Here is a 141631-nt window from a genome sequence, read left to right as displayed (position 1 = left end):
CTCCTCCGCCCCGCCGCCCGGCCCGCCGGGGCCGCCCCCCCCGAGCTGCGGCACGCTGGTGAAGGCGCTGCCCCTCGCCGGGCTACCCCCCTCCAGCCGGGCCGACAGCGGGCCCCCGGGGCCGCCGCGGGGGCACAGCCCCGGCTCCCCGCCGCCCGCCCCCGGTGCGGCGGGCGAGGCGCGCTCCTGGCCCTCCTCGGGGCCGCCGCCGTCGGGCTCGGGGCCGCGGGCCGCCTTCTTCACCTCCACGAAGGCGCTGCGCTTGGCCTCCCCCGTCTCCGGGCTGGGGGGAGCGAAGAGGCGGCCGCCCTCCTCCAAGCCGCAGTAGGAACCGGGCGCCCGGTACTGCTGCTGCGGGGCGCACACCGGCTCCTCCTTGGGGGCGGCGGGCAGCCCCGGCCGCTCCGCCGGGAAGCGGCCCCGCGCCGCCGCCCCCCCGGCGCCCCGCTCCTCCTCCTCGGGGTACCGCCGCTTGGCCTTGCCGGCTCCCCCCTCGGGGCCGCCCTCGGCGGGCGCCGGCCGTCCCGGGGACCCGCCGTGGCCGCCGCGGGAGTTTTCCAGCTCCCGCGCCAGGTTGTGGAAGTCCGTGGAGGGCTTGGTGCTGGCGGCGGGGCTGCCCCCCTCAGCCCCGGCGAAGGGGTGGTGGAGCGGCCCGCCGGGCTTGCAGTACTTGCCGGGCTCCTGCTCCTTGCCCACGCCGTCCTTGCCGCCGGGGGCCTCGGCGGCGGGGCCGCTGTCGGGGCCGTGCAGCCGCTTGGGGCAGCGGAACCGGAGGTGGGCGGCGAAGGGCAGCTCGAACTGGAAGCGCTGGCTGCACTCGGGGCAGGCGAAGGGCGGCGAGCCTGCGGCCGGGGACACGCACCGGCGGGAGGGGGATGGGGGGGGGACACACACAGAGACGGGGACACCGGTCAGCCGGGGCCGGCGGCGGGGCTCCCCCGGGGGACGAAGGAAAAGGGGCGGGGGGTCTCGCCGCCGGACGCCTCCCCCCACCCACCCCGCAGGCCGGGGGTGCCCGCCCCGCCGCCCCCCTCCACCCCCGGGGTCCCGCGGGGCCGGGGGCGCGGGGCACCCACCGTTGGTGCGGGCGGGGGCCCGGGCGGGGCCGAGCAGCAGCAGCTCCGTCAGCTCCTTGCCGTACCACACCAGCAGCTCCTCGTCCTTGGCGATGCGGCGCAGGGAGCGGTAGAAGAGCTGCCCGCTCTTGATGTAGGCCTCCAGGTTCTGCTCCTCCCGCTCCCGCGCCGACTGCACCAGCCGCAGCCACATCAGCCCCTCCGACGAGCCGTTGGCCGCCGACGTGTCCACCTGCCGACCCCGCTTTCGTTAACGCGCACGGACAGACGGACCGACCGACGGACCGGAGGGGGCCGGGCAGCTGGCAGGAGCGGCGGGGGAGCGGCTCTGCCCTCGCCGGCGGCGGGGAGAGGCATCCCGGCGGCAGGGAAAAGAATCCCGGCAGCACGGAAGGCATCCCTGCCCGGCGGGGGGAAAGCATCCCGGCCCGGCAGGGGGAAAACATGCCGGCCCGGCGGCAGGGAAAAGAATCCCGGCGGCGGGGAAAAGCTTCCCGGCAGCACCGAAAGCATCCCTGCCCGGCGGCGGGAAAGCATCCCGGCGGCGGGGAAAAGCATCCCTGCCCGGCGACGGGAAAGCATCCCGGCGGCGAGGAAAAGCATCCCGGCAGCACCGAAAGCATCCCTGCCCGGCGACGGGAAAGCATCCCGGCGACGGGGAAAAGTATCCCGGCCCGGCGGGGCTGCGCTCAGGCACCGGCCGTCGGGGCGAGCGGCGGCGGCGGCGGGCCGGCTCCCCGGCTGCGGGGCGAGCGGTTTTGCCCGTCAGGCGAGCGGCTCTTACCCGGAATATGTAGGGGACGGTACGCTTGTCGGTGGACTTGAGGGCGATGAAGGCGATGCTGTCGTACAGGGACGTGTGGCTCAGGACGCAGGGGCCGAAAATGGCATTTTCCGGAATGTCGCAGGTGGTGTAAACGCTGGTGAAAATGTCAGTCAAGCACTGCTGGACAGTCTTGGCGTCCCCGTCCCATATTCCCCTCTGGACGCCGGCGTCCTCCATGCCTGCGGGCGGGGAGAGGGGCAGAGCGGAGCCGTTACAGCGCGGCGCGGAGATGCGGCCGCGACACACCGCGGAAAACAAAATACAATTTTTAAAAAATATATTTATCAACAAAAAAAAAAATTAAAAAAAATAAAAAAAAAAAAAATAAGAGGCAGGCGAGCACTTTCGCCGGTCTGGAAAAGAATAAAGGCGGCGAGGAGCGCGGCGAGCGGGCGGCGAGGTGCGGGGAAGCTGTCGCGATGATTTATTTATCAGCGAGCGCGGTGGGAGCCGGCTCCGGGCAGCGGCCGGGTACCGGGGTGGGAAAAGCCAGCGGCCGGAGCCGGGCACGGGCAGGAGCCGGACGAAAAGGGGCCGCCGACCGCGGGCCCCCGTCCGGGGCGGGGAGCGGGGCCACCGGTGCGTCCCCCCCCGGGCTCCGGGGCCCCTGCGAGAGAGGAGCCGGGCCGGTCTGCGGGCTGTGACAGAGGAGCAGAGCGAATGGGTTTCAAGTGGCTTGTCATTGTCGCTGATTGCATGTCAGCTCACCTCCCGCTCCGCTCGACAAGAGGGAACGTATGTCTGCTCATTACCATAATCCAGCACTTTCCCTCCGAGACTTTAATTAAAAGCAGCAAGCAGAGGTAATTATTTTTACCTCGACACGCTTATTTATGGAGGAGGGTGAGACCCGGCTGCCGCGCCGTGCGAGGGGACGGATGCGGCGGAGGCGCAGCGGGACGGCGGCCGCCGGGGCCGGGCCGGGCCGGGCTGCGGGTGCCCCGGCCCCTTCCCCCCCGCTCTGTGCGAGGCTGCCGGCCCCCCACCCCATCTGCCATCGAAATCATCCAGCCGGGGGGCGCTCGGGAATAAATCCGCCTTTCTCTGGGCGCGCCGGTCGACACCCGAAGCCGCTCGCACCGGGCACGGCGCCGCCGAGCCGCCTTCCCCCCCCCCCAACCACCACCGCCGCCGCTTTCGGGAGACAAGCGGGTCCCCGCCGCCCCCGGGAACTTCGCCCCGCGGAGCGGCGGCGGGGGACCCGGCGCCCCCCCCGGGAACGGGCCCCGCGGGGAGGGCGCCTTCACCGCCTCCCCGCCGCCCTCCCCGTTCCGGCGCTGCCCGGCGCATCCCTTTCCCGAAGGGATTATTTCGCCAAACGAAACAAACGGCGGCGAACAGCCCTCGCCAAACTTTCCACCCGCCCTCGGCGGGCTCCGCGCGGCTCCCCACGTCCCCGCATCCCCCCACCTCCCCGCGTCCTCCCCGGCCCCGCGGCGCTGCCTCCCCCCGGCCGCCCTTTGTCCGGGCCGGGCGGCGCCGGGGCCGCTCCCGGAGCCTCCGCCGCCGGGCACCGCATCCCGGGCAGGGCCGCCGCGCCGCGGCCCCCCGCCACGGCCATCTCCCGGCATTGTTCCCTCCTCCGGGGTGTCCCCCCCGGCGCGGCGCGGCTCCCCCCGCCCCGGCGGCGGAGGCGCCGGGGGATGGCGGGGCCCCTCCGCCGTACTCACCAGGGAGAGGGGGAATATAATCCTGGCCCCGACAAGTGGCACAAAGCCGGGCTCCTGGCTCCGCTGCCCCCGGCGCTATTGTATCAGTGCCGCCCCATGGCCGGGGAGGCGGCGGGCCGGGGGCCGGGGCGCGGGCGGCGGCGGGGAGCGGGCGGGCGAGGCGGGGAGGGAGGCGAGCGGTGCAGATGGACCCGATGCAGTGAGTGACTGGCACACAGACACACACTTTTTGTTTGCTGCACATAATCTGCCCAATGACGCGTGACAGCCCACGTCCCCTCCCTTTAACCCCTTCGGGGGCTGCCCGTTCGCCGCCTGCCCGCCCGCACGCCCCTCACCTGGCTCCGCCGCCACCGGCCACCTGCGGGGATGCGGAAGCCGTGGCGGGGGGGGGGGGGGGGGACGGGCCGCATCCCCCCCACCGACCCTCTCCGTGGGGGTTTGGGGTCCGCCGCTCCGGCCCGGCCTGGCAGGGGGTGCGGGGCGGGGAGCCGGGGGTGGGGGGCCGACGGCCGCTCCGCCCGGGATCGTCCCTCTCTGCCCTCTCACCTGCCGGGATAAAGGCAAGAAAGGATGCGGGGTGGGGGGAATTAAACGCCCGCCTTGCTCCCCACCTTTCCCCCAGAGCCGGCCGTTCGGGGCTGCCCGAGACGGAGAAGGCGCTCGGCGGAGCCCCGACGGTGCGGTCGGACGGCGGGAGCGGGGAGCCCCGACGGAGCCTTCCCCGGGAAAGGCGAGCCGCGACCGGGCTGCCCCTGCCCGCCGCGGACCCATCCGCTCCCGGGGCTCGCATCCCCCCGCACACGCGGGGCTCCTCTATTTACGGCCACGCAGATTCGGTAAGCGAAAGCGTCCGCAGATGCTCTGTGCCAAAACAAGGTTTTTACCGCACGGAAAAGTGTGTACCGGTTCCTCCCTTATCGCCGTCATTTCAGACAAAAAACAGATTAAAAAAAAAATAAATTAAAAATAGAATTTAAAGCCCCCTAAACTAAACAAAAGAAGAGACAAAGCGTTTTCCAGAGGCGAGCGGAGCGTTGTTTGCAATCAGAGAGTGGGCTGATGTTTGGCTTTCAAATTCACTTATCCTCTACATAATTACGATTTTCCTTGCATTAGGATTAAAGGCTGCATATAATATGCTTTCAACATTTATCTTATTAATTCGACTAAACACAGCGTCTCCTAAAACGGAGATTGTCATAACATTAAAAATATGGGAGTCTGTAAAAATTTGGATCTCAATTCCTGCTTCTAAGGGGATTTTTTTCCCCTTTTTCTGTTTTTTTTTTTTTTCTTCTTTATCCTTTTTAAAAAAAAAAAAATTGCTGCGGCTCTCGCTGTGTGATATAAATTGTCCGAATGACTGTCATTAGTAGGGGGGAAAGAAAACCTACGCGTTATTTTTATTCGCGAGAATTTTAAGGGACACCACGGTACATAAACTGTCTCGAAATTGCTTCGACATTATCTCAGCTACCGAAATTCCCCGACACTAAAAAGGACCGTAGCGGCATTTATGAGCATTTATTCAGCCTCGGATGCTACCGTAAAAGTGAATCCCAGGCAACGGCGTCGCCTCAGCCCCGCGGAACACCGCTTTGATGTCCGCGGACCCTTCCCGCTTAAGTTTACGCTCCCGAGAGCCGCGGCCGGGCAGCGTCCGCAGCGAACCCCGGCGCCCCGGAGAAGCCCGGGGCCGGGGCCGGGGCTCCGGGAAGCCCACCCCGCGCAGCGGGCGGGTACGAGCCCGCGGGCTGGCGAGGCAACCGCTCGCCCGGGCCGGGCGAAAAGCCGCACCGGGATTTTTTTTTTTGGAGGGGCGAGGAAACGGCGAAGGCGCGTCCGGGCCCGATCCGGATCCAGCCCCGCTGCGGGGCGAAGGGAGCCCGGCCCGGCCCCTCCAGCCCTGCGGGCCCTGCGCAGGCTGCCCGCCGCCTCCTGCGAGCCACGCACGAAACACCTCCTTAGAAATACCTTCATTCTTGCGGAAAACCTCCCGCGGAGAGCCGAGGGCGACCCGGGCCGAGGAGCTCCGGCCGCCTTCCCACGGAGCCCCGGCAGCCGGCTCCCAACGCCGGCCCCCCGCTGCTTCCAGACCCCCCAAAAAGCGCAGCCCCGGCCCCGCGGACCCCGCCGACGCCCCCCTCGATGGCACCGGCCCGGTACGGAGGTCCCCACCGACAACCGGCTGCCGGGGAAGGGGAGCCCCCAGCAGCGGTCAGGGCGGGAGCGGGACTGGGGCTCGGAGGGGCTGTGGGCAAAACCGAGCCCCACGGACACGCGGGGGCCAGTGTCCGTCCAGCCCCGGGGGGGCGGCCCTGGCTCTGCCGCCCCCTGCCTGGCACCCCAATGCAGGGAGAGGGCGGTGGCAGGGCAAGGGGCCAGCAAGGTGGTGACGCTTGGGCACCAATATCCCTTCACCTCTCAAAGAAGTGCCAGTTTTCTGCCCGTGATGAGTTACCATGGGGATGGCTGCAAAGGACGCAGGATCTGTCTCTCCGGGGATGTTGGGGCACCCTCCCGGCTGCACTGAGAACCCTTCTCTTTCCTGCCCGGATTTCAGCCAGGGAAGCAAGGGGGAAAGGTACCAGGTGAAGCTGTGCAACCCGTGCTCAGAAACACTCCCGCATCCCTCGGGAATCGCTGCCTCAAAGTTGTGACACGCACCAGGCCTGCGGATTGTACGGTTACTCCTCCGAGGAGACACATACACAGCCGAGAGTCAGCTCACAGGTGACTCCGCCATAAAGTCACCGGAGAAACAAAATCACCGAGAAAATATGCAAGTTCCCAGAAGCGCACAAGCTCAGCCATGATGGTTCAGGCGGTGCCGGGGGACCGGGGGGAGGAGGGACGAAGGGATGCCCGAAGACGCCTTGCTCCCGTCTCTGCCCGCTGCTGTCAGGGGCAAGGCTGGCCTGCTGTCCTCGGTGGGGGGCACACGAAGTGGAACGGAAAAGTGACTTGAAACGAAACGTGGAGCCACAAGCTTTCCTGGTGCCTGAAGAAACGCAGGCAGAACAGTTCCCTTCCCTGGAGACAAACACGGCAGCTAGGCCTCTGTAGTGGAAATAAATCGGGGCCTCAGCTGAATGACAAATCATCCCTCCTGCATTTAACTGTTACCAGGCTTGTGGACGGCACCCTGCCTCGGGAGGTCCTGCACCAGGGCGTCAGCATCACCACTGCGGACCACGCTGCAGAGCAGCAAACGGCAGCATGGCGAAGCAGTATTTCTCCCACCGGTAGCCCTTCCACCCAGGCATGGGGATCCTTCTGGGACCCCACAGCCAGGCCCTCGCTGGGGCCGAGGCACGCCGGCAAACCCTGTCCTATCTCGTTTCCAGCTCAGCTCCCAAACAAGCCCGTGGTCCCCGTCCCTTCCTATTTCCATCGACCCTTCAGCTGCATCCACTGATGCTTGCAGCGGCGCCGGGGACTCCCAGCTCAAGTCACTGCCACACTACAAAGCTGTAAAGCCCTTTTTGCCAGATGCCGGCTTTGGCTGTGGTTGTCCCCAAGAAGGCGCGAACCCTCCTGCTCCCCCAGGAGCCTCAGGCAGCCGCAGCATGACTCGGCGTCCCTTCCCTATCCGTTTTCTCACAGCTCAGAAATGCCATAAGCACCTTGGGTATTTCTTCAGCTCCTGGAGGCGCTTCAGCTTCCCCTGTACTTCTTTCCAAGCAAACGCAGAAACTAGTTAGAAATATTAATTTATATATTCACCAAAGCCTCACAGAAAATTTTTTATAACTGATGAAAAAACAGACCACTGAATGTAACATAGGGTGGCTGGTTAAATGGTTAATATATAGCCCCAAATCACTTTGACTTTCTATCTCAAAATTATCTTTTTAAACGACGGCTTTCTGTTTCTCCTCCTTACTTGACCTCATAAGAGCACCAAGGTTCAAAACTCGTAAAGCTTTCACCCAGCTTTAGCTTCCAGCAGCCTGATAGAGGACGTCATGGGCGATACAGGACGTGCAAGAGAGAGAAACGAAACAGGGAAACCCTTCTAGGGCAGCAATCTGCTTCTGCCTCCGGTACGCCCTGGAACCTTTCCATCCCTGTGTGCCACCACCAGTGTCCCACGCCGGGGCTGGAGCCACCCCACTGCACGGCCCTTGGGCATCCCCCCAGACGGTGCAGAAACCGAGACTCAGTGGCCACGATGCTGCAGCTGGCAGTGAGCACGGAGCCTCCGCGGGGGCGACGGAGGGACCTGCAGAGAGCTGCTCCCCAGGGGGGGTTTGGTCCCACGGTCCCCAGCCCGGGGGCAGCCCAGCGTGGGGTGCAGTGGAGTCCGGCAGGGCTGGGCTCCCTCTCCTCCTCTGGGCTTTACGGTGGGCAGCCCGACTGGGCTGTCTGGTGGCCACATGGCCCCAGTGCTGTCGGGTTTATGAGGACGTCACTCGAAACTCCCCACCAAGCCCCTGGGTGGCCGCAGTCTGGGTTACATGTGGACAAGCCTTGGCAGGAGCTGACTGCGCAGCGTATTCCCGTCAGGCGGATGATCCGCATCTGGGGATGGTCTTTCCCCTCCCCGTGCAGCCTGCGGGGCTGCGAAGGCCTCCACGCTCCAGCGAGTGATAGTCCCTAAAGTTTGCAGAGGTTTGCTAAACCCTGGCGGGGAGGGGGTGGGGAGAGCGGCGAAAGGACAGACAGACAGAGTGGGGGCGGTGGGGGGGGGGAGGAAAAAAAAGATGCAGAGGATTTCAGCTCCGGCTCTGCTACAGCGACTTGGTGTGGGGTGTGCGAAGGAGCCTGAAACTTAAAAAGATTTATTTTCTCCAGTCATAAATCTCATCCCGTTGTTCCTCTGACCAACCAAGCATGATAAAGTCCTTTTCCATAAAGTATTCAGTATTAAAGCCACAAAGCTCACCCAATCAGTAGCCATCTGCTTCTCCCATAACTGCTGCTCCAGAAGCAGGGAAAAGCAGCCAGAAGAGAAAGGGCACCACTGTTACGGCTCTGGGACAAATGAGGAGGCGCTGAATAGCAGTCGAAACCTTTAGTTTGCCTTGTATATCTGTATCTATAGAGACAGAGGAAGAAAGGAAGCATTATATTGATACAACAATTGTAAAACAAAAAAAGGAAGAGGCATCTAAAGGGCAATACAGCAGGCATCGGAGGGCCCCACGTAAAAGGGATGCTAACAGATTTATAGAAACCTTTAATTGCTTTTCAATTGAAAGATAAAGAGGCCGAGGAAAAACCCGGGAAGAGCGGCAAAGCGATCCGTGTCACCCTCCCGCATCGGCGCCCGCTCCCACGCAACCGCAGCCGTTCTTACTCCGACACCGGACCCCCGGTACCGACCCCGACCCCGACCCCCCCCCCCCCCAGCAAGGCATCCCGCCCGGCCCCGCCGCGCTGGACTTGACTTTCAGCCGGCTGGGAGGGAACAACCCCCGCCTCTGTCGTGTCCCCCCCGCCCCCCCCCCCCGGCCACTGGGAGCTGAACGCGTCTGAGCGACGCATCCCTGAAGCCACCGGTGCAACGGGCAGCGCCGGGACACCGGGTCCGGCGGGGGGGGGGCAGGACTTGACCCAGCGGATGTCTCCCGGCGTGGATAACTCCCCTCCCCCCCCCCCCCCGGCTTAATTGCAGACATGAAAAGCAGCGGTGCGGGTTATAGTTGGGGGGGGGTGGGTGTGTGGAAGCCGGTCCCGAAGAAGCCGGGGGGGGGGGGGGGGGGGGGCAGGCTGGCGGGCGATTCGCCGAGGGGGCGGCACAAGCCCAGGCAGGGCAGCACCCCCAGGCCCCGGCGGAGCACGGCGCCCCCCCCGCCCCTTCCTGTGCCCCGCCGGGTAATGAGAGGGTTAATGAGCGAGCGAAGGGTTCGGCCGAAAATTCCCAGCGCATCACGCCCATGGCCTCGTCCCCCCCACACCCCCCCCCGGGGGCATCTCCCCTGGCACCGGGGGGACCCGCACCCCCGGAGCGGCGGCGCGGGGCGAGGGGGGAATCACCGCCCGCCCCAACGGCGTTTGTCGGGATGATTCCCGGGATGAGGATCGCTCCCCCCGGCTCTGCCGCGGCGGGGGGGGTTGGTGGTGGTGTAAGGGGGGAGCCCCGAGGAGTTTGGAGGAGTTCGGGGGGCGGCTCGGAGCGCCGGGTGCCTCCCCCGGCTCCCCGCCCCGGCAGGGGCGGCCGCTGCGCAGGACGAGTGCCGCCTTCCCTCCGATGGAGGGCAGGAGAGGAAAGACCAAGCCGGAGATGATGCCGGCGGCCAGAGCCAGGTCCCGGGCACCTGCCCGCAGCAGACCCGGCTCCCGGTGGGTGCTCGGGCCCCCCATCCCCGCCGGCAGCAGCGGGGAGCCGGGGGGGGGGGCTGCAGGGACAGCCGGGGCCGGCGCTGGAGGCAGGGGAAAAAGGGTGGGTTGGGGTTGGTGGGTTTTGGGGGTTTTTTTGGTCCCCTGGCACGCGAGGGAAACCAGCAGAAACGTGATTTACGCACCGATTAAAAACGTGGCCGACGAGCGGGAGACATGGATGCATCACCCTCCCTCATGCGGGTTTTGTTTGTCCCTCGCAAAACTGCGAGCGAGATTGAATGCTGTGCCGGAGGCTTAAGTTCCGCCGTGGCTTTTCCCAAGCACTATCGTGTCCAGCAGCACTGTATTATGTCAAAAATCTGGCATGGCAGGCAGCGGCACATCTGCTAGGTGTGGATGACATTCATTAGCCAAGGTTCTCTGCTAAACGGCCTGCCAGAGTCTCAGCAGCGATGCCCAATGCCAATCACTCGTCGGCTGCCAGCTCAAAGGCAATCCTGCTGCAAGGATGGCTTCTTTCCATGCTGGCAGGAGAAACAGAGGAAACAATGCATTTAGATGTTTGGGATGTGAGCAAGGTTGCACATGGGAGCAGCAAGCAGATGTAGCAGAAGAGGAGATGAAGTTGTGAAGTGTCATTTAATAATTGCGGCACACGGGAGATGTACTGGCAAGTCGAGGCTTAGGAAGGGAAAGCGTTAACCCCTCACCAAAGCACGGGGCGGACAGCGGTGGGTGCTTTTTGAAGGGAAAGGTGATGAGACTGACCCAGCAAACGGCCTGTTTGTGCCCATAATGGCTACCCGGCGTCTTCAGCACGGGGAAACTGCAGGTCAAGCCAGCCTGGAGAGTGGCTCAGGGCCCTGGACGCGTCGGCGTCACACCTCTTGGCATCCAGAAGCGCAGGTTTGAGATCAAACAGTGAAGCAGCCAGGGTAGGCTTCGAGATTTTTGGAAATAAACCCAAGCAACTTTGAAGCACTTTTCCTGCGTGTCAGCTCTTCTACACCCCACGCAAGGGGAGGCAGGGCGGGCCTGCGACCCCCACCTCTCCCTGCCTGGGTGCCCCCTCCTGCCCACCCCCCCCCAGGCGGCACCCGCTGCCTGCGCAGGGCAACCCGCCGCGGTGACCCGCTCCAGAGCCGCCCCGGCTCAGGCTCTCCCTCCTCTCCGGAGGTCTACCCGCTGCAATCCGGACAGCCTCCCCGCTGATGACTTAGTGGGCTCAGCGCTGGTTTTGACATTTTGGTTCGCAGCCTAAAAAAGGGCAGCTGCGCAGCCGGGGCTGGCTGGGCACTCACCGCGCTTTCCTCGCAGCGACGCCGAGGCCAGAGGCGGAGGGAAGGGGCACCTGCTCGGCACCGCTGCCACCCTCTCTCTCCGGGAAAAGAGGCTCCGCTGCCCTTTGCTCATAGGTCCTGCAAAGTTTCTTGTTCCTACAAAGGAATTAAAACACCTTGGGGTGAGACGGGTGTAAAGATGCTTGTCTTCCCCTCTTATTGCTTTCATGAAATTGCGGCCACCTAATGGGGTTGGAATTCGAGCCAGCATTTGGTTTTCAGCAGACGCAGGGAGCAACCTCAAATAGGTGCTCAATGAAAGCTTCCCTCATCCCTCTGCCTGCTGCCTTCCCTCAGCTTCCGCTCCTGCTGCTATTTCTGTTTACATCCATTCACTTAAGTAGTGGCTCATGAAATGTGTAAAACGCTACCTACACACCAGAGCACGCAGCCCTCGCCTCACTGATGAATTCCTGTGACGGTTTCAGTGGCTTAAATCTTCCGCTACCTTTGCTCGCGCTGTGGAGGGCCGCTGGTATCTCCCAGCGCCTTTCCTACTTCTTGCAGCCAGTCAAGGAATTCTGGGCTCCCCCCCCCGGTGCTGGCCTCTCTGCCATTACCTGTGCTATTAAATCTCCACCCACACCTTTCGGCAGCCCCCCAACAGCCCCACGTCCCTGCTTCCGCCACAGGCCGGCCCCCTGCAGGGTGGTGTGCCCGTCTCTAACGCCACACACGCTGTGCCCAAGGCTTACCGGGCAACTCTTCCCCTAGCCCGTGGTTGGGGCTCCCCCAGTTTCCCCCGCCCAGCCACCTGCAAGCCCTCGTCCTTTTAGCCTCCTGCTCCCCCCGCCCTGGGAAGTCACTCCGCTCCGGCCGTATTCCGGGTCCAGCCTTATCCACCTTCTGTTTCTGCACCGGGTTTCTCTTAGTTCATCGTCCTCAACCAACTAAAGCGTCTGCAACTCGTAAGGTATTTCCCCCATTTCCCGCTTTTCATGGTGTAACCCTTGCTGTGCCCCACCAGCATGCTTCCGGCACAGGCTGCGCGAATCCCCTAAGGAACCACCCTCGGCTGCTGGAAACGGGTGTGTTTTAAGAGCAGGAACCAAACCAAGAAGTAGAGATGCGATGCTTCTCCCCCCACCTCCCAACATCGTACCTTTGGTTAATTACAGGAGTATAATCCCATTCGATCTTCCGCGGTGCTTAAACTCCAGCCTGCGGAGTGTTCCCGGGGCAGCGGTTCACGCGGAGGAGTCAGAAGAGGGGAAGGGGAGAGCGGGGCACTGCTCCCGAGGGGAGCATCCCTGCGCAGGATCCGGCGGTCCCATTCCCATCAGCTCTGCCGGTGCAGTAATCATTAGGGCTGTCAGCACAGCAGGCGAAAAAAACCAAACGTATTTCAAAAACTCTTGTCAAAACAAAAGCCTGATTTTATTTTTTAATGCCGGTTGGACTCGATGGACATCGCGTTTGAAACCATACTTCATTTTATTTTTTCAAGGTGTTTCTCACACGACTCATTAAAATTGTGTTCGTTGTCACTATTCCCAGCCAACTATGTGGGAGAGAACAGAGTTATTGCTGCTCTTACCATGAGGGCTCTGTGCAGAAAAGCGCTCACGCACGTGTTCCCTTCGCTCTCAAAGGATTTTAAGCATATACTTAAATTTAAGCCTAAGTACTTTTTGGAAGAGGGAACGTCTCTCAGAACTGGGACTGGATTCAAAATCTGTACGTCCACAGAGCTCTGCCTCTTAACTCCTCGCTCGAAGCACTCGAACATCTCCTGCCTCAGCCGCACGAAACCGTGTCACGCCGTTTGATGCATTTCTTGGCACGTGCGCGCTCTAATCCACAATACCCCCGTTCCTTCCCCCTTTTTTTAGTTTGCTTTTCTTTGGGTGCAGTGTATTATGTTTTCCTGTATGTACTACTACATACTGCTTGCACAATGTTTTGCGTGATCTAATATTCTTTGTTCAAAACTGCAAAAAAATCTAAATAAAGACTATAGTGTGTCGCATCAGTATAGGCATCAGCTAACGTTTTCCATGGCATATGGTACTTCAGAAGCCATATGTACCACTGTTTAGTGATTCTGGCAAAGAGGCACAGAATGGTGAAATCCAACTGCCAGGATTTCTGAAAACAAATATGTAAATGCTCCAGTGCTTTTGTTATTCATAACATACCTCTAACACAGCACATACAATATGCTGTTCATTCTGTAACTGGTATACTCAACTATATTTGCTTCACTTCTCATTTTAAAAGATTTTTTTTTTCCCTTCTATGTATGATTCCTCCATCCTTTCTGTCACAATCATTTTAAATTGCAGTTTAGAAAAAGGCATTTAATCTATTTTAAAGGATGCATTTTGGGGGGCGGGGGGGATCGTGTATCTACGCGAGGGTCTCATGTCAGAACAAAGACAGACATTATTCCAGCAGCCCGAGAACGCCCGTTACAACTCGAGGAAGGGAACCGCCTGGAACAAGATGGGTTGTGCGGGGTGAAGTCTGCTCAGCCAGGAATAACCTCCTGGGGAAAACCGGCCGGTTGTCCCTGCTCGCGGGCTGATGCGGAGCGAGTGGGCTGCGCAAACCCTTTGGGAATACGCTCCAGGAAACAATAGTTGTGAAGGAAACGGACGATTTCAGACGCGTGGTTAGAGGTAGACGGCAGCTGCCGAGCCCTGACCTGGGCTGGGTCCCGGCAAGCCCAGGCTCCATCGCTGCCGAGGAACAAAGAGATGCTCCACGGCCGGGGGTTTGTCCCCAGCAGGGCCGGCAGCACCCACACGAGCGTCTTCTGCGCGGCAGCCGGAGGCATCAGGGCAGCGCTGAGCTTCGCCATCTCTCTCTCATTTGGGTTGGCGTAACTTGCCCGGAGTCCGTCCCGGCGCTCACGTGGAGCATCCCCCCACCAGTACAGGCTCTTCAGACCCCACGGCCAAGGCAGGAGCCCTCCTTCCCCAGCCAGCACAGGCAGGTGAACAGGAATCAACACCTGATCCCCATTAACCATCTCCGGCATCACGGTGCTCCTCATCCCCAGAGCCCCTGTCCTCTTTGCCCAAGATTTTGCTGTGATGAAGTATTTCAAAATGTTCCTATTTAACACTCAGCATCACTATTCACAACAAACATTTTTTACAGTCCCCTGTCGCCTCCACTGCCTCTGTCTTTCGGTTTATCAGCGCACACGGGGACTGAAATTACAGGAGTGATCAAACACGTTCGCAAGTTGTTCTGCAGCTCTCTCCTGCCTCCTCTGAAGCTGTAAATCCCTGCCGCAGCCAGCCCTCGGCACCCGGCAGCTCCGGGCAGCACCAGCCAACCGGGCACACCTCCCGAGGGGAAAAATAGTAATGCCTCGGAGAAACACTTGCCTTTTCTGCCACCCCTTTTGTTATTTCCATTGTTAAAGCCAAACAGCAAAACAATGCCCCCCCCCCCCACCTTTGCAGCAACACGTATTCACTCTACAAGGTCTTGAAAATTTTTTGCCATCTCAGACACAACATCATCCGAGACACATGGATGCCTTTCTCCCAAGAGGCCGAGCTCTGCCTTTCCTTTCGGTGCCAGCCTCGCGCTACAGCATCCCATTTCAGCAAGCACAGCCGCCCTCCCCGGGACGTCGTGCCCACCACAGTTGCTGCTAAACCTTCTTCCTACGCGCACAACGGACATGCTCATCACCCAAAATCTCCCGCCGAGTCCCCGCTGTATTATCCTGCGCCGCAAATTGGCTGGGTGCCCAAGCAATTCCTTTTTGGCATGATTTCCGCCCCCCCCACCCCCCCAGTGTTAACCACTTTCCTCCTTTTAAGTTAGAAGGAACTCTGGTACAAAGCTTAAGGTAGAGCTCCCTGTGCAGCCAGGTCTTGCACCTCTAAACTCTCACTTTTTTTTTTATCTATTTTATCGCAGAAGAAAACCTTAAAATTAGCTTTTACATTTTCCTACTTTCACAGATCCTTAAGCCTGAACGTGTTTGGTTTTTTTTTTTTTTCCCTATTCAGTTCTAGCCAGCAGGTAATAAAAAGTCACAATAAAAATTTTTGCCTTTGAGCGTAAGAAGGGCCTGCATTAGGAAAAAAGAGACAATTACAAAGCGCAAAGTGGCAAAAAGCTCCTAAGGAGCCAAAAAAATAAAAGAACAACCAAACATGCAGCCTGGCTATCAAAAAAAGGCACATTTTTTCCCTTGCTGCTGCGCAAACCAGCAACGCAGCATATTTTGAAAGATAAGAAGTCTGCGACGAGAGGAAAAAACCCAACAGCCCGACCCAGCCGAAGGGCTAGAGGTGCAGCCGGCGCTGAGGAAGCCATCGGGACAAGGCCGGGGTCCGCGCTGTGCTGCGGGGCCGTGCCCGGCTGCCGCAGGGGAGGCAGGAACACGAGGAGCCCCGCGTCCCGCCACTGCCTGGCGAGAGGCTGCACTAATCCTGCAGCCCCACGGCAAGACAAACTGCACAAAGGCAAGGGAGCCAAAAAAAAAAAAAAAAGAAGAAAGAAAAAAGGAGCAGCGCGTTGATTGAGCTGGTTCACGTGCGCTGGCGTTTACGGCTGAGCAAAGGTCAGTCTTGTATTACCTCCTGTGAACCCCTCCTGAATGAGCAGGCTGGTGATTTAATGGGCTAAGAAGGAAGATTTATCGACATACCACGGGTTGCTGGCCCTAACTTTTAACCCACTGGCAGAGGCTTTATTTTTTGTTAAGGGGGGGGCTATACACACAATAGTTGCTTCCTTACCTTACCAGTAAATGTGATCTCACCCCACAGAGCTTGCTGCTGCTGCTGCCTATCAGACAACAGACTATTTGTTTTTTCTTCAAGCACAAAATTTAGCAGAAAGCTTCCTCACTTGAAAGCGTCTGTACAGTCGAGGGCATGGAGGGGAGGGGAAAGGCTGGGAGGAGGGTCATGGAGCTGCTGGCACATCCGCCTTGTTTGCTTCATCGCATCTGGGACCTGAAGATCAGAGGAAACGTGAAGAACACGGCAGGTGCTCCCTTCCTCCACAGGCACCCTCCTCCTTCAGCCAGCGGAGCACCCCACGGCCCGTGGCAAGGCACATGCCTCCAGAGGGCGATTCAGAGCTCAAATCTTCCAACTCCACATCCCCACCACCGAAGCTGGCCTGTTTACCGGGGAGATGAGTCCTCAGGTGGGATATAACCCCCTCCACAGACCCGCTCCCTCTCCTGACTCACCATCCTTCAGCGTGCAGCAGCAGCGGCTTGAAACGGGAAGAGCAATCCAAGCAGTTCTGTACTTACCAGACACACAGCCTCGCATCCCTTCTCCCAGCAGTTGTCACCAAGGTCCTCATCTCTACGCTTCTGGTCCCTCCATCCGGAGCATCGCCTCTGGCTGGCTGGATGTCGACTACCAGGTTATTTTTTCCCCCCTGTTATTCCTAGGAGGTTCCTATGAACCCCGCTGTATCCAGCACACTTCTGTTTTACAAGATCCAGCTCAATTTTGAAACCCCCCTTAGACCCCTGAGCTTTCACTGGCAGCGCAAAGGGAGCTCTGCGCCCTGTTTTTACACTTAACGTTCTTGCACGCTTCCCACTTGTTTCTACCTTTTTCTGTTCCTGTTGCGAACCAAACTCCCCACGGTGCTGGATGGGAGCACAGGGGAACCGAATTCACCCCCCCCACCCCCCCTTTCCTTCCTGCTGTCTCAGGCAAATCACACAAAAGCCATCCTCTGCTTCCTTCTCCCTGTCGTACAAGAGGGGTGAGACCTTCTTACCCGGCAGAAGCACCTTCCTCGCCTCTTTGGGGCGCTTACGCACCCAAACCCCTTCGGCTGCAGCGAGCGTGGCTGGGAAGGGGATTCCCAGGATGTGCTCCTGCGGAACGGATGAATAATTTCTCTTCTGCAGCGAGTGCCAGCGCTCGCTCGTCGCCAGTTGGCAGAGGGTCCCGCTTCCTTTTCTGAGGAACGCTTTGCATCCACCTTTCTCCCCGCCGAGGGGTGCCCCGGAGGCTGGCGCGAGCCCTTCGGAGCAGGCAGGAGCTGTGGGCTCAGGGAAGGAGGGTGAATCCGGCGAGGAGGAGACGGTTCCTGCTTCAGGTGCTCCTTTGAGCTGACGGGGAGCAGCTGGCACATCTCCCTCCCTCACCTGAGGGTTCCCATGGGAACACAGAAGGGCTTTGTACCAGCAAATTTTGGAACAGGCACGCCTGTGAAAAACTTCTGATATAATATTTGAGTCCTCAGATGTTCAACCATTTGCACATACTGCGCGAATGCCTTATTTGCATCGGATTTGTATTTGTTGGTATTCACATTCACAGGAGCAGGCATACATTAGATGAACGGCATGACAGTTTATGGGGATCGGCTGTGCCATAGCCCCAGCTTGGGGCTCCGGCTGCGCTCCGCACCCCACGGCACACCGCAGCCCCTCCTGAGCCCCCCCCCAGGAGGGCCAGGCACGGCCACCAAGCGCCAGGGTGGCTGGGACCAGGTGACAGACCTGGAAACGGCCACAGCAAGCCCCGGGCCTGGTGGACCACGCGGTTTATCAGGCTGTACTAACTTTTCCAAACAGAGAAGCTTAAGGACGATTAGGAGCTACTGGCCAGAATTGCTTCGCCCACATTTCCAAAGGTGAAGTTAATTGAACTATTTGGATTTACTCTCTTGTATTTGCTTATATGACCTTATGTCACACTTCCTGCCCACATCTTTAGTCCCTACATAGGGACATCCAGCCATGAAACAACCCAACGAGGTGGTCCCTTCCCATCTCGCAACAGCATCCCTCCCTCCGTAAAATGGGAATAGTTATTATTCGCTCCCGGGTTTACCATGGCACCTGGGTGCTCTCGTCTGCTAGACAGCTGGAAACTGTCACTAGAGATGCTGTTCTCACAGAAGCGTTGCTAGGCTCAGTCAGATATTGTTTGTCAAGCAGATGGAAAACCTCAGAAGAACAGCACTGCAGCAACAGAAAGCTCATTTTCTGCTAGGAAATTTTTGTTATTGGGCAATGTTTTCGTCAGGTGACTTCACATCCCAGCGAGCCCACATGCCAGGACAGTCTAATAATGCTTTTGTTAACCTACTTCCAGTACTGAATCGCTGCAGTTTTACTTCCCAAGGCTGGCTAACAGCTCCAGCTGATTTTACGATCCCTGAACTCGGCAGTTGAGCACCTGAGAGCGGCAGAGACCAGGGCTCACCCCTCCGGTGACAGCCAAGGCTGTCCGGCTCCATCCCCCGGACAGCCTTCCTAGGGACAACCACCCTGTCCCTGAGCAGCCGCTCACACACGGCCTCTCCTCTGGCCTTTCAAACTCCAGTCCCCCCTCCTGGGCAGCACAGCTGGATTTCCCTTGGAAAATCCGCACCCCGGGAGCGGGCAGAGCTGGCAGAGCTGCCTGGGGAGCAGGATGCTGCACTTCCCCATGTGCAAGGACACGGAGGGACCAGCCTTCGGAGGACGCTCAAACAGCCCGAGCGAAGCCAGATCATTCTGGTGCCCGTGTCGGAGCCACCTGCACAGGTCAGTCAGCAGGGGACTTTGATTCTCGGCGAAAAGCTGATGTTTTTACCATGTTTGCTCCATCACAGCCACCGCTGTGCACGGCATTACAAGGGACTGAAGGGCTTCTCACTGGTTTGGAGACTTCCACGTGGCTGTCCACACTGCAACGCTGCTCCTCTTCCTTCTCCTTCCAGCTGTGCTGGCATGTATTCAGGGTACCCCCCTCCCCAACACAGCCATCATCCGCCGCCCCAGGGAGAGGTGCGGTAACCAGCCGAGAGCCAAATCCTGCACGGGAAACGTGTTTCTCTGAAATCTGTCTCAATCTTGCTGATGCAACCCAAAGGAAGTGGCTAACGCAAAGGAAGGGTGTACATCCCCAAATCTGTCTTTTACTGATTTTACGCTTACTCCGGTAACCGGCCAAATAAGATCATTTCAGCAGCCATTAATAGTTCTGCTATTAAAGCCACCAACCTACGCTCAAACCAAGCGCACAATCAAGTTGCTCCCATTTCTCTCACAGCCAAGGTCCCGTCCCCACTTCACCCAACGCACAAGGTTACTAACTTAATATTAATAACTTGTTTAGGACAAAGGCATGCCCAACTTGAACGCGTTTTAGCATACAATTCTGAATTATGCCCCTGTAACAAGAGTGATTTCCTTTAAAGGCCTTTCGGTATTGGAGTGCTTCAGTCCTATTTTCCAAGTGACTTAAGCACCAAGAAACTCAGATAGAAACTTCCAAATGAGAAACAAAATGACTAGATATCTCAGGAAAATTTTGCCCCCAAATCTCTTTGTAACTAACATCCTTGTGACAAATAGCTCCCTCTTCTTTTTGTTGGTTCCGACTTCTCACCAGCATCTGTCACTGTGATTATGATCTCTAATGAGCTTCTAAATTATATCACAGCATTCTGCGTTGATAAGCTACATTCGGTAACTGTTTCATCCTGCACGATGCTGAATGCTCTCAATTCCCACAGCACTAAAGGTGAGAAACTGGTTTTTCTGTGTTTCCAACCCGCCCCCCCCATCTTATTCAAGGAAACCGTTGAACTTTAAGAACAAGAGGCAGAGATTGGAGCCTGCCTGCTTCACACAATCTTTACATAAAGATGGGGGCTTTCTCTTGACGCACAGCGCCAAAAAGATGTCCTTTTTGGAGTGGAAAAAGGCCTAAGACGAGGCCAGAGAAACTCACCATTATTTTTGTTTTGATTACAAGTCACAAGCACAGGCTGGTTTGGGTGACGGACCGAAGCCCTCGGGACACTGTGCTGACTCAGTTCCCTGCTGCTGCCAGGATCCAGCATCGCCATCCCCACCTACACGCGCGCATCCTTTCTCCCTAAGGACCGCACCAGGAGACTTCAGTATTAGGGAAGCCGGGAAAGTTGATATTAACAAGCGAGTTTTTCTCCCGTGGCTCTAAGGAACAAGTTTCACAGCTGTGATCGCACAGCCCTGCCTATGCCGGCTGGCAACCTGACTTCTTGAATCCCTCAGATCCCTGTTCCTGTCAGTCCGTGAGACAGCCTGTAGGAGAACAGCAGCCCCGCTCAGCTCCCTTCCTAAAACTGGCTCCTGACAGGCACATCCGGAGTCACATCCCGCGTTTCTGCCACTGGCCCTGTCTGGAAAAGGGGGTACTGTGTGCTCAGCCAGGCGTGCCTCAGGAGAACAAGGATGGAGGAGAGCTGATTTATCTGCCAGGGCACACAAACCACTGCCCAGGAGGCGGGCAGTGAGGTGACAGCTCCCTGCTGGTGACTCAGCTGTGTCTTCCACTGCTGCTCCTCGGGGTTCCTCTGACAAGGCTCACGAGAGGAGAAACCAGTAGGGTTTGATTTACAGGACACAATTTATGGGGGTTATTCCTCACTTCCTGCAGGTAAGGAGGGGCCGGGCTGATAAGCAGCTCCCGCGTTTCAAGCTCCGAGGAGTTGTGCTGTCCTTGCAACTCCTCTCTATGGCCAGCCTTCCACTTTGGGTCCGCCAAGCAGCTTGAAACCTGCCGGGATGGCGTGCGCTGTGCACAGCAAACATGGAAATAACTCCTGCCATCACGGTGCCGCTCCCAGGACAGCGTGGCGCCGGGACATCGCGCTGGAGCAGTTTCACAGGCAGGAACGCTGTAGCGGGACACAGAGTGAGTCTGTGGCTGCTGGAACCCCTGGCAAGCTGTATGACTTCTACAGGTGGCAGTCATCCCCCTGAACACACATCTCTCTCTTGCTGATGTCTAAAGACAAGCCCAGCATCTTGGGCACCGCTGTCTGCAACTCAATCCAGCCAAAAGCCGAGACCTGCGTTTGGCCAGGTGAACTGTCTCCATCCTCTCCATCACCCAGGGGGACGGACTCACTGGGGATGTTTGCTACCTAGGGCAAGTCCTGTTGAACAAGATGATGCCACACGCCACGCTCCAGTCCCCTCTGCATACACAGGGGTGCAGGTGCTTCACCTCTCCTAGCCCAACTCGGGATAACCCATCATCGTTTAACATAGCTTCAGCCTGGGCAAGCGCTCGAGCACCTGGCAGGTAACGAGATGCTGGAAGCATGTGCAGAGACTGAAGGGACAAACATTGCCAGCACAACCCTTGAAGGGAATGAGTTCCCACCCAAACTGCATTTCTAAGGGCACAGCTGGAAAAAGCGAGGGGACAACAGTAATCACAGAGCTTCAGACTGGTCCCAAATGAACCCTGAAACATCTGCCTGCTCTTGCCCCAGGGACAGCATCTGCCATTCCTCTTGCTCTGAGCGCACCAAGGACCTTTCCAAGGTCACCATGACTCTGGCTCTCCCTGAGGTGCAGCTGGTTCCAAGAGTTCTCGGCAGGTGAGGAGCACGGGAGCCTGAACGAGCAAAGAGAAACGCAAGTAACTGCTGCTGAGCAGAGGGGGACGGGACGGCACCGGCAGGGAACTGCTAAGTGGCACATGCACCATGGCTGGTCCGTGCCACAGGGCATCTTTGCTCACGTCTAGGTGAGGTGTCCCTGAGCTGCCCAGGTGAACACACACTGACTCAGCACCGGCTCCGGAAATGAGCTGGCCAGTGAATTAAACCATATCTTATTTACACACGCCCAGCAGGGACTGAAGCACCTCCCAGCCCGAACGTGCTTCACAACAGCTCTCTCGTGCTATGATGGTCTTGTAATGAAGAGAAAAAAACCTGCTTCCGTGCAGGAACCGAGGAGCGCTTCTCAAACTAGTCAGGGGAAATGCAGACGGGCAGGAGCAGCACAAGCCTCCCCGTGTGCCGGCTGCCCGCCTTGGAGCTGCTTTCCCTGCTGCTGGGAGAGCTGGGCCAGGAGACCACCGGGGTCTGCGCAAGGAGGGATGCTCATGCCAAGACGCTGCAGAGCCGTCACAGCAGGAGTTCCGCAGAACGCACAGATCCACACAGGAATTTGCACGGAGGACATCACCAAGGACGCACAGGGATAACAATGAAGGTGTCCGTCCCCTACAAGCGAGGAGCACATGACTACTGGCCCTACAGAAAAGCCTGGAGAGATCAGGGTTTCCAAACATCCCAGGTAGCAAAGGAAGAGCAGAAACGAAGTCACTGTCTCACAGATGGAAAGCTGAAAAGTAAACAATTAGATACCAGCTGGGTACTGTGCAGGAAATCATGGTGGGTTTCATGTTATCTAATCTTGCCCTGCAATCAGCTTTTGAGCCTTAACAAGGCCAGCCATACTCTTCAAAACACCTCGGGAGAGACACGCTGAGAGGGAAACCCTGGGTACCATCAGCTATTTTGCTCCTCGTTTAGCTTCGCGGAACACAACTTCTACTTTATAGTGTTCTTTTCAGCCAAGACACCACAAGAATTCAACACTAATATTAAAATGCTGCCACATCAGGATGATGGTTCAGCAACCTGCTCTTTTCCTGTGACTGTTACTGCATGGCAACCATAACTGTTCCCCAAAACCATTGCTAAGTGTGCTGGTTCTGGCTGAGACGGAGTTAATTTCTTCACAGCAGCTGGCTTTGTTTTGGATTTGTGCTGGAAACAATGTCCACAACAGAGGGATGCTTTGGTTATCGCTGAGCAGTGCTTACACAGTGCCCAAGCCTTTGCTGCTGCTCACCCCACCTGACAGCGGGCTGGGGGGCACCAGGGGCCGGGAGGGGACAAAGCTCCAACAGCTGACACCGGTTGACCATGGCAGGTGGTGAACGAATTCCTTGGTTTGCTTCGCTTGCCTGCACAGCTTTTGCTCTACCTATGAAACCGCCTTGATCTCAACCCACAAGTTTCCTCACATTTACTCTTCCTATTCTCTCCCCCATCCCACCACAGGGAAAATCAGCGAGCGGCTGCGTGGGGCTCGGTTGCTGGCTGGGGCTAGGCACCACGCTGGCTACATCGCCTCCTACATCCTGGTGAGTTCATCCATGCAGGAGCGTTCGGCACTAGCCTTGGTTATCCGAGTCATCACCTGCAGGGCACCCATGAAACCCTTACGGAGCTGCTTCATCTGCTCATCTCGGGGTGGAGAGACACTACCCTTCCCGTGCCCGGGAGAGCGCTCCGCCAACACCACTGCTTCCAATGGGATCTGCAATCCCAGACAACACTGCCCCTCCTCTATCCATCATAACCACCTAAGCATAGGTTAAAAAATAAAGTATACTCTCTTGAATTACAGAAAACAGGGAATGAGTACTGCTTCCTATATAGTACATGTTTAACTTCAGATGTTGAGAAATTGAGGAAAGGGTAATCCAGAGTCACGCCAATTTACATACCAGTCAGTGAAGACACATCACAACCACCTCACTCCTGTCTGAAGGTCGGTACAGTCACACCAACGCACAAAGAACCCGCTTATCATCTGGGCGAACTGCTCACGCGAACAGGGGCGAGTAAGACCCACGTATGCTGCAGTTACTAGCCGGCTTGGCTGGCAAATAAGCTGGCAGGGCCGTGACTCAGCTGGCAAACTCTCCTACAAGCACCCTTCCTGCCCAGCAGGCTCTGACAGCAGGCAGAACACGATGACTGACTGTGCTAGAAGTCCCAGGCTGCTCTGTAAATTTGGGTTTTCACCAAACGCATCCTCAAGAAGGTTCGACTGGAGTCTGCAGTTTGGTTGAAAAGTTTTCCGTAACCTGAGACTACGCAATGCAGCAGAAGACAGTGCCGCAACTCAGCTCACGATCTGCACGTCCAAAACGCATCAGCTCTTGAAGCCGAAGGAGGAAAATCCCCCGGTCAATCAGGTTGGAAAGTGCCTCAGGTGTCCCAGCCTCCTGCTCAAAGCATGACAAACGCCAGGCCCAGACCAAAGCTCAGGGCTTTGACTCGTCAAGTCCTAAAATTCTTCAAGGGTGTGGACTGCATCTCTGTGGGTTGCTCTGCCCCAGAGCTCCCCTGGCTTTGTGGTGACAGGGTTTCCTATGTCCTGCTGCCACCTCCCATCCCCACTCAGGCCAGCCTGTCACCTGTCCCCCGAGGAACTCCTCCCCTCCCAGCTGCTCCTGCCTGTGGAGGGCAATTCCTCTCCCCATCCCTCTCCTGGAGGGCCCAATCCACGCACCAATGCTCCCGCCACCTCTCAGCTGCCCACACAGCAACCCGGAGCAACGGGGACATGTGGAGGCTCTGCTCCTCCCACGCGTGCCCTGCCACAAGGATCTGCTCAAAGGCTCCATCTGAGCTGCTTCACTCCTCTGGAGGACTCCCCAGCAGACCTCGCCCTGCCCTGCGTGCTCAACACCCAGAGCCTCTCTCTGCAGTGCTTCTTCCCCCCTCACTATCAGGGTGGTGGCCATTAAGGCCAGAAAGCAGGGAAGGAGCCCATCCCCAGCTGCCAGGTGGTACAAGCTGCCAACCTGCCCTAGGTTGGAGCCTCCATCTGCCTCCCGGGGCGGCACCACCTCCTGCCATCCCTCCTCCCACGTGGCTGGCTCTTACCTGCAGGCAGGTCTCCACGAGACCTCCACAGAAGGTCTGGCATCTCCTCCTCTGCCCCTTCTGGTGCTGTACAGCCCCATCCCCACCTCCTCCAGCTCTTCCTCCACTGGGCTCCTGCAGGACAGACCACAACCACTGCCTGTGTCTTCCTCAGGGCTTCCAGGGCCCCTCCAGCAGTGGGGAGGGCCAGGTGCTACTGGCCACCAAGCCACCATACAGCCCAGAGCTGCTGGAAGCAGTATTTCTACCTCTCCCTGCCCTGCAAACCTCCAAACTCTCTCTATGCTGAGCTGCAGAAGCGTGATTCCCTCTGGCCTGCAGCAGCATGGCCCCCAGGTGATGCCCACCAAAAGTGACATGTTCTCAGGTTCCAGCTTTTATGATCACAGACCACAATCAGGGAACACCCAACAGCTGCTGGCGGCTGCAGGTGGCCCCAGAAGCAACCTGGAGCCGGGACCCCGGCCTACGGAAAGCAGAACCTGCGCAAAAAGATAAATGACCAAATCCCACAAAGGACGGGAAGAGAAAATATAAAAAACCCCAATGTCAATAAACCAAGATGCTTCCTCAAAATGTCACGCAAGAAAAAAGCTGGGAAAAAACCCAAATAACGCGCCCCAGAAGCTTCTCCAAAACTTATAAATCCCTATCTAAATAAATAAGATAAATAAATGCTCTACTAGCAAACTCCGAAACTGAGCAACCCCTCAAATTACGGATGGAAAAAAAAAAAAGAGGAAAAAAGGAGAAAAAAAATTATCCAAATAAGCTGGCAAAAAACACGGAAAGGAATGAGACCGCGCTCCACGAAAGACAGGGGAATCATGAAAAGTTGTTGAAAAAAAGCACCAGGAATGGTGTCACCAAGGAAAATTCCCCTGGTGGAAAAAGACAGTGGAAAATCCCCCTCCCACCCCTCCCAAATTTAGAGCCTCTCTGAGCGTTGGTCTCCGCCAAGCTGAATCCTCCCCGCGCAGATGCTGTCGGTAGGCATTCTGTCCTACCAGAGGTAAAAAAGCTGAGGAACAGAGCCAAATCCCCGTGGAATTGGGTTGTAAATGAGTTGCGTTTGGTCAGAGCACGGGCAAGGTGTTTCGGCACGCTGTATTCCAGCGCGGGGCTGAAGGTGCCGGTATGTATCCCCGGCTATCGGGCTGGAAAACGCTGACACTCCGCTGAACCATATTTTTCAGGAGACACAGGGGACTCGGTCGGCACGTACGCCTGGTCCGGGAGTGAATTTGACGCTCTGCCGTGAGCACGATGGCGGTGGTGAAGGGTCGGGACGCTGCTCTGCGTGACTGTCACTCCAGCTGGATCGCACGCCGGAAGAGCCTTGCACAGATGACTTCATCAAACAAAATTAAGAGTCATCCATAAAAGAGGACATTGCCACAGCTCTGGCGCAATTAGGACCCATCATCATCAAATACAGGAAATTGGCACATCTGCTGTGCGGGCCGTGGATCCGACAGTGGCTCGTGGAGGCCGTCAGGGGCAGCCCTGCTGCAGCTCCCGGTCTTTGCGTAAATATTTACATGATTTCCCCCAAACAGCCATAGGAGCAGTTGTCATTTATCCTCCCAATTGTTCTTTTCTCTTTCTCTCCTAGGCCTAGGAAGACAGACCTGACTTCCCAGCACAGTGTTCTCCTTCGCCTTCCCGGCCCCAAAGAGGTCAGGCTAGGTAGATAAACGTTACTCGCTTTTTAACCGGTATAACCCCAAACAGGACAAAAGTTACATTTCTGTTCTAGAAGGGGTGTCATCCTCTTCCCCTAGAGTCAGTGACAAAACTGGGGCAAAGCGGGTGTCCGCAGCATCACAGCCCGTTTCATACCTGCTTATTCCTTTTTTTTTTTAAATTTTCCCCCCTTTGTACACTACTCGGAAACGTATTGCCCTTTTTGTGGGATGCACTGTTCTTCAGGGAGAGTTCCTGCTTCATTCCCCCGCCTCCTCTAGTGGGGCTGGTGTTTCCTGAGAAGACCAAAAAGGGTCACTACAACTCTAGAGTTGTGCTAAAATCCCAGCCCAAGTCATCCCTCGGCGCTGCCCTGAGCCAGCACCGCTCCCGGGCAGGGCGGGAGCTCCGTGCTTTCTATTGCACTTTTTTTTTTTTTGCTTTCCTGGGCCAAGACGGATTTATTTTTATTCTGTGAGGGTTTGCACCAGGACAGCCCATCCTTCCGTCTTTGTTTTCATTCCTGCTGCTCCTCTGAGCATAGTGGAAACAAACAGCTCTGAAAAAGTGGAAACAAACAGCTCTGTGCCCTGGCAGATAGTCGTGCCAGAAGATAGCGGAGCCTCCTCCACCTTCGCTGAGACCAGGAATGAGTACTAATTGTCATCCCTGGCTCGTCCGGGCAAATGCTGGTCCCATGTGCGCGTGCTGCTGACATACCCTCTGTTCTCACAGTTATAGCTGCTCTCATCCAGCATATTGCTAATATTTATGTTTCCTAGTTTTCGGAGTTCAGAGTTTTTGTTGGTTTGGATTTTTTTTTGTAAGCTGTGTTTTTGCGTGTATTTTCAGCGGGTATTGCAAACTGTTTAATGCTGTTGGAAAGGAATGGTCATTCAGGAATTCTGAGCTTGCATAATTCCCAGATTTGTCTAGACAGATACTTTCCATCTGGATGATATGCGCACCACCACACTAACATGAGAGTTCCTGTGTTACTTAATGCTATCCTTTTTATTTATTCATTTATACACTGATACACAGAACGAGCACAAACCAGGAGGCTACATCTGTAACGGGGAAAAAGGATTTGTATCCCTAATCCTCCAGGAGGCAGCTCCTGAAAAACTACTGCATATTGCGTAACTCCTGGACTTGCTCTGCTTTCTCTTTCCTTTTGCAAAGCATGAGACTTCCACGTGCTGTTTACATCCTGCGATGGCAGGAGAAAAATATCTTCCCGTGAGCTGCCTAGATTCAAATTCTGCTTTAAGCTGGAACAGCTCAAGGGTTCACGGGAGCATCGCCCCTGTCCTTCGGTTCGCACAGCTCTGAGCATCTCAAAGCGCAGGCGTCGCTGGAGCTGGGAAAAGGACCAGGACACCCTCAGCTCCCCCATCTCCCTCTGCTCCATAGCCCGTGGCAGAATGACAAATCCGGACCTTAATCGGAAAGTATATTTAATTAATCAGAACTGCAGCCGCACATACACACCCTCAAGCTTCGTTTTTCCCAGATAAAATTATGTTGAGCATCTTGTAGAAAGCAGCCTGTCTCCCGGTTGTTGTACAGGGCTGTCCTGGACCAGAACTGAATTTAACGAGCAACAAAGACCTACAGCCCTTTGTAGCCTATAGAGAAGGCAGCCCGGGCAGTCCCCAACCCACTGTTGACACTGGTTAAGCCCAAAGTTCCTTCCTCCTCCCGCTGAGGTCACCTCGCCACAGCAATGAGGTACATCTCACCACCAAGCACCATCTTTCTGCTCTAGCGTTAACAAACGCCCAGGGGCAGGGCCAGGCTCACGGCCAGGTTACATCCAAGCCACAGGTCGACTTTCTGCCACGGCTACTTACCTCTGACACACGCCGAGTCCCGCTGGGCACAAACACAGCTCCCCTAAGGTCTTCCCAACCACGCTGGGCCAAAAGGAAGGTGGGAGTGGGTGGATCTTAAGGGACAACACGTGGGGAAATCATCTGCAAGGGCTGAAGAAAAAGAAAGGAGCTGTGTAACCGCATACTGTACTGTTTACTACTTTCTGTGCAATAAAACTTGGCAATAAACTTATGTTCATCTGCACATCAACCTTACACGTTAAATGCTTCTGCTGCTATGGCTCGGTTATTTTTAAGCTGTATTTAAGAGTCCTGTTTCAAATGACCACAGATTTCCCTGCTCAAGAATAGCTACCACCTTCCTTTCATTGTATTTGCTGCATGTGTCCTGGCCGCCGGTGGATGCTGTGGGGTGAGAAACTCGTGTAAAGGAGGTCCTTGTGCGAGCGAGCTCCGCTCGAGACCGATGGGGCGGCAAGCGAGGGGAAGCTGCTGCTGCTCCAGAGGTTGAACCCACACCTGGGGCCGGCAGGAGACTCGCCCAGGGCACAGCTCTGCTGGTGGCCTCGGTGTCCTGATGCTGGCAAGAGCATGAGGAGCAGCGGGCACCGCAGCTCGGGCGTCACTCAGCGCTGTGGCAGTGGAGCAGGAAGGGAAAGAGGCCAGCATCGGCTGACGAGTTCTGGGAAGCAGGAAAAGAGGCCCCTGGGCGAATGAAGCCAGACACCTGTAGATAGCCACGAGCTCCTGCCCAGTGCCTCCGTGCCCACCTCCCTCTCATCTGCATCATCATCATCTCGTGCTCCCGCAAAACAGGCATGATGTATCTGCTGCTGCAGCAGAAACCACGGGCTAAAAGAGGGATTCACGCCCTTGGGAACAGGGGAAGAGCGAACCCTGGCTAGCACAGGTGCCCAGCTGGCAGGGCAGCTCGTTCCAGCCACAGTCAGTCACATGTGCCCAAAGGACCGTTTCCATCAGCTGGATGACAGGACACGTTCTCCTGGCGAGGCAAGCGCTCCTGGGGCTCGGGGATGGCCCGTGCCGCTTCATTTGGGACCCCTTGGACAGCCTGCTCCGCCGTACCGCACACCTCCGAAGAGGGGCTGCACTGTGCAGCGCCTCTGAGGTGTAATGGATCATCAGCCTTCGCTTCTCTTGGGTCCCTGGTAAAGCACAGCCTGCTCGGTCCTTCATCTTCCGTGTTTTGCGCGTCCACAGGGACTGTAAAATACTGCTTACTTACCCTTTAGCCCTGCTAGCTCAAAGACGTTAAGAACTTCATGAGCCAGATCTTTGGCTGACATAAATCACTGCCGGTGCGCGGACTTTTGTGAAATTTCCAGCTTGCATCATCCTGAGGCTTGGCTTTGTGTTCGGGCCGGCAGGGAGGAGGCATTCTGACATGGATGTGTCGGGTCAGAGCACCGTGCCCGCAGGAAACCATCCAAAGGCAGCAGGAAACGGGATGAAATGAAAGATCTCCGGGCAGGCCACCTTTGACTGCTGCTTCCCCAGCTCCTCCTGCAGCGGGGAGAGGCTCAGGATCCTTTTTGGAGCATCTGATGGGTCTGATTCACCCACACGGCCCATGAGAGCCGCATGATCCTCGTTAGGTCATTATCACAAACCAATTCTGCCGTGTTTGTGCAGACGCGGCTTTCAGGCACGGGTAGACGAAGATGTGCAGATACGGCATAAGTTACGCACAAAATTTTATGTATTTATTTCACATACTTTGTTTTGTAAAGATTTTTTCAGTCCTCCTATTCAAATGTCCTGACAGAGCCACTTCATCTGACTGTTTTATTTGCACTGATAGCAAAAGGAAATGATACAGAAAAAAAAAATAGTATCGTGACACCAGTACATATTCAACATGAAATTTGTTTGGGGCTTAATCTATGACACATGGCTGCACACGGGGAAAGCTGGCAGCAATCTGCAATCCTCAAGCCATTCTTTCTATGAGGAATAGCACTTGTTTAAAGACTACGGTTGTTCAGAAGTCTGTAGCAGGGAAAACAGAAATAACTTGTTTGATCTTGCAGCGTTGGGACTGTGTTGTGACCCAATTTAACAAGAAAATACTCCAAAATTCTGCGTGGTGTCCTGTCGTTCCAAGGAGCAATTCAGCACGGGAAACCTGTCTGCTAGCAGTGACAAGGAGAAGATGGATGTTAAAGATATCAACTTTGCCAGCTTACCGCTGGCGTGACTGATGCGGGATTCTTCTTGTATTTTATCATGCGTGAACAAGAAAGATGCTGACTGAGAGATGGAGGCTCAGCGAGGCTAACAAATACCATTCCCCCCCCTCCATACTGTGTATTTTTCTCACCCACCAAAGACGCTCAAGCTGTCTGGACTCTCCTGCGCGGTACGCCAGCCTTTATATCAGCAGTAAAACACGGATCCTGTTATGCAGTAAGCCGTGCTTTTCCAACAGGGACATCGCTTTCTTGCCAGAAGCACAAAGAATGTGTTTCTCCTTCAAACTTTTCTTCAGTGACCCCTCTAGAACCAAAGACGCACCTCGTTTCGCCACCCCGTGCAAAGGACTACCTGCTGCAAGGCAGGGCCTTGCGCTTTGGTGGCTGGAGCACTGGCAAATCGACATACTTAGGAAATAAATCCCGAGAGGCTCATTGCCCTCCTCCTCACCTGCGCGCCCTGCCATGCCCACGCCGACAGCGTTTCGCCCGGGGAGGGCTCTGAAGCACCCGCACCTCCGTGCAGCGCCAGGATGCCTAGCAGCTCTCATCAAATTAAAAACAGACAGCAGAGCGGCCACTGTTGAAAGGGAAACGTAAATAAGATGGTCAGCCTAAGAAATGAGATAGCTACCCAGGAAGGGAAAAAAAAAAAAAAGAGCATCTTGGGAACAAATGGTAGGGTTCCAGGTGATATACTCTATGCAGCCCCATAAAACATTAAATTAATAAAAGCCACAAGGCCATGACAGCTTACTGCCAGTCACAAACTCATCCTGACTCACAAACAATTTACTTGTCAGGTGATGGGGGAAATTGATAATTTCTGGGTTTTTTTTTTGTCTTGGTAAATTGCTCACCCTCTGACCACTTCCACCGCAAGCCAGAACTGTCCAATTCTGAAGGAAACAGGTTTTTTTTGTCATAAGGCACGGGGCACCTCTGAACTGTGTTTTATCTTCCCACAGTCGGACAGCCGTATTGACTCATCGCCCCTGTGATTGACGTTATGATGGGAAACAGGCTTTTGAGAGCTCTAGCACATTACTTGGCCAGTAAAATGTAACTTAACACGTTATGAGAGAGAATCCCGAGCCTGGTCCTAATTTGAAGTCTCCTGAGGTCGCCGGTGCTCGAGAGCCCTGCATCATAGCGGCTTCCACGCATCAACACGGCGAGTGCAGTCCGCTGTAAATCAAAGCTGCTCAAAGCAGATGCTATTAAAACAAAGGACTGGGCACACAAATAGAGAAAAAAAGAATAACCGATTTTATTTAAAGTCCTCTTAGTTTCTTGCCACATAGCGCTCTTGGAGAAAACCCCAGAAAGCAAACAAAGAAATAGAGCCTAGACATTTATTTTTAAACTCACGAGACAATTTTGGTTTATGCAGCTTATCACACGACTAGCATTTTTCTTCACAGAAAATGCACGCATCTTTTTAGCCTTCAGATAATATTTTAAGATTATTAAGCATCTTTGAACTTCCTGTGAAAATCTGAAACCACAGATGGAAAAAACCTGAAAGATAATATTCTTGCAGCATAAAGCCACGCTTTCCACAGTGCCTCATGTTCGCCGCGAAGGATCCAGCTTGTGCCTCAAACCAAATGTCTGCTCTATATTTAGTTTTGCACAGTCTATTGTAAATCAGTACATTTTGGTGGTTACCACGTGCGCAGTCCCGCAGCAACAGTTTGGATCCATCCCCACCAGTTTCTAACACAGAAAATGGCTAGCGCGCGGCTGCAACATGGATCGCAACAGCTTTGAGCCTCAACGTTCAGCAAAGAACCCCAAGATTTATCAAAAACTGACAAAAAGGACCTCACGGGCTCCCCCATGGACCCCTCAGGGGGCGGCTGCCCCAGGCCGGGTCAGGAGTGGGAGGCTCAGGGGAAGGTGGGGGGCAGCCGCCCGCCCCCCGCCCAACCACGAGGAGCCCCGAGAGCCGCGCGGGTTGTTTTAATTACGCCTGTTCGTTGTTACCGTGGACTAACACATCCCCCGCGTGTCGCCATCGGCTCTGTGGGGCTGATTTCACGCCTCGCACAAGCCCAGCCGAACCCGGGCCGGGGACGCTCCTGCTCCCCGGCCGACCGTCCCGCGGGCGGGCCCCACTCCGCCGCGCCGCCCGGGAAGCCCCGTCGTCCGCGGCCGCTCCTCGCCGCTGCCCTCCGGAGAGGAGCGGAGCGGGACGGGGCGGGCCCTGCCGGGCCGCGGCAGAGGGCGGAGGAGGGGGGCCGGCAGGGCCCGGCCGGCGGTGAGGCGAAGCGGGGCGAGCGGCGGTCCGCCGGGGAGGCGTCCGGGGCGGGGAGCGGGGCACGGCTCGGGGCGGCGGGGGGCGGGCCGCGCCACACAGGCGCAGAGGGGCGCGCCCGGCCCCGGCCCCCGCCTCAGGCAGCGCCGCTGACGGGCGAGGAGGGCCGGGCCGGGCCGGGCCAGCCGCGGCGGCGGGCGAGGGGCGGCCACTTCAGCACCGCCCGCGCCCGCTCGGCGGCAGGACGGCAGCGCCGGGCCCTCGCGTCCCCCCGCCGCCGCTTCCCGCTGCCCCATGGCGGGGCCCGTGCCCCGGGGGCGCCCGGCCCTGCTGTTGCTGCTGCTGCTGCCGCCGCCGCTGCTGCTGCTGCTGCTGCTGCCGCCCGCCGCCTCCCCGTCCCCGGCGGGGCCGTCGTGCCACGGCGCCTTCGACATGTACTTCGTGCTGGACAAGTAAGGGCCGGCGGGGACGAGGCGGGGGGGGCGCGGCGGGCCCGGCTTTTGTTCGCGGGCAGCCGCGAGGCTGAGGGGGCTGCGCGCGCCGCGCCGGCCGTTACGGGCTAACGGTCGCCGCGAGGGGCTAACGGCCGCCGGGCTCCCGGAAAGTTTAGGTCGGCCGCCGCGGCCTGGCCGCGATCGGGGGGAATCGGTCCCCCGGCCCCGTGTGCGGGGACGGGGTGAAGGAGTGCTCGGGCGGGGGCGCGTTCTCCGAGCGAAAGCACAAGGGGGACGGTTTTGAGCCCCAGCCCCCCCCCCCCCGCAGCTGGGGATCACCCTGTTTTTGGGGTGAAAGCAGCGGGGAACAGATCGCCTCAGCACGGCCCGGCTTTCCGGGGGACACGGAGCGAGCATGGGCCGGAGGGGGGGTGTCTTTTTCACTAAGGGGTGCTGCTTAACGCACGCGTTTTGCCGTGCCTTAGCCCCACAAATCCTGGCGGAAAGCACACGCGAGTACCACCGCGAGCGGGGGTTGCTGCTCACTTGAAGTGATCCGGCAAGCAAACAGTCCCGTATGGTCTAATTGCTCGCCGAAATTGTCACCCTTCCTTGCCTGCTTTCCGTAAATAAGGCCTACTAATGTGCTTTTTTTGTTTTTCTTTCCAGATCTGGGAGCGTAGCTCAGAATTGGCACGAAATATTTGATTTTGTAAATCAGCTGACAGAAAGATTTGTGAGGTGGGTTTTGCTCCTTGTGACATCTATACTGCTGGGATATGTTGAAAAAAACCCAAACCAGTCCATGCTTTTATACGCTCAGTAGATGTGTTTCACAAACATGTTAAGAGTTCGGCTTCTAGTGCCCAAATTGCTGAAAAGTATTGGAAATTTCTACTTTGTTTTCTCGTGTTTGGAGCTCAGTAAAAAGGTGTCAATATGCATCTTCAGATACTTAATCTCTAGAACTACTCTCGGATGTGATTTGATTATTTTTTTTAACTTTTTTTTTTCCATGAGCCACATGCCTTGTTTTTGTTAGAGTATTTGTACGTTGCTTTGAGAGATCTATAGAAAGAAGGCAGTCTGAATACTTTTCTGTATATATGTAAATACGCGGCGCATGTCAAAAGTATCTTTCAAGATCAAATGCACAGGAAGTTTATGTCATGTTAACAGTATATTTGTTGTACATGTATGTAATCAACTTTGTAACTGGCTAGCAGTATCGTCTGGCAAGTATTGCTGCCACAGAAACGGCTGTTGTAAATACTGGCTAACTGTACAAACAGCTGAGGGTTTTGCTTTTAAAGAGAAACAGACTAAAACAAAGGCAGCCCCCCAGAGACTCAGACGTAGATGTTGCGGTGGTTTTTACTAAGGAAAATGAAGTGCAGCGGGCAGTTATAATCTTGGCTTGCTAATAAAGGGATACAAGAAGGCTTGCATAATTAAATATTGCTTACTTTCGTCTTGTAAAAAGAAAATCTTCTGTAAACCGAGTGGGTGACACATGCTTTTGAAAGTTATTTTGTAAGCTCTAGAAAAAAAAAAAAAAGAGCCTGAGGATACCAAAGCAGCACTTCTATTTTGTGAGTGGTAAAAATATGCATTTGCCCCCACTGAAAGGGTGGGGCTTGTTCAGTGTAAATCTTGCAGTTCGTCATCTTTTACAGCCAAACAACGCTCCCTTTTGCAACAGTTGTTGTGTCGTGGTCTGGCTGCATTATCTGAAACGAAGCGATCGAGTTGGCGAGGTACTCTGCTGGCCTTTCACACCAAAGGAGGATCGATTATGGTGCAGAGCCAGACACTCCAACCTATGAGCCTCTCGCTTCGTGTGCGGGTGCTGAGCACTCAGCCTGATGTGAGGCAAACCCTTCACAGCATGGGGGTTGTTGGGCTCTTGTGGGAGCCTGAACAGGACATCGCTGGAGGGGCTGGAGTGCCCCTGAAGCTTTGTCCTGCCTTCAGGCCTTGGTACGCTTTCAGAATAGGGCATGGAGTCCTTCGACCTTCCCCTCTCTTAAATGGAAAAGAGTAGTTGTGGGAAGAAGGCAAAGTACCACTTGGTAGCAGTTTCCTCGAGCCCTCACCTGAAGAACTGATTCCTAGCAGTGCATTTGCTCTCATGTTTGACTTGTCTGTAACATGCAGGTTTGCAGTAATAGCGCTGCGTGATGACTGGCTGGGTTCTGAAAGGCCTGCGCCTGACAGGGCTGTGGGGTCTAACGGGCGCGTTCATACGATCCTCCTCCATCGCCTGACTGCTGGGAGTGTGGAACAGAAATGGCACGTCTTGTAAAGAGCACGCTTTTGTGGCTGTCCTAAAGACAAGTTAGCTAAATCGTAACTTTGAGGTTATCATGCACCGAGAGTCGCATCGCAAATAGGGAAGTCTCTCATTACTTGGACGAGGCGGTGATGTAATTACCAGAGATTGGGATTGCAAGTACTTGTTTTTTGTTTGGCAACTGCTTGCGGCGACTAAGAAGACTGATAGTCCCACGGTTTAGATTATGAATTAATTTAGAGCATCTCAGATTTTTGCATTCAGAGCCTTAACAGATAGACTACAAGACTGGATCTTGAATCCAAGATCTGTGCAGTGCTGTGCTAAGACTTGCTCATTACTTATATTTCCATGACGTCAATAATTTTAAGTTGCATCGTTGACCTAAGTGAACTGAAATGTATGGTCATACATCTTTACAAGTGTTATGTCTTTACTAACATTAACCTGATTAATTAATATTGACGCACCTATGCAGTGAATTATAAAGTTACTGAATATACTGAAATTGTCATGAATGAAAATTAAAAGCAGGTAGGAGTGATGTTGTTACAATTTAACTTAGGTAAGTTACTGTCTTGGGCTTCCAGAGCATCAGTGCTTATGCATTTTCCGCTGGTAGTTGGATATAATTCCTCTTAATCTTGTTCAAAGAGACAGGTGGGCCTCTTCAAAAAGAGACTGAATTCCTTAATAAAATCAGTTCTTACAGTATTGCTTTTTATAATGACGTTTCCCTGGATATCTTTATGAAAGTTGATCTTAAATGTCACAACTCTGTGTTAACAACGCAAAAACATGCTCATTCTGAAAGAGTTTGTTGTGCTCCCTGTTTAGAGATGAATCAGTCGGAGGACACTGGTTTTTTTGACCTTGATGATTTTATGAAGAAAAAGCAGAGTTTGAAATTCTCCTTGTGTCAGGATCAACCTTTAAAAACGGGAAACTGACTTTTGAATGTGTCCACATTTAATACCCCAGACCAAGAGCATACCCTGAGCCTATATCCCTGACTTATTTTTACACCACTGACCATGAAAATACAAAAGGATGCATTACCTTCTGTACACTGGTAGATCACAAGCTATGAAGTTCCCTTTTAGTTGGGTCGCATGAGGTGTGAGCTGCTAAGCTCAGCACGTCTCTATCTGGAGTCTAGTCACGCAAGAAAGAACAATTTCATTCTCATGGTACTTCATTCTCAAAGCATCTGGGTAAGGAGTAGGTGGGCAGGAATCCTTTAATTCCTCTCTCACTCTGGGTTTGTAGTATAAAAGTATGTTCTTTGGAAGCTGGAGGATAAAGATGATACTAGTGAAGCATGAATAAGTGAAATGCTGTGCATCTGTACATTTCTCTTCATTTGTCTAACATGTATTTTTTTTTTCCTCTTTCCTTTTTCTAAAAGCCCGAAGATGAGACTATCATTTATCGTGTTTTCCACCCAGGCACACATCATTCTGCCATTAACTGGAGACAGGTTAGTGCGCTACTTTCTTAATTCTCCCTCTCCCTTCTCCCCGCCAAGGGCTCTTATTAAATCAGAGGAACAGTAGCAGATACTGAACAATAACTGATACCTTTAAGTGGTGGCCAGTCATAAAGCCTCTGTGCAGAGCTGGATTTAATTTTGGGAACATCTCAATGGATAGCCGAGTAAAAAAGGAAGCAGAAGAATGATGGGAAATAAATTCTCGATGTGAACTCCGGCACTGCTTTGCAGAACAACTACGAGTAACGTTTTCATCTCTGTGTTACTCTGCATCTTCCTTGGCACGGCAGGAGAAAGGATTCTTGCTTCTACTTTTGTAAGGCAATGTTTGTAGATAAGTCTTCAGTATTTTTTCATGTCTAGGTAAGGCCTACAATGGTAAGTGAATGTTTCCCATCATCTCATAGACGGTAGGTATTTCATTTTGTATTTTCAAGCCATGACTTCAAAATCGGTTTTAGACAGTGGAGTTGGTGCTGCTGCAAAGGTGCGAGATCTTTCTGGCACGGTGATGGTGTATGGATGTGCCTGAACTCTTCCTTTTGATTCATGTTTTCAGAGGCAGTGGAATGCAAGGCTGCTCACTCTAATTTCTGAAGCAAATAAGGATTAGGAGCTATGATAGGGCAAGGATGGGGGGAAACAGAAGGAGAAAATGAGGCAGAGAAGAGGTTGTTGCAGAACTTAATGCTAAAATCACAGGAATTGGAAAACTACGTTGTGGAATCAGTGCTTTCAGCAGAGGACAGTTGCAGTATCCTTTCAGCGTTGTCAAAAACAACACGACCTCCTCTCTCTCTCCCTTCTGTCCAGAAGCTAACCGCACTGCACAGCTGTTGGGATTTTGAATGTGTGCGTAAGCCACTTAGGAATCATTTTAATGAACTGTGGCAGGGTGGAAGTGAGGTAGTCCTTCCTTTCTGCTCCCTTTAGTAGAGTCAATACAAAGTATGGTCTGACATAGTCAGTTAGCTTATTGTGTGGGGTTTTTTTTATAATACATAATAGCAAGTACAAGACTTACTGAAGATATCTGTCATTGGCAGCAGATAAATGTGTCACGCTACAGAAATGCACGCTGACATCCTAGAAATAGGACGTTTAAAGACCCAATTATAAGCCCGTCCTGTTTTAGCATTTAAAAAAGTGGTCTGAGTTGAGAATGGCCAGGTTCTTACTTCCCCCCACCCGGACTTGGATGCTACATCTGCTCTCTGCGGGGACAGACAAGGTTATAAGCCATTTTTCCAGATGGCTTGAGAGAGGTCAGGAGAGGACGCTTAAGCCTGTTCCGAGGACTGCTGAAGTCAATGAGATCCTTTCTCTCCGTTTCAATAGGCCGTTAAATCTCTGTCCGTGGCCTATTCCTTATCAAGCACGCAGAGTCTGCCCTGATAGCACAGGATGCTTGTGCAGAACTCTGGAACCCCGCCACGGAAAAACAAGCGCCTTTTTCTTTGCGTGTGTGTGGTGCACTGTAAGCCATGGAAAGAACCGTGTTTTTTTCAGAAGCCTCGTTTAAGAGCCCTTTTGAGTTCTCGTGAGTCCCAGTGAGTCCCTTTGTGGGACTTTTCTTTAATGCAAGGTTTGCTGATGCTTTTGTGAGCATGGTAGGGGAAAGGAAATTACTACCCTTATTGTTTAGGAGGAATTATAAGGAGAACGAAGGAGGAGACATTACTAACTGTGACCACATGTACATAGGTAAGAATGGGTAGATACAGTTGGAACAGCTGTCCTTTTAAATATTAAAGAAGTCAACAGATGAAAATGACTTAGAACGCCTAACTCCCATTGTTGCAAACAGAAGATGAGGTTGCTAAGTACAGTGCAGTTTTGGGGATGGGTGTGTATGTGTGTGTGTGATTATGAGATATTACGGCCCTGGATTTTTTTATGCCCATTTGGGACTTGCAGGGATGTTTTTCCCCTTGCTTATTCGCTAATTTGCAAATGTCAGGAAACCGCAATTCAATCCCAGCAGCTAGTTCAAAGTAGGGAGGTCTTTTTTGTTTTGAAAGCCTTAGGCTTCTGACTGTTTGTACAAAGTTCTTGCTGGTTTTTACTGCATAATAAAGCTGTGGATATAAAGAAACCCAGGCTATAGGCCCAAAGCCCCCAGATTACCAAATATTTTGTGACTACGAACAGTGCTATGTGAATAACTCTGGAAACAGAAGTCACTGTTAACCACAGTACACACAGTGCTATAATAGATATATAGAATAAAAATAACACCCAGATGGAAAAGACTTCTCGCAATGGTTATATCCCATTTTCAAGATACATGTTTCCTCTGTGAAGTTTAGCTGGAAATTATATGCAAAGTGGTAAACAAAGATTGATGCATTCGCATTTGGGGCTCAGTTTTGCTGCTAGTTTGGAGAAGCGAGTTGTTTGGAAAAGTGGATACACTTACGAATGTCATCCAGATGGCAAAACATCTTCATTCTCTTTCGGCCAACCGCATGCTGGCCAGCAGGATTTCAGGTTTCTGTAAACCTCCTTCTGCAGCGTTTGACCAGCGTCCGTGGCCAAGACTAGCCCTGCTAACTCTGCTTAGGTGAAACTCCTGCTGAAGCTAAAGAAACATTATATTAATTACGGTGGAAAAGTAGGACACTTAAGTACCTGGTACTTGACCAACGGTACCTTACTGTGCTTGTCCATAGTCTGTTGGCATTCACTCACTATTCCTTTATTGCGGTGACATGCAGTCTAGCAAGACATTCATGCATTTTGAGCCTCGGTCATGTGAGCTAACCCTGTGCTTCAGTTCAAAAGCTTGCCAAAGTAAAGCCATCTGCGGAGAGCATGTTCTGCTGAGCGTATAAAGTACAGCGAAGTCAGCCACTTACGTGTTTTCCATCTGGAGCCTATGTAGGATGCCTAAAGTTTGAAGCAGAATAATTATTTTAATTGTGCTGAGCCCTTTGTAGTATTTGAGAGGTGTAGAAAGCAGGAACCTCCTCCAAATTACGCATCTGAGGAGACTGATGTGCAGGGGTTGCTTTCACCAGTACAACAGTTCTGTTTGTTAGGGATGTAACCATCCCTATTTTTGTTAAAAAACACTCCCCCCCCGCTTCGTTTCACTAACAACTTTGTGTGTTTTCTTGTTATTATACTTCCTGCTTAGCAGCAAAACCAAAGTACCTGCTTTGTTTGCCTTTATTTGTTAGAGATGAAGCATGTTGCCTCGCAGGCACATAGCCTCATTCCTGACGATAACTATAAGCTCATTGGGAATCACAATTTCTCTGCCAGTGGTCACGCTCTCAACACACTGAAAAGCGATTCAAGATTCCAGCACTTCAATAGGTAGAATCCGACATGGAAAAGAAAGATAAGATACTGTGCTCCATCCTGAAGGTCTAAGAACATCACTACTTAAAACTATATAGGTGTTAATGGAGACTCAGTGTTTCATACAAGGCTAGCTAGCCCCTGGTCCAACCGAATCAGCGCAACCTGGGGCTTACGTGGCTATTTCAGCTGGTTCTAACCTCTGCACCACTAATGTACCAGCGCAAAGGTTACTCCTTAAAAAAAAAGCAAGGATTTGAGTGGTTTTTAAGATTCAGTTCTCAAGCGTGCTTTGCTTTCTAGCAAGTATAAGCCTTTCTTTTTACGCGTTGAAGATGCATTTATTTCCTTGAAGGGAAATGATTGTCCTTTTCTGTTGAGTGTGCTTTCAAAGCCAACATCGCATCTCTGAGAAACCAAGATGGTCTGTGCTTTGTAAGCGGTCTGTAGCTTTATTGCTGGTTCTCTCAAATGGTCGTGTGGTCTACGTCCTGCTGCAGAGGAGGGAAGGATTACCTCCCTGCCACTACTAGCGAGTGCCGGCTGTGGCCCTGTCTATGCAGGGAAATGAGGCGATGCCTCAGAAACTGACCACTTGGCTGCTCGCAACACTGTTTTCAGCATTGTGACTTAAAGCAAGAGGTAATACTAAACAGTGATGAAAACAGTACCTGTTGAGTTGCCCAGATAAAAGCGTGCAGCCTGGTGCGACAGAGCTCGTACAGAGAAACCTCTCCTGTAAAGCGGTGATAGTTGCCTTGGCATAATTTGAGCTTGGACAGTTACACTTAGACCTGAAGGCACATCTGAGTTGTGGAGCATGCGCCGGTAAGGAGAGGTTGCTCCGTTTTAATTTATGTTAAATCGATTTCTTCAGTTGTTTGCAAAGCTGGGCTGCTTTGTAATCTGTCTTTACTAAATGGTTTCAATTCTAAATTTAGTTCTGCCTTGGGGAGGCACCGAAAGTACAAGACAGGCTCAGGGTAGACTTTGGCCCGTGCAGGGAGCAGTGTTTGTAGACAGGCCTCCATCTCACGGGAGTTGGCACAGCCTGCCTCGCAGCAAACAAGCCCTCTGCAGCCCAGGTGTCCAGCGCTGTCTCTGAGACAGAGCACGGCAGAGCTCCCCGGAGAGGTATGAGGAGTGGGTGCTGCTGGAGCTGCCACCAGAACCTCTCCCCACCTCAGCCGGGCTGGGATTACACCCGCAGCCCCTTCTTCATGGACTAGCTAGAAAGAACCCACTGTGCAAAGTGACAGAGAGCTTGTAGCCATGGTTGTGTTTGCCTGGCTGCTTCTGGGAAAAATTATCTGAAGTGGTTACAAAGCTTAAAACAGAGAACAGACAGGGTAGCTATTAAAATCTAGATGTGCCTTTTCTAAAAAACAGAGGTGTGATGCAGCGCATATGCTGAATAGGGGAGAGATATTAAATTTGTACTCATTCAGCCCAAACACAGGCTGCAAGTTGCTGATTTTGGTTTGCTTTTTCCGCCTGCCTCCCTTGTCTGACTTGAGCCATGGAAACCAGTGGCCCTTCAGCCTTTATCACTGTTACTGAACTGTGCTGCGGCAGTGCCCAGACACCCAGACTGAGGTCATGGCTCTGCTATTTCAGTACAGATGAGTTTTAAAACCAGACCTTCTCTGTGGATTTTTGTGGCTACAAAAGGCGATTACAGAAGCTAGAGAAAGGAGAGTTTTGAGAGTACTGAAGACCGTGAATGAGGGCTTCAGAGTGCTACAGCTAAAGGACTAAAGAGAGTCCCCCTTATGGAAACGGCTCAGGCTCCTGTGCCCACCCTCCAGACCGGCTGGGTGCAAGTTTTAGTGTGACTGAACTAACCTCTCCTGCTGTCCGGTGGGGCCCAAAGCCCTGCACCCATATTGGCCTTGTGACATCTGGACCAGGAGCTGCTTGTACCTGACCAGCTCAGAGCGTGGGTGGAGCTTCTTCGCATCTGGCTGGGCCTGTCTCCTACAGATGTGCCCCGAGGGAAAGAAAAAAGCTCACGATGCCGAAGATTTTCCTGGAATCCCTTGTAGGCAGAGGCCTGGAAACACCAGAGATTTCTGTGTGACCGGGTCGCAAGACATTTTAGATAAATAAAACTGAACTGATTGTACAAAAGCTATTTTTGCAAAATGAAATCTGTTTCAGAAAACTGGGACTTCAGTTGCTGCTTGTTTCTTGGCAGCAGAACGCTAACGCCTGTGATGTGCTGCCACTCATTTCTGGCAAGTACTAAGTATGTGGTTTATAATCTGCACTCGTAGATAATCAGTTTCAAGTTGTTTCTATAGATGCTGAATGTAAAATATTTGGATCAAACAGATTGTATTATCTTACATAACTTGTTCTCTTCCATATATTCAATGCCACATTACGCTCTTTTTTTTTTTCGCTTTACCTTTTTCTTTTTTTTTTTCTTTTCCTTCCCCCCCTAGTTGTATCGGTTCATCCTGTGATTGGGAGCTTATTACAGTTATGGATTGTACTTTGGAACAGAGCTTCTAAACATAGAGGAAGCCCATCAGTGGAACAAATGACTAGTGGGTGGCATTCAGGCAGAGCGGCATATGCATTCTTTCTCATTTGGTGCGCCCTAAGGAAAGCTTTCACGCATCCTGCAATGTATTTTCCCTCCGTCTCCTCACCCCTGCTGGTTTCCTCTTTGTCACCTATATTTGTTATAGTGTTCTATATATTCTGGCCCAAATTTTGTCCCTACTTAGTTTTTACTTGTCCTTTCTTGGCACAGCTTTACGTGGGCTTCACTGGAACTTTGCTTGCCTAAGAGTTAAGAACTTCCAGATTTGATTATTTCAGTAAATTCTCTCCACCCTTTTTCCCCCGTTCATGCTGATTTCACTGGAAGTAATTCCTTTCGTACTACCTACCAGCTTCTCCAGTCTAACCATCATAGTTAAGTGAGGATCTCGCAGTCAAAGATGGATATATTTAAAGGCCCATGAGAAATCATGGCACAATCTTATATCCTCCTGTTATAGGATGTAAGTGAACTGCGATCTGTGTAAGCGTGATGTCTTGTCAAAGGTCACACAGAAAGGTAGCAACAGCCCAAAATTAAAAAAACTATCCTTAATAATCCTAGTGCCTTTCCTTGGATACAAGACTTGTCTTGCAAATGTTGCATTTGCCTATTGATACTTATTTTTTAAGGGAGAAGACTCTTAATTATTGCAATTCTGTCCTACCCCATTAAATACCTGCATATTGGCCTGGAAGATTTCTCTAGAAACTAGAACTGCTGTTTTAGGGGATTTCTTTTTTAATTGCAGTCTGGTTGGAAGTGAAGTTGGTTTAATTTAGCAAAGTAGATTTAGTAGAACAGAATTTCCACTGGGCTATTTAATGCTGAAGCTTTGCCGCTACTTTGGAATATCTGCTCCGTCTGAAACATTTTGCTCGATTCTAGCTCTTTGACTCACTGAGGCATATTGTGTTATTTAGGTCTAAAATATCTGTTACCACAGTGCCGCTTCCGTTGTGAATACAAAATCTGCCTCCACATGGTACCTCAGCTAAATGCTATATTTTACAGATTTTAATGTCATATCTCCTTTCTGACAAACACTAATTTTTCCATCAATAAACTAACCCCTTGCTCCACTTCACATCACACTAACCGTCTTTTACCTTTTTGTTCTCAGGGAGAAAATCAAGAAAGGTCTTAAGGATTTGGAGGAGGTAAAGCCAGCAGGTGACACATATATACACGAAGGATTAAAACAGGTAGGTTTTACTCGTCTCTTGCAATGAAAGTATCCTCTGTTCTCACCCTTTGGATAGCAACAACAACCTGTAACATAAACGAATTGATTGCATGCCTCAGTCTGTTACACTCAAATCTTTTTGGTTTCCCAAGTGGTCCCGAGATCGCCCAGACCCTATGCAAATCCCATGCAGAAGATTAGCCATCACAGAAAATCGCCATATGGAATTTCTTTGACTCGATCCTTTGCAGTAGAGAGTGGTTCTTTGTCGTGAATTTAACAGCTAACACAGCATACCAATTACATGGTAAATAGTCACATACAACTCTGTAGGGCTCCAAGTCTAACAGTGCCTTCTAGAGCGTGTGCTAATGGAGAGTTTAGCGCACAGATCAGCATTTTCAAGACAAACGGCCTTAGTTTTGCACTGTCTTAATTACTGAGTTCTCAACTGCTTTTATTTTCCTGAGACATACAGTTAAAGTATACTTTGTGATTGTACTGAAAGACTCAGGCCCTGAAGGTGAGGGCTAAGGTGAGGATCTACGCTCTTGCTCTTATGGATAGAAACTCAGTTTCTTCCTTTCTGCCTGTGGAACCGAGTTTGTAATGGTGATTTGTGGGCTGAGAAGCTAGGTAAACAGAAGTTTGTTGCCATTTAAAAAAAATGTTCAGTTTTAAGCCATTCTTTGTATAATCTTGGAACCTACTGACTGGCATTTGAAGTCTGGGGGGTAGCAAAGGAAACCTTGTGGTGGATCTAACGAGAAGCGAGCTTCACAACTAGGAGAGTATCTGTCCTGAAAGAATCAAGCATTTCCAAGGGCTGATCAGCATAATGACCCCAGCACTTTGCAGATGGGCTCGCTGGTGAACGGAAAATACTGATGAATGATTTCCTTGGTAGTAGTGAGTTAAAGCGGGGCAGGAGGAGTGTCACAAGAGGTGGGTTTGAAGATGAGGCGGTGTTGTTTCAGATGCTGTATTCACTTGGAGGATACATTTTGGTTAAAAGTTCAGGTGTAATTTTAAGCTGGATAAATATTTTTTGTTTTCAGGCCAACGTGCAAATTGCGAAGCAAGGAGCCTCAAGGTTTTCTAGTATCATCATTGCATTGACAGATGGCAAGCTAGATGGTCAGATTCCCTTGTATGCAGAGAAAGAGGTGAGCGCAGGTGAAAATGCGCGTTACATTCTGCAGAATTTGTTGTTGAATGAAAAAAAATGCTTATTCCTCTCTCCTCTTCTGGGGCAGGCACAGAAATCCAGAGAGCTGGGAGCTAGAGTTTACTGTGTCGGCGTCCTTGATTTTGTACAAGAACAGGTAAGAACATTACTATCTTAGATTACTAGGGAGTACCTTGTCACAGGGTTTTATCTAGTTGAGTAATACAGAAGTTAATTTTACTTACATTAGACAGTATAATATCTCCTCTGGCTCAGGAAGCAGACACTCAGATGCGTACCTAGACGTAATAGAATGTGTGGGTGTCACATACGTTGCCGAGAAGACCCCCTCGGAAATACCCTTGCTAACTGGTAGCTGCCAGCTGGAAAGGAAAACCCCTTTCATTAAGACGGCAACCAGATTAGACTACAGGTCACGTGAACAGAGTAGCTATAGACAAGCTTCAGGCCCCATGCGTAACAACCTTGGGAAAAGAAAAAGAAACAAGAATCCATGTCCTTCGTTGGCTGAAACCTCTTCCAGAGTTTCTCTGTCCTAAAGAAGGCTGGAGCTACTCTTGTACCGTGAAAGTGACTGAAATGGAGAAGTACAGAAAAGACTCTTTACTATAGAAGGCTCTTTAATGGAGGGCAGAGCAAACAGAGAAGGTAATTCTGAAAAGAGTTACGAAATAGTTGCCAAGATACAGGCCCTAGAAGGTTTCTTTAGCATGGTGGTTTGACACGATGGCTAGCCGCTATACTGTTTTGTTAGTTGCAGTAGGTTGTAGAAGTCCTCCCGTTTAGAACAGTCATAGCTGCGAGGGAAATAAAAATTTTCCTTCACTTTGCAGAGTTGATGGGAGTTGTTTTTAGACATGCATTTACATTTTAAGGGTGAAAAGCAGCGTGACGAATTTAGTTTGCGAAACGATTCACATGTTTGCGCATGTTTTCTCTCCAAAGCTTGAAAAAATTGCTGACACGAAAGAGCAAGTCTTCCCTGTCACTGGAGGATTCCAAGCACTTAAAGGGATAATCAATTCTGTGAGTATCAGGCAATAAGCTTAACATATACTCAAGATTACGGCATGTTCTCCGCTCCTACTTACTTTTCCAGGCAGAATTGGCTCCTAAATCAGTAATTGCTATATATTAACTTCTCTCCTCCTTATCTTAGAGATGCAGTTCTGTAAATTAACGCTGCCTGCCACTCCTGCAATTATTCATGCTCAGACTGTGTGTGGAGTTTGAGGACTCCATACAAGTGTGGTGAATTTGAGGGGGATTCATTGAGGAATAGCTGCTATAGGTTTAGTCTGAAAAAAAAGGTCTGTTACTCCAGGAGAGTTGAGAACAACTGGTTAAAATCATTAGGAATGAGTGCAATTTAGGAATCGCAGAAATCTTCATATACAGAGAAGCATTCTAAATACATACTATGGCCTTGACTTTCACCACTTGTTTTCCCAGTAAGACTTTCAGTACTTTTTTTCAGCATGCCACGAGAATCTCCCATCGGTGAGGTGAAATCTTTTAACCTATTACTGTGATTTGCAAGAAAGCATCAAAGCAAGAGGAACATTTTGGTTGGAATGAGTAGCTTGACAGTATTTTAGCCGTGCATCAAGAAGACACCTTTGGTTGTGGGGACCTAATTTATTTGCCTCATCATGAACTAAAGGCTTTGTGTTCTATGCAAAGTTAACACAATGTAGGCAGCACAAAGGAAAAAAGCTTACTGTCAAAAGGCAAGTCAAAACCACTAATGAAATCCTTTTTCTGAGAGAGATCCCACCATAATTCATTTCCCTTTCCTTCTTTTTTTTTTTTTTTAATAATGAAAGGATACTACTCACATACAGGATATTATGCAGTCATGAATTTATCACTTCCCTTGAAGAGTGTGTTTTTTGTGGAAGTTAATGTCATAATGAAACACCTTATTTTTCTTCTTGTTGCTTAAAATAAATGTAATTTCAGAATCCTCCTTGCACATTCTAAGGAGATAGAATCAACCTTTTCATGCAGTGCCATTTATTTTCCTGAAAAGAGAGTACACCCCATGTGGTACTCCTTTTTTAAAATCTCATTCTGTGCCATTTTAAAGACGTAAAAGAATCAGTTTTTCTGCTAGTGTGAAATGATGCAACATTGAAGCCACTAGTGATAGACTTATTTATAAGAGCTGAATGTTTAACCCCAGTTCATTACGTGAAGTTTCCAAGGATACTGCATATCAAAACATGTATGTCAAGATAGAACTAGATAGAGGGGTAAAGACATTTACGTTGGGAGTTTCCCCTCCAACAAGGGTCACTGGCCTGCAGATTGGACCCTTCCAAGGAGTCAGGTTTCTGCACTCTTCTTGCTCTTCGGGGAAGCAGCAGGAGTACGATCGCTTGAGATTGCTGAAGAGCTCAGCTTGAAGAATCTGTAATTCCAACAGGCAGAAGATTAGCAGAAGTTGTCCCATTAGCCCCCATTCTCAGCCAAGGTACTGTTGGGCAAGCTTTGGCTGGTAGTAGTGCTAGTCTGCCTCTTTTATACCTCCCGGGAGCTTTCAAGCACCTTCACTTTTTTTGTGGACAGAGCAAGGGAAGTTTTTCTCGTAAGAAGTGGCAGATGGTGTTTGCACAAGCCTCAATCTGGCTTCTTCTGGCACTTGTGAAAAGCCCGAGTGTAAAAATCTCAAGTTTGTGCCTATTGTAGCTGTAGAGCAAGAAAAGACGCACATAATGGCAACACACTGTTTGAAGATAACAGCTTAGAACCGACAGGGACTCTACTGATCAACCTTCCGGTACGCTGTTCTACAGCTTAAATGCCTTGTCTGCTCCTTTAAACTGTGACTGAACTCCTGACTTGTTTAGGGCTTTATTTAACAGACTGCAGCTGGAATAGACATTTCAACACTTGGCTTACTGCATATTTCTGTCCATAACAAGACTCCTATATTGTGGGCGTCAGGGCAGTGGAAAATGTTTTTGCTGATTAAAAAGGGAGAATGATAAGGCCTTTCTGATACGAAACGCATCAACGGACGTCAGTCTTACCTGCATCAGTGTCATTTGCTGGGCTAAGGGATTCAGCAGCAATGGTGAACGCTAGAGGCTTGAATATTGACTACAGCTTTCTGAAAAGCACAGACCCTAACTGGAGTTTCATTTGGCTGTCAAGGCATTTGAAACTCTCCTTTTCGCTTGTCTAGTAAGCACACTACATGTATTTGTTGGAAGCTGTGGGAGAGCGATACCCTGCCAGGGTCCCTGTTTTACCACAGAGGGTGAACGGAAGTATCCATAGATAGTTGTGGTTGGGTTTTCTTTTTTGTCCTCCCCGCTCCCCCCTTTTTAAGTGCACGTGTGGTGGCTATATCAACATGATTTTTTGGTAAGCTGTAGTTGTAGCTCGGTTTTCTTTGAGGGGGTTTTGACTGATTGTGACAATTCATTCTCATTGCATTGTGCAATTGATAAGCAGATCTAATTGAACATGAAATAGTCAAGTTTTCCTTTTTAGTCACAAGTATAAACCCATTTTGGTTTGCAAGTTAGCTAGAGAATACAGGCTCAAAGAGACACTGTCGTAAAAGGGAAACCTAATTTCAAAACAGCTGAAAATGAAATACCCACATCACAAACATGCAGAAGTATTGCTCCAAGTGTGGTGTCAAAGGTGCAGTTGTGAAACCCTCCATGAACACTGTTGAACACTTCTTGTTTAGAAAAAATACAGTGTTTACAGAAATGGCAGCGACCCAGCAATGAAAACTGAAGCACATCTACAACACAAAACGGTTCAGTAGGGACGGTCCGAGGACCTGCTCAAAGCCTCTGCTACAGTTGTCTCTGCTGGACTCACCTGTGAAATTTTTTGCCTTCTACGTTGTTACACTCCTAGCAAATTCCAGGGGAGCTGAGCGATTACTCTTCATTTGCTGATGGAAAAAGAAGTGATGAGCTGTATCATAGATTATCTGTTAGTGCCTGCCTCTGCAGTTGTTTGAGGTCTAAGCAGTTAGACCAATTTATTTTCTTTGGACAGATACACAAAAGATCTTTAATCATGGCCAGCGATTAACATTCAAGACACTTGAGATCAGCATGTAGAGAAAACCCATCTCAGATGTTGAAAAGCTTGCACTGTGTTTTGACCACCTCCTTAGTTCAGATAAAATCCCAGTGAAGTGATGAAGGATTTAAGCACCACTCTGTGTTCTTTTGTGTTTCTGTTGAGTATTATCAACTAAAGATTCAAAACTCTGTGCAGACTTCTGTGAAGAGGCAACTCTTTTGTGAACCTGGCATTGCTAATATCCAGTTTTACAAAGTAGTAACTCAACAGCATTGTCAGGCTAAATAAATCTAAGCAGAAGTCTAGAGCTTAAAATAAAAGTGCTGAAGGCAAGTTATTATGCTATCAGAACAGTTTACTGATGTAGTTTGGCTGATAATTACAGGGAGTATGGCCTCATGAGCAAGGCATCGCAGTGTGAACTCTAAGGGTCTGGGAGTGCACAATGTATATCACCATGTGACAGTTTAGTACTGTATAAGAAAATGAAACCCATTCTTCTTTCCCTCCCTATATATGCATTTTTTTTTGTGTGTGTGTGTATCCATTTCATAAAGAACTGTTGGGAATTTATCATTTACCTTGTTAGATCCAAGTCACTCTGTCATAATCAAAATAGCACCTTCCTACCTGTCTCTGGGGGAGTGTTGAGTCTAGAGGCAAGACAGTATCTTTCCAAAGGCTGAAGTTTCTGTCGTGTTCCCATAACACTCTGCTGTACATCCGTATGATGTTTTGCTTCTGATTTTTCCTGTAATTTTTTCATATTTTCCCGCTCTCGCAGCACATTTCTGTGCACGTGCTTTGCACAGTTCAGCAAATCTGAATCGCTTTTATGTGCCATATTCTGAAAAACAAAAGCAGTGACAGATCCCTGCTTCCCCTTTCGCTTTAGCAAACACAAGTCCTGCTGATTTGTGAGTGAAAGTTGTCTGGTTGTCTCTGCAGGCAGAATTGGGCAAGGCTTGTGCCTTTAAAAGTTATATTAATGGAACTCACTTTAGTAATATTATTAGAGTGTGACAGTTCTAAGTAGACTTGAACACATTTTTATACTAAAGTGAGTTGGCAGCACTTAGTACAGGAAGTTAAAATATATTTTGTACTTAAGAAACCCCACAAAAAGTTATCAGATAAGACTACAGGAACTGATACATGCAGAACTTAAGAGGAAGTAGTCAGTTTAAAAAACGTTCAGTCTGGAATTTTTTTATCTTTAATTATTGCAAAATTTCCTGAGACATCTACTTGAGGATTAGAAATAAAATTGTTCAGCTTTCTTTTTGTGTATTCATTTTACAGATGCTCAGTTTTGAATTGTTCATTTTATATGGGAAAACCACCCTTAAACAAAAAAAATAGATTAAGAAACGTAAGCTGAGCAATTGCATCGCCTCGAGCACCTTAAACTGAAGCTAAATTGTCTGCAAGTTGGCTGAGCTGCTCAGAGAAAATCCCTAACCCTTAGCAGAGTTGTGAGTTAGTCGAAGAAAAGTTGTGATTTCATAGATAATATTGCAGCAAAGTAAGAGACTGGTTAAGCGTTGAACGTCAGCGTGGGTCTGGAGAGACAGGACGGGTAGAGCAAGCTGCTCACTGCCTGTGGACAGCCCCCCGCGGCTGTACCTGGGCTACTGCCTTCAGCCCTGCAGGTCTCACGGCAGGAGCCGTACTAACAAACACGGGAAGAAGCTTAGCCAACAGTATCACTGCGAGGGGAAGGGGACAGCGCGACAGGAAGGCGTGATTCTTGGAAGCATAGAGCAATACGTACATCAGTAGTTCTTTTCTCAGGCGGGGCTTCTTTTGTGTTAATGCCTGCACTGAAACGAGCAGCACCGCTTGCTGCGTGGTACCTTACCCCACAGGATGAGATCTCTCAGTATCTACTCAAGTATCCACCTTGGTGACAGGGTAACCCGGGGGAGAGGAGACAGCGCTTGGAGGATGTGAACTGCAAGGCGGAAGTGGAGTTGCTAAGAACCGTCAAATGAGCGTACCCAGGAACAGTAAAATTGAACAAAGGATTAAATGCATCCAGGGTCCTTCAAAAAAAATAATTCATAAAATACTGCGTGGCAGACTGTAGGTAAAGCGGTATAAGCAGGTAGCGCTATAAAAATCTTACTGCCTAATTGTAAAAATTTTTTCCAGTAAAGCTCTCGTGGATGACAGAAGGATGTCTGCTCCAGCTGTAAAGAACAGTCAGCAAAATCCCTCTGGCATTCAGATTCGTTTGAGCACCAGTGAAGGATATCTATTGAATATCCATGGGGTTTCCATGTCAGTTAGATGCTTCCTGTATCAATTGCTGTGTATGACAATGCCTTCCTACCTTTACGTTAAATGAGTTGATAACAGCCAGATCAGCGGGGCCCAAAGGGCATAAAATGTACGTAGCAGTGGCACACTCAACAGCTCTCGATACCAGACAAGTCACTTCTCATCTTGTGTGTGGTGACAGTCATTGTCACTACACCTGCACCCCAAAACCTCAGCAGAGAGGGGGGCCACGCGGGCCGTTGACAAGACCTGGTGAAAAGCTGACTGGTACGGCTTCCAGCCTAGCAAGAGAGGCACAGGGAGACAGGTAAGCCACCCACGTTGGACAGCGAGTTGGTGCCAGACGGGGGAAAAGAACCAAGTGGAGCAAGCGGTAGTCAGTTAGGGTGAGGTAGGCAAGAGCTGTTTCCTGGGAAGAACAACTTTAAGGCTCAGTTTGTAAAACTTACTGCAATGGCTTTACAAAAGCGTGCTCCAGCCTCTCTCCGTGAATCTCTGACACCTTCTGCACTAGAGATGCTATCAGCAGCACTTCCTTGGTCTGACCTGGCTTTGCACTGGGGTGATAGCGAGTTATTAAACTCATACGAGTCAATCAGCATCTCCCACCATTACCTGCTGTAAGGCAACCAGAAATACTTATGGAGAGTGGGAAATGGAACAAGTGCAACAGCGAGTGCTCCAAGGTGAGACGTTCTGGTAAAAGCGCAATATCTCTAACGCGATTGTTTACGGAGCCTCTTCTGGCTAAACTGCTCTTGTCTCAGCGGCCAAGTTGCAGCTCAGTTATGGAGTAATAATCAGGGACTAGGTTATTTTGAAGTAGTCTGTCCTTCTGCCCTGAGCCAGGTCGGCTCACCAGAGCTGAAATTCCTCCCTAGTCTACCTTGCTTTGAGTACGCTCAGTCCGCTCCCCTCTTTTTCCCTAAGTGATGTCCCTCAGCTGCAGATGAGGGGAGGAGGGTCAGCCAACTGACTGCATGCTGTTAAGATTTTTCAAGAGCAAAATCAGCTTAAACAGTTCATTATCAATTACACATCAACTTAATTGGATCATTTCCTGTAGGAAGAAAATATGCTCAGTTTATGCCCTGGGAATCCAGGAAGCAAACTATTAAACATTTAAGGAGGTGGGGGGAGGAGACATGCAACAAGTTATCATTAAAAGAATTATTCTGATTAAATCAGTCATCTTCTTTAATCCCCTTGGATGGTCTAATATTCGAGCTGCACTGGGTGCAAGGTTTAGAACTAACGCTGTGCTATGTTTTCCGTGTGATTGAGACTGAGTAGATAGTTTTGGGAATTACTGTATGTAGTTGTTAAAAGGAATCAATGGCCTGGAATAGAACGCTTTCTGCTCTACCCTTCACTGCTGTGCAGCCCTTAATTTGACATTCTCTGACATATTACAAACCCTATAATGTTCTCCTGGAGAACAGAGAGCTTGATAAGGCAGCAGCATAACTGACACGGTTCCAGTTTGGGTGAGCACGCATGTGCCCTGTGATTTGGATGTGATTTGTCAGCTATCCCTGCATGGCTATCAGTTCCGTTACATAAGGGATGCTGTAAAACTTGCTTCAAACGAAGCAAGTCTAAATGAAATCTCGTGTTTCCTTAGTGATAAGTTTCTTCTTCGAGCCAGATTTTCCTTACTAATTTAAAAAAAAAAAAAAAAAAAAAGCCCAAACAACTTTTTTCCTGTTTTGGAAAGTAACAGTTTGTCTTGATTCTTATTTACATTACTTGATAAGTAATGGGTTTAGGGTTGTTTTTAGTAATTTGGGGGTAGAGGTTCTGACGCTGTTAAGATACGCATCTCTTACGACCCTCAGTTTTGTCATCCACATTTGGTTTACTCAGTGACTGCAAATGAGGTACTGCTTAGACGTTGTATAATTAGAATATTCTCACTAACCTGACACTGCACCAGGCTTCTCTCTGATGGTTATTTTATGCAAGACCATATGTCTCAGGGATTTTATTTTTTTTTCATTTAGATAGGGGACAGGATAGCAACCTTCCTCCCCCTCCCCTTACCCTCGCTCTTTGTCTGAGGCATTGCTGAGCGGTGTCAGGAAGCAGCTGCAATTGGCAGCGAGCTGTAGTTAAGAGCACAGATGTTTGGCAGCAGATAGAGGTAGATCTCATTAGGTATTAACTGCTGTAGTTCCTTTGCCGGGACTTTGTTGGAGAGAAGCATCGAAATTGTGCTTCCTATGAAAGCATGTGTTTCATTCCAAGTTATCTTGAAGCGATTGTCTTTCATCTGGTGTGAGGTGGTCCTGTTGCCTCATTGCTTTCTGCACAGATGGGGGAAAAAATGGGATGTGATAAGGCTTGCTTTAACCCAGCAGAGGCATATTACCTGGGAGTGACCCATAGACATAGTAAGGAATTCCATTTGGCATGTGGATCCCATGTTTTGGGGTTAGTTTTTTTTTCCCCCCCATACTCTTTTTTCCTTGAGGTCAGGTAATGACAAGGACCTTGTGGCACTCTCTGAAAGAATGCAAACAAGCAATTAACTTCAGGGAGTTTAAACACTAGTTGCCATATGGAGAAGGTGGCCTGTCTAAAGCCTAACGGGTGCTGTGAAGGTGCTTCTGACTTAAAGGTCTTGACTATGATTAAGGTTACTCAAGTGTAATCACAGAAATCAAGGGCTCTACTTATTTTCTCTTGTAACCTGCTCGAGGTCTTCATCTTTAAAGCCTAACTCTAATATAAGGGGGCCCAACTCCTATTCAGGTAAAAAAAAGCAATGACTCACGAGTGAGAGAAACCTGTAATGATACCAGCGTACGTACAGCCTAAGTTTTTCACCACCCTGATTTCACACACGTATTCGCTTTTACACACATATTCGCTTTTACATGCTGTAAGGATCAATGAATTCAATATGACAAGTCCTGATCTATGGACAGGCAGCATTTCATTCTCCAGAACAAAAATAGCAAATGAATCCATTATGCCAATCAAACACCTCCTGCTTTACTTCCATTTCCTTTTTACTGTCTCAGCAATAGTGAAAAAAAAGGTTTTAAGTTACAGGAAGAAAAAAGGAATAAAGCTTCCAGTAGTACTTCTAAATGACTCATAGAAAAATAAAAACACATGGAAACATGGGTTAAGCACAGTTCTAATTCAGCCAATGAGCACAAATGAAGCAACGTAACTTTAGGAACTAAACTAAGCGTCTGCGTGAACTCAATTTTGATAGGTTGTGCTTGACTCACGCTAGCCAGCCAGGCTGGGAGCCCAACCCAGCTTGAAATGACTAAAGCAAACAATAGTACAACACTGTTTTCGTTACACGTTTTCCTGAAGAGTCACAGCTCCAAGCTGGGCTGAAGCTCAAGAAGATACTGACTTACCAGGGAAGGGACTGACTCCAGAGCGTTGTTGCCCAGGCTCAAGACGGCTTCAAGCAACTCCAACCCAGAACTTCTAGAGCCCATTTACACACACTGCAACACTTGTGATGGCACGCAGCTCTGTTCCTGGCTACCAGTGAAACAGCGGCTCCCCCAGCCCCGGGTGTACAGGTGTGGGGCGTTCCCTCATCAGCAATTAGTGGAAGCCAAAAGGTAGAGGCAGTCCCCAGTCAGGAAAAGGCGGACAGAACTGGGGTGTTACAGCAGACCGTCAAAAGAGACTTTGCCTGTGTGCACAGATCCAACTGAGACTAGTAACGCTAAAAGTAGTTTTAAATGCGCTTACGTTATCAGGGCCCTCTCGGACACTGTTTTGTGAGTTAGCTGTAGTGTGCGCCGGCTTCCCTTCCTGCCCCGCTTGGTTCAGTACAGTTTATCGAATTAAGTATGTGTGTTTTGCAGTAACAGTTAGAAGGTTGTAGGTGGCTAACTTCAGCGTGTTCACCGCTGTGTGGATCGAGGGCGGAACTAAAGGAGATGCAGGTCTTTGTGATGCAGGTTTCATGTTTGACTGAGAAAGGTGCTTGGCACAGCACGTGAAGAAAAACACATCCTCTCTGCTTGTCATGCTATGAACATGGCTTCTGCAGTTTTAATGACGTTTGCAGTTTACCGTAGTTCCTAAATCTGCTTTCCTCATGGCTGTTTATATTTTGCTCGCTAGGTGTTGTGTTTAGAGCATCCCTAGAGAAAACGATGAACCCCACATTTGGAAGGGAAAGAGGAAAGAAAAGGGGGTGGAAATCTGCACAGGAAAGCCATTGTCTTGAGTTTGCCGTTAGACTAACATTTAAGGGGTTTTTTTTAGTGCTGTTCTGCCATCTTTCCAAGTTGTGCAGCACACATTTTGCACTGAGCGTACACATGACTGCCTGGCTGCGTATCAATAGGCAGAGCTCCAGGCGCAAGCTCGGAGCGCAATGAGCAGGAGATAATACTGCTGTAAATATATTTTTGCACGCGGAGCGTGGAGGTGATTATATCGCACTGTCAGCATGTTTTGCTACACATGAGTATAGCAAATAAGATCATTTTTTAAAGGTGAAGGATTTTTTCCTCTTTAAAACTTGGTGCTGGACATAGCAAGTTAGATGCATTTCTTTTATTGCAGTATGTAACGCTTTTGTTCACGGAACCATATTGTCTTCCCCTGGAAAGAGTCAAGCCAGCCTGATTTAGGATTGGCATCCAGTGAGCAACGATGTAGACACAGAGTTGCATGTTTGAAATTGAACCCTAGGGAGTCAAGGCCACCAGCGACTCTGGAAATCCTTAGTTGAAAATTAGTAGTGTGCCAAGTCTGATCAGAGTGTGTCAAAGAGCTCTCTTCCTCCAGCACTTCACAGTTACGCTAAGCTTTTTACCAAGAAGCAAACACCTTACACATCCATACATCATTTTCCAGTGTTAGAACAGTAGACTTGAAAATCGTGGTGGTTCACTAAAGAATCCAGCTGTGCTGATGACCTGTCCCAAATCCTGAACTCAGGGTACAGTTCCGGGGAGGAACAGATGCCGTGCGAGTTATGATTCATGGTGCTGACTGCTGCCAAAAACTTTTGAACTGCATACTGGGACTAAGCAAAATCAAATGGTGCCGTGAAATAAATTGACACTTAGCGTATTTTGTTAATTGTCGATGTACAGTTGGGTTGCTCGTGGCTCGTTACTACCGCATTGTTCTCACAATTTCTTGGAACATGAAATTCATTAAAGTGCTGGAAGGGAAAGTTGTTTTAGCCCGTGTGTAACACTGTGCCGCATGGTACAGCTCTGCTCCGCAGTATGTTCTGAGCGGATGGTAGTCAAAATACTTAAAAAGCTGCAGGAGCCGTACTGCTATGCTGTTTAAGCTCCGAGAACCTTTAAGAGGCAGCAGCAAGGGTGAAAAGGGAGTCGAAGCAGAGCCAGGCCCGGTCTGTTAGGTACTGAAAGAGGCAGAAGGCACGTTTTCCATGGGAAGAAATGTTTGCATAAAGCACGGGCAAGATGCAGGACATGGCAAAATTTATAAACAGAGGTGGAGTTTGCAAAGACTGCAAAGACTATAAGCACTAGTGAGCCTCATCTTGTTATTTGGCTGCCTTTTTGCAATTTATTGAAGGGACATCTGCCTTTTCTATGCTAATGTAATTGTTTGCGTAGGTGTATTGTTTCTGCAGCTGAAATCTAACTAAATATCAATCTGTTTTTCAATTCAGACACCTACAGGTCAGAAACAGACAATGTTTCTGTAAAACATCTCTAATTGAATTCAATGTTTCATTAATGACAAAAATGCTAAACCACTTTTTTAGGAAGAGGGCTGTGAAGTTTGTCCCACGAGCCTTCGGGAACCTTCTAGTGGGAAACACGTAGAAATCCATGCCGCTGATAAAGACCGATATGGATTTTAAGTACTAGTTAACAATCCGGTTGTTCAGAAACAAATTGTGGTAGGTGAAAAGTGGTCCCAAACTGAAAAGTTGATAAAGCGGGTGGTCTTTCTGCAACTGCTTTAAGAAAAAATAACATGCGTACTTGTTTGTGCCTGAAGAAGGTTAAACTTACATGGAACACAAAACTGTGGCTTGTAAGCCTCTGCGGAAGCTTGAGAGTGGAGATAGGTGACCGTCGGACAGTGTAGGACTTCACAAGAAGAGCTGAACGACAGTTAGCTGGTTCAAGGGCTAAACAGTTGGGTGCCGACTGCTGCACGCTTCGCTGCTGTTAGCGAGCTGAGGGAAAGCTGGCAGCAAGAGTTGAGGACGTAGAGACTCCTCTAAAGGACAGAGCCTCCCAGAGCTGTGCGTGTGCCAGATTCTACAGGACTGTTGTGGAAAAAGAAAAGCTTGTTTGGCCAAATGGAATCCCAACGTATGCCAGTGAGTTCACATCGAGGGTGAATTTGCTTTTGAGTGCCCATGGGATCTCTCAGATGCCTTTGTTCTGATAACTTCTGCTCTCGGAAGTATTCTGAGATGATTAGCTTGCATTACTGAGAAGTGCTATGGAAACTGTACACTTAATAGCTTTAAGATGTGATTTCACCAAGAGCCTCAGAACCTCTTCTGCCTTCGGCCAACCTTCAGAAGCTCTGCCATGCAATTTTTTCAGCGCTGAGCATAAACTGCGTTTATGCTGCTTGTTGTCAAGGTAGCTGTTGTAATAATTGTTTGTAGAAAACATCATAACAACATTTTTTTTAATCTTAGATACTTGGCTGCTGCAATATGGCAGGGATGTAACAAATTCTGTATATGGAGGAGCTACAGAATAGGGTTTCCTCAGCAGTCCGTTGTGGCGGTGGTGTTGAACAAGAGGATGTTTGGGGCCTGAATGTCACGTCTCATTTTCTTAGAGTACAACAGAGTGACTAGCTGGAAGAACAGAACTCTACTGCCTTCTCTTTTTCCAGCAGCCACACGTGCTTCCTAACGAGTGTTAAAGCAGCAAGCCCCCACCTGCGATTTTGTGGTGATCCTCTCCACTGTGATTAGCCTCTGGGTGTTGCCAGCTGTACCGAGTTCCCCGTAGCACAGACTGGCTCAGACTTGGAGGAACCACGCTGTAGTAAGACACAGGACACAGGCTGACAGGTTTCCACTCTGTTTTGCGGGGAATGTTTCTTTCTGGGACAGCTAGCATTCGGGGAGGGGGCTGGAAGGAAAGCCTTCGCGAGCCCGGGAGAAGAGAGCCCTATATTTGGTGTGGCACTCTGGAAATGAAATGGATGACATCAACTCTCTGAATCTCTCCCTGCTTGCTGTTAAACTAAGGCAATTTATAGTCTTATTTGAATTTATGTCAGCAGAGTGTTTAACTATCCTATCCAAGGACGGCCTTATATAGTAATCATTTCAACTTTTCTTGTGGGCAGTAGGTTTCTAAATAATGACTTTGCAACGCCAGATCATTCTCTGATTGTCCTCAACTGGCAAACAGGGAGCGTAGTACAGATTTTTGTAGAGTTCGTTTCCATCTTGCTGACTTGGCAGCTCAGGTTTCCACAGCAAGGTAGTTTAAAGTTAGTTTTAAATTTTTAAGAGAGGGGCAGCAGAGGGGAGAAGGGAGGTGTAATCACATGCATGCTTTGCTTTGCTTTGTATGTTGCCATTGTTAAATGCAGTTCCCCCCTCTTAAATCTATAGGCAGTTAAGCATGTCCAAGTAGGTTCTTTTCCTGTTTTATATTGCATTTAGAAATACTGTGTTAGAAAAATCACCATCAGATACAATGCAGTTACAGAATGACTACTTTCTAGGAAAAGGCAGATTATGTCTGTCATAGTCTTCTCCTCTGCCCACCCCCCGAATGCATAACACGTCCCTACTTCATCAGGCAGTGGGCAAATCGGGATGGAAAGGTTCTCCATATAGCACCATATAGGTGCTGCTTTAAAAAAAATATTAATGAATTCAGCTGGCTTTGATACTGCCAACTGCTAGATCTGTACTTCATACTAAAGCAAGTCTGTAGTCTCATTGACTTAAATTGGACTCTTCTTGTGACTCATTCTCTTCAGAGGAAAAAAAACCAAACAACCCCAAACAGAACATGTTTTCACAGTACAGGAATAAAACGCTTTATTGTTTTTGCATTTTATTTTGCACAAAATACTCCCCCCCCCCAAAAAAAAAAAAAAAAAAGCTAAGTAACACTTCCTCCCTCTACGCTGAAATAACAATCAAAAAGCTGAGTCCTTTTTTGGAATTGAAGTGAGAACCTCAGCTAATATAAACTGGTCAACTTGCACTGAACTTCAAACGACATTCTTTCCAAAGACCTCTACTGCTGTCTCTCATCCAAGTGTGTGCACCTGCAAGGTCTCTATTTATAAAATACTACAAATGTTTACAAATGGGTTTTGAAGCACTAAAAGGTAATTCGTGCACAACAGTTTGTGGGGAGACAGGTATTATGGAAAGTGTTGAATGAGGCAGGTTATTCTTTTTCTTGGCATGCCTTTTAGTATGTACAGTGACAAATACGTTATTGTTTCTGCTGGCTCTGGCTGTGTAGCAACAGAAATCACTAGCAAGTAGAGCAGACAGAGTAAAAAAAAGACTTATTTAAAGAAGGGAAAAAGGAGCTACCATTAAGACAGAGTTGACATTTACTGACCATTAGGCCAGCTCAGGAGCAGGCAGTTTTGGCAAATGGAGGTAGAGAGGGAACAATAATAGGACTTTCTACTACGCACGTGATTACAAGGACCTGAATTGATTCCACCTAGTATTATGTATGAATGCCTGCTGAAAATGGTCTGCAGTAATCAACACCTGGGTGCTACTCGTGCCCCTGCGTAAGTGACCAAGCATAACTAGATCACTTCATGTATTTGTAAACCGTAACATGGGTCTTGGCTGAAACAAAGGGGCGTATCTGAGACCTGACAAATTGGTCAAAGGTGTCTAGTTCCTCCTTTCCCTTACGCTCTGTCCCTCGTATTTTTAAGTCGCCTGTGGGAGTATGGTTTTGTCCCAGCCTTTTGGAAGAATATTCTCTGACAGGTTGGGGAATCAAAGCAGGCTGACTGGTACAGCAGTGAAAAAAACCCATCTGACAGAAGGCAGCGCAGTCAAGAACGCCGTACGTTCTTGCTCTGCTTTACATAGGGCAGGATGCCAGCACTTGGAATAACGTGCACTTGGCTTGACCCACAGATTGTTGGAAGACTGCTTTTGACTGGATTAGATTTTGGATCAGGCTCCTTGTGACTAATTTTTGGCTTAAACATTAGGATTGGAGTTCATGGAAAATCAGGTTAGGGATCTGGACAGAAATTTAGGGACCAAAATCAGACATCATTACATTTTAAAGACTGACCCGGATTTAACAAACTAATCCAAGTCTTATGAACTCTTAGCAAACTTGACTGTGCAGGCAAGCAGAAGTTTTACATGGTGAAGGCAACGTCCTACAAAGCCAGGCTTGTGCAAATCAAACCTGTAACTGTGCGTGTCTATCTTCTAGAGACAAGCATTTGTTTTAAAATAATACTTCTCACTGAAATAGCACACCGAAACCTATTCATGCCTAGTTTCCTCCTTTGCAATAGGTTTTGAAGCAATCATGCACTGAGATTTTATATTTGGAGCCATCCAGTGTCTGTGTGGGAGGTAAGTTTTTATAAGTTTAAGATAATATTCAATTATTATAGGACCGTGAATTCCCTGTTTGACCCAAAGAAAAACCCCACAGGTCTCTAGAATAAAACATCTCTAAAAAAAAATCCTCAAGGAGTTTTAAGAAAGAGCGGGTCCTTCTCTGTTGACTCATTTTTCTCAATTAACAAATGACAATTAACAAAATGACATTTGTGTCATTTATTAAGTCAAAGAGTTGCACAAAACTTAGGCCTTGTCTTCTTTCTGGGTTTCACAATCCACACAGTTCGAGACCTGTCAAAATAAGGTAGCTGCAAAATCTTGTTTTGATGTTTTTTGTAAAAAGATGGATTGTCTCAATGAAATCGGTGGCCTTGGTAAACAAACCCTTCTCAGTCCTCCTCCGCACAGTTCACGAGTAGCATGGCCCTTACTCAACTTCCAGAGAAACAGTACTAAGGAGACAGTTTTTCTTCGTCTGGCCCTTCAAGTGGGCCTGATCGAGGTTTGGGGAGTCTTCTTGTTATGGGATCCAGATTCCTCATTCATCAGAGTATTCGCTGAGAAACTGTTCCTTAGAGTGCAGCTGAGCCCCAGATCCTGTTGATAGTCAGAGTCAACTTCCCTTTTAATAGGGCTGCCTCAGTGATAAAGATTTGGGAAGAAATCTTTATTTTTCCTCTAGTGACCTAACTGAAAAACCCTCTAACAGGGGTCAATTAAAAAGGAGACATGAGTAAGTTTGAAGCATTACTATGTTGCGCTTCATTTATTGCAGGCTATATTGAAATTCTCCTTGTCTAACTTAGCGCAATGCACTAAAGATCAATCATTTTGGGTTTTCGCTTTTCTCTCCAGAGGAGTTTCAAGTTGTTCTTAGAGGAAGTGGCTTAACCCTTGGTGGGAAAACCGACAGTGTTACTTGTACCTATCACGTGAACGGAACTACAATTCGTAAGTACTGAATTTTGAGATGATCTACTTTTATATTTCCTCCTAAGTGATTTCTTTCACTTCTTGTTACCTCATTTAATTAAAATCAAAAACTATCAAAGAGGAGGAAAACAGGAAAGCTCTGAGCTTTAGTTAGAGGATGCAGGTTATTTCACCTCTTGCTTGGTGGTTTGAATTTGCTACCAATTGCCATTAGCTGTAAAGTGTGACTGGTGTTTGGCAGCCCAGCTGGCTGTGCGAACCAACACCGTGATTACTGCCTGGCTCCTGATGTTCACCTGAGCAGATGTTACCCAGGGAGAAAAACATGACCACAGAGCCTAGCGACCAAGTGCCCTTTCTTGTAAGAAGGCCCGGGCCAAGGCATAGGCTCTTGTCATGATTCCAGAAGGCACTGTTTTCCAAGGTGCACTTACCTTGTTATCTGGGAGCATCTCTGCCCCTTCTGCCCGGTGTCCCAGATGTATAGGCGCTGTGCTGTTTGTTTCAGGGGCTTGGCAGGGTGTGGGTGCCCCTCCGTCACATGGAATCAGCCCTCTTCCTCAAGCTCCTGCAGCAGCATACGATAAGGCCAGGTCAGAACAGCTGGTACTATTTTGTCGCTGTATTTTGACATAGTTCATCAGCTTAGTGTCCCAAGCAGCACTTCTGCTGTCCAACCAGTTCCCTAGCTGGACTGTAATTTCCTGACCTGTGGAAAGGAATTCTGCTTCAGACAGTGACAATGGCATCTTTTACAGTCATTTTTTCTGTAGCATTATCTGGTTTGGGGTTTTTTTGGGGAGAGGGGGGGTACAGATAGGTGTTGTGGTTTGGTTTTTTTTAGTAGTACTCACCATCGGCCGGATGTTACAATCCTTACTTATTCCTCTGTCAAACTATAGGTATCACTGGCGAAATTTTTCTGAGTGGAACACTGCATAAGTTAGAAAAGCTCTAAAAGTAATTGAGAGGTAGTGCAGACTGTTATCTTCTTGCTATTTGATTAAGTATGCTTACAGAGAATTTAATTTTCTGCAAAATATTCAGGACTTGGTCTTCTCCTGCTCAGGGCATTAACTTGCAGCAGGGCAGATGAAAAGTCATGCCAGAATTTGGATTAGTCTCCTTGTGCTGCTCTGTTCCCTGAACTGGCGCAAGGTAGATGATGGTGGAAAAAATGTCATTAATGGAAACTTCTGCCATTTTTTTATATCCAGAAACTGAAGGGGACTGCTAGCATAACTACGTCCAACTTCTTGCTCTAAGCAAGCTGGACTGGAAAGTGACCAAAATGGACCTGTAGAAAAAAAAACCAACTCGTTTTTTCCCTACCTACTGTCTGATTTTTGTATTAGGCTGTCTTAAATTCTACCCAATTGAACATATGTTTCCAGTACATTTTCTTCTTTATTCTGGATATCATATATACTAGAATGGGCTTGCCAATCTCTCCTGCCTGTTAAATATCTAAAATAATTTGGGAGAATAGCAGAATAGCACGATAGTTCTGGATAACGGCAACCTGTTTCAATAAATTCTGCTTGTATAAATTTCCCTTCCGTTTCAATTAAAATTGTCACCTTTGTTTCCTACCTTAAACTATAGCTTGCTTATTTACACTTGTTGCATAAGTTAGCTTCCTAGAGCTAGATTTTGGAACATGGCAAAATTATTGCTGCAGTGGTGTGTTTATCAACATGGTATACCTTTCTTACTTGGAAAAGTGGGCTAACATGCTAGTTTAGTTCCAGGTGAATAAAATGAATTTAACACTATCTAGGGGAAACAGTTGAGACATCAGTTACAGGACCTGATGATAATTAGAACTTAAATTTCAATTTAAGGTTTGCAAGTCATCAGGACTCCTCAGTTCTATTCCTGCTTTGCTTCTGACTTGCTGTTTACCGTGAGCAGTAACTTCACAACACCCCAGTTTGCCCATTTGGGCAATTAAAACACATACCTTCTTCACACCAGTGTTTTCAGTCTTGCATCAATACGGTTATGTTTGTAGCACATTCACGCGTTCAGGATCTTCTGATGGAGTGCAGTAAGGTACTGGTAGCGATAAGGACCTATAAAATACACAGTTAAGGAGGGATTTAGTCATTTTCCATAAGCATCACAAATGTGAGCATAATCCTCCTCTGTCCTGCTGGCGGGTGCTACCATAGTAGTAAGATTTTTGGCGTGATTTAGTAGCAATGCTGGCAGCATTCGCCTAATAGGCTTACGGTACTTAATGATTGGTAGGTTGCGGTGCTGTTCCAATTCGGGGCTGTGCTGTGCTGCCGACGATAGCCCCTAGGAGCTTGGATTTTGATGTGCTCCGTGGTACAGGTGGGGGATGACTCCACTGTGCAGAGCGTCCAGAGGAAGCTGGCAAGGATGGGCAGAAGGCCAGAACACAACCTGTAAGGAACGACAGAAAAGTTCAGTTTGGTACATCTACAGGAAGGGAAGAATGGTCAGAGTAATTGTTAGTTATGGGCCGCTGCAGGGCTGAAAAATGTAAGCTGGGCTCTGCAAATCCCCTGAGAGGAGCGCAAGGAGCAACAGGCTTTGAATTCTGCAGCAGGTCTAGGTGAGGTATTGGGAGAATGCTTCTCACTGTGAACGTTTCTCAGGCCTGGAATCCGTTACCTGGAAAGCCTTTTAACAGCCTAGGTGAGTGTGACTGAAGAATGTCTGAAGCATGTAGCCTTTCAATAACCTTTTGAAACGTCTTCTGACTCTGGTTTCTCCACTTCCCTGATTGCGCAGTCTTTTATAGTTGTACGGCACGTGTATGTCTGCTTTGCCATGGTAGAAATAACTATATATTTGCACAGGGTGAAGCCCCCAAATACTTGCTAGCATCCGATGTGAGAATTTCCAACTAGATCTCTGGGCTGCTTTTTTTTTTTTTCCCCTCTTGGCTTCAGGAAAGGGTGCAGTAAAGCACACGAAGGGAGGGGAACAGCATAGTGATGTATTTATTATACGTTGCAGCATAAAAACACAATCTGCTGTATGGGATCTTGCCAGAGGCCTGCTACAACCCACCCGGGTTCTTATCTTCAGCAATGGACAACAGCAAATGCTTACGGAGTAGTATAGGAAGGAAATTGGAAAATTCAACGTGATTCGTCCCCTGATAGGCAAGCTCATTCCGTACAGCTCTGTGCTGGGCTCCAAGCCCTTTTTTTCTTGGAGGAAACCTAAGAGAACAGTGCAGCTCGGACGGACAAAGAGGTAGGAAGGACACTTTGAGCAGTAGTGGGAGGAAGGAGACGGTCCCAAGAAAAGTAAAATTGTTGCTGTGTCACTACATTCTCCTCTACGAAAACCTGTCAGTCTCTCAGTGGAACCCTCACCATTTGAGGGCATAACGGAGCGTACCTGCGTAAGGATGTACTTTAATGTTAGCTCCCCTTCCTGATAGCCTGGGCTCCGCTTTGCGACCAGCCCCAGAGCAAACCGTTATTTTGCCTCTACTTCTGGTTTTAGAAGATGCATTTGGCATGTTTCTCTTTCTGCATTTATAAAGAACCATTACCAAATGCTAGAAAGGAAACCTGCCAAATGTAGCTGTGGGATAGAAAAATAATCTATGAAACATACCATTAAGACAAAAACATATGGCAATGTGCTAATCCCTCTTCCCCACCTCACAACTAGCCCCGAATCTAGGCCAAGCAGTCAGTGCAGATTATAGCAAATAAGAAAAGCTCATTTATGCTAACAGCTCCTCCTTCAGCTGCCCCTGAACTACTTCTCTGTCTGCCTGTTCCCGAAATGCAGGACAGAGTCATCTCCAAGTTCATCTGGCAGATCATTTATCTGCTCTCACCCCTAATCAGGAAATAGTCCGTGCGTGCGGGAGCAGTCCCAGTTCCAGTACAGGAATTAAGTCCTACCACGGGGAAGTCTGGGAGGATGGTTCTGCACACAGGAGCAGAATTTTTCCCAGTTTACCGGGCATGAGGAAAAAGAGCTCCCTCCTCTCCCTTTCACAGCTGCAGAAAAGGAGTGCTCTGCTGGACATAGTGCTCTGCAAATAGATGCTTTGTAAGTTTAACAGATTGATGAACAGCTAGAGATCGAAAAGCATGAGAAACTCTGGAGCAGTAGACACTCCAATCACAACTGATAAAATAGTCCTTGAATGCAACACACAGGGTTGGAGTGAATTAGAAGCAAACCTTCAGCTTCCAAGTATTAGGAAATCCCTAGTAATGTTTTTCACTTTTTGCAACAGTAGGCTCAATTCTAGGAAATTATCTCTCTGGAAGAACATGAGCTGAATTGAGTAAAATAAAGTAAGCGACGTAACATGGGCTCACGTTCGCGCTTAAAGCCAACTCTTGGTTTCTATGTTCGAGGTGGGGCTTTAAAAAAGCAGCAGCTTTATTCCCTACCTTGGGCCTTGCTCGCAAGTTCCACACGCTACCAAAGCTGTAACCAGCCCACTGTGAGAAGGGAAGGGACTCGATAGCATGTTCACACATCAGCTTCTCATTTAAGCAGCACAGTGTATTAAGCTCCTGTGATTAGTTTTCTTTTTTTTTTTTTTTTCAGATGAAAAACCAAAAACAGTGGAATCTGATTTTTTGCTCTGCCCTGCACCAATCCTATACAGAAGTGGCCAGTAAGTACTTGAAAAAATGTCATCCTGTGTTTTGCTGGAATGGGACCCATGATTGCTGCTGTGAATCATGAGGGCTTTTGGCTGGAGGCAGTCTTTTGTTGGTTTTATGGGAGGTGGTTTGTTGTTGCATTTTTTTCTCCCCATTCTTGTGTTATTTCCCTGGTGTATTTGCCAGCTTTGGAATGGGTTTTAAATAGTCATCTGTGACCAAACCAATTTGGACAGTGCCTTAAAAATGAATATTCAGCCAGTTTATTAAACACTGAAAAGGTCTGGCTTGTCATAAGTTTTATGCAGATTAGCTGTTTTAACAGGGCATAATATGCTCTCTTCTGGATAATCTTTAGGCTCATTGTTAAATAGATTACATTATCACTGACACTTACAAGCTATTATTAAAATTATGTGTCAAGATGCGTACCACTGCTCAACATGCAATGATAAAACGAGGCAGTAATTTAACAACGGCAGCAATCTCCGAACAGCACTGTGGCTAAACTGCAGTTCTCGCCTTATTCTAAGTGTCACTGGCCAGGGCTGCACATTACTTCTGGCCCTTGGAGAACTAACCCTTCCCTCCTCCTTGCAAATTCAGACATGCCCTAGGCTTTTGAGATCACTTCGACTCCATTGTTCCGATTTGTGAAACTAAGATAATCAGAAGCCAGAAAACTGCATGTCAGATCTTGGCCCTGTAGGAGGGCGAAGGCTTTCAGGCTGTTGACTTTCTCCCTGTTTCCCAAGTAGTCCTTCTCAGAGTTATTTGGGATGAGGCTGACGTTAATCCAGTGGGAAGCACGGCAGTTTTTACAGCTCTGCATTGTCATTTTGCTGTGGCAATTCTTTGCAATTTAAGAACCAAGCCTATTGCATAGCTGATTTGCAGTACTTACTTTTCTGAGTTAAGCAACAATCAGCCGCCTCAGTTGTGCTGTAAGACCGATAGCAAAACCCCAAATACACATCTGTTTTGTGCATTAAATGGCAAGCAGGAGGAGAAAAGTTGGAAAGCTGTAGAATTAAAAAAACATCAGTGATTAACCCCAGTGGAAGAGAGCGGGGTGAATCACTGCAGAGGAGCCGCATCGCAGGCTCTGAGCGGCAGCCAAAGCTCCCCTCTGGGGAGCGGCAGTGCAGGGAAGACACGCATGGAGCGGAGTTCCACGGACAGCAGAGGAAGGGGTGAGCTTTTCACGCTGCTACGTTTTCCCGATGCTCGGGCTGCCTTTCGCATAGCTATGGGAAACACGGATCTCGCCCAACGTGCAGCAGGAGTTTGTTAGGGCCTTGTGCCTTTACACTCCTGCTGCGTTCGGCTACACGTGGTCAGGTGCCAGCTGCACAGCAACACAGCTGTAACAAACCCCTCTGCTACCTAAACCAGTCAGCACCGTGCCCAGCTGTAAGAGCTCACCTTGTCATCAGAGCCACGGCAATCGGTCAGGTTAAGAACGCCTCCTCCTCCTGCCAAGTATTTCAGCCGAGTTACCTCACAACACAAAACCTGCACCAAACTAGGTGCCCAGTATTAAGCATCCCAACTGTAAATGCTTTTCCACACGCTGTTAGTCTGCGAGTACGTAAACAGCCTGGACTGCTGAATTCACATGGAATGTGTTGGATATTTATGTACATTAAAGCACAGTGGAAGTTAGTTGAACACACTGCCTTTTCTCTTGCTCGGTGGAGAGCTTGGTTGGCCTGTGAAGCATTATTGAAAGAGACAACTCGCCACACAGTAAGAGCAGATCAAGCACCTGATCACAGCACCTTTCCTCTCAGCAGTGTTTGTGAGAAAGAACGCTTGAACAATACACGTGAAGTTGTATAGGTTCACAGGGAAGGTTTTTTTCCAAAGGTTAGTGTGTGAAATATACTCCCATAACCTGATAGTGAAGTAGTTACAGCTTTGGCCCAGAGATAAACAGTTTGCTATGCCGAAGACTGACAGCTATGAGAGATATTTACATACTTGAACTCTTGACTTTCCATTGGCACAGCTCAGACTATTGCTGGATAACTCCCAGTAATTCCTCATGTAGCGGAGCTAATATTAGTTGCTAATGTAGCAACAACCAGTCTGCTCTTTTTCTAGTTCTGAAGAGAACTGGAATGAAGAGCAGCACAAGCAAAGTTAGCTTTTTGACTTCGAAACCTGCAGCTTTGCGTCTGTGTAAATGGTAAAGACTCACTTAACAGGTTTCATTATGTTTTACTAATTGGAGACACTTCTTGTTGACTGGTGAGTTTGCGGTTTTCTCATGCAGAACAATAGAAACCCATGTGGAATAGATCAAATGCCAAAGTACCCAAGATGTTGGGTTAGTAAACCCCTGGTCTCCTGGACTTACGCCATCGTGTATTTTTACTTTCTTTCCAACTGCTGGCTGCATTTAGCTAGGAGCCTCCAAAATGCCAGCTGTAGTTTTAACCAAGCGTTCTTTTCAAAGGCTGTTTTTTCACAGTACCACGTAGCAGATGGATGTGGTATCCTTAGGTTATGTGACAACACGACTGTGCTGCTTGCGCCATTTAAAATACCTTCTTGTCCTGCCACTTCTGAAGCGCAAAATTACATAGTCTGCTTACAAAACCAGCTCATTTCAAAAGACTCCTGACGAGCTAACAGATGACAATTGGGATTTCTACATGAGCAACCTATGCATTATAAAAAGTGTTAGATAATATTGAAATAATCCAGAAAGGAAGAGTGCCCTGTACACCCTGCAGGAAGATGAGGAGACAAACCCAAGTTGAATTGCTTTGCTTCATGTACTTTGAGATATCACTTATATACTGTGAGGGCAAGTGTAACATTGCAACTAAACGGCTTTAATGAAAGGGACTCAGATTGTACTACATTAACCATTTAAAAGCCACAGATTTTTCAGGTCTTGCAGAATATTTGAGAGAATTAGTTCCCCTTTTTAGCTCAGGCTTGAATTTGGTGGCCGACCACAGCTCCAGGGAATCAAACTGAATCAGAGATGTCTTTGACCTCTCTGTTACTGCAGATGTTTCTGTAGTCGTTTACTTTGGAAAGAAAACAGAACCCTTGCCTCTTTGGAAGGCCAATATAGGAAAAAGTGGTATATTTTTCTAAGTCTGCGTTCTTGTGCTACCTTTGCTTTTGTTCTTTTCATTTTGCTCTAAGTTCTTTGAGTACTCATTCAGAAAATATATCTGTAGGCTTCACTCGACAGACCAATAGCTTCTGTTCTTCTAAGCCAGGGGTAAAATCCCCTCTGCCTTCAATGGAAGGACTATCGGAACAGCATACATTTCTGTTACTTCCCCAGCATTTACAAGTTCTCTTTTATTTGATGAACAGGTGACAGTGATTAAAGATTAAAATAGCACGAGTGCAGTACCTCACTGAAATATTTGTAGCGAATATTTACATGTCTACTACTGAACTAGCTGGGTTTGTTTGAACTCTAGTTTCTCATTGGAGCATTACAGTAAGATAGTCTGGATTTGCAGGCGCTACTGAAAACATCCAGTTTGATCACGTGAAGATACTCATCTAAGCAAAGCAAGAAAGGTTAGGTCTAGTCTATGCAGTGGATTATTCAGAATGAACGAAGAGGCTGAGAAAATACCACTGTTCTTAAAAAAGGTTCAGAGAACTGCAGAAGTTAGTTTTTTAACGCAGCTGCAGTGCTGCCGGCCAGCTTCCACCCTTCTGCATCCTGCACTTGGATTCATACAGTGGTTGCTCTAAGGTTAGCTCATAAAAATTAAGCGAGTATTTACCCCTCAGGTCGAACAAGACAGATAAGCTTCTCATAACTTGAAATACATTGACTAAGCCTATCTGAGTATATGTAAAATAAAGTTCGTTATGTGTTTCAAAAGACAGGCAAACATCAGGTTAAATGGGATCACTGCTCTAAGTATGACGCTGTTTCCAGCCCTCAGTGGGGCGACTTGGGCGCCCTTGTGGTGAATGGCACTCGACTCTACCTGCTGGAGGGGGGCCCTGGGACAGAAGTGGGCAGTATCTTTCTCCTTGGGCTTGTAAGCTTAAGCGATAACCAAGGCAAAAAGGACAAATACAGACATAAACCCGAGTGCAAGTGAAACCTTGAATTCACAATCAGGTCACACGCAGAGATGGTACAGTCTGCACTACTGTTTTTTAATGACCTTCTTTGCCCTCTCTTCAAATCATGTTGGCATATATCCCTTCCTACATCCTGTCCAACATGAACAGCTGGTGGCACTTAAAGAGCAAAGATTAAATAGGAATTATTTTTTGCGTGGTTGGAAAGAAAATTACTACGCTTGTATTCCCAAAGTCTTAGTTGCCCCCAGTTTCAAAGCAGGTGACTGAAGTTTAGTCTCCAGTGTGCAGTTCACTTGAAGCAATGCACACAACAACGCACAAACCAGTCTGGTAGCCATCAACAGTGGTTTGTTTTTTTTTGTTTTTTGAAATGTATTGCTAGTAGTAAGGGCTCCTGGCAACAGCACCAGTTCACAAGTTTACTGGTAACTTTAAATATATTTCCTATCCAGACATTCCAATAAGAACTTACTGAGCGAAAAATTAACCTTATTGAGCAAGTCTTACTAGAGTCTGAACGTAATGGGAAACTAAATAGTTCACACTCTTACAACTGTAAAAAAAAGTAAGAACTTTTGTCCTAGAAGGAAAACAGCATGGGAAGCGATCTCTAGGAGCGAGCACGTTGCTTTGTGTTTCTGAGCTGCAGTGCTACCTTGAGACATGCTTTTATTTGTCTATTAAGCAGATTTCTCACAGGAGGAGCCTGTGTCATTCAAGTCTTTGTTCTTCCTGCTGAGAACAGCTGCTTTGCTTGTTTGGCACTCGGTTGTGAATGGGATGGCAGCTCACAGGGAATTCAGAAACACCGACAGCATTGTGCCGTTTCTGCACTGTCACTTCTCAGGTCTTGGGATCTTAGAATTCTTCTGTTTCTGGTTTATCACTGATTTCCTTTTGGTTCTGTCTCTACAGACATAAGTCTGTGAAGTCTATCAAGTCTGATACTGTGCCCTAGCCCTCTGGAATAAAAAGATGAGGGAAGAAAGAAGTATTTCCATATTCCATCTCCATGCTTTATGTCACACTTTCAGCCTTTAAGTAACCTTTTTCAGGAACTAGGTTAACCACCCATTGCATCCAGGGTCTTCCTCTTAAGGAGTTTCTCAACTTCTCTACATATGAAAATAAAACCGTTATTTTGTTTTCTGTCTCACTTTCAGAAAAGAAATTGTTTTCTCCACAGCAGGAATAAGTCCTGTAATGTTTAGTAATGCTGTCTGGCCGTTTATGTTCGACGGTTTGCATTACCTGCCCACTGTCTATTTTTGTTTAGACAAACAAGTGTTTTAGACAAACTAGTGCTAAAACAAACTCAGTTTCTTTTTGTAGCCTGTGATAGCCTGAATGCAGGCAAGAATTTTCTCTCTCTAGGCAAAGCTTTGGTAGTATGATTTTAATCTCTCAAGTACAGACTCACAGCAGAATTAGCTGCTCCGCGTTTTGCTGTGGATCCCATGCGGGGCTGAGGACAATGGGAATTAACCACAAGCTTCCAATGAAACATGGCTTTGAGAGCATCTCTCCGTAGGGGCTGAAGGGAAGCCAAGGTTCTGTCTTCTGGAAGAGCTTGTAGCTCTGTGCAATTGCAGAGGTAGACTTGTGAATCCAGTGCGTTTCTTCCTATGGGTTTCTGACAAATTAACATAAAAACCAGTTTAAAGTAAAACAGTACTGTGTGGGAATCTGTTTAAAACATATTCATTGCAGTTTACAGGATGCACCAAAAAGTACCTGCTCACTACTTCAGGGGCCTTGGGCACTCCTTACAGCAGCTCTGCAGGCGGAGACTACAACTAGCTGAAAGGCTGGGACTTCATGGCCGAGCCGTCACTGGCACTCTTGCCCTCTGTTTCTGCCTCCCTGGGAAACAGTCTCTGCACACAAAGAGGAAGCACGTGCTTCCTATTTAATTTTAGGTGCTGCGAGTGAAGGATGTTTCCTTGACAGTGGAACAGCGGTACTTTGAGTCTTGCTTTCCGGTTTTGAAGTGCTGTTTTTATAAATACCAGCACCAGATTTAAGAGGAAGAGCATGGACACGTGAAAGCAGACACAGCGAAGATGAATGGATTGCAAGCTCAGTCCTGCAAATTACCTTGTTTGGTTTCTAGACAGCTGCTCTCATTCCAGAGCAGCTGAAAGGTGTTCTACAAAATGGTTGTTATGGCAGGCTTCTAACAAAGGATCCTAACTATTCCCCCACCTGCCCCTGCTAGCCCAAAGATAGAGCATATTACGCCTTTACTCCATCCACCGCTTCTTGTGGCATGAACCTGGGAGCCAGGAACTTAACACATCACTTTTGAATTTCATTTCCCAGGGAACAAGAGCAGCCAGCCGTGTTTCTGAGTTCATCGTGCAGGCAGAGTGCCATGCAAGTGCTTGCATCTTCAGGGATATGTACACTACATGCGGAAGCAGCCAAGCCATCCTTTTTCGAGTTCCACTTGACTATACCAAGAAAAAACTTTTTCCACTGTTAATTCCTTTTCTTCTCCAACACCTGTAGGTTCTTAAACAAGCCTCCCTGCTCCCTCCCACGTGCTCACAGTATTGAGAGGCACACAGTTAAGGCAATTACCTGGAGCACTGCAGTTTTCATTAGTACACACTGATCAGATTTCACACATCTATTTTTTACTGTGGCGCCTTTACGCCATCTTTACTTTTACCCTCCTTTTCCTGTGGTTGATAGTGGCTTTTAAAAAGGTAAAAGCAGTGTTAAAGAAGTGACGCTTTAAGTAAGGTGACTGATGTTTAATATGTTTGCCTAATTAACTTCTGGCTAATAATTCTAACCCATTAAGTAGCTAGTTAGTACATGTTTCGAATAAACACATCTGGTCCCTCAATGAGTGAAGGTTCTGCCTGCCTGTGGGTGACAGATGTGATGGTAGTTTCCCCAGTGCTCTCCTTTAAATAATTAACAGCACACTGGTGAGGTAGCCTTAGACAGCCAGCTGTGTACTCTCAGAGCTGTGTCTGCCCACATGTGCCTCATCTCTGTACTCCACTCCAGCTATTACATTCCCTCTTCTTCGCTATTTTCAAAAGCTGCGTGTAGCTCTAAGAAACACACTTTTAAGTAACTGTGGGCTCTTGGCTTCTGGTCTGAAAGGCAGCAGGAGAAGTAGTAATAACGTGTCAGGCCACCCAAGGGGCAAACGGGTTAGAATTCACAAGCCCTGCAGATCGATCTCTCTTAGCAAACAAAGGGCATTTGAAGCAGTCCCGCCCTGCTGTTTCTTTACTTGGAGTCGCTGGGCTAGGTTTGGAAACAACCTTCTTCTGAAGGGAATGTCATCTTGTGGTAGCCTTCTTCTGTATGTGGTGGTTAGCTTTCTAGGCTGGAACAGCTGGTAATTCTTATCCTATCTTGAAAGTGAGAAACACTAACATTAGTTACATGCAGAAGAGCTCATTCCTTCCAACTCAGCTGTCATTTTGTTTTTCAGATTTTGGCTTTTTGTGGTGGGGCTGTTCAGAGTTACATTTTTTTCCTCCAGACCAAGGAAGGAATTATGTCAATAAATTAAGTAAACAGCAGGATATTTTCTAAGAGGCTAATTTGCACAAAAATTACTTCTTGAAAGTGAGACTTGAGTTCTTGCTTACCACAGGGCAAGGTAAGATTTATTCCTACTTCCGAGGGTCCGGGAACCCTGATCGTTCTGTGCCTATACCGTAATGGTTAACACGCAGCTGCCATTAGTTGTAGTGATATGGGCTCAGTCTGTGACCTTTGTTTTGTAAGGCATCAACAATAGCACAGCTGCCCCTGCATAGTTGAGATCTCAAACCTGCAATTTGGCAAGAGGAACAGAACAAATTGGATAAATATACATAAACACATTGTGAAGGAAGGGAAAACAGAACAGAATGAACCAGAGCATCATCCTACAACTTGTTTGATAGGGATGATTTAAGTAGGCATATGGTATAGTTAAATGTGCTTTCAAAAACATTGGCCCGATTCTTCAAGCAAATATGAAATAAATATCTAAATAGAAAGAGAGCTGATACAGTATCATTAGTTCTCTCGAAGGAGGCATATGAATGCCTTTGGAAATGTGTGCGAGTGGGGGCTGGGCGTGAATGATAAGCAGATTTACATTCCCACACACAAAGTGTCATTAACTTATTGTTCAGATTACACAGTTGTACTTCCTTCTAACACTGCAAGCATTAGGAAGAAAGCAGGCAATAAGCTAATATTTAGACCAAACCCAGCACCAGTTCTCACATCTTATGAGTTGAGCATTGGCATAACAGACCACTGCAGCCGCAGTGGTACCTCTCACAGGCAGTTTCCATCCAAGAGTCATGGTGCCTACAACACGCGTGTTTGAGAACTGAAAATCACTGCTGTGCTCATCCTACATTCCGACCTTTCAAGGCTGTGGTATTTAGGAACTCAGTAACAATGGGAAGTTAAAATTAGCCTTTGTCTTTCTGCATTCCTTTTACCAGATGGAACAAAAATACAAAGTAGATAAGCTAAGAAATCCTGAACGCATTATTACAAAGTAAGCCTAAACATACATTTATATGATGCTCTTCACAAATAACACCAGGTACATCTCCCACATAACCGCCATGCAAATACTCGAATACACAAAACCACGTGATTCCCAGAGCTTGTAGGTAAATGCACAAGATGTCTTCGTTCAGACAAGCCTGTAACTTCATCAAGTTCATCACTTTGAGTAGAATCTTTGTCTGCCTGAAGGAGCATTGAGAAAAGTTGCGCGTAACTTAATTTCTTGTGACATGGAACCCAGTAGCTGAAAACCATATGAAGGAGGTAATTACTGGTGTTTTCTGTGGCTGGAATTACTGTAATTAATTTTGTTTTGTCACTTTTTCCTCCTTGGCTGAGACAGGGAAAATTTTGGGAAATCTTGGAAGGTTGGAGAATTCGTGCCAAAGAAGGGAAGTTTATGCAAGCTGCAGATTTGACTTGCACGTCTTTGAGAGTCGTTTAAGAAAGGATTAATATTTCATGGAGGGTGTTGAGCATTTCCCATTGCCTTTCCAACTAACAAGTTGCAGTTCCCTTCTTTTTGTGGTAATACTAACTGAACAGCCTTATCATAACTTTTGTGACAACTAAAGCCAGAAGTTAATGTGGCTCCAGAATTAAACTACTTGCTAACGTAAGGGGCGATGCGTGTGACGAACGCTTAGCCACTGCAGAGTGAGGCAACTGGTTTCAATGTTCAAGTGTGCATTTAAGGACCCATTTGCCAAGTCTGTTTCTCAGCCTCTAAACTACACTGTAACTACATATTGCTTGAAGAATATCTTGTCCCGAGAGAAGAGGAGTAATTAAGATTAGGATTCAATAGGATTTCTCATTTGAGAGGTAGCTTCTTGACTAAGATATTTCACGTTCTAGGTAATACCAGCCATTTCTAGGAAAAGGCAAAAGCACAGTAAACCCACAGCACTAGTTACCTCCGGGTAGCCAGTTGTTCAGCTGTTCCTTAGGAAGCTCTCGCTGAAGGAGAGCAGGCGGTCGCTGTTGCAAAAGGAGGTACCAGCCATCAGAACAGAGACTTCTGTTCCTTCCCAAAAGGAAGGAACTTCCCAAAGCCAGCCTTCCCAAAGCCCTTCCGCCTCCCCTGGCCACGGCAGCCCGGCAGTTTCTAGGCCGGGGCTGGAAGGAGAGCCCACACCAAAACAAGAAATGAGGAAGTGGTCTATGCCTGCCCCCTTTTAACTCCCTGCTGCCCTAGTCAGCCATGTGAGGTCCTCCTGCGCATAGATTAGTAGGACGCCATCTCCAAATCGTGGTGTTTTCACCTGTTCTCATTCCAGAGCCTCTACACTCAGGTGACTGGAATACTTCTCCATCGTAGACCTACTCATGGCTAATTAGGCCCATTGATTTGATAATAACATTATCCTTCAACGTAATCAGCTGGTCTTCCCCAGTAGCGCTGGATAAAGAGAGTTGATGTGAATCAGATCCTCTCCCACCTGAGCTAACTCCTTTATTAGTGAAATCACTGAGATTCAACATTTATTTTCAGTACCAGCGCTTAAGTTGTTTATTTTTTTCCTATGCAAGCATTTTGTTCCAACAAAAATAAAAAAGCCGATGGTTACCAGTCACTGGTTATTCACATGGTACAATCTCCCCCCTCCAAAATAGCTAGAGAAATAAACTCGGGTGGGGGGAAACCAGAAATATGGCTGGATTAGGCTTAATGTCTGTTATAAATATTAACTTCTGAAAATATTTTAGAAATACATTTAGTTTGACACAATTAGGTTGTAATGGGAACTATTCACAGATGGAAACATCCTCAATGAATTGTATAGGCTAACGGGCTCCTAAGACATATGGATCCGATGTTAAGATCAGTAGTAATTTCTAATGCAGTCCTTCACGTTCCTCAATAGGGCACACAGTGTTCCCAGAGCATTAAGAAAGCGTGCGTGAGCAGAACTAAGTGCTTAATATTATGCAGTGGACATAGTATCCTGAGCTGAATTAATGGACTAATTTAACATAATAATGACATTTCATACCCTGTTACTGCAGGTTCCCATGATTCCATGAGATCAGAGCTAATTCATTGCTGGCTTCCAGTTCCTTCAAATTCTCCAGCGCTTCCCAGCAGTGAAATACTTACAAATCTCTGCACTTCTCTCCATTTCCCATGGAAAGCCAAACCCAAACGGCGTATTGAACATTCTGCTGAGAAAGCTAGGTAGTTCTGGGGTAACAAGAGGGGATCCTAAGAGAACTGTAATTTGAACTTAAGTTAGCGCTAAGCTACACTGGGTGACGGCGGGGGGAAGAGTTTGTGCTAAGTCTTCACCCAAACCCCAAAACATCGTACTGATTTGCATAGAGTGCAGGTCTTGCTGTCCTTGGGAAAATAATTAAATATTCCTTTTTATGCCTGTGTGGTTGGTGGGAGGAAAACAACTGACCGTTTATTGCAACTGCAGCTTATTAACCGTCCCCAGTACAGTTCCCGTTGGCTCCAGTAAACAGAGTCCTGTGCTTCCCAGGTGTAGCTGCCCCTTGGCGCAGCGGAACTGCACGGTTGGCTCTGAGGGAGCTTGCTGCGTCCTTATGCCGCTGGGGCGCTTGAGCTTGGAAAAGCAAGAAAAGTGGAAATACTCGGTGGCTTTGTGTTGCCTCCTCCTGCTGCAGGGATGTGTCCATGGACATAAAGTCAGATTTGTGGTCCTGGAGTGTTTGCTAACTGAGAACAGGGGAACGGAAACCCTGTGCTTTGGTTGGGGAGAGCGTGTGGGTAAATATTAGCTGTATCTGCAGCAAAGAATGGCCAACAGTTTAAAACTCGGGTCAGTCAAATGAAACCCCTGTGTCCACACGCTGTTGGAGCTGACCCCAGTGAGACACCATCACCCACCACACAGGGTCCTAGGGCTGTCTCCCCGCCCCAGCGCTGAGAGTAGCTGTGTCCCCACGTGTGCCACTGCCCCTGCTTCTCAGCCTTCAGCCGGAGAAAGAGGGGTGGCATGGCAAAGGCTGCCTCCCGAGGGGAGGGCACTATTGTCTGAGAGTGGAGCTTTTTCCTTCAAACTCTAAGCCACGAAAAGCTTGCCCTGACGGACACCTCCTATTTGCTGCAGCTGCGAGCAGTGGTGACTATTGCTGTGTCAAAAACCTGACCATGCCGTTGTCAGTCACAGGGTGTTCCAGTTTCCCCATCCCTCAGGTGACAACCAAAACACAGTATGGTCATGGTGGCACCCTGTTGTGCTGCTAGACTGCTGTGTAGGGGATGGTAAATTACACGGGGGTCAAGTGACAGGCCCGAAAAAATTACACTGAAGTCCGTAGTTCCACCCAACCCCTCTCCCACCACTGCTGCTGATTTTCCAGTGTGCGGTTTTTGTATACGCGTATATGTCTGCAAAGACACACAGGTAGGTATGGTTAGATATGTTTAGAACACATAGGCGCACTTACTACTGGCTTACTAATACTAACTGTGTAATACCGCTACATATTAAACCATGGAGGTAGGTTTTTTTAAGGGAAAGCACCCTTTTAAATACATAGATCTATTTTTTCCTTCCTACTACGTACAGCATTTTAGCTGTTTTAATGCTGGCACTTGATTCTAAAATACCTTTGTCACCATAATTTTAATAACTTTTTGAGCAGTTGCCAGTTTAATTTTCAGTGCGTGAAAATTGGAGGTAAATTATTTATTACTTCCAGCAAATGTCTTTCACAATTTTATTTAATTTTTTCATCTTTTTTAATGGGTCATAAAATGGCAGTCTTTTATTGGCTACTCATAAAGTAAGGAGCAAATGAATACTTTGCAAATAGGTTACTGTGGATTGAAATGTCAGCTGTATTTCACAGGGTATGAAATTCTTCAGACCGGAGCTGTAGTGACATATGGCAGTGGGCCACATTCCTCTTCCGTAACAATAAAACAGCCCTGGACATAAAGGAAAGAAAGAACGGCAATTGTTGGGTCTTCTCAAATTATATTTTTTGGTAAATTATTTAGTAGACCAGCTGACGGGCCATGACCGATGCAGTTGAAAGTTGCAAGAATCTTGGGCTTAACGTTGGTCATAAATAAGAACGTTTTGTAAAAGTTCTTTTCAGACCAAGTTTTCCAGGACTGATTCCCATCCAAAAGGTGATACTTCACAGACGAAATATAGGAAAATCCCTTCCACATTGAGCAAGGCCTATGGCCTGTAAATAAAAACCACGAGTTTTTCCTATTACAATGAAATAGCTTTAGGAACGTGGACCACCGGAAAATTGCACGTTAGACCCGCGGTACATAAAAAGCAGTAGAGTTTGTGAGTATCTGCGTGGCATGTTAATGCCACATGCTCATTAGCCCCAGTTTGACGTCTCTTTGGCTGCGCTTGACTCCAGTGCAGTGTCAGAAGTGATCGGGCGATAGGAACGAGCATCCTGGCAAAAGCCCCGCAAAGCTGCTGGGTTTGGGTACTGCTGCGGGACGGCGGGAAGGGCTGCACTGGCCTTTCCCTGCAGGCGGCTGCCCGCAGCCCTGTTTCCCAAGCTGGCTGTAGAGAGCTGCTCGACTCCTCGTGTTTTGGGTGTAGCTGGCAGAAGGCCTGGGTGTTTGTGCCTGGCGTGAGCGGGCCCCGATGAGCGGCACCTCAAGTGTCGCCCCGGGGGTCTGCGTCCCCTTGCCCTGCGCAGGGATGGAAAACCCACACCCTCAGCCATGCAGAACGTGGCACCCCGCCGAGGAGAGGGTTCTCCGGGCACTGGGGGGTGAGTTCCCGGGTTGCCACAGCAACATCAACATTGACACTTCCTGATTCTTCGTGGGTTTTATTCGGGGTTGACCTGAGGTGACTCTGTTCCGCAGCAGCTGTCAAGAGCTCAGCACTTGGTTCTGTTCCGTGTGGTACAAGCTCGTATCCATCTAACCTTTCTGTGCAAAAGTGGGGCTGTGCGAGCAGGGCTGTTGGAGCGGAGGGACAGCCCGCCCTGGCGTACGTGGTGGTGCTGGCTGCCACCACGTTCACAGGGACGTGGCACGGCGAGGGCTCGGACACGCGCCTCACGCCAGCACCCTCTTTCCTTGGGGCTGGGGTGGTACTCGGACACCTTCCCTTCTCTTGTCTCGCTCGTTCTACCTACCGCAGCAGCAGGAGAGGCAATTTTCCTTTAGCCTTTGGAAAGCAATTGAGATATGAGCATAGTCATGTAAATCAAATAATTGTTGGGAGATCTGGCTATACAGACTTACAAATTCAGGCACTTAATGTCTGTGGAGACATTTTTGAGGCATTTCTGACCACCTCCATCAGGAGGCTGACCAAAGTCTATGCTGCTCCTTCCCTTGGAGCATCATGAAAAATCACTGCAGTCTCATAACCCTTGAAATTGTATTCCCCCAGTCTACAGAAGAAAGCATCAGCAGAGGCCCAACAATTTAGAGATGTCACCGGGTGGCACAGGCTGGTTCAGCACTGAGCTGATCTGCGCGTTACTGAAGGAACCCGATACTCGCAAAATACTGACAATCACCAGTGCGAGATGAAGGTGCCCCAAAAATAGAATCACTGCCGAATGTCACTTTATTTTCCAAATATTTACAGTTTATGCAGAGTGCTGAGCTAAAGGCCTCACACACGTGGCCAGTTCCAAGTAAACGCTATATGTATTTACGTATACATCTTTGTCTGGCTGTTGCGAATGAGTGAGTAGAAGAAATAGGCCATGTAGTTTTTGGAACTCCAGGTTTGAAGAGGTGCTGTTTATATGAACCAGAAGTACACATAGCCCATCAAACAGGTGGATGCTAAAGAAATGGAAAAAATGCATTTCTTATACCCTACAGACATGACAGTTTCAGGAAAGAAGTGGTTTTCTATGTTGACAGGTTCATCCGTTTGAAGATGAGATAATTATCTGTATGAGTTCACTCTGTGGCTTCTAGAACTGCGCGAGTATGATAACTCCTAGGAAGATCTCGAATGGCTCATCCCTGCAGCTGTGTATCAGAATGGAAGTTGATAGGGAAGCTGGTTGTTCCCCCGCGCTGTATCTGCGCCGAGAGCTGATGTGTTCAGTGAGCCTGCTGCTCGGCGTATTTGTCAGACCCGCTGACAGCTAAAGGTTGGGGGAACGCGAAGCTCGGCAGCGGCGAGGTGGCACGTGACACCCGGCGCTGGAAACCCACTCCTACTGCAGTCTGTGGGCCCGCTTCTTGTTAGACACGTGTCATCGGTGCCCTGTTCTGGGACGTCTGCTCCGCCAGAGCGGTGACGGAGGCGGTGTGTGCCCCGGGAGCTGAGCCTAGACCTCACCGGCAGCAGAGTTCATTCCCAGAGGGCGGGGGGGGCTTGCTCGGTGGCACCTACTAAAAACATGGGTAAGCCCCCCATTTTAGTAACCGTAATAGCCGGCCTGGGCAAACTTTGCAGTACGAGCCTGTTCAGTTAATGGCAAGTTTCTTCCTGGACGTTTCTGCTGGACCGAGATTTTTGTGCCACTTGTGAAGATCTCTTTCCACCAACTCATGCACTCTAATAGGAGTTGTTAATTTGTCGTTGACCTGGTGCCCGAGCGTGCCTATGTTCTGAAGCTAAGACAAAGAGCTTAAAACGCCAGAGTTGTGTTCTGGCGACCCTGCCCGCCCCGCACACCGCCCCTCTGGAACTTGGGCAAGTCGTGTAAAATGGATTACAGACATCCCTACTCACTGTTTTTCTAAATCCCAAATAGCCTAAGTGTGGTGGCTGTGGAACACCACTAGAAAAAGACTAATACAGATGTTCCATATGAAGGCAAGAGAGAACCATCCCTATAAATTTAAGAAAATAATACATGTTGCAGCAGGAGTATGTAGTTTGCCTCAAGCTTTAATGCGTAAGAGAGAAACAGAGTGAGAAGTTAAACAGGATTGACTGTTAAGTCTCGAGAGCTGGCTTTTTTCTAGGGAAGCCAGGAAAGCCCAACACCTAAGTCACAGGTCCAGGAGTTCCTAAGACAGGCTGTCTCTCTCACACACTGAAACCGTTAGCGTGAAAGGCAGTATTTCAGTCAGTTCGAATATCACCCTTCAGGATCAGCCACGATGGGCACCTAGATTTTTCCTGACAAATTCGGGGGGTGGGGGGGCAGCCTGGAGGTGTGACTATAGGAAGCATCGCTGCAAAACTTGGGATTTGTTTGCTAAAGATCTAAGGGATATGTGGAAACCTACTTTTATGAAGCTCTGTATAACGTGATTTGTGTTATCATTTTAGCAGGTTTTTTGTGTAGGCTTTCTTATAGAGGAGAACAAAATGAAGCAGGAGCAGCAGTTACAGGTACTGCCAGGATAGCAAGAACATGCCTCAGCAGTACACTGCTGCTCTCCTGAGCTTTCACCTGTCTTTCGGTTGGTAGCTGCTCAGGTGGAAAGCGTGCGAGCCCGAGTCCGTGATGTTTCCGATGGCGCCTGCTCGCGCTGGCAGCAGTACTCAGCCACCCATGCATCTTCCTTTTCAGCCACGTAGGTTTGGGACTGGTAGTAGCGCATCGTGTACATCAACAAACTGCCAGAGGATATAAAACATTGTGAAATGATGTTAGAAAATATTCCTGACTGACAAGAATGCACACGAGTCAGGAGGATGGATGATACTGCCAGGCAGCAAAGGGAATTGACTGGACAGCAGAAAAAAACCCATAGGAAATCATAGACTCACATTTATTTTTGTAAAAAAAAAAAAAAGAAATGGGGAAAAAGTGAGCATCTGAAAGCATTTTGGAAATTTGACCCCAGTAGCTGGCAGCAACTGGAGTCAGATGTTACTGGCCAAATCCAGCAGTTCTTCGCTAGCGCACAGGCAGAATTAGTTTTGATGTCAGTGGGAGTTTTGCCCAACAAGAGACTTCAGAAATGGTTCCAACTAAAGATAAAAGAGCTGAGGAAAACCTACAATGTATTTAGGTTAAAATATCATCTGAAATAAAGTCAGTGCAGGAGGTATATAAGGATCTAGGTTCTTCAAGAACGCGATACGTTAATTTAAAAATCAAAATTACTTGGTGTACTACATTTGGATTTAGAGCAGTTGGAAGGGTTCTCACTGTGCTAGCAGGCTTTGAACTGAGCAGTAGAATCCCAGTTACGGCATCAGGCAGCGGGCAGGCCCCCACCATTACTTTGGAAAGTCCAGAAAAAGCAGAAAGGCTGAACAGCTTTTATGTTCAAGAAACACGACCGCAACGAATGCCCTTTCTTGGGCGTAACCAAGTGCAAAACCTGGAGCAGAGCCTGTGGCGCGTTTCTCTAAGCCATGCTTTAAAAAGACAAGGCTAATGGGGGAAAATGAAACGTGTAAGAAATTAATCTCTCCTCTTTGAATTTGTGCTTAACTGAAAAGTTGCCATCCCCAAATACTTCTGTGTGCTGTGGATTCTTCAGTATGAATGGGCTGAATTCAGTTACTCCCTTCCAACTGGAGATGCTCTGTGATTCGGTTACACCTGTACGGTCGTAGCTGGTGCAGAGGTATCACCAGGGTGCAAAAGGATGCGACCCCGGGACACCGGGAAGACTCACGTTAACGTCACCGGGCCGTAGGCTGGTGACTGGGACAGAAAAACGCTTCCTGTGCTGTGTTTATGATGTGCAAATCTCCAAAAGGTTTGAGAGTTCAAAGACAGCGGCTTCCTCAGGGGCAGCCGCCAGGACATGGGCCGTGTTCCACCAGCACAGCCTGCGCGCAAGTCCTGCCCTGATGGGGAGACGGCACGGCACGCACCCGCTGGCTCTGCGCTCGGCAGCGTCGTGGTGCCGGTCAGACTCGGATTTCCCACAGCGTTTCTCAGGAGTGGCAACGCAAACCACTGAAAATAAAGATTAAAAAGCATCACATTAAAAAAAACCTCACCACTAACAACAGTTTTGGTATAGTTGGCTTTATTTAGTGCGTTGGAAGGGAACTGAATTAATTTTTTATTTTTATCTGTTCCGATTCAGTTATCCTAGTAATAATTAGAAGTAAATGAGAGTTATTCTTTCTGTTAGATCAATTATTCATAACACAGATCATTTAAAAATGAGTTGAGCGGAAGCAACTTACTTCATTTTTACTAAAACTGAAAAAGAAATTAGCCAAATTAGTTAAAATAGCTTTGAACTCCATATTGACTAAAGCATTTGTGCCAGAATAAAAATTCATGACATATAAGAACGGTATAAATGATTAATCATTTTAGTTCATGGATATCTATATTTTTATTTAATTACATCTATGCAGAATATAAACTGTCTGAATCTTGGGAATCCAAGCCAGAGAAGCTGAAGAGTCTTCTTATGTTTAACATTCACCATGTGTTGTTTTCTTCTAGGGTTAATTTGTAAAATGTAAACTACATACTATTTGTGTGCAGTGATTATATACTATTTATAGAAAGTCTTGACCATTTATAATTATCTGACATTTTTATCCATAATGTCTGCATATGACTAAAGAGATGTTTACGGAACAGACAAAACAATGTTATTTTTACAGTTGAACTTCAATTTATTTTACGTAAAACTTTTCGGAGTATTCTATGCTACATGGAATACAGAAGGGATATTCTCTACTCGGGTAGCTCTCTATCGAGAAGGCTAAAATTATTTCCAAAGAGCAATCAACACCGTACCCGCAGAGACCGTGCTGTTCATTTTAAGCAGCGTACATTGAGGAAAAGAAAGCTCGGTCTAAAATGACCAAAAAGTGGTTTCTGAAAGCCACGAGGTCCAGCCCTGTAGCAGCTAAGTATCTTGATCACTTAAAAGTCATCAGTGGTTTCTAGAAAGGGTAACACAAAGTAATCACGTTAGTGCTGTGATTTCTGGGAAGGCATTTGTGATGCCTGGTGCAGCGCAGAGCCCCATCTCCTGCGTTCCTCTGCTGGAAGGCTCTCTGTGGAACGGTCTGCATCTCCGAAGCACGCATGCGCTTTGATTGACCGCGTTATGGCTGCTGATTTATTTTTTTTTTTCTCTTTCTTTCCAGAACTCTGGAAGTTTTGGTGAGTTTGAATGAAGGGCAATCTTTCATGTCCAGCTCATTAACAATCACCGCTTCGGAGTGTGTAAGTAAATGGCTAACATCCTTCAATGTAAAATCCTGAAACCTCTTGCTGCAGAGAACCTCAGTGCGTGGCAGGTCCCGGTGGATGTCTGGAATGCACAGATCCGCCTAACTGAAAAATACACCTGTGCAGACACACACAGAATATACATCATTTAACGATACATCATTTCTTAATAAGTAGGTACATACATATACATATATACATATATGTCCTAAGTCGCTTTCTCCGTATTTTGAGACACGCTTAGAATCTGTTTTATAACACCACTACACGCAGCAAAGAGTTTTCAGCTGTTTTGAATACCCTGATGAATTGTGCCTGGGGTTACAGACAAGGTATTTTTCTGCAGTTATATAAAACAAATCCCTTAATTCTTCCCATTAAGGTGGGAAACAGCTTTATTTTAGGAAGATCTTTTCTGCAGCACTTCAGTGAAGTATTGCTGTATGTATCATGCCAGGCTGCCTAATGACACACAAAAGCCATCTCTTAGGTGGCAGGTTTGGAGATGTACCTTTGCTTTCTGACATAGGCTCTGTTACAAGGGCTCCTCCTCCCGTTGCTGCTGCAGGGGCTGCTGACGTAGGGCACATGCAGGACGGTATGGAGAGGGAAAGCCCTGGAATTCTCCTCCTCTCCTAGGCCACCTCAGCCGGCTCTGCCCTGGCATCCAAGCAGTGTCTGTGTGTTCCGTGACTCTGCGGGGCTTATATTTTTCTATAGCTTGTGAACTGTAGTTTGCTAAAAGCATTACAACAGCTTGCTTCAGCACAGCGTGCAGCTATGCCTTTTGAAATACTGGGATGCTTCCCTGCCCTCAGAGACCTGCTCACTACACAGTGAATTGTGTCCGGAGAGCCCGGTGTGCCACAGCCGCCTACGTCCCGTTCCAGCCCGGTCCCACCCAGCGGATCGTGGCAGCAGGCTGGACCTCGGACTCCAGCCTGCGAAGGGAAGGTGGTTACAATCCCACAGGAGGATGCTGACGCTACGTCGCTTCACGTACCTGATTTTGGTGCCGGAGTAAGCAGTGCAGGCTCTCAGCGCTGTTAATTAGGGAGACAGCCTTTGTCAAACACAGGCTGGAGGGCCTGAGGTGCGCCTAGGGTTACGCAGTGTGAACGTCCTGCTATCTTACAGAATACCAGCCTTATGGAAAAGAGTTACAACCGGCTTCTAGGATAAACCACGTACTTACGCAGTCAGTGACTTTTCTAACTTAATATATAAAATTCCTAACCTCCTATTTCTGCTCTCCATTAATTTCTTCTGCCTTCTGTATTACATAGGCGGGACAGTTAAAATTTTTGCAATTAGACAGGAGGTTCTGAAAATGTGCTGCGCGTGGATACCATGTTTCTATAAATTTGTCTCATTTAAAGTGTGACTTTAGCACAGCTTTCCTGTCAGGCATAGAAGCATACAGAACAGTACCTTCTGCGCATCAGCGTGTATTTTTCCAACAGTATTTTTATCGCTTGTAGGTAATTGTCTTTGAAGAGAAAAAATGACATTTTTCTTCTCTTCATTTAAAAACTAAATACTTGGGGTAACCATAGAAATCAGTTCAGCCCTTCAGTTTCAGGAAGAACGCCTGAATAAATGGAGAGCCGAAGAAACACACATTCCCCGAACGATGTTTCTCTGGTTAAGGCCTCATTCTCATTGGGAAGCATTTCAGGCTTGCAGCACGGCGTGCTGAAGAGCCGCTCAGACGGTGACGCAAGGACAGCACAGTCACAGGAGGATGCTGGGGACCAACAGCAAACTGCTTTTCTCTCTGTCTTCGTCCTTTCAGCGAAAGCAGCACATGTTAAGTCCGTCCCCATGTCCTCTTAAAAATTGCTAAGATTGCACAGATAGGTAAAAACAAGGCATCGATGCAAAGCAAATCACAGCAGATTGCTGGGTACGGCTGTCTTCCCTCTGCTGTACTCGAACAGTGCGTCTCTGTGGTCAGAAGTTGTCACTAACAGGAAACAGAATGAGTACAGATGTGTATTGACAGGAAAAACTGTTGCACTTCTGATCGTCCTTTTTTTTTTTTTTTTTTTTTTTTTTTTTTTTCCGCCTTTCATACATGTTGCAGCAGAGACGGCTCCATACAAGGAGAACTGCTGTTTCCATAGTAGCAGATGGGCAACTGCAAGAAATGGGTCACTGCTAGAATTGTTCCACTAATTGTGATAGCTGAGCAGCTGATGGCTACTCGCTATGTTAGAGTTACAACTACAGCCTCCCCTAGCACACGCACGTCGCTGCCGTGGAAACAAACAAACAATACGCTGCACGGAGGCACGAGGCACGCATCCTACCTGTTCCTCGTAAATGCATACGCCTCGCTGCACCTACAGCTGCGTTTGCAACGGCGCGTACCTCTAGCATGACTTGTCTCACTTGGACAGAATTACGCTTTGCTCCAGCCTCAGTGATTCCCTGGGTTTCCGTCCCTTCCTTTTTCCTCAGCTGAAGCCTCAATAACGTCTATTTTCATAAGGTCACCGTTGCGTTTTTCTCAGTGTTGTTCTAAACCAGCACAGAACATCAGCTGTAAGAATAAAAGCACCTACAGGATGTGGGTTTGAGGTGGTGGGAGATTCATTTCTTATATATGTATTGTTAGTAGAGATTCCTCAAAATTCCACCCAGCCACAGTCCGTACAGACCTGTGCCCTCGTGGGAGGAGAAAGGCACCTTTCATCCACAGACTTAGGAAGAGACTTCACCTGTTTGCGTCCAACAGCCCGTTTCTTAGCAGTCAACGTACCCTTTATTTTCTTCAAGTTGGGCCTTGTTCTTATCTCAAGCATATCAGTTTTACATCGGAACGAATCCACTGACTGCAGTGCAATATGTAGGGAATTCCCCCAGACTATGTAGGGAATGAGAAACATGAATAGCGTTTTACCACCTCCTCCCCCACGTTCGTGTTGACGCATCATTCGTTGTGATAGGCAGCTCCTGTTGAAGCATCGTAGCTTACCTTCCACATCACTCGTGGAGCTGAGGAGGCTTCCCAGGGAGGGTGGGACTGCACTTGTGCCAAACACGAATTTGGCTGAGACCCTCTTCTTGATCCTTTGTGAGGAATTTCTCCATTGGGAGTAGCAGGATGCGACGGATCACTGTTTGGGATCTGTATCAGTCAGTAGGAAGCTGGTTTGGGGCGAGTGGGGAAAGCAGGCAGCAGTTATTGGCAACATCCACTGACGCCGTCTTTCTGCTCTCTTCGCAGTCTAGTGGAGTGGCGGCGCTCATCGCTGTTCTTGTGCTGTTACTGTTAGTGGCACTCGGTCTGCTCTGGTGGTTCTGGCCCCTCTGCTGCAAAGTGGTGAGTAAAGACTTACTGGAAAAAGTCATTGAGTGTGTGACTCACGATTATAGACCGTGCTGGGAAACACGGATACCGTAGGAAATGGGTTAAGTAACAGCAGTGCTACATGCGACGTAAGCCGTCTGTAGAGGGAGTTTTCTTTCATTCGTGATACGCAATAAATGGAAGACAAGACCAGCTTCAACACCGTGGACTGTGCTCTTAGCAGTGCGTCTGGCTGCTGAGCGAGCACGTGTTATATTTCTGTGATATCTTTGATAAAAGCCTTCTCTATTATTTGCAAGTTGTTGGCCGTAATAGTATGCAGATGTTATCCTGAGATGAAGGACTATTTTAAAAGTACTGTCACTAAAATTGGTATTTGTAGTCCATTATGGGCTCTCAAGTTGGAAATCCCTTAGTGTCGTAATAATCCCTTGGACCCATTGTATCTCTTTTCATCCGAGTGCCCTCTTTATCCTTCTGGCAGCAGTCAGCAGTGCTGTTTCACTAACGCTCCTCCATCTCCTTGCGTGTTGGGGTTTTTAAATCGGTGACGGTTGTTATTCATCCAGTTCCACGACAGCGCTGAGGAGTTGGGAAGTGGAGGTCGCTTCCAGGCTGTTACTGTATTCCTCGTCTTCTCTTGGGCCTGTGGGACCTGGGCAGCAGAGGAACTGCCCTTCTCGCCTGTCCATGCCGAAGCCACGGAACCAAAAGCGTTTCCGTAGTCCTTCAGGCCCCAGGCTGCCCTAGGGCAACAGGTCCTCAGCCACCATCTGCATCCTCGTGGGCTGGGGTTTCTGAGGCAAGACCTACGAGTTCTCCTCTGACAAAAACTCTCTCTTCTGCCTCATTCTGCACAGGACAGTGCCATCAGAAATCCAGGGAGGTTGTCTGTTAGCCATTTTACTTCAACTTGATTTTATATCGGGAGCCTTCCTGTGGAAAAGGAAAAGCTTCCTATTTTCTCATTTTAAAATAATTGGCTAACCTTGGTTCATAGACCGTCTTCCCACTTCTTAGTGTCTACACTTTCTGTCCGGAGAAGGCGGCTCCAGCTCGGCATTTCACGTAGAGCTGCCATCTGGGGCAGGCTGAGAGGGAGGTGGAGGACATGAAGGAAATAACATTGCAGCACACTTATGTGGGTAAAAAAGCAAATATTTTGTGTTTCAAAGTATAGTTATTTTAAAAATACGCGTATAAAATAAGATTTAAATCCTTAAGTGAAGCCAAGTGACTTTTTTTTCCAGTGTCTCCTGTCAGCTAATTACAGACTTCGGAGTGCGCCGTTTCACCACTCGTTCATAGTTGTTGAGAGGGATCATCGTATCCTTTCTCAAGAGCTGCTTTTCTGAAAGCGGCTTATTTTCTTTTGTCCTTTTCGTGACTGCTCAAGTTCTTCGGTTTGGTTTGGTTTTTTTTGTTTTTTTTTTTTTTCAAGACAAACACACTTCCTTTTGAGTTGACTGGTATCAGGAAACCTAATGTTTCTTCAGTTTGTCAGAGCCCTCAGAACGAGTTAGCTCACTAAAACTCTGGTTTTTGTCACCAGCTGAATATGACTGTCAGAATGTAATCCACGCATCTCTAATTTACCTTAGCCCGGAATCGGTCTTTCCCAGTTGGAAGCGCAGTCGGTGACATGATACTCAGTCGCGCGTGCAGTTTTTGTGGTTTGCCAAGCGGATGGGGTTTTGTTCAGCATGGGGTTTACACATGGGATGCCTCTTCTAAGTGAAAGGAGTTCAGTTTACAGGCGTACTTCAACACGCCGTGCAGAGCTGTGGAGGGACAGCTACGGCAGGACCCGATTAACTAAAACAGATGCCCTCTATAATGAATTGCAGAGCAAAGATATCACCTGGAGTGCCGAAGGTGCACGGTGGCATTAGGGCAGGGTTCTGTCTGGGAGCTACGTCTCCACAAACAGCTGCACCGAGCTGCGAGAAATTGCCCCTTGGTTCTCATTTACCTCGTGCTTAAGCCTGTTCCTCCCTGATGTTTACTAAGGGATAGGAACGTACCCTGAGCGTCTTTGCTGGAGACAGCGTTTGGTACAGGAGTGATTGGCTATTTCTAGGGAAGTCTTGAGCTGCAGATTGGTAAGTTTTCACTAAAAAGCAGCCTGACTTCTATGGGAGCAATAAAACCATGGCACTTTAAATATTAGTGCCCTCTGTTGTTTCCTCACACCTCTCATGGATATTCTTTCTTTCTTTAAAAAGAAAACATAGGGAGTATGGAGTCCTCTAACATTTAGGACTCACTGCTACAATGATACTGAGTTCCCAAACCACTTACCGTTGCACTGAACCTATTACCAAATTCTGGCTGTTCCTTTCTTTTTGTTTTGCTGTCCCGTTTCCCCAGATCATTACACTGTGCCTCCATTCTTTTCCCTCTCTCCCGCACCCGAGGTTCGCACGGTACACGTTATGGCCACTTGTGGCTGCCTGGTTTTGGGCTGTGGTGCCAGTGTCCTTGACGAGAGCGGCACGTTATGGGACCTCCTCGTCCCTGCCGCTGAGTCTGCTCCTGGCGAGTGGAGCGCCTGGTTTCACGGGACAAAGAAGAGGAGCAAGGAGGAAAGGAGCAGCCCTCCAGAATGAAGCATATGAGAGAGAGAGAGGGGCAGAAGGTGTTGTGGACAGGGCGGAATGAGCATCCAGAGCCACGCGAGCGCCTCATCTCGACTGCCTGCAGGCAGGGCTTCAGGTGGTTGGGGCACTCCGCTCCGTCCTCGCTGGGACCCCCTCTGACAGCGTTCCTGGCGCTGAGGCCCGTGCACACTTACAGACCGGGGCAGGGGGACTCCTTTCTCCTTCTCTTCCTCCCCCCACCCCTTTTTTTAAAGGCAGTTCACTGTTGACAGTTCTTTCACTCTTCCCTCAATATCGGAACATATGATCGCATCAAGCTGGCTTCAGGCTCTGGTGCTGACATTTCCTAATGCCCACATCACGCGAACATTTGAAAAGTGTTAATGAGCAGATCAAAGGGACTGTTGCCTGAAGCAACTAACTTTTTTTCTTTCTTTTTTTTTTTGGTAAGAAATCGGCTCTCCTCCAAACTCAAGTCTTCATTCTTTGCAACTAAATAAGTAAGATGCAGCCTTGCCTGATGATGATGATAATAAAACAAAACAAAACAAAATTAGGAAGTAATCCATCTCTACATGGGGTTAATAAGACAGCGGCATTATTCAGAGTCTTCCGTATTTAAACAATCTGCATCTCAAATCCCGGAAAAGTTAATTTGCAATATTACGCTCTTCAGTACGCGCAGTTTCATGCTGCATTTGCATTGTTTTGTGCCAAAGCTGCATGGGTCCCTCAGATTTCTCTTTTTAAAAAATGGCTTTCCACTGACTTCACTCGAACTATCACACAAGCCTGAAAATAATCTTGGTGTGTGCGCGCGTGTGTGAGAGAGCGTGAGTGTGAGGAGCCTGTGCAAACATAAGGCTGCAGGCATTTACATTCCACTTCTGTCAGCAGGGGTGAGTATCTGCTACTCAAAGCAGATTATTTTCTCACACCACTGTCACATTTAAAACAAGTTTCATTTTGTGAAGCTATTAGAAATAGCAGCTAATTAGTGTATTGGTTAGCTTCAAATCAAGTTTACCCTACAACTTGAGGGAGTTTAGCAGCTGGCATAGGATTAGATCCTTTGCTCAGGGAGTCAAACGAGTCAAACAAAACCTGTCGTTGACTCATGACTTTTGAAGCCCACTGAGGTCCAAAAACCAGAGTTTTTCTTGATTTACTGGGGTAGAAAATTTGATTCTGCATATAGGAATATAGGAATATTGATAAATATTAGGAATACATATAGGAATACCAACAGGCGTAGGGCCCAAGCAAACTTTGGCATGCGTCACAAAGAAGTTTACTCTGCAAAGTTTTCTTTGCTCAGGAGAAATTGCAAGACGTAAGAATTGTCGAACGACAGAAAGCGGAGTGATGATAGCGCTTAATACGTATTTGCATAAATCCGCAACCTAGCCAGGCCTTTCCCCCCTGTACAGCTTGCAGTTTTGGCAGGAAAATACGTTTTTTTGAGATAATCATTAGAGACAGGCAAAAGGGAAATAGGAATGGGGATTAAATAAGATAAGGTGACCCTTAATATATTGAAAGTACCGTTTTACCGTTTCCAGTCTGTTAATTGCTTTCAGTGAGAAGGAAATATCTTCATTTGAAAATCTTGCTCAGCATCGTCCCATGATCCCTCTGTGGTGTTTCTTGTAAAGTGAGGGCAGTAATTCCAAAGATTTAAAGACAAGTAACTTCTAGCATGCTTTCGGAACATCATAGCAGCAAAGCGATGCCTGGTTAAAATCCACAGATGGCTTTGCAATTCACTCAAAGTACTCTGAGCTTGCTTGACGAACAGTTCAGTGTCTGACACCTGAAGGGCTGTGGAAGAACGTTTCCAAGGCTGCCACAATGATCTCTTAATTTCATACAACTCCTGTGTCCAGTGCTAAAATTCCATAGCTTGTTTCGGTAGTAACTAGTCACTATCTTGGTGGAACGGTGACTTGAAACGTGTATCAAGAAGGAAACCTCTCCATAATACTTGCCATTCATCTGTGTAGTGACATTATTTATAGCTAAAGGAAGAGTAAATGAAAGTACTATAATTAATAGCACAGAGTGAATAAAATAAGACATATTTCAGTCAAGGTACTGAGTCCTGTATTAGGAGATCTAGATGTTTGTCATCACAGACCATTTTGGTTACATTTGTATAATGCTAAGGCACAGCAGAAACAGACTCCTTTATGTTCATGGGGTATTTTTTAGTCATTTCTATACAATATGCAAGGACAAAAAATTACTTGATACCACGGAAGTTCTTCTTTTTAGGTTACAAACCCGCTTTTCTTGTGGAAGAATGGATGTGCATTCAGTTTTCATCTTAATCATTTAAGAGGGCCGCCGCCTTCCTCTTCCCTTTCCCGTACCGTTCAGTGGATTCCCGTCAGTACCGAGGAACTCCCTGAGGTTTACCACATGTACGTGAGAAGGGGAACAGGAAGAAACTGTAGGTCGAGGTTTAAATAGAGGTGTAAGTGAATTATGCTAAGAGCGGGCCTTACCCAGGAGCAGTTTAAGAAGCCCTGTGAACGTGATTCCCGCTTGCAGGCACTCCGCACTGAACAGTCAAGGAGCCACATACTTAAATTATTAGATCTGAAATGTGAGATCTGCGGAAACGATCTGGACGTCTAGAGGTGAAGCCTGAGCTACCAGAAGGACTTCACGCTTGTCATCGGGCCAGAAATTATCCAACAGCATGGCACAAGGAAGCAGGCATCTTGGCCCAAGATTATGCAAGACCTCATATAGACCTTGGGATGCTTTTCCTCCCGGGCTTGCTAATTAAATCCATAGGGTTTCATCACTGGCTATTACTTAGAATGACTGCGTCTTATCCGGTCAGGAAGTAAAGTGGCAGACGCGTCTGCCCAAAGAGTGTCTGCCAGTCAATTGATGTTATTTTCTATTAGACGGATGGTGTTAATTTCCAGAAGGCCTTGATAATCGATACCCAAGGGACTTGGCAGCAGCGGTTGCCAGTTTGCACGCAGATGTGGGGGACTCGGATGGAAACAGTTCACTCTTAAAATTTTCTGTTTGCTTTTGGATGCTGCCAGTGCAATTCCTTATGCTTTTATATGTTTGTCTCTTTCAGGTCATCAAAGATCCCCCTCCGCCTCCGCCGCCTCCAAAAGAGGTAGGGTGTGATGGTGCTCTGCTCGTCACACTGGTTACACAATGCCCCTCCTCTGCGCTTTCCTCTCTTCTGCGAACCCGTCTCTTTGTCCGAGCGGCTGAGGGAGAAAGAGCTGTCCCATGGGAAGCCTTAAGCTGAGAGCAGGATGGCCAAAGTCCAGATCTCTGCTCTGTCTCAGTCCTCTCAGTGTGGCATGAATTAAGCCCAAATCCTCAGAAATACGCAGGGGCTTTATCCCAAGATAGCTGAATATTATTTTTCCCATTCTGCAGTGAAAGCAGAAAGACTGAGAAGCTCTTGTATAACAGCCTAAAGATTCACATCTGACTTAAACAGCATTTTCCCACAGCTTTGGCGTTCCAGACACTGAAGAACCCTTATAAGGGAATTTCTCTCCCTCTTTTGGATAAGGACGCACCAGAGGACCTTCTGGTGTCTGCAGTATCTTTGCCCCTTGGTCCTGATTTAGCCAATTGCTTGAGCGTACTCACGTGTACTCTGACAGTTGAGTCCACGATAAGGCACACTTCATTGAGCTGAGGCAGCCAAGAGCGAGTTTGACAAAGGTTGGCTTGGGAAACTGCGATCGGCTGCGTAACCTTTATGTGCAGATCTGCTGAACGCCGTCTGCTGAATCCAAATGAGTAGGGCTGATGATCTGGCTCTTTAAAGGCATTGTATTTTCTGCAGAAGAAGCCACTGCAGATCCTTTTCTTTGTGTGTGTTTTACTTATTTGTATTAGTGGAAAGGAAAAGGATGAGGCAAATGAGTGACTGTCAGTAGAATCCACAGTGAGATTCCCCATCTGGACTTCCCTAATGGTCACCACCAGTGCTCTTCTCATGCAAAACATTAAAAATATTTCCAAACGTGACCAGATTTTGTTTGGGAATTGGTATATGCTTGGGGAACCTAAATATCTGATCTTTCACACCTAACATGGGAAAACTTGCTCTCTCTGAACTCTACTGAAATATACTAAAAAGACCCTTAGGGAAAAAAAGAGTATCTTTTTGAAGTAAATGTTATTTGAATTTATTGACAGGAAGAAGAACAAGAGCCCTTGCCTACAAAGAAATGGCCCACGGTGGATGCTTCCTACTACGGTGGACGAGGAGTTGGAGGAATTAAAAGGATGGAGGTTTGTACGATATGGAAATGCCAATTCCCTAAAACACAAGCTCTCTCAGGCTGCAAATGCTGGAAACGAAGACTTTTAAAGTGTACTGAAAATACAAGGGCATAATGTGTTCTTCCTTCCCAGTGACGTAAGCCTTGTAAAATTTTTTACTGTATCCAACCATTTTGACCTTGCCTATGAAAGAACAGCTTTCAGTAGTTCCGTTTGACTGGAACTTTAAATAGCTGCCTAAAGACATGCTCTTTCCATCAAGCTAATGAGAAAGAAGGAGTGAGAGCCTTTTCTGAATGTTTTGGAAGAAATTACAGTGAAACATAAGTCCTCCAACTGTGGGCCAGCCAAATGCGCTGACAATGGTGATGCTAAGGAGAGGCCTGATCCCAAAGGAACTCACAGCGACAACAGTGCCTGTCTTTGAAGAGACACGATAGCATCATGTTAATTAAAACAGAATGAAAAGTGTGCATCCTTATGGGCACGTCCTTATGTCAGATTTCATAGTCAAGTCAGCCTTTGTGGAATCTGCAAAGCAGTTTGCTGCAGTTTTTAACTTTGGTCTTGGAAACACTCTCTCTCTGAAATACCCACCCAGGCCATACTGATGTATCTTGATGAAACTTTAAAGGTATTGGCCTAGGAATCAGCTTTGCTTGAGTTCTTTTTAAATGCGGCAGTAGAACATGCAAGTTTAAAGCTTGTTTTGCACAACAGCACAAGCACAACAAAAAGTGTTGTTTATACGTGCTTCCTTCAGCAGTTCAGAATTGCTAATTTAGAAGAGCTTCAGATTTTAGAAAAAGAAACATTTCGTGCAGTGCTTTTCAAGGCAAACTAGAAAATACTTCCCAACATAAAGAATGACAAGCCTGGATTTCTAACAGGAGCCATGATGAGCCCCCAAGAGGAGGTCCAGGAGGGGCTCCAGGGTTTAATCATTACAGTTTGTAAATGGGATCTCGCGCGATTAAACAGAAAACTGATGGATACCTCATGAACACAAGTAACAGCAGTACCATAAAGAAATGCATGTTCATCACATGGCAAAAATACAGTATTTCCTCTTCAAAGAAGAGAGCAGAAAGTAATGGTTAAGTTAGAAAACTTTTTCTTCTGTGCTAGGAATTTTGTGCAGGACTAAGGGCTAAAGACGTAAACCAAATGAAATTGCTGACTACACAGTCACGGGCTCCTGAAAGGCACCTCATTCTGTGGAGCTGTGTCTGTCTTCCCCTGGCACCCCAGAGTACTAACAAATTTCGGGGCTGGGTGCCACACTGCAACGCCTCGGTGCTTGAATTTGGAGCTGTAACCGGCGGTGCTGAGGGAATCGCTGGCTTAGCAGCCCATTCCGGCCGCGCGGACAGAGTGGCACCAGGCCTCCTACCTTTCCCTGGCTCAAGAGAGCACGTTGTTTGTTCGGTGAATCAGGGCAGAGCAAGTGTGGAAAGGAGAGAGAAAACAAACCCAGTCTAACAGGACGGTGAAGGTGAGCCAGCCAAAGGGACGGTATTCCTCACCTGACAGTTACACGTGGTCTGTTGTGGCCAACGAAAAACTTGATGGACTAGTAATGGACCTTTCTTCCCTGTTTTCAGTTCATGTGCTAATGCAGTTGTCTATTTTTTGTTGTTTCTCTGTGCTCAGTTCTTCTGCCATTCTTTGGCAGCTTGGTTCTTCTGGCAGCTTCCTTGCACAGAGAAAAGGAGAGCATGAACAAGTAAACTTCTGCTTACCGCTCCTGTCCTGCCTCTCTTCGCTTACTGCCTTCCCTTTTGGGGCAGTTACACATTCACCCCTGCCTTCCCCACCAGCTTCACCCCCTGCGACGGTCCAGAGCAATTTAGCCAGTGTTGTTCGCACTTCCTCGATCTGTCTTTTGGCATGGCTTTAAAGTTTTATGATGTCATTTCTAGACCCCACCCATTACAGGCAGTAAGTTTTTATGCCAAAGTTGTGTTGTCAGACTCCGCAAATTCTGGTTTCTTCTGGGTGAAGTCGCTTTAATCTGAAGGAGAAGGTCATTTTATCAGTAAGGGATGCACCATCTACCTCTAAATGGTTTTAACAGTGTTTAAAATACATTTTAACCATCTCATAAAAAACACCGTAAAAGTACCGTTGATCACAGTGAAAGATACAGATGCATTTTAACGACCCAGCAGGGCCTACTTGGACATGAAAGCCCATTCTAATATTGCAGAGAGAGGCTTCCCCAGCGAGAAAAAGAAACCGCTAAGCAAGCCAAACAGTAAAGTTCAAAATAACAGAAAGGTTCAGAACAGTCTCCCTCCTAAGAAATGATGGTCTGTATTTTACCAAGGTGAGTTACAGTATTTAAAGACCAAATTAAGCTCTGTCATACTTCACTGCTCTCATTCTCTGCACTGAGACTGCATTGGTAAAGAACACTTGGTGGTGGTGATAAAATGACAAGATTTTCCTCCAGGGTATTTCATTTTTCTGAAGGGGGCTAGACTTGGGCTCGCCTACGTATTTTCCTCACTTTCCGTATCAGCACATTCTACACACGGCGCTGCTGAGTATGCAGAAGTCAGGCTGCCTCCTCCTCCCATCCTCTGGCACGGTTATCCTGGCACGTTGTAGTGTCCCTAGCAAGACCTGGAGCAGTCTTCGCCCTCCCTCCGGGAAGCAGCAGACCAGGGGCATCTCTTTTTCCTGGTGGGCCCCTTTGGAGTGGGAGAGTTGTTGCCCACCCCGTTCTTCTACCGACTTTCCAAGTGCTTGAATGGGCAGGTAGCAAGACAGAACTGACATACACCTACCAAGCAGCGTGCGGCAATGCTCTTAGTTCTTTCCCTGAGGGTGGAAGGTCAGTCTTCTCTAATTTTTCTTGGATTCTTCTCTTTTCATGCCTGACATCTCCAGTCAGGAGGTCCCTGAAAAAAACAAGCATGTTGGTGGGGGACGGCAGTAACAGTTAGTTGTTCTCCAGTAACGGTTTCATGACTCATCAGCACGTCACATTTACCCAAGACATAATGTCAGAATTTAATTGCCTGATTTAGGTGGATCAGGTCCTCCTTCCAGGCTAGACTGTAGCAGATGGCATAATTTAGAAAGTCTTCCACTGAACATAATCCAGGCCAGTTCTACTAAGAACTTTCAAGCTCCAGCCATAGGTTTTAGATGCTCTTTTTGGAGGATAAAGTCTTGCCCGGGTTTGTTTCTTTGTACAACACAGCCAACACCCTTGCTCAAATTGCTGCAGGGTGTTTCCCACAGCAGCTGAAATGAGACTGCTGTAGCAGGACAGATCGGCTCTCTTAGGGGGACTTTTATGGCAGTGGAAATCTGTGATTGTCTCACCAACAGCAATAATCCAGGTTTCCTTTCCCTTTGAACCCTTTGTATATATTTTATATACTTGTGGCAGTGATAAAATATACACTGCTACGTGTTTTACATTTACTTACTATGCAGGTTAGTCTGCTTCATCTGTGCTTTCTCCAGTGTGTGTCTTCTTGCAGCACTACTTGAAAACCTGAGCAGTTCCAAGGAGCTTCTGCTAAAACTTCCTCAAGTACGGCCTTCTATCTAAACTGGCGTTCTCAACAAACACGCTGTGGTAGGAGATCTGGGCTGACAAAATTCTAGGCTTCCATCGGTGCCAGATGAAGGCTGGTATTTTAGGATAAATCAGAACTGGAAATGGTATTTTTACATCATTAATTAAAGAAGATTTCCCAGATTTCCTGTCTCCTGTACAGCCTGTGTGATGCGTGGTAGACTTTTCTTTCAGTATTTCTCTTGACTTTGTGCTACGAGAGACTTGTGTTTACAAATGTATTTAAGTACAAGTACAAGTAAGAATGCTTGTCATCAAAAAAGAAGAGGGAACGTTTTCCTCAGTACCTCCCCGCTTGTTTATATAGAACTTTTTCCAAAGTTAAACTTTTTCAGCTACTTTTGTTATCCGCAACTGTGTCCTTGTCCTTTCCATACAGTGCATTTATGTCTGAACTCTGCCTTTCTTTAGGTTCGCTGGGGCGATAAAGGATCCACTGAAGAAGGGGCTAGATTAGAAAAAGCAAAAAATGCTGTGGTGAAACTCCCAGAAGAACCAGAAGAACCTTTTCATCCTAAACCACGTAAACCAAAGCCTACCTCACCAGCCATTCAGGAGAAGTGGTATACGCCAATTAAGGTAATCTTTTTAGTCTTCGGTACAATATAATTTTGTACTAAAGGCTGGATTTTGCCTGCCCTACCAGTCTTATGCATGCTGAACTGTACATTATTTTTCAAGTATTCCCATTCGAGCGTCATGTACTGTTCTCGAAGTGAATACCTGCTGAGGACAAATGGCAGGAGCAGTGTAAAGCCCTAAATGCAGTACTTCATCATTACTGCCACGTTCTGTTATCCTTCCCAAAAAAGGGACATATCATACAGTAAGAGTACTAAAATCTACAGGGGCTTTGTTGGCGTTTGGTCTGTCTCAATGTATATCTAATTAAGCCTAAAATTCCACAGTTTATACAAAGCTTTAAACATACACACTCATTACCAACCAGGAAAAGCAAGAAATTATATAAAACAGTATAATGCAAAAAGTCTGACAAACAAGTGGAACATATTAAATGGCAAATAAAGACATTTTCTTCTCTAAATGCCATGGGTCACTCGCAAACCGATAACAAGATCATTTTAAAAACTGAAGATGGATCCATAAATAGCTTGCTGTCAATGTGTAAGAGCAGAGAACAGGCAGGTTTAGCTGGGAGCACGGACACATCTCCTTGTAAGTCCTTTCTGACCACCAGAAAGCTCTGAAGATGTGTTGTGCGCACACCCCCGTGCGGAGCGGGATGTTTCCGCCACACATCCGAACTGCTGTGCGTGTTCTGCACCGGCAGCCTGAGCTTTCGCCACGCGTGGGACTTACTGTGCAGCACCAGCCAGCTGCACGCCGCGTGCCTAGCAGGTCCCAGCCTTCCCGAGAGCGCGGACTTGCTGCGTACAGGCTGCAAAAACACACACGTTTATGTGGGAGAAATTCCAGATGGGCACGTGGCGATGCAGCCCAAAAGACTGGCAAACGGCCGTATTACCTCTAGGTCGCTGAGAAGCAGACGTGGGTTGGGTCACAGCCCTTTGGCTCCCAGGGGCGGTGGGTGCAGTACCTGGCACTCACAGACGGGAACCAGCAGCACCACAGCTGTCTGGGGTGGGCAGCGCAGCCCAGGTATATACTTTGCGTATCTGGCTGTGAGGAACCGGTGCTCCGTTCTGCCTGTGAATTTCTCCATGGAACTCCGTGGACCGTAACTTAGGAGGTGTGCTGTGCTCGCTGCTGACTGTTTTTGTTGTACTGAATGTCCTGTTGCTCTGCTGCCGCAGGGTCGACTCGATGCGCTGTGGGCGCTGTTGCGAAGACAGTACGACAGAGTCTCGTTGATGCGACCGCAGCAAGGAGATGAGGTTTGTGTGTGGCGCGCGTATCCGGTGCGGTAGGCGAAGGAGGGGCACGTTGCACTGGTAATTCTCTGACCTTAACCAAAGAAAGCACTGCAGCCAAAAGGATGGCACAACAGGAAAAATAATGTCTTGGGGAAACAAAGTGCATTAAAAGATGCATCACACCAGCACAGGCATGTTGCAGAAACACGGATCTCCTGAAAACGGAGTGAAGGATTCTGTATCGTGTGTGTGTTCAGCTGGAAAACAAAAACATAGCACACACGTCATTCAATGTAAACTCTCCGTAACAAATACTCCAGTCTTCTTACAGCCAGCTATTTGTAAGAGTAGAGTCTGGCAATCAGAATATCAAATCCACATCAAACGTAAGTGACCACCAGTAACTTTCATGCAAGTTGCTTCAGTAAGCTTTACGCTTCCATGCCAAAGGCAACTTTCACAGAAACACAGGTGAGGAAGCCTGTTTCTCCGACAAGCCTTTCTTTGAGTCCACTCACGACCCATGAAAAAGTGGCCTCCGCTACAAAGGCTCTCAGAAACTCGGCCCCAGAAGGGCGTGACAGACCAGATGCTCTCGTACCACAAAGCAGTACTGTGCCAGAACGCTATTTTTGCAACATATGCTATAAAATGACATAAAAAATGAGAGGGATTAAAGGGAGGGAGTTACCTTTGAGAGAATGAGAAGTAATCCGTATTGTGATTATTTCCCTGGGATGAAGTTTGGTACTGTTCTAAAAGAAGGGAAGGCGAGCTTTAATTAAGACAAGGACAAATGTTGGAAGCGCGACAAAGGGCAATGCTGGAAATAGGGAGCATGGTCAAATGCTAGTGTTACCATTCCAGTTGTCCTGCTGGCAAGTTACTTACTGTTTGCGTGAATGATGCACGTTACATGTAGCAGAATGAACAATACCAAATCTGTATACAAACTACACAGTACAGTACAGTTTACCAGGTAAATTCAATGTAAATAGGAACGCAGAAGAAATGGTGCCTGAACAGGCAAAAAAATTGTCAGTCAGGCCCCGTTTTGAGGATTTCTGGCCATGAAGGTAGGTAGAACCTGCCGTCCAGGGAAGGCTTTGCTGAGCCGTTGTGATGTCAGGCATCCGCCTTCTCTGGACTTGACAGGAAGACACCGACCAATGTCTTGGTTTATGAAAAACAGAGAAGTACCCCACTAATCTTCAGTATCCCCACTGAAAAAAGGAGCAGAATTTGCACTGATGAATAAAATCTAAACCAATGGTTGTTAAGGTGTGAGCTGCGACACTGTAGGACTGCAGCTTCTGTCTGGCGTGTTATTTTATATCTTAGGAAAAAAGATTACATCTTTTTAGTTGTTCATAACTCGCAAGGTGGAGATGCCACGCTGTACCCGCTGGGTTTAAGTCGGTGCACGGATGAGCAGGCACGTGTACGTACAGCGAGACAGGCACGCACATACCTACTCGGGTAGCACCGGTACGGTACACAGCAGCCACATAGCTGTTTGGTTTTGTCTTCCTTCTTGTCTTGTTTAAGAACTTGGTAGTTCCCGTTTGTAGAACAATTCACTGCTGAATTCAAGTCCTTGATCAAGTAATTGAAATTTAGGCATGAAGTATCAAAGCAGAGTGAGGTTTCTCTTCCCTCTCTCTCTCTCCTCTCCCACCTCGGCCACGCTGCCAGACAATGCCGAGGGTGGCCCAGTTTGAGGCGGCACGCGGTCGAGCCGAGGAGCTTTGATTGTGGATGGAAGTCCTTCGAGTCATGAATTTTTCAGGCAGCAATCCGCGAGGTTGGGAGGCTGTACAGGTGTGAGCGAGCAGGTTGCTGCCGACATCTGTTGCAAGCGGAGGCAGAGGTCCTGGGCAGCCTGCAGCGAGGCTGCGGGACTGTCAGCAGATGTAGTGAAGAGTGGCAGAACAGTTTTGGTCTCACATTTGCCGCCCGGGGGCTGAAACACTAAAGGTAGAGTGGGGGTGGACACAGCTGCGCTCCCAAACATGCCTCAGGCACAAATAAAGAGATCTAATATAGTTTGACTCTGTTGTGGTGGGGAGATGAGGACAGAGAGCCACTTCAGAGACAACTCAACGCTGCAACATCTGCCGCCAAGTTTCCGGGGAGTGACAGGGGACAGCAGGTACAGATCGAAGTCCCCACGTAAACAGCCTCCGTTAAGCCATGAACTCTTTTGAAGGGCCCCCATCAAACATAGCGGAGTCCGCAGCAGGAGGTTTTGTTTTCAAAGCCATGTTTTGTTTTCTGCCCTAACAGGATAATTTATAAATGATGCATTGCCCTGCGTTCATACTCCTATTTGTACTTTCTTTCCTTTTTTAAATGAAAGGGGCGATGAAGAATGAACCACGGTAGTTTTGGGGTGCTTTGCTAAACCAGCTGACTGTCCAAGGATTTTAACTGAGGTTGTGGCACCGTTCAGCCCACGGCGTTGGGTTTAGGCAGGCACCGGTTAGAGGTGGCGACCGTAAGAAGGGGGTTAGAGCACCTCTTTTTCTTAAATGTTTGCTGCCAATATATTCCTTCTGATATTTCTTCAAGTGGGAATTTGTATAGACCTCCGAGCTAAACTGGAGCTGAAGTTTTCTTTAAACTTCCAGAATAAACCCATAATTATTGTTAAAATTAATAAGTTCCCTGTTACAGAAAGGAGCGGAAAACACGTTAAGAGTATTCATTTCAAATTCCCCTATTCAGACTGAGTAGTGCCACCAGAGCGTGCAGCCAGAAGAGTTCTTGCTGTCTTTATTAGTTTACGAACAGCCATCTGAAAGATGAGTGCTTCAGGCCTCCTCAGATGCAGCAAATACACTGCACATCACAGTAACTTACGCTGTTTCTTCAGTGTTTTCTGCCCCAATATTCCTTTGCTGGCAGCATGGGGATAATGGCTATTAAGAACAGAAAAGTTAATCTTTTCTGTGTGGAACAGAATTTGCTACAGCTGTCAAACACCTTCTCTGCCACCCTAAAGAGCATTACAGTTCTTCCCCCCCGCCCCCAAGCTATACTCAAAAGAAAACGTTTCGTTCGGCGGTGCAGTTTTTGTTAAAAAGTGTTGGTTTCATTGGGCGTGATTCAAAAGGGGAAAAACCAAACTTGTTCTCTCGATGCCTCAAAACATCTATTTTATGGAGTGGGCTGCAGCGGAACCAGCTGCGTTTGGCCACTGCCTGGCTGCCAGTGACGGGAGGGCAGCGCGTACGCCACCCAGCACAGCGCGGACCCCGGGGCCAGTGCGGGCACAGCCCTGCCCCAGCGCCCCCGGCAGCTCGCCTGCCTCCCCGCAGGTTCCTCCGGCCGCGGGTCTCCAGGAGAGACGTGCCAGCTTTAACTGTCTTGGGCCTCCAGATTTATGAACTAGTCTCGCGCCCCTAACCAGATTAGTCCCCTTTCCATTAACCGCCGAAAGTAGGGCAGCTGTCCGAGCGGCTGCTTGTAAATTCGATAATGTCTGCTGTGTTAATCTGGAGGCTTTTCAGATGGAGGAGGCAGCAGATAACAGGATTAAAGTTTCACGACCCAGGGTTTTCACAGCCCGAGACGCGGGCGTAGGGGGATAGGGAATGACTTCTGTCATTAATCTTAATTGATTGCCAAGAGGTTTTAATCTGGGTTATTAATTAGGAAGGTCCTTAACACACTGTCTACGTATCAACATCAGATGCTCTTTTGGGACTTTTGGGACATATGGCCTATCTTATATTTACATTCACACAATTTACACATACATAAATTTCTGTATGAAGAAATTCTTATATGTATATATGAATACAAATAGCTCTAGAAGCATTTGCATGCGCAGAGGCATCACGCACTCGTTGGCAAAACGTGATAAAAATGAGGCACTTTGAACAAAAGTTAAATATCCGCACAGTAAACGTGTATACCTCTGTCTGTGCTGATACCTATAGTAACACATTTCGACTATATATGCCATTGATCTAGATTATCTTTTAAACGGAAATCTTTGATTTGCAGATTTAAGTCATGTTTAACTAAAGTGCAGCACGTGTGTCTCTGTGCCTCTGGCCCTTCAGAAACATCCAGATTACAAACGGAAACGTTACCGGTTTTATCTATAACCTAGGCAAGAAAAGAAAACGCTGTGACAGAGTCCTGGCATTGGAATTTTGTGCAGATTCAAAGCGCGATACAAATTTCTGCAGTCTTTCCTTTCTTTATTTACATGATTAGTCCCAGGTAGGGAAGTGGAGTCGGGGCTGAGGAGTCCTTTTGTTCTATGTTCTCTGTGAGCGACAGCAGAAGATTCCTGTTTCTTGTAGGCCGTGGTGTAGCCTATCAGAGATGGGATTCTCCACGGCTAGAGAAGTGAAAGGTCCCAGCTGCCTTCGGCAGTGATGTGGCACGCTTTGGAAGATTCAGACTGTGATTTCACTGCCATTTGGAGGAGATCAGTACAAATACTTTCTATGAGCAGAGCCGAGTGATGATGGAAGTCAACTGGCCAGCATCTAGAGAGGCTCTGGGATGGGCAACTTGGTGACAGAATGAGGTGAAAAGATACTGGGTAGTTTTCCTTTGACTCCACCGGGCTCTAATTCTCTAACCAGCAGGAAAGTCTTGTGAAAACATCTTGAAAAGACTGTTTTTAGAAAGCGAGAGTTCATCTATCACCTAGAAGGTGTCGGTGTCACCTGCAAGTAGCGGTGGCAGCCCAGACCTCAAGAAGGTTCACTCATTTGGGATGAGTTTATTATAAGCTGAATTGTAGCTAATTGAGCTCAGAGTATGCTCAAAGATGCCCTCCCAGATACTCACTGTACCCAGGCAAGAGTCTCTACAGCCTGAAAGCAGCTGCGCGTGTTCATCATTTCATGCATGCAGATTTTGTCATCAGCTTTAATACAACATTATTGAAAAGAAGGCGGGGTGAGGGAGCTGTTCCATTACCTTGACACTGATTGCATCGCTCTCGCGGAATCAAGGAATGAACGAGAAGATAAAAAGTTGGGAAAGACTACAGCACGCATGCTGCTGAATGTGACAAGTGTATGTTAGAGGTGAACAGTGGGGAGAAAAAGAAGAAAAATGATCCAAAATTATGTTTATCGATTCTGATCTTTTTACCGTATCCCCAGAATTCAAAATCATTTTTGTTCTGAAATCAAGTTTTGCATGTCTAAGTGCATTATGAACTATACATCCCTAAAGAGTTAACAAAAACTCCTAAGCATGTGAGTTATTAGCATTTCAAAAATCACTGAGTCTTCATAAGCTGTAATATTTTGTGACCAGCTCAGCTGCAATCTCTTGATGGAGTGCCTTCAAGTACCAGGCGCCTCTCATCTTCTCCGTCCCTATGCTTTGTCTAACGGGGACAGTGCTACCTAGTAAAAGACGCGCCTGTGCCATAGGTTGCCAAAGCCCATTAGACTTTAAGGTTCAGGCTGCCATCCATCCATAAATCAGAATGTCTCAATACATTTGAGTTTTGTCCCTCAACACTGTGACACAATGGCACGCCCTCAGCCTTAACATTTAATTTTAATATTGAATGTGCTGCTTCTTGATGGCTTGTGTCATAGCCTTCATGTAATTTAAACACAGTCTTAAAAAAAGTTAATTCAATTACAAGTAATGGAGTTATTAATGCTGCTTCGTGTCACTAAGTATATAAGGATGCATATGATTCTCTTCCTTTCAAGTCCCTCTGAAACAAATTTTGCAACTTCTGATAACTGTGGTGGGCAAATGCTAAATGGGCATCGATCCCTTAGGTGTAAACGTTCTTCAGCAGCCTCTGTGGGACAGGTGACCAGGTGCTAAGTCACAGTTCTGCTGCCCTCCAGCCCTTGAGCGCGGACCACAACCCCCTGAGCACAGCGCTCTGGCTGCCGCTGCGCTGCTTTACGCCAGGGCTCGCCATGTCTCATCCCGAGACGAAGATTATTTCTGATACACGCTTCTACCTGCAGTTTTCTCCAACAGCGTTGCTCTATCTTGACGACTTAGTCTAGCAAGCCAAACCCCGCAATTCAAATCAGTTTGATCAAATTAAAGAGGATTAGGTTTTCTTGGAATTCATTATCACTCGTTTCCACTGGAAACAACAGAAATTCTGTAACGGTCTGAAATATAAATTTCCTTGCTGGATGCAAAATATTACTGTCTGATCAGAGAGGGTAAATGCAGGTGGAAAGCGCACGGTAGCTAGTAGTGCATTTTATATCTTTCTGTGCCAAAGTAGATGGATGATATTTTAGTCTACATTATAGTACAACATAAAACCTGCCAAAATTTGGAATGGTTTAAATTGATGGAGTGTGATCCCAGAAGAAAGTTGATTATTTAGGGCTGACAATTTTCAGAAGAGCTTGAGGGCTCTTCGGATGTTCCTCGGTTCTGTGGAAGGACTTGCCCAGCAAACCAAGCAGACCCCAGCGTTACAAACTGTAGCAGGTCTCTAAATCACACAAAAGTCCTGCGTATTGCTGCTGGAGAACAACTGCCCCCCCCCAGGAGAGAGACGTTACGTTCTCGGGCACGTCCTCGTGTCAGGGCTGCTTCCTCCTCGCTTCCAGCGCTGCCCTGTCGCCCGGTTCTGGCTCCCGTCCTCCGCACGGGCTGCTCCGCCGGCGAGCATCGGGTGGCTGTCGTGGACCCGGGGCATCTACCACCGCTCAGCCACAGCTAGTCACAGGGTGTTTATTTCTGTTCATTCATTAAATAATGACATCTGTGGACACTCCACCCGCTGACAGTCAGTTTGAAGCTGGGGCAGTTGAGGGGAATGCCCTTCTGCTGGTGCCGCCGTTTTCGTAACGCCATGCAGGGGGAGGCCTGAGAGCCAGCCTGCCGTGTGTCGGCACCAGCCAGTGGCTCTTTGGTAGCACCACGTGCAGGCACGGCTGGTCACGGGTCACAGCTGGCTAATGAACTCGATGGAGCGTTTTAGTAAGATTATCATGGCAACTAAGATTTTGCCCTCTGATAACAGCATTTATAACAAAGAAAAGAAAGGTGTGTAAAGGAACAGGAGAATATAATGGACTAGGTTTCCGTTGGATCTAGGATTCTGTGAATTCTAGGAATTCTAGATCTAGTTTCTCAAATCTCATTGCTTTAAAAGTGGAGATCACCTGAAAAAGCTAGTTTGGCAGCAGTGAAATGAGTGGTAGAAGGAAATACAGTAACAGTGACAGGAATTTTGCTGTGTGTTCACGAGCGCTTTTGGGCTAGATCTCTTTCCCCAGTAAGAGACACCTTCCCGAGGAACCTAACGCTTGTGACGCTATTGCCCCAGAACCCGTACGCGCAGCAGCGAACGCAACAGGAGACGGTTCAGTTCTCCTGTGCACAGCAGGCTGTATTGGATGCGTTAGGATGACGCAACCCGCTCGGGCTTGCAGCAGAAGAGTGCTGGTGGGTGCGAGGGAGCGCTGGGTTTCCCTGTGGCGTGAGTGGGCACAGGGCTGGTGGCATCGGCGGCGAGGGTGGCCACACGCGTTCTAAGTTTTCCAGGCTGGTATTTTCAGATGTGCTAGTCAAATCTATTTTCAGCGTTCATCATGCTGTAAGTTTGTGAAGAGCCTGCTTTAGGGTTTTAAAGCACTGCTTTGGGAAACTATTATCAGTAGATATTAATTATTGAACGCTACACCTTCTGGAAAAGTTGTTTCATCACTGGAAAGTGACCTTGTTAGAAGAGGCAGAGGGAAAGAGAGACGTATGGTGCCTCCTGAGATCAAGTGGAATGATGCGTATCAAGAGAAGACACTAAAGATTTATTGTCTGTGGCAAAAGAAACACAGATCTCTGCTTGTGCAGTAAGTGTTTTTGACATCATACGCCGCAAAGAATGATTGGATGCCGTAGGTTAAAAAGTGGTTCACTTAAGGAAAGTAATAGACATTTCCAGAGTGCTGTTAATATTAAGAGGTCTGACTGTGTGCCTGTGGAGCCTCGCTGGTCCTGAGACCTGATGGTGCCGGAGTTCAGCCAGTTGTGTGTTAACAGGCAGCTGAATAATCCCAAGAGAGGATACAGAGGATTTACCTAAGGAAAAGGACGTGTCATTTAGAGGAAGAATCTGCGGGGTGGTTTTGTGGTTTGCCTTATTCAGTGAGGTCTGCAGCTAGTGAACAAACCCCACTGCTGTAGCCTTTCACAGCTGCCGTTAGAAAAGACACTGGGAGAGTTTCACGTGGCTGCATGGCTACGGTGCACGCTGCGTTGCTGGGACGCGCACAGGTACTGCGTTCGCGACTGTCTCACAGCAAAAGCTGCTGCCTCTGCAGCTCCCGTTCAACATCTATTGAAAGAAGATCCCTTTTGACCTCGTGATCGCTGGGACAAGTTCTTATGACATCCACACCACTGGGGAAGTCCAGCATCAGCATCGTTTGGAAGCCTTGCATGGAAATTTCATTTATTAACCTCACCTTGGCCTTTCCCCTGGAATTTTTCTTTTCTTCACAGCTGCTTATGCAGCACTACCCTTATCTTCCAGGAATACTGCTGTTTGGAGTTTTCCCATTGCTCAGTCAGCTTGAATTGTTCAAAGAACCCCAAAATAAACAGGAATTCAGTTTAAAATAAGCACTAGGGAAAAGCGACGGCTTAAACTCATGTCTCACTTTTATGAATGCCTCCGTTAGATTGGAGAGCAGGGCATTATGGCCAGAGAGCTTTTAGATAAATCATCATTAGATACACGTGGAAATACATCAGCTAGGCCTAGGCGCACAATTAGGCACCTAATTATGTTGAAAATGCAATTGCACACTTAGCTAAAATGTCCATGCTTCCTCCGGAGCCGCCCGCATGTTTCCGTCCCGTCCTCTGGCGAGGCTGTGGGTGACACCAGTTGAAACGTCCCTGCGAGGGGAGGTGGGTGTCGCAGGCAGCCCCAGCGCCGTCCCGGCCCCGGCTCCGCGCCAGTGGCCGTGGGACAGGGGTCTCCAGCCGGGTCCTCCTGCCGAGGCGATGGTGCTGTGCGGTGACATTTTACAGCGAAGCAGACGTTTCGGAGACATTGCGCTGCCTGTAAGCGCCGTGGAAGACATGGCCAAGCAGAACATGATGTGGTGGTGTTTCCTTGGAAGGTAGAGCTGCTCCCCACGGACACGCCTGGTATCCATGCTGGTGTGCTTCCAAGGTATCAGTCTCTAGAGAACCAGGCTGCACCGAGTCGATCTCTTGTGGAACTGCTTGTTTTTGAGGAAATAGAAGTGGAGCCATTAGAGGGTACGGTGAGAGAGGAGGAACTGGTAGTTCCCAGCATCTCTGGCATCGGGCCATCCTTGGCTTTCATTTAGCTATTTTTTCTCTTTCTGCTGTGACTTCTTTTTCTTTCTTTCAACAAGGAAAAGAGGGGGGAAAACCCAGCCAACTGTGATTTGTGATTCAGCTGACAGTGTGTGATTGAAACTGCAGCTAGGTTGATTCCAAAGGAAAAAACGCAGTTTAAAAAAACATTGTCACTATCCAGGGACAGCATTTTCTTTATGGAAGCGCCTTATCTGAGAACGTCCTCAATGTCACGATCCATTTGGGGCCGAATTGTTCAGCCACTGCCTTGTCCGAAACGACGTCTCTCTGGCAAGGATCACGCCTGAGACTTAGCATTGTCAAAGGAACAACGCGTGAGCTGGGAGGTGATGCTGAAAAGCTTCAGCCTTTTCCGTTAGTGCTGCATAGGTAGCAGCCGGCTTCGTTTCTCTTTACTTCTGCTACAAGTTTTCAACCTGAGCCGAGGGCATTGGAGTGAGGTACCTGATTCTCAGATCAGGAAGACTGATTTGCATTTTCCATGTGCCTGTTCAACACACTGCGACCTATCTGCTTTATTCTTAGCCTTTTCTTGACTTAATAAAACCATCGCGGCTTCACAGTGCGTGCTTCGGCAGTCCCTCCCCAGTACGGCCTGACAGCAGGCTGGGACTGCCACCGTCTGCCGAGGTGGGCAGTCCCTTTGCGGGGTACAAAGGGGTACCTCGGCCGTAGCTTTAGAAACAGGAAGGCAGAAAACATCGTGTGTGTACTTGGCAGCCGAGAGCCATAACCAGCCAAGCACTAGTTCCTACCCCTGCTGGAGACAGCCCACTGTAGGAGAGCGGGAGCTTTAAACAGCTTTTGAGCCAAGCATGCAAGAAGTCCTAGATAAGCGACAGCGGTTCATTTTGCCTGGTAAACGGACAGCGAGACGACCAGAACTGTGAAGTGATGCGCTCACTGAATGATCACAGAAGTTCAGAAAGAAAAAGGCTAGCTCCTCGTAAGCCGAATGGTCTACAGACAGAGGTGCGCACACGAACCCGCACCTGCCGTCGGGGAAAGGAGGAGGGCCCGAAGGCGCGGAGTGCTGGGCGGTCAGTCCCGGGGGGACCCGGCCAGGCGCAGGGGTCACTCTGCGGAGTGAGTGGTGGGGCAGAGTCGAAGACGTGGAAGATTTTGCCAGCAGCGGTGGATGTGCTTAATGTGTTTAAGAGCTTAACGGCCTATTGAAATGAAACTGCAGCTGAGTTGTGCCTAAGTCCTTCGTCTGCCATCGCTCCTGAGGACTGCCTTTCCCCACTACCAGTTTTGGCCTTCCCCGCGACTCACCGACGTCCAACCCCCCCAGGGGAGATGGGTGTGGGTGAGGATGACTTTGCCTGTGTTTAGATATATTTTTCCCCCCTTTCTAATCCTTGAAATGCAATACTGTAAAGCTCGTAACTTTTTTCTCCTTCTGCGGCATTTTTTTTTAATCTTCAGGTGATATAATTTTTATAATGATCGTAATATGAGTAGTTATTCTTGCATAGTGCTCAATTTATTAAGCATCCTGAACAAGAAAGAAGTAGCCTTTAAAATAAAGCCGTCACTTCTCCTTTTTAACACTCTGTTAATTCTTCTGAAGGAGTATGTGGAAGTGAAAACTTCACGTTAAAAGTCTGAGAATAAGGCTTGTTTCACAGAACTTACTAGCCAAGGAGTGAAGATATGTTCTCTCCACCCGTCCTTTTTTTTAAAAAACACTCTAAAATCTACTTTTTAAAATTACTGTGGTTTTTACTTTAAAAATTCATATAACTTGTACAAGCTGAGGTGCTACTCAAAGAAACTCTGTCTGCTACAGGGGATCTTAATTAGGTTGGTTCGAACATGTAAAAAACAGATTTCTGCATAGATTCTGGGCAAGGGGTTGCCTTGGCCACATTGCCATCCTTTCCCCCGCGCTTGCAATGATTAGGCCATGTAGCCGAGTTTGCATTCCATTCCTGCGTTCGCAACCAGTACTAAATGCTAAGGAAAGCCATTATTTAGCTTGGGAAAAAATCCAATGCTTCGCATTTTCCTAGTTTCTCGCATACATTTCCAAAGAATGTGTCCATGTTCCAAAAACCCACCACAAATTCTAACAGTTCTTCTGGTTCTCGTTAGCACTAGAGTTAGGAATTATAATTGCATTTGAGAAAACCAGTTTTTCTGCACTTTGATCCAGATTTTATAGTTGTAAACACAGGGTTAACTGAATCGGAGAAGCACCTGGACCTTTACGTGCCGGTCAGAAATAAATCCTTAAGCTTTTTTTGGCTGGAGAGAGAAATGGTCAGACTTGCAGTAACGTACTTGGCCTGCTTTTGGTACCAGAACTAGCTGAGTGTGGCTATTGGGCATGACCTGACGCAGGGGCGGCCGGCTGCAGGAGACCTGCCGATGCTCAGCAGAGCTGGAATTGGTCCCAGCAGCGCCCCGGCAGCACTGCGGCGTGCCCTGCCCCGCAGAGCTGGAGGGAGGGCAGGGCTCGTGTGGCCCACCGCATCTGGGATTCCTCTGGGACGTGGCTGCAGCTTGGCAGCACCAACGTAGGTGCAGAGGGGCTGTTGCTGCCCGGCCGCCACGGGACTGTGCTGCCCTGGCGGTGGGCGAGCGAGTGAGCTGGGTGATTAAAACCATCCCGCTGCAATGTCTGAGCTAACGAACGCGTAAGCTCTTGCTAGCAGCTCCCGAGTCCCGCTTGCGCGCAGCTGCGAACACGCTGCGTCTCGTGAAGCCTCTCCAGGGCTGTTCTGGTTGGTGTGTGCCGACAGTCCGACACGCCGCTGCGGTGGGTGAGCTCCTGCTGCCTTTAGAGCACCAGGACAAGCTCCTGTCCGTTTTTTAAATAACGTGCCAGCACAGCTGGCTGCTTAATGCCTTACAGAATTCAGGCACGTAGTACAGACCCATCACCTGCTCTTTTTTCCTTATTTCCCTCAAACGAAAGCGGGCCTCTTCCTCCGCCCATCCTTTTGCACGTGGCAGCCTCTGAGCAGCCAGCCCGCAGGAGCAGAGAGGCAGGAGCCAGGAGGAGCAGACCTTCCCAGACCCTGCCTTCGTGTGCCAGGCAGGGGACGCGGGTCCCACCCTGGGAGCGCAGCTACCACAGCTGGTGTCACCCGCTGCCACCGCATCGTGCCAGGGGGGCTCAAAACGCATCCCCTCCTCCTCCCTCAGGATTCCTCATCATTTCATATTACCTCTATCGTGGAGGAAGAACAGGCACTGTATTTTCTTATTGTCACTATCAAGTCTGCAGTGATTTATTCCTGTAGTCTGTAACTGAATTAAAACCTTAATTAAGCCTATGCCACTTTTTTCTTCTTTTTAATTAGGTATAGCCAAATCACTTGTTTGGCGGAAGAAGTAAGAAAAAGATAAAGAGCAGAAAGATTTTTTTCTGATCTGTACTTGTAGTATTGAAGCCTTAGAGAGAATGTCCTCTCAAAGAGATCCCAGAGGGTTTTTTTTCTTTTTTATTCACGTTAAGAATTTATTCCTCCCAAAACCTGTAAGCCTGCTATGCAGTTGCATCCTACGTCACTTACCCAGGGAAGTCCGGATAAAGATGGGTCTTGTCGCACTGAGCCTGACAGAGCCAGCGGGTGGCCTGCCCGCAGGGGGGGAACAGGCACGGGCAGAAGCGTCATGGCGAAGGCGTTCCCCTCACAAACACCCCGTCTGCCCGGCAGAGTGCTGTCGGACTGAGAAGAAGCTGCACTTAAGAAAGACTGATGAAAAAGTGCCGTCCGGGGGAGCGGCTGTAGGAGGCAAAGCAGTAACACAGTGCCAGTGCCCGTCCTCACGCACAGCCAGACACCTCTTCCTCGCGTGCCCGCACAAACTGCCCAGACCCCGCGGCGTATTCCTGGGGAGGGGAGAACAGCCGCCAGAGCCCCGCCATAACGCCAGCCTTCATTCACCACAAGCAGCTACAACTGGATTTTGCACTTAGGTCCCGATTAGAAGGAGGAGTCGTGCACGAAGTCCCATCCCTGGCTATTCTGACTGTAAAATCTTGCAGCCACCGTGGTGTAGCACGCGGGGAGGGGGGCAGCAGGCAGCGAAAATGCCTGAATGCATCGCCCACGCTCAGCGCTCTGCCGCAACTTGGTCACTGGCACCATCAGCCTTCTCACTCGGCTTCTCATCTGGGCTCTTGCTGGAGTAAATGTCACACATTAAAGAGAGTGCTGTTGTACAGGAAACCTCAATAATTCACGTAAATATTTTTCTTGAGTGTTTCCTGGTGTTAATTTCACACCCGGCTTCTACAGTTCTTACTTGACTAAGACACCAGGAGATGACACATTGCAGCAATGAGTTTCTGATGCCTGTAACAAGCACTGCTTCCATCTAAACCAATAAATCACAGCGCAGGGGAGAATTAGTGGTGGATTTGGCCCGTGGTACGCTACAGATGTCTGCCCGGGCTTTGCAGCTGCAACCTCCAGCAGGTTCGGTGGAAAGGCTGAGCTGAGCTGCAGCTCCCCGAGCTTCCCCCACAGCACCGCGTCTCCTTCCTGCTCATCCTCCACCCACAGCAGACCTTAAACAGATTACAGGGTTTGCCCCAAGCAAATGACAGGTTTGTACTAAGCTCTCCTAAAATACCAAATGCTGCCATCAGTGAAGTGTAAATCCGTAACTTTTAGCAGTGAAGGGCTTTTTGTTTGGTCTTGTTTCAGCGTCACCCCTTCATTTTACTCTTGCCTTACCCAGCCTCTTCAAAGGCTACGCTGTGCGGAGAAGTGTAAGCTGGCTCTTTCGCGGGGACGAGAGCCGAGTTAAGCGCTCATCTGCAGGGTGGAACCTTTCCTCACTTCCAGCCTTCGAAGCTCTGGGTTCAGCCAGAGCTTTTTATCTGCTCTGTGTGGTGTTGGGGGTTGGATTTCAATCCCAGTTAAATTCCAACGTTGCCTCTGTCATGCAACTTCATAATTCCTAGTTGTTACAAAAGCCAGCTTCTGCAGTTTCCGTAGTGTTTATAAACTACATTATTAGTGAAGCCTTTATTAATGAGCCTTAGGAAGGAACTCTCAATCCTCCTAAGTGCACGTTCCACGTCTCCCCCTGTGGAAACACGAGGCACTCCTTTTGCTTGAATCAGCTGTTTACTGAGCAGCCTTTTTTTAAAAAAACCTGTCTCTTGTACTCATAGCTAAACCCACTTCTTTCCACATTAACCTCATCATTTGAGTTTAATCTGTGCCATCCTTCGGGAGAGAAGGAGCTCTGGCATGCGATGGTCTTAATGCCCAAGTGCAGACTTCGGCACACGCGAGCCCCTCTCCGCTCCGGCAGCTCACTCCAGCTGCGGCTGACGCTCCGTCCCTGCCCCTGCTCTGCTGCGCAGCTATGGCAGCACACAGGGGACGTACGGCCCCGGGCTGCCCCCGCACCCCTGCGCCACCGTCGCCTGACGGGGAGGGGCGGCGGGAGCGATTCTGGTCCTTACCCCAGAGCGTGCACCGAGCTCTGGACACACACTGTCCACAGGCGTGCGTGCAGGAGGCAGAGCATGTGCCGCCACCCGCAGATCTGGCTACTGCCCTGCAACGGGACTGAGACTTTCAAAGGGGTTTTCGGGATGGAGGCCTTCCAGGGGGACTTGGAGACTTCAAGTTCCTCTGTAAATCTCTTGCTTAACATTTGCACGTTGACGTTTTCCGCTTAAGGGGCCTTTTGGCATCTTTTGCATTAATTTATAATGCTGTGATAGTTGGGTTGCAAGCACTGCAGGAAGACTGTTTATTTTAAAAAGACCTTGCCTTGAAATCAGATTTTGATTCAATACAGAGACTGACCGCATTCCAACTTCTCAAGTCAGTTTTTGGGTTGGGGGCCGGGGGGGGAGGTTTGCTATTTTATTTTTTTTAAATGTTATTGTTTGGATAGATTTTACAGACCTACTTCCTGACAAAATTTTCCTGTATCTTTACATTTCACGTCTTTCAACGAAGTGTTCTATAATACCGACAACATTTTGTACCCCTTCCTATGTTAATGGGGTCTTGATGTAGCCCCGGCGATTTTAACAGGCTCAGTCAAGGGAAACCCCACCTCGCTGATGGCGGCTTCTCTTCTGTTTACCTGAAGGGCTTTGTTCATACCATTCCCAAGAGTTTACACCTTTAGGGCTTACAGGAGCGAACCCCTGGGCTGTCGGCGTGCCCGTTCCAGCAGGTGAGATTCTGTACTGGTGCTGGGCTGCGGACGGAGCTGTGGGGGTCTCCTCCCGTACGCAGTAACGCCCGCGGGGCGCTTTGCTACCCGGCCACACATGACAGCTGCGGGTCTTGAATTTCCCGTACTCGTCTGCTACAGAATTCACCAACTCCGAAACGCCCCGGGTGGTTTGCAAAGGTACAACTAGAAGCAAGGATTTTCAGACAAGCAAAGCGGGGCTTAACGGGCTGTTTATTTCAGTAAGGCCTTACGTACGCGAATGGTAGACTGGCTTGATTAAATTCCATTACAGCTGGTACAAGCCCCCTTATCGACGTGCCTGTGTCATTTTAAAATATTCAAAATCATTTAGCTTAAATCAGCCCTTTACTAACTGCAGCTAAATACGTGTAAGCCATTTTAAGACGGTTCACAAAGCTATCTTTACTAATTTAACTACACTTGCTTGAAAATATATTTTGAAATACGCAACTAATTACAATAATTAAACCTATATTTTATTTTTGCAAGGGAATTTTTATTTATAAGTTTATAATTTAACAGCGTGGGCTTTTGTTCTATTCTGGTTTCACCCAGAAATAGCTGTCATCCTCATCAGATAGGATTTTAAAAAGGCAGCAATCTACCCGTATTATAATTAAATTCATGCTTAAGTATGTGTGTGTCTCCAGCTTTAGAAGGTAATTGTGCACACCTCATTGCTTTTTACTTCTAAATGTTGCTGTGGTCATTTACCAGGTAATTTCAGAGACAAGTTCTAAATTACCAGTGATTTCATAAAGTTTGAAATATTCATACCTAGCTAGAGGATGACCGGGCATTTCCTGCTCCCCTCCCAAACAGAAAATTAAACATTCATGAAAAAGACCTAAAACAATGAGGGGAAAAAAGTAGGTACTTTGAAGCGCTCTCAGGCAGCACATTTTCACAGTTTACTCTGCCGTATAATAAACAAGGCGTCACCATAGCAACAGCCACCTAACTTCATTTTTATATGACAAATGACAAACCCCGTTTCCTTTCCTAAATTCACCAATTAGATTTGTCACAGGATTTTTAAATCTTCCCTCGATTTAAACATACTGTGCCATTTCCCTAGTCTTAAACACGGATCTTTTTGTGGTGATTGTTAATTTTCTTCTGGCCGATTGAGAAAAACGGAAGCTCGCTTGGGCAGCAAGCTCTGGCGACGGCAGAGAGAGCCCGCGTGCAGCCATGCCCGGCTCTGCGCCGCGGGGAGACGCCGCGCCAGCCCGCGCCGGGAGGGAGGGGAGACGCTCTCTTGGGTCAGAAGCTGGGAACCGACGGAGGTGTCCCAGGCTGGCTTCATGTGTGTCAGCGCAGTTCTTCGCTAGAGGCCAGTCCAAGCATTACCCAAGCACGCAGAGGCCAGTGCCTAGATGAGTGGAGGGGCTTCCTGCCTTAATTACGACAGCGACAACTCGACCACCACCTCTACTGCAATGTATAGCTCGAAGCTCTGACGAGCCTTAGCTGCGCTGCGAACGAAGAACCAGATGCTCGCTCTCTCCGCAGCTCTTAAAAGTTAGTTTCACATTCTGAAATTGTCCTCCAGGGTGTTTCCCCCCCCATGTGTTAAAAAAAATACGAAAAAACCAGAAGCTCTTGATAATGAAGCAAACATATTTTTGTGGTGTGGGCTATTTTTTTCAGTCTGCTGCTAGTTTTTAAATATAAAGTATAGCATATGTTTAACACAGAACATATGGAAAGAAAGAAAAAGCAAATCTTGAATTCCAAATATCATATTCTTAGTAGAAAAGATTCCACAGTGTGAAAGTGGTCATTCAGAACAAAACAAAAAAAAATGTATTTATTCTATATAAATATTTATAAAGCTAGCTCTAGTTCTTCTCGTACGTTCCTGATATAAATCCAAAGTAAGAGTGTTTGAGACGGCACAAAGTGTAAAGAAGAGAAGGCCAGTGAGTATTTTTGGGGCACAGACAGGCTCAGCACGCCCCTAAGAGCACGTCTGACAAACTGCCCTTCGCGCGGCTGAGCAGGAGCAGCCGCTGCTGCTTTTGTACCTGCTGCGCCAGCCGCGGGCCCCGCGTGTGGGCAGTGCCGGCGTCCCCATGGCAGGCGAGAGGACGCAGTCTGTTCAGTACCCAGACGCCACTCCTCTGGACGAGGGCAGACGTGGCCGTTCTGGGGAAGAAGAGACCCCAGGGATCGGCGGGGTGCTCTGGAGGCTGCCCGTCACTCTGTGTCCAGAGGCAGCCAGGGACAGACCCGGACCGTGATACTTTCATTGGCTTTTGCCAGAAATTCCCTTCCCTGTGTTGGTGTTCAGCCTTCCCTTGTCCCACAGAGAGAGATGAGGGCGCAGAGCCCCTTCTCTCGGGGGTCCCTCACCCCGACAGGCCAGGAGAGGGAGACCAGCGGTGGTCCGTGACTGGCTATGGCAGCTCGGCAGCAGGGTATCGCCGGCTGCTCTGAGACGGGGAGGAGAAAAGCTTTGGCCCGTGCAGAATGCTCCCGTTTCTCAGGAACCCTCCGAGAAGGTTACTGCGCTGCTGGGGATCAGCACTCTCTGACTTTCACCAGGGAGCACTTTTCTTTTATCATAACAAAGACAACAACGGACATTTAAAAACCAGTCACAGAAGGAAATGCTCACCTCGCCCTTTATTTATGGGAAAGAAACCCTAAGAGTCTATTTCACACCCAAGCTTTTTTGACCAACAGATGACTGTGAAGAGAAAGCAAAACGATAAAGCCAGTATGGTGACATCTACATCCCTACATGCAATCAATACTGTTAATAACCACCAATACCAGCTGACAGACGAAAGGCATCACTTGGTCCCAACTCTCTCTGACCAAGCCGAAACAAGACGCAGTGGAAAAGACTATCACCTGCCCTCGGACCGCAGCAATCTTTTCTCTTAAGCCCTACCAGGTTGTCTTTGCTTTAGAGAACAAGGGTAGGGAGAGTTTATTTGAATACCATGACAGGGTGAAGCAGCTCTTATGTAGAGAGAAAGACTCAAAGGACACGGCGGCTTTCCTCAGCAGTTGCAACGAGGGACGCGGGTGCAGGCGTGCGCGCTCACCGGCACCTCTTCCTCCCCGAGACCCCTTAGTGCCAGCAGCGCGCATAAAGCTCCGGGCACCATCCCTACTGTCTCTCTGCCTCCTTCCCCCCCTTTCTTTTTCTTTCTCTTTCTTTTTTTTTAGTGCACTTCCAGATAAATGCCAGTCATTTGGCCAGGGCTAACTCACAGAAGGTACAGCAGGCACAGATGGTACTAATGCATAAATGTAATCTAGCAAAAGGATGCCAACACCAACCCAGAAAAGGTTCCAAATAACTGCAGCGCACTTACAGGAATACAGTGATTGGCAAGGTGAAAGCTGAGATTTGCAAGAGCTTACTGTTCCCAAATCAACAATAGAAATTCTACAACAAATGAGCATATTTATTTATTAATTTATAAAATGCACTTAATACCAAGATCTCTGGGCACACGTATAGTAAAGCATCACCAAAAACCAAACTCATTATACAAATTATACTGATCACAGTAAAAGGGACAAAGGGAAAGGTGGAAACTCAAAGCCAGAACAAAATCCAGCACTGCGTACCCGTTCCCCTGCGTTTCTGGGAGAGCCCCGAAGAGGAAGGAGGGGCAGCGCAGAGGTGCTTACAAGCCAAGTGATCTGGACGGTGTTGCAGCGACAGAAGCAAATCCCACGGGGGTAGCTCTGCAGCCCATAAATACCCTGTCCTTCCTCAGCATTCAGGGCAGAAAAAGACCCAGCCCGAATCCTTTTTGCAGTAGTAGCTGCTAACACACGCTTAGGAAGAACTTTCAGGGAAGAGAACAGATGCAGTTTGACTGTGTCCCCATGTGACATTTCTCCTAGCTTCTGGGGAACAGGAGCACCTCCACTAAGCACATCTGCAACAGTGATTTCCAATGAGGAAAAACTATTTCAGAGAATACAGACTTCACCGCCCGTACCCCAGTCCACGCGCAAGGAAAAGAGTGCAAGTGCCGCAGGACCCGAGCACTGTCTCCGTGCACTGCCCGCATCCTAGAGGCTGCCAGCACCGCTTGTGATGGGCCAACTGCTTGGTAGTCCTCAAAAGGAGCCCGCGATAGACACCACACTGTCATAATACAATCCGAGGACCAGCTTCTGATCTTATTTCCATGAGCTTTACGCTGCTGACTTCGAAGAACCTATTCCTGATTTTCAGCAAGACACAGGAGATCAGAAGCAGCACCTGAAAACTAACAGCAGCCGGCACGGGTGACACCTGTACATCCGAGGGAATGGTTAGCAAAGGCCTTGCTAGGAGGCAGTGAGGAGAGTACTGCTGGCCATCGAGATAATCCGGGACAAAAGCCTTCCTGAGTTACAGACCTCTTGGCAAACAGTTACTACAGACACCTGCTGCATGTGTGCTTGGAAGAGCTGGTGTTCCTGCACAGAGGCACCAGCTCCTCATTCAAATGCCAGACAGATGCGGAAACACACCTTGGCATTTCACCTTGGTCCCTGCATATTAGCAGCAGAAATCAGCGCTCGTTACCCTCGCGGACTAGTGACCGCGATCTCTGCGCCCGTGCTCTGTGTGGATCGGGGGTCAACGGCTAGGGCCTCAACCAGCAGTAACGCCAGCAGCAACAGCACTACATCAGCAGCGTCTGAAATATGCCCAACGTACAATTAATAGACATCTTTGCAAACGGAGAGCGAGGCAGCCCGACAGAGATGTGCGTGACCGTAAATCAGACGGCTTCATAGACTCTCCTCTCTCCTAATCCAGAAGGTCTAAAGCAGCAGGCCACGGGAGAAAATACATTCTGCGGTCATTTCAATTGCAGTGTTGCGCGAGGGTTTGGCTTTCAGGAAGGATTTGGGCCTTGCTCCAAGGCAGAGGATTCTGGAGCTGCCACTTCTAATGCTGCTCTGAAGGGAGAAGGGTTTTTTGGGTGGAGGGATGTCCAAATATCTGTGAAGTTTATGATTACTAAACCACTTGAATTAGAACAAACGCCTAATGATGTGCTGCGGGGTTTGTCTTGGGAAGGAGAGGGGCTCGCTGCCGTGTACTCATTGTAGCGGGGAAGCCAACACGGGTCGAGGGCTGGGGAAAGAGCTTGGCATCCGCATCCTTTACTGGGCCCCGTGGTCAGCGTCGTTAATGCTGAATTCATTATGGCTGAGAAGGATCCAGCGATCAGATAGCGCTGTCAGGGCCGGGCTGGTGAAGTGACAGCTGGATCACAGTGGCATCTAGAGGGCTGCTACGCGCCGCGTGAGTGCAGGCATCCGCGGGGCACAGCCAGGCTCCGGCGGGTCCTGCCAGCGACGGAGCCATGGCCATCTGAGCGCTGGCAGCTGCGGCAGAGCTGCACCCGCCCGCTGTGCCCCTCCAAAGAGAGTCCACTTCCACCCCAGCTACACCTTCAAACAGATTCATGTTTTCCCACAGAATTTCTTAAATGGAATTTTTCCCTCATAATAATTGTGTGATAATTACTTCAAAATTACTTACCTAGCATCCTAAATGCTGTGTCATTAGGGCGACTTCTCTCTTTACAAGTAATTATCACGTGCCAGTCAGATACTGTCCAATCAAACGGGGCAGGTGTTCGGGTGGGGTATGAACGCCGGGTTATTGCTGTTACGAGCTGAGAAGACGACCCCTGTCTGACTTACGGACTTTGGAGATGTAAAGCATCTGCTTCTTGAATCGATGAGCCATTTGAAGATGACAGCATCTCTTCAGAAAAGCCAGGTTAGAGAAGCCCATCAGGAAAAGCAGACTGGGAAGTATTCCTAAAGGAAGGAGGTGTTAGGAGAAGCTTGAAGGGGACTTCCCTGAGTTGAGGTGATGATGGAGGAGAACAGGAGTTCGGAGAGTCCTGACAGTTATGGTTTATCTGCTGTTACCTCTGATTTCAGAGAAAGAAAAACTGCAATCTTCTCACTTTGAGCAGTTGCACAGAGGGGAAGAACGAAGAATAATGGCGATGCTTGGCTTTCGCTTTAGAGATGCCATCTCTAGGAACTGTAAATTTCTGATATTCTTTGCCTTTTTAGATGAAAAAGACCCCAAAGCACCAGGTTTTGATGTTTGTTGGTTTTAGTGGGCTTAAGGTTGGGCTGTGCCTCTGATTTTAAAAGGCTTGAAATGTGATGCACCTAGTAGCAGATTCTGTCTTCTCTTCTTAAAAAAGCTGTAGTGGACTCGAGGAGTCATTTAGGATGCTAACAGGAGGAAAGCATTTGGCACTAAAGATCAGGCCTGCTGTCAGTTTGGCTGGAGGCCTCCCGTAACATCAACGGGATCCCCAGCAATACTCACTCCTGACAAGGATGCCTCCCAGAATCCATGTTTTAGAGGAGTTCAAAGAGCCAGGAGACATCTCCGAGAAAACCTTCAGCACCCGCATCCCGACACAGGGACGCACGTATAGCGCAGAAATCAAAGAGGAGCTCTCAAAGCTTCCCCAGAAAGGAGTCTTACAGTCCCGTCCCGCCAGCTTCTCGCTGGAGGAGAGGGGGCTCTCCCAGTTCATCCGGACACGGGGAAGACGGGAGGAGTGTCCTGGTTGTGGCGCCCACGTGAGCGAGCGGCAGCAGTGGGTTAGGTGTGTGCTGGGAGGGCGGCCAGGACAGAGATCACTTTCCCTCTGGCAGTGGGAACAAGCGTGGTCTGCCTTCCCAGGCGTAATTAGAGCTGAAGGAGAAGAGCCCTCCATTGGCAGGCGCTTGCAGTGGGAAAACAAGAACGTGTCCTTCAGGAAAGAAGGGTCAAACCTTGCCAGGCCATGGTGTATTTCCAGGGAGGCAGAAGCGCTGCTGACTGCCCAGGGTCAGATGGAGAGAGCGCTGGGGCCCTCGCTCCAAAGAATCTGCAGTAGAAAAACAGGGACTCTCCAGGCCATCCTTTCCTTTTGCATAAGCAATGCTTGCCTCGTAAGAGGAAAACAACAAACTCCTGCCCTCTAGAGACAGGAGACCTCCAGCTCTGCTGAATAAAATATTTGCCACAACCTCCTTTTGAAGCAGATGCTACAAATGCATACAGTTTTATTCCCCCCTAAGGCCCACACAGCCGGCTCAGCAGCTCGTCGCGCTCCCTCCTCCCAGCCCTGGAAGGCCAACTCGCAGGAGAGGCAGCTTGTCACAACCGCTCTTCTTCAAGGCAGCAGTTTATTTGGAGAACTGCTGAATAAAGCAGTCACAGAAAACTTGGCAAAGGAAGACAAATCCCTCCCTTCTTCGTTACCAAAACCTGTCTAGGCAGGAGGGCAAACGCTCACACTAGTTGAGCGCTTGCTGCCTTTCACATTACTCGGTGGAAGTTACTTGGAATTTCAAAGGTGGGGAAACAGTGCCAAGAGTCTAGCTCCGCGTCTTTGCTCTCAAGTACGGGAGTCTTGGCAGAAGCGCTCCCGTGGGTGCCACACAGCATATTGAGCTGCAAACTCCCTTCGGTCCTGGCTTTCGCAAGGTTACACCACTGGTAAACATGCACTTTGAAGGTTTTGTTTGCCGTAGCAACTGTGCCGAAATGTCCATATGTCCAGTTACAAAATAAGCGTTATTAGTGGGGTGAAAAGCTGTTCTTAATAGCATTTCCTCAAAGCCGCCAGCATACTAAAAATACTACCGATAATACCCCTTGACTCCTCGTGCAGTGCACCAAGTATTGTCATTTACATCTACGCACCGTGTGTACGCAGCGGGTCCCGGGCCCCGCCAGATGCCAACAGCAGCATTTTGTAATGCATGCTGGCTCTGACCAGCCAAGGTTTGCTCCAGGCGTTCGGCAAACCACGTCCACACGAGATTTACCAAAAACACGCCTAAGTCACAGGCACTTGAAAAAAACCAACAAACCAGAACTTAGCAATTTTGTTCAACAGTAGTGAACTGCCGAACTAGGATTACATCAGATGTAACACATGAACGGGGTTAAGATACCTGCAGGGTTTCTCTCCACACATTAATACTCCCTGCGTATTTATATTAAAGTAAAAGTTTGAGGCAGATGGCTACAACTGAGCTGCACGTTTTCCTTCGATCAATACTTGTCTGACACGGCAGCTACAGACTCTTGGCCACCCATTACATGTCTTCTATCTTTACACAGTATCTTTAAAATACCTATTTTGAACCTATTACGAGTAGTTTTGTTTTGTTGGCCTGTACTCTAAAATACATGATCTACTTGGTGCAGAACGACAGGAACTATCTTCTAAAAGAAATTAGCCCTGTCCTCCTGTTCTGCGCTGTACTCCATGTTCACGTTACTGCCTGGTAAAGCAGGACCAAGGGATGGAAGGTGGCTGTGAAGGCAGACCCAGGTCCTGAGGTACCTGTAGTTGTGCTGGCACGTTCTCCTCAAAGTCATGTTTTGAGGCAGCTGCTGCCAGGTTCCACTGTGAAACTACTGGCCTTGAAATTCAGATGATGAAACTTTTGAAAGTTGACCTAGAGGACCGCCAGATCGCTGGGACAGATCATCAGGTTCATGCACGCACGCTCAGGAGGCTACATTACATAAATACGAGGACAATAAACTAGTTATATGCCTTTCCGCTTATCTCAAGTTACCGGCAAAATTGCTAGAGCGACAAAAAAAGTCCTTCTTAGGATAAAAATATATAGTGCCATTCATCTGTAGTTTGTTTCTTTTTATTATGTGGTTGTTACTTTAGGAGGATTTTGAGCCCATCCGTTGATGTTCTTGGGGTTCAGAGCTTAGTTCATCCCTGTCAGTGACGTTTCAGCCATGAATTAAGTCATTTTGGGGAGAAAGTCTCCCTGGGCAGCCCTAGAAACGATCCTGATGTCTGCATCAGTAGTGACGGGTTCTGTAGCAATAACGCCAGTTCAGGATCATCCCTCTGAGAGATTCACTGCTGATTTATTCTGTGAAAAATGATACTTCCAGCAGTGTATAGCACTGCAAGTCATCTTTTCCTAGGTGCTAAATATCTCCTGCCACAGCGTGGTTCAGGGACACCGGCTGGGACTTGCTCGCTTGCCCTTTGTGCGGCTGCCTAGTGGCCCTGCGTGGGGACGGCGGTGGGTGACCACGCGGCCACTGAAACCTGGTGGGGGTGGGCTTCCGCGGGCAGTAACGCACCTACGCAAGGACAGGGAACTCCCCCAACTCCAAATGGTTTTGCTTTATGTAGAATAAATGCACATCTGTAGGGATGAGGCTTGAGCGCTAAGAGCTCGGCAGCGGAGCACACGGGTTTGCGCTAGCGGATCTGCAAAGCCAAGTCCAAATTCTTGCAGCGTTGTGAGCTCCTTGGGTCTCTGAGACGAGGGACTACCCGGTCGCCAGGGACAAAGAGCAAGCACGAGAGAGAGATGTCAGTTTATATCTCTGAACGCTGCTCGGAGCTGCACAGGACAGGGGTGGGTTACTAAACCCTTTCCAAAGTAAACATATAAATCAGCTATCTTTAAAAAAAATAATATATAAACTTAACTTCAGTTGTCTGCTCCAGCTTGTCAACGGATATTTATGAGGTGAGCGTAATATTATAACGGTTACAGCAGTGAAATACATCCCGAGCGGGGGAGCTAGTAAAGAAGCGCACGGATGTTAATGCCAGTAGAATTTTAATGCCCAGGAGATGGGGGCAAGGTGACACTAGCTCTCGTGAATGGTGCTTTTGCCGGCTGCAGCGGGAGGAGATCACTGTTGGCCCTTTTGACAGCTGTAAGAACGCGGGGTTTGGCTGCCGAGCCCCACACAGGCGCGTGGGCACAACCTGCTGTCTGGCTCCATGGGCTCCGTGGTACCGGGCTCTGCCCAGGGCAAGCAGAGGGATTTCTCCGGTAAGGAAACAGCCTCTGCTGTTCAGCTCCTGTTACAGGACTTGGAGGAAGGTGCTGGCATCTCAGCGCCTAGACCGAATCCGTGCCGGTTTTACTCCTTTTAAAGGCCCTTTTATTGTCACAGCTGAGTGTGTGCAGGTCAGGAGCTCGCGTAGGAGTTCGTTATCCCCGGTAAGCTCTGTACTGGGAGTTAATGATTCTAAAGAGGTTTGGAAAGCAGGAAATTGCCTGTTCCCTTGCATTAGCAAAGAAGAAAAGGTTTACAGTCCTGTCCTTTACTGAAAGCGCTACAGGGAAGAACCCGATACTCTCAACTTTGGTTCCTTACAGAGAAGCGAACTGCAGGCTGGGCCACAGGGAAAGGAAGCGTAAGAAGAAACAGAACCAGGTAAAGCAGCTTCTCACCCGCTGATCCCGGCTGCCCCAGCAGCCTGGGCAGGCTGTCCTGAGGAGACAGCTTTCTGGGGAACGACAGAGCTGGGCGAGCAGGGATCACAGATGAAAGATGCTCTGATAACACTGTGGAGACAGGGCCAACATAAATGACATGACTAAACGTGTGTCTCCGGAGTGCCATTGCGGTAAACCCCTCTCCTTCCTCACGGCTGTGCGGGCGCCGATCAATTGGGCTGAGGGCACAGAGCTCCCGAGTGCCATATAAATGACAAATCCCAAAAGCGTATGTATGTTCTCTTTACGGGGATGCTGCAGCTGCAGGTAGCACACAGTTCTCAGTTCCTGCTGGTATGTCGGTGACAGGCAGTGGAGGATCCTGAGCCTCCAAGGCCAAAATGAGCCAATCTTTTACAACATTGTATGTTATAGGGGGTAATACAACTACTCTGGACAAAACAGAGCTGTAAGTGCTTCTCTGGAAAATGCAGGTGTTCTTACCAGTCCTAACTTGGATGCTGGACAATTCAGCAGTGTACAGGGAACCTTTTCCTATATATAGAGTTACTCAGCACGTTAGAGAAATTCAGTCCTGCCCAAGGAGAAGGTACGGTTGAGCGGCAGAGTACTGGAGAAGAGACGGTGCAGCACAGGCCGGGTGGCTGGACATCATCACACACCCCCCGACCCTCCTTCATTTTACAGACGGCTGAATTACCGAAGGGTACGACAAGCGGGGCCAAACACCGGAGCAAACAGTAGCCAGAGCCAGTGGGTGGAAGGCGGTAGGTTAAAAGCTCCCTCCTAAGAGCAATGACTGCCAGCAGCAGCCAGCTACTTAAATGTTAAGCGAGTGATTTGAGGTCCTGTTCCGAGTTGAGGATATTCTGTCCCTTCCACTTCCCGTGCCGTACTGCTTACAGCACATAGGTATGCTGAGCCTGTCGGCTCAGCGGCGTTGGGAGGAAGGCTGTGATGAAGGACCCACAGCCCGAAAGGAGATCCCGTCTCACTGGGACTCTGTGACAGCATCCATAAGTTGAGGCTGGGTTCAAGGTTTCGTGTAGAGAACCTGACTTCCTTCAACTGCATCCTTCTGGGCAACGACACAAGACAATAAAGGAGAGCAAACCAGGAAACGTAAAGCATTTATTATGCGACCCATGATTAAACACTCCTTTTGGAAAAGCCCCGTCCATGCAGCGAGGCCCTTAGCTTCAGAAGGTACCGATTAGTGTCGTATTTCACACGTGAGTACGAAAAGCCTCTCAAGCAGGAAAAGGAAGAGTTGTGCTGCCCGGTTTCAGCTTGGGAGGCAGCACTGCGAGGAGCGCTGTCGCTCTTCTGGCAAACCAAATTATTCCTTCTTACTTAAAACCCTTACCCTAGATCTCTTTCCTCTTTTTTTCTTTTTTTTTTTTTTTTTCCTAAATACCTGTCATATTCTTCTCCCTGCAGTACCTGTGGGCATCTTCGAGAGTTAAGGATGGGGTGGGTTTTCTTTTCTATTGAATCTGGTGCATGGAGACAACTGCCGTATTCCACGCAAAGATCACCGAATGCTTGCATCACTCATTTGTTAATTACTCTGGTCCTAAACCACTAATTTAGTTCCATTTTACACTGACTACATGTTGGTATTGTTAAGGTTTATGATCCAGCGATTTACAAGGCACGATACATCTCATTTCAAATTGGTTGTATTGATTGTTTAATTGAGTACGGGGACAGGAGCGTAACAGTAACTCACCAAACTGGTGGATCATGGCAGTGCTGCTCGGATGGTAATTCACTGGGGTAATTAGTTACATAGAACAAGCATGTTTTAATTGTGAAGGCCAAAAATAGACTGATGAGTCTACTACTGCTTGGTAAACAGTGCTTCTATTTAAGTAAATAGTCCTTTTCGTAAAGTTCAGATTAATCAGTAGAAAAATGTAAAGTTCTGTTTCTAAAAGCTGGTCTTAATAACGAAATAGGTCTCACTGTAGAGGAAGCTTCAAATTCATTTAGAGGAAGGACTCACACAAAGTCTGAAAACCGCCGTGCCCAAAGACAGTGGTGTTGGTTACATGACATAAACCCCGGGTTCCGAGTCAATGAAAACCTACAGTTCACGTTGGTTTGATGTGGAGTGGTAAACCCTTAACAATTCAAAATTAGTCTTTTATCTTCTGCCTCCTTCGGTTTGTCCATCTAGAATGAGAATGGTTTAAAATCTCGCTTAAACCACTGAGAGTGTACTTGTTATTATCTAGCATTGCCTGACATTGCCAGTGTTGCGACAGTCGGTACTTCTTCGGTGCGCGGAGATTCTCCAGTCACCGGTGCTCTGCTGCCCGCGGAGGTTACCAGAGCATGGCTCCGGCTGCCCGAGCAGCGCTGCCTTTTTCTCCTCCCTCCCTGCTCGGTCCCGGAGGAAGGAGGTTGGGGCACAGACGTGGGAGGTGAGCGGGGAACCGTAATGGTCACTGCTCACGGACAGATCTCCTCGGTCCCTGCCGTGTCCGGAACCACTCCTCCTGGAAGGAGAGACCCTCTAAGCCAGCATTTAGGGCAAAGAGTTATGTGCGTGAAATGAACTGTGGCAAGCAGATCAAGAGAGAGGCTTGCTGATACACATGTACCTATTTTTGCTAAGAAATAAGAATACGAAAGGTATCCGTGGTAATTGTGGCGGTTAGACTTAAACTGTAAGCACGGTGAAAGCTCAGAGCCCTTCCTGTTGGCTCGAAAGCTGCTCCTTAATGCATTTCATGTGTAGGTATTGTGAAACCAGGCACCTTGTCACATCCCATTACCTGAACGTAAAAGCTGGTCTCTCCTATGCCGGCGTGCAGTATTTGCTGTTCCGTTAATGACACTACAGTGTTCCTGACCTCCTCGTTAATTAGCACTTTCAGTGTATTTTCCAACATCCTGATTTCAGCTCTGTCCTCTGCGAGCGTCACATTGTACACAAAATATGGCTTCTTATATGGAAGGCTTTGTTTTCCTTTGAAGCCTCTCATCCTCCAGTTTTCTTAAATGAGAAAAGGTAGTCCAAGTTGCCAGCACATAAACTCACCCAGGTTACAGCGCTCTCTGATCGTACATCAATATACTCACCAACTTAAGGCCTACGAGTACGTTCAGAGTGGAAGTGACTCTACCTCGGGTGAAAAGGCAAAAAGAAGCATCACCGGAGCGTCTTCCAAAACCCTTCTAACCCTTACTAGAGGCTGGCAGAGAAGACGTGTTTCAACAAAACAGAAAGTCTTAATTCTAGTGAAAGCTATGCAGTGTAACTCCTAAGGTTAACATCTCTAAATATTTATTTTAAAGCTTCACAATGTCCAAATTTATATGGAACAGGTTTATATTCCCTTTCCTGCTCAGTTTCCCCCTTATGTTGTTAAAAATCATCTCCCACCCACGGTCAGCCTTTAGCAGACGATGGATGCTCCAAGACGTCAGGGCAGACCGGCCAAGCCGAGGGAGCAGGAGCCCCGGCGCGGTGTCACAGGGAGCGGGGTGATGCTTCCACTCCTGCTACCTGGCAGGATCCCGGCACCGGCACAGGTGGAAGCCTCCCTAATTTTCTATACACGGCTCTTCAGCTGGAAATGCTTCCCAGGGCCACAGAACACCGTCTTCCCTAGAACTAAGGGGCCAGTCTGCCCCTTTATCGACATTGTTACAGCGTTCATTAATGCCGTTCTCAAGAGCTAAAAACACCCTCGGCCCCTCTTCGTGCGCGGCACTCACCGGCTTCATGCACTCAGACCTTGAAGAACTTATTTTTGATTCCAGTGATTATTTCAGACATCAGGTAAAGCACTGAGCCACTAAAACACCTTCTAAATGCAAACACCAAAATTAGTAATAGTCACATCATTTGCCCGGAATTCGTATAAATTCATGCACTGGTACCTATCTTCAGAGAACAGTGAGAAACCTACAAACAACAGCAGAAATTTTGTATCGATGGATAAACCGCAATATTAATTATATCAGCGAGGAACTACTGCGGTTCCCCCGTTGCCTGCTTTCTGCTCACGCTCCGCAGTGCTGTTTTTCCACTGTGGCATGAACTGGGATGTAGACACCCTGGCTGGCAGCGTGCATTTGACATTAGCTCACTTGTCAGAGTCGCACAGCGCTTCTGGATTCGGTGCTCCAGAAGTACTTTGCTTCTACGCCAGGATTCATTTTGGTATGTTGTTTAATTAAAAAAACAAAGAACAAACCAACCCAGCAAATGGGAAGGCACGTGAAGATGTCCAGGCCTATTACACTTTGCCTTAAAGGCACCTCTTTGCACTCTGGGTTGATTTCTCGGCATCTCTTCCGCGTTCGTAATACAGACGGTAGCTACAAGAAGTTACTACAGTTACCGTACCCACCTAGTCACCAGGTTTACGTTTATCATGCAGCTGACAGGAGCAGCATCACGAGGAGAGACAATCCCTTGATGACAGCACTGGCCCTTTCGTGCCAGCCAGGGGCAGGTGCCGGCCGAGGCTTGCTCGAGCAATGCCAAGTAACGCTGTGTGCCATCGCCCTCCCCGTTACCCCGTAAAGCATTCACACCGAAATAAAGCAACGAAGGGAATATGAAATTCAGCCCTAAGTTCATCTGGTGATGCCATCATCTCTTAAGAAGAGAGCGGCAATTCTGCCCCAGCCACGCATCGTTAGAAAGAAGTCCGGGTTCACGCGTAAGCACAGCTGCCTCTTCCCAAACGAGCGGTTTCCCTGGCACCATCTTGACAGTTCTCTTAGAAATTGCTTCACAGACACGGCAATTTCAGAGTCCTCGACTAGGAACTGAAGGAGACAGAGGCAAGGAAACACGCTGAGCTTTTTTCCTTTTGAGGAAGCTTTCACGTAAAATCCCTCTCGTGAGACCCGCACCCCTGCACACCCTCGAGGGTCTCCCCACGGTGCTGTGGTCCCGCTGCGGGACGGGGTGTTGGGCACAGCCGGTGGGGGGGCTCCCTCATCAGAACCTCACACCAAAACACACGGTACCGGCTGGCATCCCCTAATTGTACTGCACATCTTGGCAAACAAGTACCTAATACTTCCACCTCGGAGAATCCCCGTCTCCGGGCGGAGAAGCCTGAACAACGGCTCTCCGAAAGCTGGCTTCGTCCATCACAGCAAGGAGCGTCATCGCTGCCGTGCCCAGGAGAGCTGCTCTGTTGGGACTACACCCTACTTCAGAATCCCATGATCAGTTGTTTGGGCATCTAAATAAGCTCCGAGAAGTGACCGGTGATTTTTAGTGCTCATCCCAAATTAATAAAAAGCGGTCACGATTTTTGCTAGTGGATTTGTTACGTTCAGCTACACCAAAAGCAGTCAAGGTTAATCTGGGCCCATTTATGGGAGAATGGTAATTACTCTGGTACGACACCAAGAGAAACCGCTTTTTGTTTTGGTGCACCGCGATTTTAAAGAACGTAAGAACAGAGTTTATAGAGGCAGAGCTCGAGTTATTGCTAATAAAATACAGTTTCAAATCAGCAGCAGCCCTGCTAACTAACAGTCACATCTCTCTGCGCGGCGTGGGGTGAGGATTTGGCTCGGGGGAGATCTGTGAGGAGGATCTGTCGTCCCCGTGATCTTCCCGTACCGTGCTTAGATAGGTTTGAGTTTGCTCACTGCTGCTACCGAGAATCTGTAAATGATCCTCACAAAAGACCTGGGAGTGTTCAAAATGGGTCTTCTGTGTCATCGCTCCCTTCCTAACATCGTAAATTTGTAAGTCAAATGCAGTGCCTCGCTCCGGATAATTTCCATTAATTCTTAAAAGGTTTTTCATGGGTACGTTATTTTCACAAACATCTGAATTTAAATTACAGCCTTCTTCTAGCATCTGATATTCAGCATTGGAGAACCTTGGTTGCATTTATTACTCCACCAATAAGAGCTTCTCTCTCTTCCCCCTCAGGGCCGATGTATCAACTTCACCCGAGTTCCGTCTCAGTAGCAGAGGAGAAGAGGACACCGGGAGGAGAGACAGCAACATCGCCACTGTTCGACAAGCAGAGAGAACCGAGCGCTTCCTTGCATTTCTTGGCTCATCCTCAAGCCCGAACTCCGAAGGTCCCCGCATCCCCGCTGCCAGGAGCCGGCGTCGCCGTACCCGCTCCCGCTCCCACCCCGGTGCGCTGACACTCTCCCATCTCCCGCAGGGAGGGGACGAGCGGCGGTGACCTGCATGCCCGTGCTTTCATACACCACAGAAGGGAGAACACAGACACCAAAGATGACAATGTTTTTCTACTTTTGTTACTTTATGGTTTTTTTAAGGACTACAGATTCTCAGGACGTAATGCGCTCTTAGCGGAGATGCAAAGTTCCTCAGATGCAGCGATGGCACGTGTTATTTAAGCAGGGACTACTCGCCCAAGGCGGAGGGGAGCGATTCCCACCCGGCTAAGCAAGCGCAGGAGCCGATGCCTTACAGCCATGTCAGATCGCAAACCCTCGCGAGGCTCCCATCGCATCGTGCCTTACGGGAACCTTCTGACTGGAAACCTTGTCATTCTAACACTGAAAAGTGCACACGCATGACAAAATGTAGACAGGATGCCTCAAGGTATTGGTAGCAAGCAAGACTTTGCCCTTTAGTTTCTGAAGACACCTTTCTTTCATTATGCACCCGGGACAGGAAGAAAATTAATAGAGCGTTATTCCACGGGAAGACAGCCTGTAACCAGAGATCTTGAGCGGAGTTTGAGGGACTGATGCTTCAAGACCTTGACACTGTGGCTGGTGGTTTTTTCCCCTTTCCTGCATTCAGAGTTCAGTAGCGCATAAAACATCATCATCTATAAACATACCTAGCAGTCGTAGGCTTACGTATTTTATTTTTTTTTTTAGATTAAAAAAAGCAGTAGCCACTAAGCTGGTATCTCAGGGTTCCCCCCCCCCCAAATCTCCAAGGGCTCTTCAGCGTCACAAGCCAGCAACTCTCTTTGCATGAGAATTTCAAAGTTTAATTAATATAATTAAAGGCAACAGCAAGCAGCAGCCTGTGAAGATTTTGCTCATCTTTTTTATGCCTTTTGACATTGAATGACCTATTACTGTATGTGCATTACTCGGTTTGAGGGGGCACCGAGCATTGGTTAGGATCCAGCAGTGGAAAAAGACCTCCTTCCATCAATTTAGAAATTAAATATAGGGGAGCGCCGGCCATCACAAAACGTTGACAATGTATGTATTATAATTTTTTAGAAAAACCAGTGTCGTGTCACGTCGACGATGCCAAATTATGTTAGCGTGAGCGGAAACACTGTGGGGGAGGAAGGAGGGAGCAGCTGAAGAAAAAGGCTCAAATGATCCAGTCACTTTCGATACTGTACTTCAGATGCAAAATGGATATTCGAGTCGAAACCTGACAAAGCGCGCCCGCTTTGATGGGAACTGGTATAGACAATGACCAGTGGCTGGGTCAGTGGGATGTCTCTCTGCGAGCAGGGAGGCTTATCAAATGACACTAAAAATAAGTTCAACAACCATCACGTTGGAGGGGAAAAGGCGAACATTTCACATTTGGTGGGCATGAATGTGCGCAAGATGGAAAGAGCAATGCGAGGCATCCTGGTCTAATTATCTCCTTTGTGCTCTTCATTGAAATTGCGAGGGACATAAATAATTCTCTTGGTCGATGTCCAAATGCGTGGCACTGCCCAAAGAAGCCTTAACATATATCCACTCGCTTACATCTTTTGCTTGAGTTTATTTATGTCACCGGTAGCCTCATCAACAGCCATGTGTGCACATTAGACTATAAATAAAATTATTATCTAGAGTTTCAGCGATCATTTCCTCCTTCTCCTCCTCCCCGCCAGCCTCCCGTCCTCTTTACAACTTACACCTCCGCTCCGCCAGCTACACGGTGCCCCTCGGGACCAGCTGCCAAAGGCAGCCCGCCTTCCCCTGGCGCGCCGAGGGCCTGCCCCGGCCCACCTCGGGCTCTCCCGGCTCTTCCGCCACTCCCGAGAACCCATGAGACCCCAGCACGGGCAGGACCCAGCGTTGGTCACATAGACGGGACGACGGAGTGCCCACAGAGATGGCTTGTCGCTCCCGTACCTCGCGCAACGGCAGCCTCCATAGCCCTGGCCCGTGGCTGGGGATGGGTTAGCCCAGTTGCGTACAAAAGGCTGATGTTATCCCCAAAGCCCAACCATCAACGAGTCTTGGGCTAATTTCAAGCCACTGATTAAACCTCTCTGTACTCTGCAGCGTAGCTTGAGATGAAGAGCCAAAACTAGGTGGGTCTGGTAGGACCCAGGTGAGGTTCTGCACCGCTTCTCCAGATCCTGAGGCAGTACAGGCAGAAACACCGACCTCGTCAGCCACCAAGTTAAAATAAGCTCTGTCCCGTTTTACTAACTTTCCCTTCGTCTTTAATGTAAAGGCGACACTTCTTTTGCGACGTGGTGGAACTGCCGGCTTGCATTTTGAGCAGCGTGTTGCATAACAGGAAAACATGCAGATGAAGAGGATTTTTTCCCTCACGTGTATCTGCTGTCTCTCCAAGAACATTTGTAACAAACAGAGCCACAGAAATAGAAATCCACTAATAATCCTCTCTCCTCTCCAGCCGTCTATCCATATTCATTAAAAACTGTGGAACGCGCAATTTTTCACAGAGTGGCTGATACCAAGCAGAAACGTATTTCAGGTATCTACATTGATTTTCCCTTCTCATCGGCATGATATCGCAGTATGTTACACTTTCCGTTTAGCTGAAGATAATACCCTAAGAGTTCCATTATTATACAGTGTGGAGTATCTGTCACAAATAATTTGGGGGGCAAAGGCACAGGGTAACAGTACTTTAAAATCCACTGATTCAAAATGACACGAAGAAAGATTTCCTTGGCACGAGAGCTCAAAACGCTTGAGAAAACCGCGATCGGGAGGGTTAATGGAGAACGTCCCTTGCACCGTTTCAAACCCTGGGTATCTCCTGACACAAAGCCCGTGTCCCGAGAACACCGTTGGTATCTATTTTAGCCTGCATAAGAAAAGTAACAGTCTCTTGAGAAACTAAATGAGCATAGAACGATCCAGAAAACATTATGCTTGTAAGTATGTGTAAACTCCACAGTCTGAAACGGTTCTTTAACAAGATGCCTGCTCTTATTTCAGATCTTATTTCCATGCCAAAAACATCCTCAAAATACAGATGACAGGGCAACTACAGGCACTGGGCAGTGTGACCCTCCACATCTTAAATTAGTTTAGGAAAGCTCTGATCTCTCCAAAAAAAGATGGGAGGACGAGCGTCTGCTGAGGGGAGTTCCCCTCCTCGGGAAGGCGCCCGCTGAGTGCTGGAGGGAGCCACGATGGCCCTTCCCGGCGAGGGCGGCCCCGCAGCCCCTGCGCTCAGTCCCTGGGACACAGCGTCGGTCTCTGGAGACCCCTGAAAATCAGAACAGGCTTGGGGGCTTGGGGGTGTAAGCAGGAAGATTACCATTGAGCAAAGAAAAGAATAAAACCTAAAAAATCCTGCCACACGGCAGTTTACAAAGGCTGAGAGAGGCAACAAGAAAGGAAGCCTGAATGGATTCTCACCCAGGTGCCACCAGCTGCGCTGGGACCCGTTTCAGATGTGGAACAACTGAGCAGAAAAACCTACGAGTGTTAGGAAAAGGGCAAGTTGTTCCCACTGTCTTTATGCTCCATTCCCCGGCAACGCCAGACGCCTGCGACGCCGGTGCGCAGCCAAGCCGGTGCAACAGAAGGGGTCTGCAGCAGACACGAGCAGCACTCTCTAACAGTCTCTCGATTTTTAAGAGATTTATTGATGCTCCTTTTACTTGATCGTGCTGAGAAACACAATACGAGAGCATCCCCAGCAAGGAACGCACGTTGCTGAAAATGTTTTTTTCTAAAGAGCAATGTACAAAAGGCACAGAAATACCCCCAGTCCTGGAGGAGCTCTGGTCCGACTGAGACAAAGCAGGATTTACAGGAATAGGAAACATTACTGTGGACGTTAGGATACGCTGAATATAACAAGGCTGTTTTTATTTTATACATTTTGATAACAGCAGAAATTAACTGACTGGAGTTAATATGAAATAAAAATTAAAATGGAATTTTCAGCGTTTCCTTTCAGTTTTTTTTTTTAATTTAACAAGAACTACAGCTTTCATCAACCATTATTCTGCTGGGCTTAAAGCGAAGGAGACGGGTCAGGCTGACGGAAGGTGAACGGTAGGGAATTTTCTCCCGTGCCACGGTGCAGGTTCACTCCCAGTCACCAGCGCTGCAGGAAAGTGGGGGCTGGCCGGGAGAAATTCGTGTGGGTATTTTTCCTGCAGGAAATTACCGCGCCACGTCTCTCCTCTTTTAATCGTCCTTAATGCGACATCACAACTCTGCGTTTTACACGCTGATGTTTACTGAGCGTCATCCCATTAAACTGTTCTAACGCGCCCGCATTGTAGGTGCAATCCCAACTCTGCCGTGCAGTGGTTTGGCTTTTTTTTTTTCAAGGCAGAAGATAACGTTATTTTTTAACCGTCTCGGTAAACGGTACCTCATGCACGTCATGTTCACATCCCCTCCCCGTGATTTCGACAGACTCCGAACACAGTTATTCAGCCTCTTCAAAATTCGTGGTGACACCAGGCTGCACTGCTCATTGTTTTCACTTTTAAGCACGTCCTTACAATTCAAATCACGTTGACGTACTTAAGGGGGGGGGGGGAGAAAAGCTGAAAGCCACAAGTAGGGTAGGTGCTACCTTTTGCTCTTCCTCCCTGCACATGGAAAGGGACCGGGGAGTTTTGTGGTCTGTCTTTTTAGGCAAAACATCCCTTCCCAGCTGGGTGAGAACCCTCTCTTTTATTCATCACAATTAGGCTGCAGGGAAGGGTGAAGAAATGGAGTGCTATCAGTGAGGTGTTTTCCAGGTGGGAAAAATCCACACTTTATCCTGTGGTTACTGACTGCTGCCTCGTGACTAAAATAACACTGGTCTGCTGCAGAACAGTTTTCTTTTTTCTAGCTCATTGGGAAGCAGCGAAGGTGCCGTCACCATCTGTCCTTAGATTTTAACTCCCTGGAACTTCTCACTCACAAGAGGAGGCTCGGAGGAGAATTTTGGAAACTCCATCTTCAGCGCCGGGGCAGGAGGCTTTGCCCTTGTCTTCAGCAAAGAGAAGAGGATCCAGCCCAAGGAGGTGGGTTTGAAATCCGTGCCGTGACAAAGGCAAGCCTTGGACGTCAGGAGGTGGCAGACAAAGTGTATGGAGGAGACATTAGAGCAGGTAGAAACGTACCGACCAGGACCTTCAAAGATTACAGCAGGCAAGCCAAGTAAACGATACGTTTGCTAATGAGCATCTTCTAAATACCTCTTGTGCCATTACAAAATTACTTAATGTCAAAATTTCTAGTAAAAGCCTTATTAGACCTGGCATGTACTATTTTATTTCACAAATCTGTTTTGCATTGGCTCAATTAAAATTGTTATATATTTTTGGGTCTTGTGTAGGTGCCATCTGTTTAACAGTACAAGTGGGTCCTGTGATGCACTTGTAAATTTTCTGCTGCAATAATTTTTTTAATATAATGAGGGACTTTGGATACAAGAAACTGCCTATACTCAGTGATTTTTTATTTTTGGCAGTCAACTTAGAACGATTCTTACCGCGTTACAAGGATGGCTCCACATCCTATGGAAAAGCAAACAGTAGATCTACATGTTTGCACCAAACTCATATTATTTAATTCACACTTATTTTTTTCATTTGCTTGTTCTGCCTTGCTTTGTAAAAGAGCTTATTTTCCCAAACGGCAATCCATCGGATTGCTCTCAGCTGGTTTCCTGTGGCTGTAGAGCTACTTGGACACGTGTCGAAGCTGAGCCTTTGCCCAAGCAGCAGCGAAGCACAAGGGTTTGCAGGAGCAGCGGGAGCAGCAAGAGCAGCCGGGCCCAGGCCCCTGGCACCAACTCGCCCTGGAGAACCAGGTGGCCCAGGGATGAGGACACTGGATAAAGCACAAACACAGTCAACTTTGCAGGCCAGGACGCCACAACGGGTGGCCACAGACCAGCTCAGGCCCGAGGGGACGCCCGAACCCCTCGTGAGAAGCTCCCCGTGCCCAGAGCTCCGCGGGCTGGAGCTCACCTACGCCACACGGGGGTCACACCCGGCATCCCCGGCACACGCTGCCACCCGCGCTGCTGCCGGAGCCGGTTAAAACTAACGACACACACATCTCATTAGTGCGACTGGGAACAAATGCACCTTTTTGAGGCAAAACCCCCACCCGCACAAGAACAGTCCAATGTGCTCTACAGCAGAGCAAAACCTGGGGACAAATCTCCTGGGAAACAGAACTACAAGATTTTTTTATACTTGGGGGTGGGTTATTACGATTTTTAGTTCTTGCTTTTATGTCACAAGCACTGAAATGCTGTTCCGAAAACACGATGAATTACAACAAAGCCCCAAACCCCACCCATTGTTATTTTTCCTTTAAAAAAGGTAGTCTCAAGTTCTTCTGCTGAATTCTCCGTTGCATTGTAGGAGAAAAGTATTCGCAAGGGCGGCAACACTGCAGCTTCTTTTGAAGTTCTGTTTTGCTCTATAGTCAGGAGAGGGACGCCAGACCCAAGCACACAGTTTCTGTACGTAGAACGGCTTTTTCCCGTACAGCGGACCAAGCAGCAGACAGAAAAGCGCTCAGCTGCCTGCAGTGCTGCTTCCACGCTCAGCAGGACAGTCCCCTCGGCGGTCACCAGCCATCAGAGAGGGAAGGGGCTTGTTACAGACCCTTCGGGTGGGCCGTAGTACCTTGGCCACCCTGCACGACGCCCATTTTTGCTTCACATTCCCTGCGCACTCCCTGAGGCTGGCATTGCTCAAACGTGGCAAACCCACTCTTTATCCCCAGCCGACGGCTCGCCGGCGGCACCACCACCCGCGGCCTCTGGGCACGCATGCATGGAGCCTCCTCTGCTAACTGCAAGCGAAGATGAAACCGGTTTCCTAACACCGCACTTCTCCCACGACATCTTGAGAGAACTGGAGGTACCCAAAGGACACGTCTTGTCCGTTTCTGGATTTTACTTACAAGACTGGAATCAGCCGCGGAGAGATCCCTCCCTGACCAAATCGCTTGCCTTTCATCAAGAGCTCAGAGGCCAAGTCCCACCCCGGCCCTGGCCACCTGCCTGGGCATTTAACGCAGCAGCCTGGGACACCTTCACTCCTTCCAAAAACCTCTCCCCGTTACCCACGCGCTCAGCAGCCCCTCGGTTCTCGGGACAGCTGCCGAGGGCACTGCCAGCACCCGCAGTACATTGTGTCTATTGACGGAACCACAAAATACTGATTAAATTACGTGCTTTAGCCAACCTGTGCAGGGAAAATTAATTGAACTGCAAAACTGATGGGTTCAGTGTTACCTTGTTGGAACGGGGAGGCTGGGCTATGTAATGCTTGATCTCCTTTTATTCGATTAAGCAAATTAGGAAACAACAGTGTGAAATGCATTATTGTACTAATATGATGTCCAAAATGTGCATCTCATTAGAGCTCTGGCCTTGATGCTTTCTATTTGGTTTCTCTGTCAGCTGAGGAAGAGTAAGTAGGCCAGAAACACATATTTTTCAAATTACAGTGGAATTGCCCGGTAATAAACATCCTATTCTGTACAGGCTTTAGTCACTTGCATATCTCCTCATAAAAAGCACTTCTAAGCTTCTAGAGAAATTTAGAAATGGAGGCGACACTGCAGGTAGACGATGTCGGAGCCAGAGCGCGTTGTCGATTGACCCAAGTTCCCTTCGAGCTGAACGCTGCCTCGGAGAAAAGCAGCTCGACGGGGCGCGAGCCCTGGGGGAGTGGGGACACTGGAGCTCCCCGAAGGGACGGCTGACCCCTCAGAAGGGGGTTTCGCAGAACTCGCCTTGGCAAAGGCGCCTGTTGTGGTTATCTGGGGAGAAAGAAGGAAGAAAGCGGCAGGGGTGAGGGCCCAGCTCCGAGAGGAGCTGAGGGGACAGCCCGCTGCCGGACCTGGGCTCTGGAGGGAGCTTTGGGGCAGCCAAGCCTGCGCCTGCCCTGGGGCTCGCGGCAGGGCCCCCTCCACACCCCTCTCCTCTAGCAAAGGCTGGAATCCAAGGTCACGCCATAACACCAGGGGAGAACAAACATATGGTATAAAAGTAAAACAACACTACATTTCATCTGTAAAGGGCTTTTATGAGAAGAGCCAGCTCAGATATAAGTTGGTGAAGGGTCACTTCACAATATAGCCCTTTCAAATTGCAGTTTAAACTCAGAATTAATTATCCTCTCACTGTCTTGGGTTTTCTTTTCTTCTTTGCTTCACATTAACTGCAGCTGAAATTATTTTAAAGCAATGATCTTGAACGTCATGTCCTTCAGCTGGCCCTGAAAATCCATTTTCTATGGAAAGCCTCCTTTCTTTTCCAAGATTTCTGTTAGTGTATAAAGCTCATCAAGGCTCTGGTTCTCTAGGGGTGTCAGATGCTCGAGTAATACCCAGGTGTCTGCCTGCTGGACCAGCTCCAAGGTACTTTATTAGCATGAAGAGGCCAATTTGAAAGCAGTTTAACTCCTTCGGCTTTCAGGGATCCAGCGTGCGTGTCCTGCAGCAGCAGCAGGACACTGAGCGCATGTGCACAGCTACAAATACAAATTCTGAGTCATCAAGTTGTGAGATAAAAACAGAACATCAAGGGCAACAGGCACAGGCTGAGACGCGCCAGTCTGACAAAATAGGGTGTTTTTTTTATGCAATGATACCTATAAAAAAGTATCTTTAAGGCCAGAACCACTCAGAAGCTCCCCCACCCTTTCGAAAACACCACTTTTCCCCCTTCCTGTGTTAACCCTGGGCACAGCAGAGAAACACGGGGGCTCCCCCTCCTGAAGCCACCACAGCTGCATTTCAGGGAGCTATTTCCATACTCCAGCTGCTCTCAGCTCACAGTGAGATGTGCAGTTTAGTCATGGCTGTCAAGGGAAGGAGCAGCTCTCGGGGCCATGTTTCTTGCTCCCCGCGCTGTCCCAGCGGGACGAGATGGCTGCAGGCCTTCTGCACACCCATGGGGTTCACAGCCCATGCGTGGCAGGC

At 48.5% G+C, this 141631-nt stretch overlaps 2 protein-coding genes and 1 long non-coding RNA gene across 6 annotated transcripts in view; 1 reads left to right on the top strand and 2 right to left on the bottom strand.

Annotated features, from left to right (window-relative positions):
* The window catches only part of PRDM8 (PR/SET domain 8), an 18527-nt gene extending 1327 nt beyond the window's left edge, over positions 1 to 17200 (bottom strand). Inside the window, exons 1-9 of one of the 3 annotated variants that reach the window (XM_063336750.1) lie at positions 16922 to 17200; positions 15913 to 16131; positions 12306 to 12512; positions 11165 to 11299; positions 10046 to 10387; positions 8464 to 8616; positions 1861 to 2081; positions 1077 to 1308; positions 1 to 842 (exon numbers count right to left, since the gene is read on the bottom strand). The exon at positions 1 to 842 is cut by the window's left edge and continues 1327 nt beyond it. In XM_063336750.1, the coding sequence (XP_063192820.1) occupies positions 1 to 842; positions 1077 to 1308; positions 1861 to 2079 (1293 nt within the window). In that variant the 5' untranslated portion in view covers positions 2080 to 2081; positions 8464 to 8616; positions 10046 to 10387; ... (2 more) ...; positions 15913 to 16131; positions 16922 to 17200. Of the gene's footprint in view, positions 843 to 1076; positions 1309 to 1860; positions 2082 to 3572; positions 3840 to 8463; positions 8617 to 10045; positions 10388 to 11164; positions 11300 to 12305; positions 12513 to 15912; positions 16132 to 16439; positions 16744 to 16921 lie in introns of those variants that run through there. The other 2 variants (XM_063336749.1, XM_063336748.1) reach the window with 2 other exon arrangements.
* Positions 17201 to 32665: 15465 nt separating this feature from the next.
* On the top strand, positions 32666 to 134312 carry ANTXR2 (ANTXR cell adhesion molecule 2). Its single transcript, XM_063335378.1, has 17 exons — positions 32666 to 33062; positions 33714 to 33785; positions 36746 to 36817; positions 43810 to 43891; positions 44931 to 45038; positions 45129 to 45197; positions 46007 to 46087; positions 60881 to 60941; positions 61788 to 61883; positions 66426 to 66495; positions 85066 to 85144; positions 88383 to 88478; positions 94170 to 94211; positions 95258 to 95353; positions 99351 to 99518; positions 100715 to 100795; positions 132444 to 134312. Exons 1-17 carry the CDS (start codon positions 32905 to 32907, stop codon positions 132480 to 132482), a joined length of 1470 nt encoding a protein of 489 aa, XP_063191448.1. The 5' UTR covers positions 32666 to 32904; the 3' UTR covers positions 132483 to 134312.
* On the bottom strand, positions 85149 to 99342 carry LOC134515874 (uncharacterized). Of its 2 annotated transcripts, XR_010071137.1 has the most exons (5): positions 98788 to 99342; positions 98137 to 98250; positions 96871 to 97358; positions 90768 to 93084; positions 85149 to 85268 (listed from the first exon to the last, which is right to left on the bottom strand). It is a non-coding gene; the product is annotated as an uncharacterized LOC134515874 (long non-coding RNA). The 2 variants fall into 2 exon arrangements; XR_010071136.1 differs by lacking the exon at positions 85149 to 85268 and having other exon boundaries at positions 88488 to 93084.
* Positions 134313 to 141631: the final 7319 nt, after the last annotated feature.

Source organism: Chroicocephalus ridibundus, chromosome 5 (genome assembly GCF_963924245.1).
Source record: "Chroicocephalus ridibundus chromosome 5, bChrRid1.1, whole genome shotgun sequence".
Lineage (NCBI taxonomy): Eukaryota > Metazoa > Chordata > Aves > Charadriiformes > Laridae > Chroicocephalus > Chroicocephalus ridibundus.
This window is presented reverse-complemented; position numbering and strand designations above follow the sequence as displayed.

What these genes read in the sequence shown, in the direction of transcription:
- ANTXR2 (XM_063335378.1), top strand. Translation starts at nt 32,905, where the DNA reads ATGGCGGGGCCCGTGCCCCGGGGGCGCCCGGCCCTGCTGTTGCTGCTG. An exon ending in CCTTGTATGCAGAGAAAGAG is followed by an intron (nt 45,039 to 45,128) that starts GTGAGCGCAGGT and finishes CTTCTGGGGCAG; the next exon opens with GCACAGAAATCCAGAGAGCT. An exon ending in ATCCAGTGTCTGTGTGGGAG is followed by an intron (nt 60,942 to 61,787) that starts GTAAGTTTTTAT and finishes TTTTCTCTCCAG; the next exon opens with AGGAGTTTCAAGTTGTTCTT.